The 121,896-nt window shown below is 24.9% G+C and overlaps 20 protein-coding genes and 2 non-coding genes across 24 annotated transcripts; 11 read left to right on the top strand and 11 right to left on the bottom strand.

Annotated features, from left to right (window-relative positions):
• Nucleotides 1-1,136: 1,136 nt before the first annotated feature.
• LOC128963581 (cell adhesion molecule Dscam2-like) lies at nt 1,137-43,004 on the top strand. Its single transcript, XM_054310094.1, has 16 exons — nt 1,137-1,206; nt 10,091-10,353; nt 10,483-10,549; nt 23,285-23,446; nt 34,425-34,571; nt 35,054-35,168; nt 35,354-35,760; nt 36,855-37,162; nt 37,827-38,165; nt 39,354-39,634; nt 39,718-40,045; nt 40,201-40,555; nt 40,894-41,492; nt 41,628-41,922; nt 42,024-42,302; nt 42,388-43,004. Exons 1-16 carry the CDS (start codon nt 1,137-1,139, stop codon nt 43,002-43,004), a joined length of 4,632 nt encoding a protein of 1,543 aa, XP_054166069.1.
• Nucleotides 43,005-43,958: 954 nt separating this feature from the next.
• On the top strand, nt 43,959-45,165 carry LOC128963053 (pancreatic lipase-related protein 2-like). The gene is made up of 2 exons (XM_054309508.1): nt 43,959-44,625; nt 44,694-45,165. Exons 1-2 carry the CDS (start codon nt 43,974-43,976, stop codon nt 45,113-45,115), a joined length of 1,074 nt encoding a protein of 357 aa, XP_054165483.1. The 5' UTR covers nt 43,959-43,973; the 3' UTR covers nt 45,116-45,165.
• Nucleotides 45,166-45,768: 603 nt separating this feature from the next.
• LOC128963164 (ragulator complex protein LAMTOR3-A-like) lies at nt 45,769-46,535 on the top strand. Its single transcript, XM_054309655.1, has 3 exons — nt 45,769-45,912; nt 45,965-46,058; nt 46,128-46,535. Exons 1-3 carry the CDS (start codon nt 45,898-45,900, stop codon nt 46,403-46,405), a joined length of 387 nt encoding a protein of 128 aa, XP_054165630.1. The 5' UTR covers nt 45,769-45,897; the 3' UTR covers nt 46,406-46,535.
• Nucleotides 46,536-47,042: 507 nt separating this feature from the next.
• Nucleotides 47,043-47,967, top strand: LOC128963125 (DNA-directed RNA polymerases I, II, and III subunit RPABC2-like). The gene is made up of 3 exons (XM_054309603.1): nt 47,043-47,206; nt 47,355-47,627; nt 47,699-47,967. Exons 1-3 carry the CDS (start codon nt 47,178-47,180, stop codon nt 47,787-47,789), a joined length of 393 nt encoding a protein of 130 aa, XP_054165578.1. The 5' UTR covers nt 47,043-47,177; the 3' UTR covers nt 47,790-47,967.
• A 102-nt stretch (nt 47,968-48,069) lies between these two features.
• LOC128963580 (uncharacterized MFS-type transporter C09D4.1-like) lies at nt 48,070-49,754 on the bottom strand. The gene is made up of 2 exons (XM_054310092.1): nt 48,335-49,754; nt 48,070-48,264 (listed from the first exon to the last, which is right to left on the bottom strand). The coding sequence occupies exons 1-2, from the start codon at nt 49,586-49,588 to the stop codon at nt 48,070-48,072; spliced, it is 1,449 nt and encodes a 482-aa protein (XP_054166067.1). The 5' UTR covers nt 49,589-49,754.
• Nucleotides 49,755-53,550: 3,796 nt separating this feature from the next.
• On the top strand, nt 53,551-55,754 carry LOC128963107 (transmembrane protein 39A-B-like). Of its 2 annotated transcripts, XM_054309580.1 has the most exons (6): nt 53,551-53,650; nt 53,710-53,869; nt 53,949-54,132; nt 54,212-54,295; nt 54,697-55,440; nt 55,500-55,754. In XM_054309580.1, exons 2-6 carry the CDS (start codon nt 53,778-53,780, stop codon nt 55,737-55,739), a joined length of 1,344 nt encoding a protein of 447 aa, XP_054165555.1. In that variant the 5' UTR covers nt 53,551-53,650; nt 53,710-53,777; the 3' UTR covers nt 55,740-55,754. The 2 variants fall into 2 exon arrangements, with proteins under 2 accessions (XP_054165555.1, XP_054165554.1); XM_054309579.1 differs by having other exon boundaries at nt 53,551-53,869.
• Nucleotides 55,755-58,706: 2,952 nt separating this feature from the next.
• Nucleotides 58,707-61,494, top strand: LOC128963579 (adipocyte plasma membrane-associated protein-like). Its single transcript, XM_054310091.1, has 3 exons — nt 58,707-58,933; nt 59,228-59,895; nt 60,803-61,494. Exons 1-3 carry the CDS (start codon nt 58,707-58,709, stop codon nt 61,492-61,494), a joined length of 1,587 nt encoding a protein of 528 aa, XP_054166066.1.
• Nucleotides 61,495-62,005: 511 nt separating this feature from the next.
• On the bottom strand, nt 62,006-66,431 carry LOC128963578 (uncharacterized). The gene is made up of 13 exons (XM_054310090.1): nt 66,033-66,431; nt 65,621-65,939; nt 65,413-65,543; nt 65,222-65,359; nt 65,021-65,162; nt 64,814-64,953; nt 64,647-64,728; nt 63,600-63,832; nt 63,385-63,548; nt 62,862-63,309; nt 62,432-62,587; nt 62,253-62,342; nt 62,006-62,056 (listed from the first exon to the last, which is right to left on the bottom strand). Exons 1-13 carry the CDS (start codon nt 66,339-66,341, stop codon nt 62,006-62,008), a joined length of 2,403 nt encoding a protein of 800 aa, XP_054166065.1. The 5' UTR covers nt 66,342-66,431.
• Nucleotides 66,432-67,158: 727 nt separating this feature from the next.
• Nucleotides 67,159-68,689, top strand: LOC128963761 (ATPase GET3-like). Its single transcript, XM_054310278.1, has 4 exons — nt 67,159-67,551; nt 67,634-67,865; nt 68,079-68,192; nt 68,260-68,689. Exons 1-4 carry the CDS (start codon nt 67,309-67,311, stop codon nt 68,670-68,672), a joined length of 1,002 nt encoding a protein of 333 aa, XP_054166253.1. The 5' UTR covers nt 67,159-67,308; the 3' UTR covers nt 68,673-68,689.
• A 231-nt stretch (nt 68,690-68,920) lies between these two features.
• Nucleotides 68,921-68,992, bottom strand: Trnag-ucc (transfer RNA glycine (anticodon UCC)). Its single transcript has one exon. It is a non-coding gene; the product is annotated as a tRNA-Gly (tRNA).
• Nucleotides 68,993-69,886: 894 nt separating this feature from the next.
• LOC128963576 (elongation of very long chain fatty acids protein 7-like) lies at nt 69,887-70,572 on the bottom strand. Its single transcript, XM_054310089.1, has 2 exons — nt 69,957-70,572; nt 69,887-69,903 (listed from the first exon to the last, which is right to left on the bottom strand). Exons 1-2 carry the CDS (start codon nt 70,570-70,572, stop codon nt 69,887-69,889), a joined length of 633 nt encoding a protein of 210 aa, XP_054166064.1.
• A 1,264-nt stretch (nt 70,573-71,836) lies between these two features.
• On the bottom strand, nt 71,837-79,154 carry LOC128963575 (uncharacterized). Its single transcript, XM_054310088.1, has 21 exons — nt 79,071-79,154; nt 78,776-78,994; nt 78,368-78,709; nt 78,044-78,292; nt 77,621-77,977; nt 77,302-77,529; nt 76,895-77,239; nt 76,580-76,831; nt 76,096-76,461; nt 75,569-75,805; nt 75,152-75,502; nt 74,781-75,032; nt 74,358-74,711; nt 74,054-74,299; nt 73,657-73,971; nt 73,334-73,558; nt 72,911-73,261; nt 72,579-72,845; nt 72,263-72,515; nt 72,091-72,170; nt 71,837-72,025 (listed from the first exon to the last, which is right to left on the bottom strand). Exons 1-21 carry the CDS (start codon nt 79,152-79,154, stop codon nt 71,837-71,839), a joined length of 5,562 nt encoding a protein of 1,853 aa, XP_054166063.1.
• Nucleotides 79,155-79,696: 542 nt separating this feature from the next.
• Nucleotides 79,697-81,553, bottom strand: LOC128963574 (glycine receptor subunit alpha-2-like). The gene is made up of 5 exons (XM_054310087.1): nt 81,338-81,553; nt 80,960-81,272; nt 80,586-80,854; nt 80,286-80,489; nt 79,697-79,942 (listed from the first exon to the last, which is right to left on the bottom strand). Exons 1-5 carry the CDS (start codon nt 81,551-81,553, stop codon nt 79,697-79,699), a joined length of 1,248 nt encoding a protein of 415 aa, XP_054166062.1.
• Nucleotides 81,554-82,972: 1,419 nt separating this feature from the next.
• On the bottom strand, nt 82,973-86,749 carry LOC128963571 (adipocyte plasma membrane-associated protein-like; the record flags this gene model as incomplete). The annotated part of the gene is made up of 3 exons (XM_054310086.1): nt 82,973-83,613; nt 83,677-84,344; nt 86,667-86,749. Coding segments are annotated over 3 exons (1,392 nt in total), but the record flags the coding sequence as incomplete, so codon positions are not given.
• A 5,621-nt stretch (nt 86,750-92,370) lies between these two features.
• Nucleotides 92,371-93,417, top strand: LOC128963570 (uncharacterized). Its single transcript, XM_054310085.1, has 3 exons — nt 92,371-92,468; nt 92,534-93,057; nt 93,131-93,417. Exons 1-3 carry the CDS (start codon nt 92,371-92,373, stop codon nt 93,340-93,342), a joined length of 834 nt encoding a protein of 277 aa, XP_054166060.1. The 3' UTR covers nt 93,343-93,417.
• Nucleotides 93,418-94,230: 813 nt separating this feature from the next.
• On the top strand, nt 94,231-95,554 carry LOC128963406 (AP-3 complex subunit sigma-1-like). Its single transcript, XM_054309911.1, has 6 exons — nt 94,231-94,357; nt 94,419-94,510; nt 94,589-94,700; nt 94,768-94,839; nt 94,945-95,052; nt 95,441-95,554. Exons 1-6 carry the CDS (start codon nt 94,289-94,291, stop codon nt 95,510-95,512), a joined length of 525 nt encoding a protein of 174 aa, XP_054165886.1. The 5' UTR covers nt 94,231-94,288; the 3' UTR covers nt 95,513-95,554.
• A 222-nt stretch (nt 95,555-95,776) lies between these two features.
• On the bottom strand, nt 95,777-97,613 carry LOC128963405 (prolactin regulatory element-binding protein-like). Its single transcript, XM_054309910.1, has 5 exons — nt 97,267-97,613; nt 96,466-97,212; nt 96,251-96,407; nt 95,951-96,183; nt 95,777-95,888 (listed from the first exon to the last, which is right to left on the bottom strand). The coding sequence occupies exons 1-5, from the start codon at nt 97,478-97,480 to the stop codon at nt 95,803-95,805; spliced, it is 1,437 nt and encodes a 478-aa protein (XP_054165885.1). The 5' UTR covers nt 97,481-97,613; the 3' UTR covers nt 95,777-95,802.
• A 1,583-nt stretch (nt 97,614-99,196) lies between these two features.
• Trnal-caa (transfer RNA leucine (anticodon CAA)) lies at nt 99,197-99,324 on the top strand. Its single transcript has 2 exons — nt 99,197-99,234; nt 99,279-99,324. It is a non-coding gene; the product is annotated as a tRNA-Leu (tRNA).
• Nucleotides 99,325-99,776: 452 nt separating this feature from the next.
• Nucleotides 99,777-104,402, bottom strand: LOC128963404 (probable phospholipid-transporting ATPase IA). Of its 2 annotated transcripts, XM_054309909.1 has the most exons (9): nt 104,347-104,402; nt 103,357-103,951; nt 102,603-103,279; nt 102,181-102,545; nt 101,865-102,119; nt 101,441-101,808; nt 101,153-101,383; nt 100,628-101,098; nt 99,777-100,545 (listed from the first exon to the last, which is right to left on the bottom strand). In XM_054309909.1, the coding sequence occupies exons 2-9, from the start codon at nt 103,871-103,873 to the stop codon at nt 99,986-99,988; spliced, it is 3,444 nt and encodes a 1,147-aa protein (XP_054165884.1). In that variant the 5' UTR covers nt 103,874-103,951; nt 104,347-104,402; the 3' UTR covers nt 99,777-99,985. The 2 variants fall into 2 exon arrangements, with proteins under 2 accessions (XP_054165884.1, XP_054165882.1); XM_054309907.1 differs by lacking the exon at nt 104,347-104,402 and having other exon boundaries at nt 103,357-104,109.
• A 3,091-nt stretch (nt 104,403-107,493) lies between these two features.
• On the bottom strand, nt 107,494-108,322 carry LOC128963178 (E3 ubiquitin-protein ligase NRDP1-like). Its single transcript, XM_054309673.1, has one exon. It carries the CDS (start codon nt 108,130-108,132, stop codon nt 107,536-107,538), a length of 597 nt encoding a protein of 198 aa, XP_054165648.1. The 5' UTR covers nt 108,133-108,322; the 3' UTR covers nt 107,494-107,535.
• Nucleotides 108,323-110,668: 2,346 nt separating this feature from the next.
• Nucleotides 110,669-114,931, bottom strand: LOC128963054 (prolyl 4-hydroxylase subunit alpha-1-like). The gene is made up of 3 exons (XM_054309509.1): nt 114,281-114,931; nt 113,130-114,122; nt 110,669-111,094 (listed from the first exon to the last, which is right to left on the bottom strand). Exons 1-3 carry the CDS (start codon nt 114,678-114,680, stop codon nt 110,802-110,804), a joined length of 1,686 nt encoding a protein of 561 aa, XP_054165484.1. The 5' UTR covers nt 114,681-114,931; the 3' UTR covers nt 110,669-110,801.
• A 285-nt stretch (nt 114,932-115,216) lies between these two features.
• On the top strand, nt 115,217-116,571 carry LOC128963179 (F-box only protein 7-like). The gene is made up of 3 exons (XM_054309674.1): nt 115,217-115,917; nt 115,985-116,257; nt 116,533-116,571. The coding sequence occupies exons 1-3, from the start codon at nt 115,374-115,376 to the stop codon at nt 116,544-116,546; spliced, it is 831 nt and encodes a 276-aa protein (XP_054165649.1). The 5' UTR covers nt 115,217-115,373; the 3' UTR covers nt 116,547-116,571.
• The last annotated feature ends 5,325 nt before the right edge of the window (nt 116,572-121,896 follow it).

Below are 121,896 nucleotides of genomic sequence, written 5' to 3'. Positions count from 1 at the left end.
ACATAAATGTATGATGTAGATCATAAATGTAGAAAAACTGTTAATAGATTAAAAAGGTTTGATAAAAACTTTTTTGATTACAATGTAAATTTATTTAACAATTTACCACAAAATATTAGGGATGAAACAAATTATAACAAAATAATTAATTTACTTAATTGTTATTTTAAATAAATATGTAATTTTAAAATAATTTTAACATATTTTATTGTCAAATATTATTGTATATTATTATGAGAATATTGTATTTCATAACAAGTATGTGAAATAAAGATTATTATTATTATTATTATAAAACCTACACTTTTATTACAAGCGTAACCTTTTCAATGGCTGCTTCTAATCCATGGATTGTCAAAAACAAAATTTTCTTTCAAAAAAATAACTTTCAATACTTTATTTCATTATTATTACATATATATACAGTTTGTAATTGAAAAAAAGTTTGTTTTTTATATATAAAAAATTTTTAATTATAATAAAAGCCAGAAAATACAGAGTAGTACTCGTTAGTTGTAAAAGCATTATTCAATGCTTTCAGTAAAAGAAAGTCTAAGAGAGAGAGAGAGAGAGAGAGAGAGAGAGAGAGTATATACAAAATATAATATAACAGTGCATTGAATGAGAAGAGAAAGTGCTGTAAGGAATGGGATGTGTTGTACGCATGAATGTATGGGCACTGTATGGTAAATATCTGGAAAATGTATGGCAATGTATGGCACGCATCGCATCACTATTTCAAGTCATTCATTGCAATCTATTGAATGCATTCAAATGGGTCTACCATTTGCTATGTGAAAGCAAACACACATTTGCAACACTTTTGACCGCTTTCTATATTATCTCTAGTTTTTCTCTATTAATACTTTGAATGTAAATCATGACACAAACGGTTAACACATTTTTATTACCAAATCACAGCCATTCATATTCTTCAATTGATTGCATATTAAATGTTATTTATAATCAAAATCTATAATAATTTAATAAAATTTTCTATAATTTGAAAACTTTGTTAATTAAAATGTTGCTCTTTTGTCAAAAACAATTATTAAATTTATAAACAATTTTGAAATGATTTTTTGAAAAATACTTAAATGTATGAATTTATCATAATTTAAATAATGAATCACTTAATGAGTAAAACACTGCTCTTAAGTTTAATCTTCAAATCTTTACTCTATTTCATCACATTTTCTTTCATCGGTGAGTCTCTTTTGAATATTTATTTTAGCAATAGTTACTCTTTATTATATTTACTCTATATATATATAAATTGTATATTATGTATAATGCTTTTAAATATAATATAAATTATTCAAATAATTGAATACAAAAGAATAGATATGCAAACAAAGTATGATTTTTTATATCAAAGTTTAATGAGTGACGAAAATAGCATAAATAGTAAAATAGCATATTATATATATATAATCTACTCTAACATAATTGTATTGTTTGCTAAACATATTGTTTCTTAAATAGTAATATTCTTTTCTTATTTTTTAATTCATTTTTATATCAATCCATCTGTGCTTCAAATGAAAACCCAATAAATGTTTGCTAAAATAAAATAATATAAAAAATTTGCGTTTATATAGTCAGAGTATAATAACTATATATATATTTGATATATATTAGACAATATAATATGATATATGAAAATAATAGATAAGAGTTTGCAGTGAAAGAGTATTCCCACAATTCCTTTCGCTTATTAAATTCAGTTTAGTTTCACTTTATTTTTACAATATATCACATGATGTGGTTTTTCTTTACTTTAATAACTTATTTAAAGAATTTTCTCTCTATTTTTTCAATTTTTTCACTTTTCTAGTGCTTATTTTTTAAGAAAAAATAATTTATTTTGACATAAATTATACAGTATGTACAATATATATACAGTATATAACTTAAAAATGTATCATACAGTATATACATATTTTTATATTTTTAAATATATACATACGTTGTATAATGTATATATATTATGTCTATAGTTTTTTGTGTTGTAAATAAAACTCGATATTATTTTATACACAAAACTTATACATAACATGAATGGAAAAATCATTCAAAAGTGTAACTTATTGTTGCAATAAATCTATACATTTTTTTAGTAAAACACTAGTTTTTTGTTTAATGTTTATACCACACATTATTGTGTAAATTTTAGGGGCAGATTGCCATTTGTGTGTAAAATAATATGTATTCTTAAAACAATGAATAAGTATTAAGCGCCGGGAGGTATAAGAAATAAAATCTTCAATAATCACAATAAGGGAAATCATTGTTGTGTTTATATCTAATGGTTATGTCCGCCAATGACTGTTAAGGAAAAGGGTTAATGTTTCCATAATTAAGTGAAACAATAAAGGATACAAAATAATGATTTCATTGACATACAAACCATAGATATTATTGCCTGTTTGCTATCATAAAACAGACATAATAGACATATCCAACTATTTTTACTTTATTTTTTGGATAATACTAATTATAACATCAAACGCTATCTTATATAAGTTTTTTTTGTTGAAATCCAATTTGTTTATCAAACAATTGCAGTGCTATCGTCTAAATCACTTTTTTTTGCTATTTTGATAACATTAACATAAATGAACATGATCCTATATTACAACAAGTGTAAAAATTCTACTTTTTTGTATTATATAAAAATCAAGATTTTAAAACAACTAGTTTAGCAAAAAAAAATCATTTTAATAAATTCTCAATGTGTGTGAATATTTAAATAAGTTTTTTTAATACTAATGTTTCATTTATTTTTTAAAAAATTATTCAAAAAATTATTCTATTAAAATAATTGTATTAAATTGTAAACTTTGTAAAATTTATTGACTTGTTTGCATTAATATATAAATTAAAAGTGACTGGATGAAAATTTTATAATGCTTGTTATGTCAATAAAAGTTCACATCAAAAATGACAAACTAAGCAAAAAAACTGTTTGCCAATGAATTATTGTCGACTCATGTTTGCACAGATTATACAATAATTTGCAAATCCTATAAAATTGTTGATTACTTTAGAAAAATTGTATAATATTTTATAGTTAGATAATAAAATATATTTTAAGACTATATTATAGATAGTTTGATTTAAATCATTATCATATAATACAACGTAGAATATTCTGTATATAAATATTGATATATATGGTAAATATATTTGTAAATAGGAATAAATGATGAAACGATAAATGATTATTATATCAGTCGTGAGGGAAAAGGCATAACAAAAGGAAAGAGTGATTTGATTTTGAGATCGTTTGCAGACTAACATAGTATTGCATAACCATTGAATGCCACACCTTTTGAGTACATAAACCATAGGCACAACACATTTTGGCTCAATTTATATACAATGCGTTTATTATTATAAAATTATATATTGAATGCACTTACGGCTCCATTTAATCATATTCTTGATTGATAACAATGTATATAAACTTTTACTAATATTGCACTTAAAAAATATAACAGATTTTCTCTTATATACTCCATTGTATACACCGTTATATTACTATATATAACATAATCACAAACTACTATATTATCATAACTTATGATACATTTTGCTCAGTGTTTTATCTACACTATTATTACAGTCATGATTAGGGCGCGGAGTGAGTCCTTATCCATAGCTATTTTACTACAATATATTTAGTAATAAATAAAATTTGCATAAAATATTTTATATGTGTGTATATTATAATACACAAACATATTATTTTATATATTTATTACTAAATATAATCTATTTAACAATGTATTTATGTATTTAACAATGCATTTATAATTTATAATATCTCAAAGATTATATATTTCACAAATAATATTATTTTAAAATAACTTATTATTAAATGTTAAGAAATTTTTGGTATTATCGGTAACGATAAATACAATAAATTTTGATCATTATTTTAGTTAAATAACTAATCTAATAATAACTGTCAATAAATACAGTATATATTATGTAGATATGATAAGTATTTGAATTTATAAATTATTTATATGAAATGATAATAAGTTCAAATTATATCATTTTCATTTATCCTCAACTTTTTACTATTGTTTTTATTTTTATGATATTTCTATTACATGTTATTCTTAAGTAACAACAAGTCTATTATTTCTTTTTGTTGAAAAAAAACATTTTGTTTGATTAAATTTGCAATAATTTATTAATAATGCTATTAAAGATAATAAGATAAAAATAGACTAAATTGACATTAGTTTTGCAAAAATACTAATGAATAAAAATAAATATAATTTATTATAATCTAAAATATCAAATAAAATATCTAAATAAAATTACAGACATTGGATTAAAATAGTTAAATGTAGCCATAAATTGTGTTTGTGATTACAGATCATTTGCATTAGATTTGCATATATGATATGCTGGTCCTATCCATATAATCAACATATAGACAGAGCACTGGCAACTAAGCCATCACATCACGTAAACGACCCATTAATGTCATTATCATTAAGAGTCTGTATTTACTATATTCTCAATCAAAACTATTATTATAATAATAACTCATTCACTTATTTCTTAAATAAATAACAYTATAAAAGCATTTACTAAATATTGTGTAACTATTTTAATCATCGTTTATTGTTTTTATATTTTTCATTTTATAAATTAATAAAATGCTAAAAATAAAATTCTATGATTATTAAATTAAAAATAATTATTATTAATTATATTAATATTATATTTGCACTCTTTTATAACACATCTCATAATTTTTTAAATAAATAATTATTATTAATATATGAATCAAATATATTGATATGTGTGACACATGTTATTATACGTGAATTTTATTAACACTTAATGGAAAATAATAATCAATTTAAAGATACTATTAAAGTGAATATGTTGTGTGCAATATTTGTCTTATATATAAAATATAATACATATTATAGTTAATGATTTTAGTTTTCCAGTTTGGCAGTCATAAAGTTAAACTAAAATTAAGCAATTAATCAGAGATTTATTAAATATTAAAACATGTGATCCCAACGGATACATTTGGCACGCATTCAGTCAAATGAGTTTCACAAATGTGTCAAAACTCTCATAATTTTGTGGTGTTGTGTATAATGTATTGATTAGTTTATGACTGTCAGTGATGGGGAACTCACCTCAAAAATATTTAGCATTTCAATCAAATCTTAATATATGTTTGTTATGTTATTTTCAATTGCAAGTTTCAAACATTAATTGTAATTATTATAGTCTGTTGGGACTAAACTCTCTCTCTCTCTCTCTCTCTCTCTCTCTCTCTCTCTCTCTCTCTCACTCTCACTCACTCACTCACACACACACACACACACACACACACACACACACACACACACACTCACTCACTCACTCACTCACTTTCTATTGAATGAATATAATGGCATAATATAAGTTATATGTTTATATAAATAGTTGATAGAAGAAAAAATAGTCTCATATTGTGTTTAACTTTTTTGGTCAAATACTTAGACCATCCGATAATTGAAGTTTTTGGTCGACCCAACAGTTTTGTTGGCCATCACTCGGGAATTGTATTGCAAACCATAGCACTATTTCACATGACTTTTATTCTACATTTAAGCAATAAGTTTATTCAGAGCTGATATGCCGACACATTACCAATGCTATCTATTTGCACTGTTAGACTGTATATATTATGTTGTTTTAGTAATTTGTAAGAAAAACAATTGAATAGTAGTATATGTGTAGACAATATTGGAGTTGAGAAATGAAATTAGAAGAGACAGTCAGACAGTGAGACAATAGTTAGTAAGAGTGGCACCAATTTGATGGTTTTGGGGGACACCAGAAATGGTGATCACATCGAACCGGAATCTCAATCAATATTGCCTTTTCTACCGACATATATATACCGTACAATTGATTCGACACATGGGATACATTTGTGCACTACATTGCTCTGTGCAGTCTTAATATGAGATCAAATTCAATTGACTTAAGCTTTAAGACGACATCAGATGAATCATTAATAAAAGTTTTGCAAAAATATGATTTCAAACAATCATTGCTCTCTCTCTCTCCCTTTAAATCCATTAATTAAAGATTTTTTTTATTGTGAGCCCACATATATCAGTCCACACTTTCTCTTCTTTTGTTGAGCTGATATCAAACACTCTCTGAAATTAGTTAATGGTTTTAGTTTTACCCTAAAAAATAAAGTAAAGACAATTCATTTTCATTATTATAATTAGTTGCATATATAGAGATATTGTAAATAAGGATATGTATATATTATATGATTTAATTCACTCATATATTCATGAATTTATTCATTTGTTTAGTTAAGCTCTCAATGTCTCCAAAGATTAATTTTACTATAAATCAAAACAACTATTTTGAATACTATATAGGATTTAAAGTGAAAATTACAATTAATTAAAAGTAAAGTTTATTTTTAAACAAAGTTTTAGTCATTCATTTGTTTACACTGGCAAACAAAACAATAATATTTCCAATGTATAGATGACTTAAAGTCGTATAATTTAATTAAACTTTCAGTTTCAATGATATAAAACTACCTTAAAGTATATTATTTTATTATTTAAATCTCTTTAATATGTTTTAGTCGTTGCGTATAATTTAATGTTATATTGAAAATAATATTTATATGCTATGGCTGTGAAACACTATTATTACTGTATATAAACTCATATTTATGTTCTCCTAATAGCAACAAATTAAGAGTGTTGTCTGCTTTATATTATTGTTGTTATCATAACAAGTCTAAGTTATGTTAGATAATAACAAAAAGCCATAATATTTTTGACTAAATTATATAATTTCTGAAAAGCAGTCAAACTATTACTTTGTGTGTGTGTTTGCGTGTATATATAATACATATTATGTATGTATGTAAGAGAGAGAGAGAGAGAGAGAGAGAGAGAGAGAGAGAGAGAGAGAGAGAGAGAGAGAGAGAGTTAATTACTTTGAATAATAAAATTAACTATAAAGAAATACTATAACAAATAAAATGTATAAAATTTACTATTTTTTAGGTCTAAAATTATTATCATTTTATGAGTCTTCGTTCATTTAATTGTAGTTAATGTTTGACTAAATCAATATAACTGTTAGATTTAATTATAATACCAACATTTGACAATTTAATCCATAACTAGATATTAGAGATTTATGATCTTTTAGAACAATCTATAGTACAGTGTTGTAAGTGTCATATCATATAATATTATATCTAATATTTAGTTCATTTTTGCATATTTTGTGATTTTTTTCTAATTTGTAGATAATAAATAAATACTTTAATTTGTTTTATATTACAGGTATATAAAATAAAAATATTTAATAATATGTATATATATATATATATATATATAAATCTAAATTAGCTAATATTATTAGAATGAGGACAAAGAAAAAAGATTTGATTGAATAGTACAGTAATTTATATGCTATACTATAATGACAACCAACCAGATTAGGTAATGTCTCTAATTTGTGACTCTCGTGCGTTACGGGCATTACATGCTTACAAACTAATGTATAGACTTATCTCAATTGAATAGCATATCAAAGACTTTGAAGAAAATAAGAGATTTAGTATAAAATTGTTAGATATTTAATAAGATATAAATATTTGCGGTTATCAGTACCGATGAATGTCTTATCTCTATTACATTTGTATTGGTTGTGTTTTTGGTGTTATTTTATAAATGACTGCAATTTTTCTAAATTAAAGACAATTTATATATAAGAATTAGTGTTCAATACTTCGGACACAATTAATGAGAACTTTTTCTATTCTTAAAGTTGGCCATCAATTTGCCATCAATACAAACACAATGAAAACAAATTTACTGATAAGTAATAGTAGACAATTGTTGGACACAATCATCACTATATTAAATAAATGTTTTCAATTTAATTTTCAATCATAAACTCGTTGATCAAATCAATTGAAATTTTAGAGGACTAACATATAATTTGTCAAAACTGTAACATAAATCCAACAATCAAATGAATGTCAATGCAATCACTCGGATGTTTGTATTTGGACTATAAAATTGATGTTTTCCTCTATAAGGCACTAATATTGCAATGCTTTAAGAGTTTATCATCCATTCATTTATTAGAAGCTAACTATAAATAAAACCTTAGTTTATATTATATAACGGTTTCAATCAATTTCCTTAATCTTCTATAAAGATCCATATTTTGTAATAATTTTGCTAAATTAATAAATAACTTAGTTTAATATAATCTTTACTCAATTAGCATTTATTTTATTTTTAATGTCAAAAAAATTCATATTTAAATTTTGTTTAAACGTAAATTTTATATATCTATCTAAAACAAGCTAATAGTGTATAATTAAATTAAAAAATGCATGTTTATACTTTATAATATATGAACTATCAAATATATTAAATTGTTAATTTATAGTTGAAATAATACTGTAACAAAATTGACCGCTAACTATATGATAGTTGTTTTTAATTAAAATAAATACATTTTCCGAAATATAAAAATCATTTGATAAATAGATATTTTGACTGAAAATCTGTAATTTAATTATTGTATAATATTTTATAATAATATTATTATTTTTGTCAAATATAATTTGCATTGTCTAATATTATATACATATATATACACTATACTGTATATATAAATATAAAATGTCAAAAGATATTTGAATTGACAAACAACTATAGCGTGACAGTAAACTGTTATTATGTTTGCACTATATTATACAGAATTTGCAATTAGACTATACTATACTATATACAGTATATATATAGTATTACGGTATAAACTGAACTACAGTAAAACATAGACAAAATATTAGTTTCAATTTAGAGTTTTATATACATGTTTAACATTAATGTAAAAATCGGTATAACTTTGTAATGTTATATAAATTAATTAACAGTTATAAACATAAATATGTATAAATTCATTAGTTGGTGATTTGTTTTAAATAAAATAAACATTTTGCTTAAAAAATCATTGAACTGATTTATAATTGTCAATAAAATGTTTAAATATTCAGAGAGAGAGAGAGATAGAGAGATAGAGAGAGAGAGAGAGAGAGAGAGAGAGARAGAGAGAGAGAGAGAGAGAGAGAGAGAGAGAGCAATAAATTAGTATTATTTTTGTTACAATTCTATAAATTATTTATTTTATAGCCATTCAGTAGTGCCACAAGTTATATGTCATTTTGCTTATAATGCTAATCATAATGATGATGATAATTAGGGGTCGGCAAACTTTAAACATATATTCAAACACATACACACATTGAAACACGAATTTGTTTACTTTAAGCCCAATTTATTTACATTTTAGCATTCATTTTAAATAATTAATTAATTATAAATGAAATTCTGAACCAACTTTTGTATACCTAAAGTCTATATTTAAATTAAAAGAAATAATAGATTAAAGTTATTTATAATTAAATAGAAAGAAAATTAAATAATTTTAAATAATTTTATAATCAATAAAATATTAAGTTTTCAAATCTCATTGGATTCATTTTAGTTCATTTCTAATATCCATAATGAATTATATGTATATTATATAGATATTTATATGGATAAAATATATACAATATATTTAGTTTATCATATTATCCATATTTATTAATTTATATTAAGTGTTTTCGCAATAAAAGTTTATGTATTATTAAATCGATAATACATTTATTATTGCATAAAGTATGACATAAATATATTTTGAGATATACGGGCAAAACTTGAGCGATAAACACATCGGTTGTATTAATTAGACTCTAATTTAATTTCTAATCCATTCATTTATTAGTGAACTACATTTACCGCTATATATAGTATAGTATATACTTTTGTAGATTATTTGTATAATACTATACATTTCTAAACACAATCCCATAAAACTAAAAAAATTGCTTTAAAAACATTAAATTCAAAAATAATCTAAATATAGAAATAACTATTTAATTTTAAATTTATTTTGTTTGTGAAGTAAAACAAAAATTAATAATATATAATATTTGAATATATTGTGAAAATAGGCAAATGTTTGTGTCATGAAGTGAGTGTGGGATCTGGTCCTCGGTTTGTAGCGGAGCCGCCATCAAAAGTACATTTTTCTAACTCGTCGGGTGCGGTCATCGTGTGTAGTGCCACGGGTTCACTGCCCATCAAGACTTGGTGGACATTATCGGACGGATCCCCTGTCAATGATGTGCATGGCTTAAGACACATACGCATGAATGGCGAACTGGTTTTACCCCCGTTTTCAGCGAATATGTACAGACAAGACATTCACGCGACGGTTAGATTTAGTCAATCATTTAATTTACTGTCTATTAATCACAATTGTATTTTCATGTTATACGCGCCTCCTATCACTCTAACAAATACCACACCTATTTTAAATGACAATCACTTGAACACACATCAGATATACCGATGTTTGGCCAGTAATGCTATCGGAACTATTAGAAGTCGTGACTGTCAAGTGAGAGCCGGTTAGTAATAAGTCTTATATGTTATCATTTAATTTAATTATTATAACATATTATATTGAATTAGTATTTGACTAAAAATATATAATAATTTTCTAATTTACAATTTGCTTGTTTGCATGTTTGCATAATAATAAATAGTAATGTATAATAAAATATAAATACATTGTGTAAACCAAAAGTGACATATTTTGGTGAAATGTAAAAGAATTTTTCATTTATAGCAAAATATTTATCAAAAACCATTGCCGGCCCACTAATACATATAAGCTATACATTTACATTACTATATATAAAACTATTTTTGATAATGTACTGTGTTTGTGGTGTCAGTCTATGTATTGTGTATTATATAACAAAATTAATGATTATGTGGCTAACAGTATGCAGTTTGTGTGTATGTATGTGTGTGTGCGCGCTATACTACATGTACTGTATATACTGTATAGTATAAGCGTTATATAAGACACTGTAGTCACTGTTATTTGATAAACGGGTTTGAATTGCAGTATCTCTTGATGTGTTCATTGTTGCCTCATTTCATACCACAAACCTATTGTTGTTATTATTATAGTATTATTAATAATATTATAACGTTATAAAACTTCACACTAAAAGTCAGGTCAAACTTAACTAAACTTTTACTTCTAAAGTTTATATACATATTATAGTAATTTTATAGACAATCGCATCTAAATATTTGTATTACCAATGAATGCCATCATTATGTTTGACTGAGATATTAATCATATGATCGCTGCTATAACTTTCACTTTCAAACACTTTATAATTGCATTTACGCGACAACACAACACAACACCAGCTTTTATAATATTTTGTTACAAATAAATCAATTATTTTCTGAATGAATTACTCTCTGAGAGTGAGTGTGCGGGTGAGTGATAGTCAAGCAAAAGTGAAAAATTTAAATTTCAAATTGTTTTTAAAATCAATATTATCTCTAATGTTATTGACTTTATAAAATTTTTTCAGAAGTACTAAATAATTATACACTACTTATAAGAATATGTTTAGAAATCAATTTTAATTATATATATATATAGGTATAATCACATTTTTGTGAGTTTTATGATGATATTAATTTTTATAAATCAAGAATTGAATTTATTTAATATTATATAAATATTTTCGTTTAATGAAAATATATTATTGTGTGAGAAATATTTGACATTCAAATATAAATTTTTATTATAATTATAAGATATGTAATACAAAAATTCGATTAATATTTTATGACAACAAAATACATAGCAATATGTGATGTTTGTGTGTCTGTGTGTTGTCGACATTCACGCAGTGTTAGTCCAAAATCAATCACAATCTAGTTATCTAACAGTGAAATCGTAGAAAAATCTTAGAATATATATTTACAGTAATATACATTATATATAAACATTATATAATACTGATTATAATATAATAAATATTATAACAGTAAGTAAAATACTGTATAAGATTTAATAAAACGACTCAAAGTATAACATTTTTACATAAAATAAAATAATTTTGAAAGAATTACAGTTTACAGTGGTTACCAAATTAACATATACAGTAACATTAGACTGACCAACTAATTTTATACTAAAAAGACATTGATTAAAATTTTTAGGAATATTCCGGGACATATCCCATATTATATGCTATTATATGTAATTGTAATTTAGTTATTAAATATAATAAAAGTAAATGAATAAAAAAATTGTGATAATTGCATCGGTTTTACTGGACTCTAAAATACTTAGTAAAATCCGGTATTGTCCAGACCAAACCGGGAGGTTGATCACCCTATATGACACATGTATTTGAAGTTATTCATTTTATTTATATACTTTCATTTCTATACGATATTTATCTAATCTAATAAATTAATAATATAGACATATTCATAACATTTAGACACAATTCAAATCATATTTTAAAGTATTTTAATTTATTTTTTCCAATATTATTATATTCTTTCATAAAAAATAATAAATTGCAAACATTAACTTATTTATTATAAATAAAATATAATTGAACTTTAATTTATAGCATGAACATTTTAATACATGATACATTGTTATAATTTATGTTAATAAATTAATTCAATTTAATTTAATATACAGTAAATTATAAAAATAAAGATTTTAGTTAGAATAACATATTTTTTATGATAAATTATATTTATTATACACTTCTTATTATATTATATTTTAAATATAAAATAAGCTATTAATGTAATAATTTTTAAAAATTAATTTTAGATGCTATTGATAAATTAATAAATGGCCTTTAATAAGTTGTGGGCTAATGTTTTTAATTATATAAATACGGAAATCATAAAGTTTATTAAATATAATTTTTAAACAGTTATTGGTTGGTATTATATCAGATTGAATGCAGGAAATTAAGCATATGTTCAATCAGTATACATGAGCTATGGGTACCTTATTTTGCAATCATGAAAGTACTCAATCAAACATATTGTATATTAAATTACTTTACATTATATATGTATATATTGTATTAAATATATACTGTATATACATTATATACTTAAACATTATATCATCAATAAAGTTGATAAGTCTAACAGCAGAACCAATCAATTTTTTACACCAACTGTCCATTTATAACTAACTTTATTGAATAAAGTTTTCGATGTATTTATTTGAAGTTTAATTTTTAATAATGTTAGTCATTATATATTATATGAAAATCACTAATTTACTGTTTATTTTCTTATATATATAATTATTTGTTGTTTGTATAAAAATATATGTTTATAAATTTGATTAAGTATTAATATTTTATCATAATATTTTATTTAAAACAAAAACATACATTAGAATACAAATATTTAATATAAAAATTTATGGTGTAATATAAAAATTGGTTATTTCTTAAAAGTATTAAAATAACCAATATTTTATAAACACATTTATTATATTGTTTTTTTTGCATTTATTATGTTTTAAAAACACGACTGAAAATAAACAATAAAATAGTATAAAATCAAATTGGTTTTAAAATGATAATACTGTACTACAAAATTTATATATAATGGATAGGAAACATAATAATGTATTTAAAGCAATGTTTGTGTTTGAATTGACATAAATATATAGTATTTTAGTTGATGTGATCCATTGGATCGCCATATGTGTCATTCATTGATTGAATCGCTGAGTAAATGCAATTCAAATACAAATAATCGATTAGTAAAGGCTTTACTCTATCTTTTCTCCCAAACACACAGTAAATGCATTTTTTCACTTATTTTTGGCCCACATTTTGACATTCATTTGTGATTTGAACGAAAATGCATTTTATTTAAGCATCAAATATGAAGATTGCATTCACTTATGGATTATATGTATGTTTTACATTTAGTAAGGAGTGAGTGAATGTGAGTATATGTTGGTGTGTGTGTGTGTGTGTGTGTGTGTGTGTGTGTGTGTGTGTGTGTGTGTGTGTGTGTGTGTGTGTGTGTGTGTGTGTGTGTGTGTGTGTGTGTGTGTGTGTGACTTTGAATAGAAAATTTTTTAAGAGTAAACTGTAATAAAAATTTAATCTTTAAGTTGCTCTCAAATATCAACAAAAATTTTTTTTTATCATTTTAAAATATCATATATTTTTAAAATAAGAAATAGCTGAAATGTATTTAAAATCACATTTTTAATGTTATATACTGTATATTAAAAATTCAATATATTATTTGATTAGTTGTCGAATAAATATTAGATCTATATTATGATATAATGTAGTAATGGATTTTTTAAGGTTTGAAAATTAAAGCATATATTTATTTTTTTTAAATTATACTTATGTTTATGTATACTATATTTTAAAGTAGATATAAGAAAAATTGGTAAATACACTAAAAGTACATTTGAAAGCATAAATTACTTCATATGAATGGAAGTTATTAAATGTAATAAATATGTATAACTGAAGTTAGCTGTCAACCAATTTTTCTAAATATATTTTATAATTTTCAGTTACATTATTTATAATATTTTCAATAATGTCATAATTATTGTTGTATTAATAAATTTGTATTCATAGTATTGTAAAGTGATTTTTTCATTATCTAAGAAGTGGACAGTCTTTCTCACTTTTTTCACTTCTCTCTCTCTCTCTCTCTCTCTCTCTCTCTCTCTCTCTCTCTCTCTCTCTCTTCTGGTATTTAATTTGATTTATTATTGTGATTTCAATCGACGACTTGAGCCATAGTACACAATATTATATATATACCTATTATGGCATTTCTATAGTCATTTCTAACATTTTTAGTGAATTTAGTGAATAATTTTAATGCTTCACTAAACTAGAGTAAACTTGAATGAGATATACTATAGTTTGGTCACTGAATGTTACATTTTCTTGAAATTTAGAAAAAATAGATTCTATAATATTTTCTATTATATTAATTATAATAAATATATTAAAATTTTAAAATATATCATTTCAATTAATTAAAATCTTAAAATAGATTAAATTTAAAAAAAATTAAAGCTATAAGTGAGTTTTTTTTATTAAAACTTTTCTTAAATTATGTATAATAAACTCAGAATTAATATATATATATATATATATATATATATATATATGATTTGAAAAATGTTTAATATATAAAAGTAAACAAAATTATTCAGAGCAATGACTGAAAATTATACGGTTTCTTACATTTAGGTATATATTAGATATTTTACTGTAAAACTTAGATATTAGTTATGTAATGAACTTATGAGATATTCATATATTGAATATATATATACTATACCTTCATTCAATGTTTATTCAATACTTCAAATAACTACAAATTTAATAATAATAATAACGATAACAAATATATGTGATATAAGTCAAAGTTTAATTTAAAAATGTTTATTTAAATTATACGTTTTTCAATCATTTTAATATATATTTAAATTTTTGTTCATTTTAAAATTTAAATCATAACTACATAATACAACATAAAGATATTTTTAAATAATTTTATTTTTATAAATTCATTTTAAACATTATCTATAAATGTAATAATAAATAACAACAACAAAAAAGAGATTTGTATATAAGAATATAAATCTATAAATATATACTTGAATATTATAAAACTATTGCTTATAAAATTGAAACATTAAAAACATGTCATTAATATAAAATAAAGAATATTTTTTTAAAGTTAGGATAAAATTATAATATTAGATAAAAATAATTGTTTCATTAATTCATTGCCTATAGAATTGATATTCTGTACGTAAACTTATTTTTTCTTTTTGTGTGCATTTCATTGATTATAAGGTGAATATATTGGCGATGAAGCAAAAGCTGATACCACAAGAAAAGGGAAATCAGTGCTAACTTTATCTTTGAGTCCATTTGTATTGTATTTAATGCTCTCTCTCTCTCTCTCTCTCTCTCTCTCTCTCTCTCTCTCTCTCTCTCTCTCTCTCTTTCTCTATTTTATATGTAATACTATATTCTAATTGCAATTTGACTTATTGTCGACTAAAGCATAAGAATTGAGATTTATTTTGGTCGACATTATAGACATCAAAAACTAGAGACAGACGATAGTCAATCGCTAATTCAAAATCCTATTAATGAAATCGACTTATACTGTAGTATAGTGTTATATCAAATGTAAATTTGCTATATCTATACTATAGATTCTATTGTTTTATCTCACATTTGACCTGCAAATCAAATAAACATGATTTACAACTAAATGAATTAATATTTCATCATTTGTTCATTTTTATTATATAATATATTATATTTAATTTCAAACATTAATACCTATACATTGAAAATAAATTAGTATTATATAAATAAGTAGTAATGTATTTTATTTAAAAACAAATTTTTAACACATTATTTTGTATGTGTTAAATCGATTTTAGAAATTACTACATATTATTTTAAAAATGTATAATAATTTAACTAAACTTATAGTATTAATAATACATTTTTGGTATAGTATATGAAATGTAGTTTAGTTTATTAAATAATATATGAACTAATTGTCAATCAATTAAAGTACTGTATTTTGAATGAAAGTAATGCTCTGACTCTTAGGTCCGCAACAAAAGAGTTCATTGAAATTGACGTTTAGCTAAAATCATGTGCTCTGCAAATGTTTAGACTTCAAGCACTGTATGAATTGAATTGAATGATGATTGTGATGGACATCCAGTATATAATAACAATACAAGAGTTGCAGCATTTTTTTCCGATGAGATAGACGAGAGTAGAGCCTAACCTTTGAGTTAATTGAATTTGTTGGGCCCTCCAAGTGCTACAATAACAACAACAACAACACAACAACGACTAGTGAAATGAGATGAAATTGTTGGGCATTTTCTTTAATATAATAAAAATCTTTATATTACTAAAAACACTCGTTATTTAAGATCTTATAATAACGTTTTAGTGAAACAACGTCTCTCTCATTAATAGCTAATGCAATGTACAGTAATGTTCACTGACTTCGTGATCACTGTTTTACATTGCATTGCAATTCATGTAATTGCTTTGATTACTAGTTTAGTTCAATTATATTTTTCTAATGTTGTAATTTGAATATTTTGTAATTTATTTTTAAATCTAGTAAATGTTAATTTGATAATGTTGACTATAATTATAAAATAGTTTGTTTTTTTTGTAAAAGTACATCCTCACCAATTAACTGATAAAAAATGTATAGTTATGTCAATAGCTATTAAAATATTGTAATCATCTTTGAGTTTATATATTATAATACTATATTTAGGCTGTAGTGATAATAGAGTGATGATGTGATGCACTCATCTATGGCATCACACGTCTACTTAATACTAAATTATATAATCAACGCTATAAATGACCATAAAATATATTGATATATATATATATATATATATATTATAGTATTAAATGAAATAAAAAATTAAAAATAACACTGAAATACATTTGTTTCATAGCTTTATAGATACATTAAATAAGTTAATCAAATAAATAGATAAATTGCGCTCATTTTTTGACCACATAATAACTTATAACGTTATGTGAGACATCAGTAACAGTAACTATGATTAACATTAATGTGTGAAATGATGTGTTTATATATAGCGATATACAGTATTGTATTATATTGTATAATATATATTATATCTATCAATCTATTTCTATATAATATACTAAAACACAACTCAAGAGTGCACTGAAAGCTTGTATTGAAAAAGAAATGACAAAAGTATAGTGAAAGCCAGTGAATGCAAACCTTTATCATTATTATTATTATTATCATTATTTTGATGCATGTGTTGAATGTGATGTGTATTCAATCTGAAAACATTTCTCACTTCAATAGATGGCTTCAAAAAGTGAGAAAAGCATTCTTACAAAGATTTGAGGCATGTTTTGCTTGCTTTCACTCAATTATATTATATATTATATTATATTTCCACAAAAATCAAAACATTGACTTTTATAAAAAAAACAACAAATTATAAAGTCAATGACATTAACTTGGTAAATTGCATTTACATAGTATTGTTTATTAATAATTTTAATATTTTTAAATATACTAAATCATAATATTAATTTTAATTTTTAAAAGTATAGTTAATTATAATATTAACAATAGTAGAGTATTAGGCGTCAGTCTATTAATAGTGATTTTGAGTCCATTTAATCATTTATCTTAATTTGACTTTAAGTCAAACACACCGCTCAACGAGATTCATGAATTGAAGTCAAACCAGACTTATATTCAATTGATTGCATTTTATTATTACTTTACAATAAATATTATTTAAGATAATGAAATACAATATTTAATTATTATTGTCAATAAAATCAGCACTTAATATACAATATTATTGCTTTACTTTTATATGTTTAATTATAATATAATAAATTCTATTTATTAATTTAAATTGTAAACAATTATGTATTTAAACTTTATATTTATTTAATAATAATTTTTAGGTTTTTTTTAAAAATATTCTCTTATAAGACCTATAAAAAAATTCTAACAAAATATATGAGATTCCCTATCAATGAATGGTTTGTTTTTTTTTAATTCAAACGCCTATTGCTTACTGATGTAACTGTAAGTGAAAACTAATAAATACTATACAATACACTGCAAATACTATATATTTTATAATTCATTTATTAAAAAGGTTATATTTGTTTGACTATAAATGTATATCACACTATGCATTAGTTTTTAAAAATTTATAAATGTGTTTTTAACTATAATAAATAAAATAAATGTAATGCAAATGCAATGCAATACAAACAACATAATTTTTATACAATAGTTGTTAAACTTTTAAAAAACTCATTTTTACTAGTTTTTCATTAATAATTTAATTAAATAAATTAAGTTTTGATGAATTTTTGTCTTCAATGCAAACATAATCTGAAAATGAAAGCAAAACCCCAAACATTAATAGTCGTGACTCACATCACATCTGTTTGAATAAAATTACTGTTCATTTATTTACTTTTCATTAGTTAACATCTAATGGATTTAAGTTTTGCTAAAATTAATATTTTTCAAAAAAAACTTTGTTTTAAATAGTTTGTCAATTTTAATGGATTTAAGATCTCAAACTAACAAAATTAATTAAAATTTATTTATTTAATAAATATAATAATAAATAAAAATATATATTTATTAATAATAAATATTATATCATATTTTATACAACAGAGTTTTGCAATTGTTGGTTTAATTATAAGTTTATAATTTAAATATAAATAATACTAGTTGTCAAATTTGTTTTTAAATTTATTAATATAATAAACAGATTTATTTATTAAGCTAATAATTAGTATGAATATTGCATTTGATTAGACATTTGATTTGCTATTAATAATAGATAAAAAATTTGTGTCCGGAATCCGAATCACAGCAAAGTCTATCTCTAGAATGTGTGAAATACAATGTAATTGACATAAGAATAATGTCATAAATGTCATTCATTTCAATCAACATATAGTGTTATTTTACCACAAATATACTTAATTGTATTTCAATTAGTTATTTAATATTAATAATTTTCATTTTGTGATATATTGTAATCATTTTTACATTGAATTAGCTTTTTATGTGTGCGAGAGATGTTTATTTCTGAATAATTTTTGTCAAATAAATTGTGTGTATTATAATAATATACATATTTTCACACATTTTAATTCCCTACTTTCTGGTGATTCCGGGACTAAATTTAATAAACACTGATATATTTAATGATATATTTTTACCAAAATAATATTTCCTGCTAATTAATAAATAAAATAACTTAATAAATTCATGTACTATTTTAGTATGCATTCAATTATTTGCTGTATTTATATTGGCTATAAATCATAATTTAAATAATAATATTTCAATGACAATTTTTAATTAAAACTCATAAAACGTTGAACATATATTAATAAATTATATTAATGAAATCATAAAACAATATTATTTAAATAAAAATATGTTACAACAAACAATCAGCATATTTGGTATAAAATACTATAAGGTAATCACAACAATAGCTGTCATCGTTTTAATGAATTTTCAAAGTTAATTTTCTTAAAAACTAAAGACAATTAAATAATAAAATTTTCACCATCATCTTCAATAATTATTACGCAATGTATATAGAAATTATAATTTTTATTTTTAAAGTATTTCTTAACTATTTTAGCAAAAAATGAAATTATGTCATTTTTGACATAACCTTAAATTATTTATTTTAAATACACTAGACATTTTTTTATAATTAAAATCAAATGATATTTTGCTAGTAAATTAACAGGGTTATATGGTGAATAAACATTAATTTTTAATACCTACTCTTTCAACCATTTTTTTAGTCATTTAGTAACACATTTTAAAATAATATTGTGATAAAAGATTATTTCAGCTATTTTTTATTAAAACATCATTAAATTTTATCAAATCATTTATAGATTAATGCATTAAATGTTAATTTATATAATAATTATTAAACTGATAAATATTTTTAATTTTTTAATAAATTATCTTATAAATATTGCAATTTACTAAAATTTGATGATTAATTGCCAAAATTTTATAATTATAATTCACTTAGATATTCTATTTTTTATTAATCATATTTAGAGACTCATATAATTATATCTTATACAAAAAATCTATTTTATCTTACTTCAAGACTAAGTTATAAATAAAATTAAAAAATATTTCATTTTATTCAGCTTATAACAAAAAGTCATTATTTAATTTATAAGTATTTTTTACTAATTTATGACAAATAATCTAAAACAATGTTATAATAAAAGATGTATATATTGTCTAATAGAGGACATAAAAAATTTGATTTTTAACTTTTATTTAAAACTTAATTATCGCTTAACATTTATCTCATGTTATTGACTATTTATCGTCTTTAAAGTGTTAATTAAATCTTATTAATTTTTGATAATTTTTTAAATAATCACTTAGGTAACCTCTTTATAATTGTGAAATCATAAATGATAATTTATGATAAAATCATATAAATAATAATTAAATTAAAAATTTATGATTTGTAAATTTTGGATCATATATATTAAATTGGCCATTTTATCTTTAAAACAAATAATTTTAAAAATTTTAATTATAAAAGTTAAAGACACATAACTATTTTATTTTAATAAAAAAGAATTGCATTTTTATCATTAACAGTAGCTTCACAGGAATAACTTAAAGTTGATACATTTCAGTGTGACAGAATTTTTTGTGGTTATCTTATATTTATACAATATATATATATATAGTATATATTATATACATAACTATTTTATGTTTTTGAAGCATACATAATGATACCAATGATGTTAATGATAAATAACATTTAGAATAAAGCATATAAATAATGTCCACTATTCTTGTATAGATATAGAATAGAAACTTACAGAAAAGTTTATAGAAAATTTCTGTGTAAATTTAAGTAAAATCTCAAAATTGATAATTTTAAATAATAGGATATTTGTGTAGCGTATTATCTATTAAGTAATTATTATAGTATTTATTTTAATTAGTATTTTCATATAACAATAACATAATCAGTATTCTACTGTATTATTACTAAATAAGTATTTATAAAACTTGTATTTTGTATTTTTACATTTATGTTAATATGAAATAACTAGAGAATAGAGAATAAATTTACTAAATTTGCCGTATATTTGAAAATTTGTGATTCTTTTGGAAAGTAAATCACGTCTTTAAAGATTTCGTGTTTCAAATGAAATAAATCTCTATAACTGAGACAAACTCAAAATTAAATGTATTTTATAAACTAAAATATAATCATAAAAATTATTTATTATCAAATAATCAAATTATTTTGTATATTATTATGCAATCTTACGTATAAATATAAAAATATCTAAAATATATTTTTATTTATAAAAATTTGATACAATTTATGAAAAATGAATGGATATGCAATAACTATATTTGCATTTTATTGTTTAAACTTAAATTTCAATCAAAACCAAATTGTTATAAATTTTGCAATCAAATATCATCTATAAAATATAAAATACTATAGTATAATAAAATTGAAAACTAAAAACTATGATATAAACTAAAATTCAATGTTTTTAATGCGATCCTTACATTAAAGTTAGACATATATTGTATTAGATTGTATTTATCTGTAATGTAAATATTGGTTTAAGTTTTGTGTCTCTTTAGTTGTATTAGTTGTTTGTGTGAAGACATGAGAAACATGAAAGACATGTAGAAATGAGCCGTAAATGTAAGGCAGAGATCGCACACAAAATGAACGGATCAGAGGAAACATTCAATAACTGAATCACTGTATGAGTCGATGCCTTGGATTTGCTGTATTAAAGACCATTGAATTTCTTGTATATATCTTCTCTCTCATGGATACGCTTTCAATGGCAATATAAGGGGACAGTACTGTTAAACTATGTGTGCATACGTGAGCCAAATGATAGCAGTGTCTAATAGTTTACTTAAAGCACAAATCCTCACATTTTTTCTTGTTTTAACTGAAAATATACTTTTTTATTACATATATTTATTTCACTTTCTATTTCACTCTAAGAAACTGTTATCAAAATGATATGTTTGCTTAGTTTTAGCAGCAAAACGAAGTTTTATGTTTTAATAAAGCAATGTTTGCTGAAAAAAGTTTGAATTAAATAAAAATATATAAAATAATAATGAATGATAAATAAACGTAAGCCCATAAAAGTGCATATTGGATAGTACTTCAATACTTTTAGGGATTTTATTTGAATTGTTTAAATATCTCAAACTTATTATAATAACTTTTTATTAACAAATATTAAATTATTTTTAGAATTTTATATATTTGATACAATTTTATACACTACTAAATACAAAGTTTTCATTCATTGGTTTTTAAATCAAAATATAAATATATAAATATAAATTGAAATAATATTTCTATTTTTTCAGAAATAAATAATAATTCGTAAATAACTATTTAATAGGACAATATTATAACATGCATTTTACAATATATTTATATTAACATTTTTTATATTTCTATTTGTAATATTATTTTTGCTAAACAGACACATTTAGTGGCATAAATTAATAAATGTTACTAATATAATCAAATCAATTATATTTTACTGTATATAGCATAATATACACAAATCTTTAATTATAATAATAAAATAAAATATAATATTAATATTTACATTTACATTGTTAAACAGTGGTTCACCAAACATATAAAGTGCAAGTCTATGACGAGTTTGTGATAATGGGAAACACAGGTGTCATGAGATGTCAAGTGCCGACATTTGTTAGGGAATACGTCAAAGTTATCGCTTGGATTAAAGATGAAAAAGTTATCACAACTCTTATGTCACCAAAAGGTTTGAAAATTTGCATTATTTCTAGTGTTGGAAAAAAGAGAAATTTCTAGAAAGTTTCTAAAAGAAATTTCTGTCAATGTGATGCCTATGTTAATTTTGTTCTCTCAATATTTGTCATATTCTAACAATACATTATAATCACAAATAATAACTAAATATTATTAATAGTAGTTTAATAATATTGAAGATGAAAGAAAATAAATGTAAAAACTAAAAATATAATTAATTGATAAGTAAAATTTTACAAAAACTATAATTATAATATTTCTATATAATTATATTAATTTTATATATAGGGATCGCATACGTATAGTTGACTAGTGTACGTAATATATGTCTTATTAATATAGTTCTACAATATGTATAAATATGGGTATCCCATAATGGGTAAATGGGATTCCCATAGTAAAATAATAAAGTAAAATATAGAAATTTTCTCAGAGAAATTTATTAGAAATTTTTATTTGTCAATCTCTAATTATTTGACACCAAATCAATTTCATACCATTACTTATCCAATGTTAGTCAATATGTTTAATCTATATCTATATTTTTGATGACTTTATGCCTACACTTTCTCTGATATTTACAAGAAGGGCGTATCTCTCTGTTGTTTAATTGAGAAATTATAAAAGTATTTATATTAAAGTACAGTATATATCTATAAGATGTCTACATTTGTTTGATCACTCCTAACCCTATTTATATGGACACCCATTAAATATGTTATTATACATTTGTTTTTTATTAACTAAATGTCGACTATATATATATAACTTACAATATTATAAATTATTTTTTAAAGAAATAATTTTCTAATTATTTCTTGGAGTTCATTGAATTAAAAATCTAATTATCTCTGGGAAATGGGATTTATAACGAGTAGTGGTATCTATTAATGTGTGACCATTATTATTATTATTACTGTATATATGTTTTGGTTTGAATTAACTAGAAAAACAACAATAGACATTATATACAGTGTTTTATGTAATATAATATAATATAATAAAATATAATATAGAGTATAATATAATGAGGAAAAGGATTATAATTATTTTCGTGATCTCTAAGACAAAGACTAATGTTTTACTATCGCTCTGTTGCATAACATTTGCTTAAATGTCTATCAAAACTAAATTAATTTTCTTGACTTTTAAATAATTTTTTATATAAAAATATAATAAAAAATTATTCAAAAATCAAAACAACGACAACATTAAAATGAATCTTATATTCTAAAGATAAATACAAAAAGTAATATTCATTTCAAAATTGTTTATATTTATACTATAAATATTAATTTAATACAGAACTTGTTAATAGAATTATAGTTATTTTTTAAATTAATTATCCTCTATATATATATTGCATTATATATATGGCACAAAATATAATCATATATCCGATTATTAATATTAGTAATATCTGATACATTATATTAGCAGTTAATAACATTTATTATGAATAATGTTAAACATGAGTTGTCTTCAGGCAAACCGTTTTTATCATTTACAACGCAAAGAGAAATAAGTTTTACTATTAATGAATCGCTTGATATGAGCACTAATAACATGTGAAGACTTTTATTTAGACCATTAGGGAGACGGCTATATAATATTCATCAGATATTCTTAATATACTAATTGGAAATGCCTTAAGCATATCATTCCTCATTGCCTATCCTTTGCCATATATATACAGTATAGTGTATATGATATACACATCCATACATCCATACATCCATACATCCATACATCCATACATCCATACATACATTACATACATCCATATACTGGTAGTATCCTTATTAGTCCAGTACATCACTACATCATATATGCGACCAATTTTTATATCATATGTATAATTCAAGGGAAATATTTAACAACTTATGCATTCATTCGTTCATTATTTATATGATTGTCGTTTAAGTGACTTATTTTTTCAATATATTGATCTATCAATAGATAAATAATATATACTTTACATATTTTATTTATTTAAACATTTTCAATAATAATATTTTATTTAAGCATGATAACTTTACAAAATACTTTATTTAATAACTATAGTATTTATATACTAACACTTAATTATAATTTATTAATTTAATTCTTTTTGTAATTTTGGAAAACAATAGTATAAATGCTATTCTAATAATAAAAATAATAAATATTTGTTATTATTTTTAGAAATATTTAAACACCTCATAAATCATTGTACACCAAAAAATGTTATTTTAGTTCTCAAGTGAATAGGTTTCGTATAGTTTTTGCATTGAATTGTAGTCAATAATAGTGTTTTATGTTATGCATTGAATTATGTTTGCGTCCAAAACAAAAAACTTAAAACAACTTTGAGTTTCGATTTTTTTCAATAAGAGTTACGTTTAAAAGATTTATAGATTTCATTGCAAATGATAGTTACGATCGGAGACCCAATCCTATGGAGAGTAAGTGAACGTATAAATGTGTGTGTGTTGTGTGTAGAAAAAAATATTATATATATATACTGTATATATACTGTATATGTGATATATTTATATATATAAAATAATAGACACTAAGTTTGATGTTTTATAAGAAAATTCGATATTTGAGAGTTAAGAGTGAAACTCAATTACATTGAATTTGCATTTTTTACACTCATTTTGCCCGAAGAATAGACATAAGAGTTTTATGTAAATATTTGGCGAAAATAAGTGATGATCACTGAAAAACTTGTGCTTCAAATATATACTATTAATAGCAGTGTTTTGTAGTATTTTCTAACATTTTTCACACTCTTTTAATACAAAAATTGTCACTTTTATCACAATAAATACATTAATGATTGAAATAACGTCATAAATATTCAATGCATTCATTTGATATCTTAAATTGACTTTTTAAAACACTTTTTAACAGTTAAGTGAATCAAAAAAAATAATAATACTTAGTCTATCAATCAAATCAATTTTAATAATATATAAATAGATTTGTTTATAGACAATATAGCTTTTATGAAATATCAATGAAAGTTATTAATAATAAAACTTAGATCTGCTTCCTTATACAGTACATTATATCATATGTAACATAACACACACACACACACACACACACACACACACACACACACACACACACACACACACGTTTAATGTCAGTTTGAAAAAATTAATTTATTAACCATTAAAATATGTATAATTTGATATTTTGCTCACAAAATAAAATTCAACGACTTTTGTCTGACAAGTATCATATTATATAAAGCAATATATAGCACATAATATCATAATATTTAGTATTATTATGTTGTTTTTGTTTGTTAGTGAAAGTTAAAAGATGAAAAGTCAATATCATTTGGTATAATATGCAAAATAATGATCTTTTGATATAAATTTATGTTAATAATAATAATAATAATGTAGTTTTACTTTTGCAATATATATTATATGTTATATATGCTAATTATTATCAATGTTTGAGAATCATTTTACTTTAATTAGCATTTATACTATACTATAGCTTAGCACTAATACCCTAACAATATCTGCATTGTATTGCATTATTGTAAGCATTTATGCAAAACTTATAATTACTGTATACGTGTGTTATGTTTGTGAATATGTGTATAATTAATCAAAATCTGAGCTTTTCTCGCAATATTTACAACATTTGTTTTCATATTCATAGTCATACCATATTTATTACTATATAGTATTTATATCACATTGTTTAGATATGTCAATTATTTTTATTTCAAATTATAATAAATTAAAAAATATCACTTTCAAGTTTGTAGATAGTAAACAACCAAAATATTTTTTATAAATATTTTTTAATATTTATATTGTTGTAAAAATAAATTATTTGTAATAAATAATATAAAAATAAATATAAATTTATAGCAAAATAAATGAATTAATAATAAATTAAAGTAATATTTCTGACAGTACTACCAATATAGGATAAATTACTTTATATAATATTAAAACATAAGACCTGACAGCCATTTAAGTATTATCTTATATAATAAAAGTAAAAAATAGTGATTTATCTCAAATAAAAAAAGAGAAGCAAATATTATGTTATAACTTATAATATGTGTGAGTTGTCGGCAAACAAATAAGATATTATAATAATAAGTTAGGTTTAGTCCAAAAAAGTGTAATATTATATAAGATATGATGTGATGTCAATGAAATTATATATATATATATTGTACTGTATAAATATAGAATATATTATATTATATAAATTTATATACTGTATATACAAAATATATGAAATCTAACACTTTATCAGTCATTGATTGTCATTTACTGTTTAGGTATATACAGTATATTGTATATATATATAAGTGTATATATATATATATATAGATAAATATAATATTTATAGTGTAATAATTATATTAATATAAACATGATTATGAATATTGTTTCAAATTTAATCTAATTTATTTAAAATTTAAAAAATAATATAAAATAAACAAGAATTAATATGAAAAATAATAAATTAAAGTATTAATAGTATCATTGTTATCTAAAAATACTGTTTTATTATTATATAATTTTTAATATTATTTTAATTGCTAATATGTTATGTAATCAAATACAGTAAATGATGTGAATTTTTGGTCAATAATTTAAGTTATAATTAAGTTAAATATATAATAATAATAAATATGAGTTGTATCTACAGTATTATATGAGTGTAGTATATAAGTATTAGTACGATATTGTAGAGAGAAGTTTAGCAATGAGAGATATAGAAGAGAGAGAGAGAGAGAGAGAGAGAGAGATGCGTTTAGATAGTAGTGAATGAATGGACTCATTTATCTCACTTATTGGCGTCAAAAATATGATAAATATGATTTTGGCCGCAATGTAAAAATGGGTGTCTCTTTTTTATAACACTCACATACAAAATACACATACAATATATATCATTACACTATTTTATGCTATAAATATAAGCAAAATATAAAAATTGAATGAAATGAACAAAAATAGAAATAAAATGTGAAAAGAAATGGAAAATAAAATGAAAAAATATTAGAGAAATTTGTGGCACTCTTTGCACTTATTTTTTCAAATGTGATCCCAAACTATATATGAAGTCTTGTGTTATGTTTTGTGTTATATATGTGTGCCGACACTTAGTCATCAATTCATTGCATATACACTACTCATACATACAATGAATGGTCAGTAAATGGTTTTCACTTGAAAAATGTATAAAAGTGTTGGCCTTACGTTAAAAAATGGTATTTCCAGTAATACATTCCGATTGCAAGCATTTTTACGGCTTTCTCATAGATATGTCGATCCCTTATCTCTTCACACAAAAACTATTCCTCTATTTATATATCAAAATAACAAAAGCAATGCCATATATAAATATATATATATATATATATATATATATATATATATATATAATAAATATATTTTCTATATAATGGGACAATTCATTTTTTCTTCTTCAAGTTTTTTTTCAATTTAACTTTTTATTTGTTTATATATTGAATTGTTGGTCATCTATTAGTTTTTTTTTAAAAAGTTTTGTCAAATTGATATTTATGATTGCAATCATATAAGCTAATGGCTAGTAATTGATATTTGAAGTTAAAGATTGCTATCTATTGTCAGCTTAATTCAAATACAATGACATATTTCTAAAAGAAATAATATATTACATAATATATTATTAAAAAAAATTATTTTAAAATAGCTATAAAAAACTAAAACAACTAAATACTCTGTAATTTGTTATATTATTGTCATTATTTTTAAAATATAATATAATAAATATAATACTATTTAAAGTAAACTTACAATATATCTAAGGACAAAAATAGATATTTATAATAAATTACATTGAGAATATTTCTAGAAAATATTTATTTTTAATTTATTTTATTATTATATTGTGTTATGAGTTCCCCATACAGAGCAATAATATAGATTTTTCAATAGTATAATTGATACAACATTACAGTTATTTAACCAAAACTTTAAAATATAGTTATTATAAATAATTATACTATATTACAAGATAACAAATCTTAAAAAAAACAAAATTAACATGGGGATTCCATAGACAAATATATCTTTTAGAAACTTACTAGAAATTTGTTAATTTTTCTTTTTGTCCAACTCTAAATCTAACACAATTTTTATTACATTATATATTTGTGTGCTCTTTAATTTATTTATTTATTTACAATATATTTTATTATTTAAAATATAAAATTCATTCAATGAGTGCACTTTAAAATATGTTTGAATGTTTATGTCAATAAACTATATATATATATATATATATATATATATATATATATATATATATATATATAGAGAGAGAGAGAGAGAGAGAGAGAGAGAGTATATTACACTATTCATTCTGTAACAATATATTTACTGAAATATATCGGTTTATATTATGCTATTAATATATATATATACTTTTCCAGTTTTATAAATTTTATCCAAATTATCCTAAAATGCCATATTTAAAATAATGTTTATAAAAATATGACATAGAAATAAGAAAACGCAAATATATATAATTTATAATTTTTATGTCATGATAGAAAAGAAAATAATATTTTAACATATAAACAAATAAATAAAAAATTAAGTACACTAATAAAAATTATAAATACTAATATATTTTATAAACATTAATTTAATATTTAATTAAATAGTTACATATAAACAAAATGATGTTATTTTTTGAGTTACCATTTTTCAATATATATTAGTCTTTTTACAAAATTTAATAAATTTAACTTACAATATTTTATAAATACGTTTTATTATGTAATACTGTAATAAGTATCGCAATATTATAATGTACTATTTATCACAATATAGCTTAATTTAATTATTAATATGAATTTGTTCACATGATATATGTTCATACAATCATTGCATATATTTTAAATTGAATATTATTATATTTCTAATAATCTGATCCTATTTTATTTATCCAAAAATCAAATATATTATAAGATTTATTCATTAACTGATCTTTTATCTAATCCATTGTCCAATTTCTAATATAAAATAAATAAAAGTAAATATAATTTATATAATGTATATAGTTTTATATATTGATTGTCTCGTTTCTTATAAACACTTTAAATACTTATTATTCATATTATAATTCAATATTTAAAGTACACTTAAGTATACAATTCATATAAAACATTATATAATAAATTATATATTAATACTTTATGTTCGTATAAAATATAACACTATTATTATATAATACTTATTTTTTATTCATATTTTTTATCTAAGCACTAATTTATATCAAATTCAATGCAATATTATTTAATATAATTGATATTTTTCAAGATTACTTAATAGTTAAAATAGTTAAAATATAAAATAATTCTCATAAATATCTTAATAAAAATCGTGACTATAAAAACTGTTTAAAACAGTGTTGAAAGCATTTACTTTATTTATTTAATTTTATTATTGCATTAATAAAACAATTGCGATCATTAATAACGAATTATACAAATTTTTGTTTTAATACAAATGAATTTAGTATTGGACTTGTGTTCATATCGTATACATAATAAAACATTATTCAATGGCTATTGAATTATTGAAAACTTGATTATAAAGATAATTCAATAATAAGCAAATGTTATATAAAATTTATTTTAAAGTCAATAGTTTTGTTTGACTATTTGAATAACGACATAATGGCATAAAAGTAAAAGCATTTACCTATTTATGATGTCATCACATCTTATGGATGTTTTGACACAAACTGAACCATATATTTACTGATCATTTCTTTTTCTAATCATTTTTGTCTTTTTCTTACCACTCTTGGGATGCATTAAATCCTAAATACAACTATTGTGTCATATAATGGCTGAAATGCTAAACAATGTCTTTAACTCTCATATATTATTCACTTTATTTAATCACTTTAAATAACATACTGTAAGGCATAACTAGTTTAGCTTAATATAAATTTAAGTCCATTTATGAGTGAATTGTGTGAATAAATTTATGTCTCAAATGAAATGAAACTTTTATGTTATAAATGAGTTCAAAGATCTATAGTTTTTGTTTTCTCACACGTAATCAACTCATCGATTATTTTCCGATGTGATGTCATTATCGGGATATCGACTAAAAATGGATTGATTTCATAGCAAACAAACAAAGTCTCAATTTTTTTCATTGAAAAACTTTTTTACAATTCATTTGAAATTCTAATATAAGAATTGTTTTAAAGGAATTGACAATAAATCCATTTTAAGGATAACTTTTAAAAATAAGATACTTTTGCATTAGTATTATACCTAACATTCAGTTATAGTATCTCTTTCTCTGTCTTTAAATATTTTCATTTTTTGTGACACTTTCTGATCTTCACTCAAATCGATCACTATTTGTATACATATTTTAAGTGAATATCAAAAAATGTATAAAAAATGTTAGTGTATTGAGAAATTTGATCCTTATTTTGCAAAAATTTAAATTTGATGCCATATTTTCTCTCCACATTATATTTTAATATATGTTTATTAATTTTGTTTAAAATTTTTGGTTTCAATATATTTATATTTTGTATTTTAATATAAAATTATTTATATGTTTTAGTTTACATATAAAAATTTACTCAAAATGTATATAAAAAATTGTATTTAAATTGAACAAAAACTTAAACTAAATTATACAATAGTTTAAACAATATTTCTAAAATTTTATCTATTTTAAAAATTAAGATAACTAAATATGGTTATCAAATAAATAATATGAATTAATCAATTTTCTTAAAATCTTTTATCCTCTATAATAGTGAGTATATATATACCTATGATCCTCTCTAATCTAATAAAAACGTACTCAACTGGTCATTATGTGTAGACAATAATTATATACAATAATTTCACAAACATATTGTTTTATACTGTAATGACTTGAAATATAAATTTAAAAATTGAAGACTCAATCGATTTACTTGATATCAATAGAAACAATATTTTAAATGTTTACCAAAATATAAGTTTTAAGAAATAATATTGAGATTCAATAGTTTGTGTATAAATATCTAAATTATATACAGCAGACAATATATTCACTATTTTTAATGTTATAAATACTGTATGTCTTCAACACGTCTAGCAAAATACTCTACAATACTATACTATATCAATATTATTATATTACACAAAGTTATGCTATAGTATGAAATGCAAACAACATAATGTTGTGATAATAATCGATTTATAAATGTTAAAGTAGTACAGTATATACAAAAAAGTGTATACATATATATATATATATATAGTATATACACTGGTATCATCACCAGTATGTTTCTATGTTGTAAAGAATATTTTTGAATAACGAATATATAGTGAATTTATATATATATATATATAGTAATATAAAATTATTGTAAGTGTGTAACTATTGTCTTATTGATAGCTGTTTTCTTTAATATTAGTCTTCATAGACTTTAAGGGCACCGTTAGATCACACAGTTATTATGTTTCTCACATTTCTTTAGCTCACAGCTAAAAGTATCCAACAATTGTGATTCCCTGAGGAAAATGGAGATCCAGTATAAAGAAAAATGAATAACTTTTTTCTGGTTCGATATAAAAGTTTATTTTCACAAAATTAGGGAAACTTTCACTCTATAGTAATGTATAGACATAGAGGAAACACCAATTTCTTGTGGCAACTATTGGCTTATACGCCACACCGGCTCTCAATCTATTGTTGTTCATTGAGTCCACAATTCATTTGCAATACATAAGTTATTTGCACATACATTGGTATATATATAATATTATTGACAATTTTGAAATACCGTTCAACTCTAAAATATTCTGTATATGATATTTATAAATATATACTGTATATAAATAATAGGATTTATTATTATACATATAAACCATCTCTGTATAACTAATAACATATATTTGGACAGTTAGTCTATTTCAATATATCAGTCGGATTTATTTATTTTACTTTCAAATTGTCTCTCTATTCAAATATATTCAATATATTCTTATATTATATTATTTATTAATATATTTATATTTTTATATTATATACACAAATCATATATAATTTATACTATAATATATGATTATAAGTATACATTATATTCACAATAAATAAAAGTAAAAAAAATAATAGAAAATAAATGAAGAAAAAAATCAAAACATGTTTTTATAAAAAATAAGAGTTTTGTATCAAAATGATCATAAAAATTGCATCAAAATATTTATATAATAAAAATGATAATCATTTTCCTGTATTAAAAGTCGATATTGAGTTTTCAATAGCAGTTTATTCAATGTTTCATTAAACTACTGTAAACTAAACTGTTTGAGAGTACATTAATTCAAAATACATTATAATTGAATGGATTTTTGTTGTTGCTTTTTTGACTAAAATATCTGTATTATATGTTTCATTAAAAATATTGATTATCGTAACAAAAATAAATATCAAATAATTATTGACACCTTTAGGTAATCAAGTGTTAAGAAAGCAATGGGAAAATGGTTTTCGTTATTAGCAGTACTCTAAATGTTGTACGAAAGCATCACTAGTTTTATTAGTCCATATGTTAGCAATAATCTATCATTTTATTTCATTTTATTTTATTATATATATAATTTAATAGCTTTAATATTGTTTATATTATAGTTTACTCTACTGTACATAGACTTAGGACACCAAAAATATTGCATTATTATTGCTATATATAATGTGTTTTTCAATTGAGACATTACACTACTGTTAGTCAACTGTATTGGCACTCAAATAAAATTTTTTGCATCATTTGTTTGATAGGACTAACGACAACTAAATTGTTATCATTTAAGACTTATGTTTATCTTCTTTTTATACATATATATAGTCATAACTACTCTTTTACTCAATTGTTAACTCATCTCATAAAAGACATGTTTTTTAATTGTTTTTCATTAGATTCTCGATATGTAATCCTATCGACTGGTGAATTGCTTATACGTAATGCATCCAAACTGGACAGTGGTTTCTATAGGTGCCAAACAAGACATCAATTGACACACGATATAGTGGTCAGTTCAGTGGCCGGACAGTTCATTGTGACCGGTAGGTTACAACTAAATGACCTTTTTAACCTCTAACCTCTACGGTTTCTTTCTTTAACATTGTAAATAGACATCTTAATATTTAATATAACTAAAATATTTATTTATTTTAAATGAAATTGCACTCAAATATTTACATTGAAAAATAAAGTGAAATATTACTCAACAAATAAATATTGATTGATAATCTAGTTTTTGTTATGTTTAGACATATGGTATTTAAGTTATAAGTTTACTTTTCTTTGCTATAAATTTTTTAAAAAGTATATACTAAGCTTATTATTAGATCAATAAATATCAATAACTGCTTAAATAAACATTTGATAATTTAATTTTTAAATATTTGCCAATAAATATATTTTAGGATGTTTTATTTTTTATATAAAACACAGTTTTATTTGATTGAAATCAAACAAAACATTTTATATTTGACATAATTGATTGCATAATATTATAATTAATGTATAAATAATATGGTTATAGAGCCTCACGGAGGTATAGCACCTCGTATATGGAGTCACTCTAATGTGAAAGTATGGGCGGGTGATAGAGTGGAACTGGTATGTGTGGCACAGGCCTGGCCGTCACCACAGTACAGGTTTGCTCATTCATCACAATATTTATTAACACAAAAACATATCAATCATTGATTTTTTTGTCGCTAAAAATACATTTCCTTTTTCACTATGTTTTCGATTCATTGGACATACAATGTAATGCCATTGAATGCAATTGGTTTTGATTATCAATATTGTTGTCAAAAACTGGTCAACAACTGAACAGATGGTATAAAGAGGATGAAAGTGGTCTCATATCACCAATACTGTCCACACAACACATGCATATATATGACTCGTTTCTTGTAATAAATGAGGTCCAGTCATATCATTCAGGGAAATGGATTTGTGCCTCAAATAACAGTGTCGGAGAAGAGAAAGTGAGCATCAAATTAATGGTTATTTCGACAATTGTCGTCCATATAGAGCCTGCCTTATTGGTGGCCGATATCGGCAAAGGTGTCAATTTTAACTGTAGTTTCACCGGTACTCCACATAACTATCATGTGGTTTGGCTTAAAGACGGCCGTCCATTAATAACCGATGCTTTCAGTGGTGCACTTAATGACGGAAGGGTTCGCCTCATTCAACCCACACTATTATCCATTAGAAATGTTATCAGAGAGGATGCCGGTCCGTACACTTATATTATTTCATATTATATACAATTTATATACAAACATACTTTAAATATAATGCACTATTATCTCACTCTTATTTATTTTAATAGTATTATTGCTTTAATATCAAATTAGCTTTTAATGAATATTAAGTTGAATGAAGTTTACTGTTGTTTGGTATTTATGATAACATATGGCCCTTAAAGCATACTTTCCTATTATACAACAGTTATTGTATTTATTTATTTTATGTAACAGTATTTGTAAACCAAATAATATTCAGTGAAAACATAATTTAAAATCTGTTTTCTCATAGAATTTGCTTTAACTCTAAGCGATGAACCACTCAATAGAAAGACAAACAGTTGCCCACAGTTTGTAATTAAATCTCAATTTACATAAATATACATAACTTAATATTTGCAAACATATGTTGTATTATGGGTAGCATTGTATGTAATTTAAATAAAATATGTATGCATCGCTTATAAATATTGTATTATTTCCTATAATTAGACTTTATTTTGTCATTATATTTATAGTTATATTTGCTTTTAGCTATTATACACAATTATGTTCCGTATATTTAAGTTTAGTACAGTATATTCATTCATAAACAATAATTTCAAACCAATTTTTCAGATTTTTGTTAAATTTGATATACTACTTGTCATATATCTAAATAATATATATATATATATTATTTTAATTAACTACATTAAAAACAAAAATTAACATTAAATACTGTATATCTTATAATGTAAATTTTATTGAGTAGTAGGTAATGTAAAGTAATGTTAATAAAATTTATAGTTATAATAGTTGACAAAAAACAAGACATCAATTTCCTAATCAATTCAATGAAGCAAAATATTAATATTGTATAATATTATAATAGGAAATCAGTTTAATTTTTACAGAATATTTTTCAAAGTTATTTAAACATTGCATTTGTTTTACAATCGATTATCCATTAGTACAGAGCACTGGTTTTTACAACATTTTGTTGTCAGTGCTCACTCTTATAGTGCTATTGTTATCATTGAATAAATAGTGAGACAATAAAGACTTTAAATAAAATTTGAAAATGCTTTATGCAAACAATAGGTTGCTATCAATGTGTGGTACAATCGGAGTTTGAGTCATCTCAAGCCACTTGTCAATTGAAATTAGGTGACAGTCCACCCATTATGTTGGAGACATTCAAAGATCAGCTAATTGTCGAGTCGGGACAGTCTCTGTCATTACGATGTGCCGCATCTGCATCACCACTGCCACAGATTAAGTGGTTTTTAGACGATCACAGTATCAATGATATGTCTGCCAGATATCGTGTCGGAGATTATGTCACACATGGAGGACAAGTCATGAGTTACGTTAACATTAGTGCCGCACGTGTTGTGGACAGTGGAGATGTGAGTCTTTTTAATATTTCATTTCAACACTAACTCTCTCTCCTTTTCTCTCATACACACACTTACACTCACACAACACTTAATTTAAAAATAACTGTATTTCCCTAACAATTAATAACAAATTTTTATATGTGTTTGCATTCATTTAATTAAACAATTTTTTTATGTTACACAAAATTACCCTTACATAAGAAAAATTAATTATTTATATTATTTTTTGTGTGTTAAGTAGTTTTATTTTCACTTTATTTTGAATAAATTATTTATACAAAAATTAAAAATTAATTATTTCTATTTACACTATCGTTTAGAAATAAGTAATAATCAGAATACTGTATAAAATAAAATAAAAGAATAATAATTAGTGTGTGAGTGTGTGTGTGAGTGAGTGTGTGAGTGTGTGAGTGAGTGAGTGAGTGAGTGTGTGAGTGAGTGAGTGAGTGAGTGTGTGTGTGAATGTGTGTGTGTGTGTGTGTGAATGTGTGTGAATGTGTGTGAGTGTGTGAATGAGTGTGTGTGTGAATGAGTGTGTGTGTGTGTGTGTGTGTGAATGTATGTATGTGTGTGTGTGTGTGTGTGTGTGTGTGTGTGTGTGTGTGTGTGTGTGTGTATTAAAATGCCAAAAAATAATATAAACTGATTTATCATATGTGTGTTTGTGAAGTATCGATGTGTAGCCGTCAACGATGCGGGTCAGACCTCATACTCTGGTAGAATCAATGTGTTGGGAGCGCCAGCACTTCGCACATCTTGGATGTCATCTTCATCGACGACAAGTAATATTAATAATACGGTTACAGTAGTGTCTGGCCGTCAAATAGCTTTGCGCTGTCCTGTAATCGCATATCCAATTGAATCGATTGTATGGCAACACAATTCAAATACACTGCCTGTAAATCACAGGCAAAAAATTGAACCCATTATTAATGGTGTCGGCGGTAAACTACATATCATTAATGTTCATCGCAACAATGACCAGGGTGAATACTGGTGCATTATCAAGGTATTACATTATCATATTTATAATTATTACTAAATCATATCATTAAGAAAATGTAAAATCATTATATTCTTATATTAAATTATCTATAAATAAAGCATATGATAGTATATACTATATAATTGGTTTAGTTTTGTATGCAGTAATTGAAAAAAATCATAAGAACTACTGTTATATAACAATAAAATAGATATAAGATATATAAATATATAATAATAAGAATAATATAAATAAAGCATAATTTGTGGCAAAAAAGCGAATGCGATATTTTGGTGTAATATTTTCATTGAATAAATGGCTTGAATCGTGTCGGGAATAAAGCGTTCAAATTATATCTGATTGAATGCAACAAATTTGATGTTATATTGTAACGGATGTGAAGTACACACAAAACAACAATAATGTTACATAAGTTATGCCATATATATTATATCGTGAAATAAATTGTAAGCAAATAAACAGTTAGTTATATCTCAAGAAATTAGATTCTCTGAATCGGTCGTCTCTTTTCTGACACCAAATGCCACACAAACACAACAAATAACAATCAGATGACAACTTAAATAAATGTTTTATGCATTTAATATAATATTGAAGCAAAGTCTGTGTTTTTATACAACTTTATCTATTACTTAACAAAATTTAGACCAAAATATAGTATTTTTATTTAGGAGTTGACACATATTTGCATTTTATCTAATCGATAAATTATCAATTTTACTTAAGTTAAAATTATTTTTATAAATTATTTTACATTACTATCAATATATTGTTACTATATAATATAAATACTGTATACTGTATCTTTATATTTAGATATAAAAATGAAAACAAAATATAAATGTATTTTCAATTATAAATAAACCAATTTTAAGCATAAAATTAATACATTTATAAATTAATAATGACTTAAGAGTTTTAATCAAAGTATTGTAAAATCATTAATAGTTTTATTTTGATTAATAAATTGGTTTCAATCATTTAGATGTGTTGTAAATGATTTGTTTAATTATTTGGTTGAAAATTGAGGCCAAAAAAACTTTCATTACTTTCATTATAATCAGTTGTTGTTTGTATTAAATTAGTGTTTGTTATTCATTAGTGCTTCCAATAGATTAATTGTGTTAAGATATCACAGACATGACATCCCTGTGTTTGAGTCTATTCTTTAACTTTACTTTTATTATTAAGGGCTCTAATGGAAAGCCAGTAAAAGGAAGCATCCATTTGATTGTTAAAGTCGCGCCTTTAATTGATGGACAGCCATTATCAGAGACTACTAGAGCTAATCAGGGAATGAAAGTCAAGCTAATGTGTTCAATACTGGAAGGCGATCCACCCATACATATAAAGTGGTTCAAAGAGGACTCGGACACACCGGTCCAATCCAGTCATACCATTTCGTTACAAAACTCGGAAGACTATTCACTTTTGACATTCAAGAGCGTTGAACATAAAGATATGGGACACTGGTAGGTCTATATTATTATGACCTTAATAATTGTGTTATTAGATTAACATTTGCTTCTTTATCTATCATATTATTTAATTAAAGGACTTGTAAGGCCTGGAATGATGTCGAGTCAGTTAATCGGAGCACATATCTCATAGTGAATGTGTCCCCGGCCTGGAAACAGGAGCCTAAAAATACTTATGTCGTGTTAGGCGAAGACTGTGTGATTGATTGCTGGGCTGATGGATCTCCACTTCCTAAAGTTATTTGGAAAAAATCAATTACAACTAACAGTGATATATCAAGTGATTCGGAACATCCGTCCGAATACAGAGAAGTTGTCTCATCTTATAGGCATCAGGTCTACCAAAACGGGACTTTTTTTATCCAAGAAGTTGATAAATCTGATGCCGGTTTCTATATGTGCCAAGTATTACAAACCATTTATTTATTTTATTTATTAATTAATCGATAGATAAACTATTAGTTTTATATAATTAATTTTTAGTTAAGATATTTACTTAAAATATGTACATTAATTATAAAACAAACAATTAATTGTTACTTAAATATTCATGAATATAGATATCTAATGGTATCGGTGCGGGTCTAAGCAAAGTGATTCAAATAATAGTTCATTCGCCACCATATTTTGATATCAAATTCATTAGCAATAGTGTTGCAAAAGGAGAGACAGCTATCATTCAATGTGAAGCACAGGGAGATCCGATACTACGGGTTGAGTGGCAGAAAGATAAACAAAAGATTAGTTCATTAATCGACAAAAGATATTCAACAAAACAGGAAATCATATCTCCGCAGAAAGTCATCTCATATTTGGAGATATCATCCACTGTTAGACATGACTCAGCTCTATATACATGTGTCGTCTCCAATAACTTTGGTACCGATGACACTAATATACAGCTTATAGTACAGGGTTTGTATGACTTTTCTAAGTTTGGTTTTTTAGTATAAATATCATAAAACAATTAATATTATAGAAAACATAATTGTCTTCTAGTTTTGTAGTAATAGACGTATATATATATATTCAGTGCATTAAATTTAGATCATTTATTTTGAGAGCAATTTTTCTTTAAATTAATTACAGACTAATGACTCAAATAATTGACTTCTTTTAAAACTTTATTTTTCTTTCATTAAACAAATGAAAATTCATGTATTAAAATGAAAACTCAATTTTATGCTTCAAAAGATTTTATAAAATCTTAATTAATTTGTTTGAAAATTCAATTAAACACATCTTTAATACAGAGGTTCCGGAGCCTCCTTATGGATTGACTGTCACAGAGATAGTCAGTCGAAGCGCAACCATATCGTGGAAGTCATCGTTTTCAGGCAACAGTGCAATCATTAAATTCACATTAGAGTACCGGACAAACTGTAGTGAAGATCACTCATGGCGTGAGATGTCAACTGCCACAGCCAGTGATAATAAACTTATATTAAGAGCTTTAATACCAGTTTGTTATTATGAGGTCCGTATGTATGCTGAAAATGCTTTGGGAAGAAGCGAACCGACGTCTTCAACGCTTGTCTTTCAAACAAACGAAGAAGTACCTGGAGGTCCACCAATTGATGTAATCATTGAGACCACATCATCGACATCATTGAAGATCAAATGGAAACCACCGCTCAAAGAAATCCAATTCGGAAAAATCAAAGGTTATTACATCGGCTATAAAATAGCAGATTCTGATGAACCGTTTCAGTACAAGAATGTCGATATAATTGGTGATAACGATCCAAACAAATTTGAGACCAGTTATGTGACTAATTTGAAGCGAAAAACCACTTATATAATAGTAGTTCAGTCATATAATAGCGTTGGTGCCGGTCCTCGAAGTGATGAGGTTTTTAATATTATTTATATATTTTTTTATATGTATTTATGTTTCGATTAAGTTTATTAACGAAATCAATTTCATGTAGATTTCTACTACTTTTTTCATTTGGTGATAAATAACAGCTATTTTTTCTTATTTAAGGTACGAGTGGCCACATTTGACTCTCAACCGCCCACTTCACCACTTCTTGAAGTGATCTCAACCACATTTGATTCAATAACAGTGAGATGGGATGCAAATCAAAATGATATCGAAGAGAAAGAATATGTATTGCATTTTAAAGAAGACAGAGAACAGCAGTGGCACCAAAAGAAACTGAAGACTAAATCAAATCAATATGTTTTAGACTCGAGTAATGGTATGGCAGGCATACGATGCGGAACTAAATATAAACTATTTATGACGGCATCAAATAGCTTAGGAACCGGAGAACCAAGTAATCAAATAACATATCATTTGCAATAATAACATAAAAATCTCTTTTAAACTAATAATTTTATATTTTTGTTGTCTGCTTTGAAATATGTATTATTTTAGGCGAAACCATCAGCGCTCGGACTAAAGGTGCGGCACCGCTATCGCCGTCAACTCAAGAGTTTCTTATACCAAACGCTACGATAGCACTGCTGAGACTCAGCAGTTGGCAAATGAGTGGCTGTCCTATCAAATGGTTTACTTTCAAATACAAACCTATACATCAAAAACAATGGATCGCTTTGCCTGAAGACGTGGCTTTAGATAAAGACTTTTATTTTATTAGAGATTTGGTGCCAAATAAAGATTATAAGCTTTTAGTGAGCGCTCATTCAGATGCAGGTATTGTTGAGTTGATTATCAAGTTTAACATAAGATCTGTTAAAAAGATATTTATTATCAATATTTAATATTTAAAAATAAAAAGGTGTTACTGAAGCTGAATACAACTTCAAGACATTAAATACAACAGTTTTGGTGAGAGTAGCGTCTGTACCCCCCGTGGATGCCTCAGCTCAGGCCGAGTCGCTGTCACTGTTCCGCAACATAACAGTTCTTTTACCGGTGATTATATCAATAATAGTATTGTGTGTTATATTGGGAACTCTGTTGGGTTGTATGCGTCGACAACACGTCAATCAAGTGGTCAATGGTATGAATGGCATGTCTGCAGTCAATTCAAGCAATTGTATTCATAAAACAGATTTAAGACAATCGACTGAAACGTTTCAAATGAATGACTTCCAGTGTAGCTCTAAACCCAAGTTTATTGAATGTCAATCACCGCCAACAAAGAGTTACATGAATTCAACTTCTTATTATTCATCGCCTCATCGAAAATCTCTGACCACTGCCATCATTGGCCATCAACGGAGTGAACACGAATACGCCGAACCACTAACACAAGTGGCCACTCGGTGTATGTTTACCGATGAATTCAAGTGCGATAATATCAGATCAGCTAATATGATGCCAACTACTGTCCAAATGGGAGACAAAATGTATGCTACAATCAAAAGAAGTCCTCCAATGGCTTTCACCTGATATTTATTTGTTATATTATATTAAATTATATAAAAGTTTTATATCAAACTTATTAATGACTAAAAATATCGATTAAATATGTGATATATTTTGTAAAAATTAAGCTCAATTAAAAAGCATTACTTAAAATATGTTTTTGTAAATTTGTTCAATAAACTGATGATATATTATTATTAATAAATAATTAAAATGCTTTCATTTAAATTTATCTAAATTTATATAAGTAATTGAAACTAACATATCTTTTCTTATTATGATATTATAATTGAATTAATATTGTTTATAATAAGAAAATTATATACTGGGTCATTATCTAATAATTTTACAATAACAACGAGTAATCATTATTTATAAGAATATTGAATAATTCCTATAATTGCAATTGATCATTTTTGATTTATATAATAATAATTTGACGTCATTTTATTATATTAGATACAATTGTGAAATAAACAATTTTATCAAATATGTTAAATACAAATATTGTATTAATAGTACTACAATTTCTACACTATTTGTAGTTAATCCATAAGTTAATTATAATTGATAGAAAATCATATTTTATTAAATAATTATTATTGATAAGGCAATTAAATCCTGAATGCCATTTGAAATCAAATATAAAATTTTAAAATAATTATTAAACATAAACTAAAATAATCAATTAATACTATGTACAGTATATTATAATTCACTATATTTTTTAAAAATAATATATATATTATTTACTATTTAATTGATTTATATATAATTTAAATATAAGTTTTTTTTATTATGAATTAGTCTTAACAACAGCATTTCCAATTAAATTTAAGGATATACCATATTATTTATCGATAATACTATATCAAATAAGCACCTGGATTAATTTTTTAATTTTCAAGTTTATGTGAATCAAAACAGTTGTCAAATGATAATTTTATTATATAACTTCGATTCAACACAATTGCAAATTATAGTAAACTAAAAATGACATTAAAATTAGTTTTGATAGCATTTATGCCATTTGTAGTGTTGTCTTCAAAAGAGGTCGACTTTTTTGTTTCAATACAACGGGATGTCAATGAAGTCATATCAACTCAAATGTTGTCCGACCCTAAAAAGGTTTGCTATCCTGACATCGGGTGCTTTGATTTGGATGGTCCTATGAAACATACAAAAATACTGCCGGAGTCTCCAGAAAAAATAGAAACCAAATTCTTTGCTTATACCACACAATCACCCACTACTCCTCAAGAGGTCGACGCTCACAACGCTAAGAGTCTGGAGCACATAAATCCAACCAAACCTGTAGTTATTATTGCTCATGGATTTGGTAATAATGGTACAACACCTCAACTAATAAGTGTTAAGGACTCGCTTCTTAAGTTCGGCAAAATTGAGACCGTAGTCATGATTGATTGGAGTAAAGGTGCCGCACAGCCCTGGTATGTGGAAGCGGCTACTAATACTCAAGTGGTTGGCCGTCAGGTGGCTTTCCTTATTGAAACTATTAGAAAAACTCATGGTTTGGATCCAAAAAATGTACACCTCATTGGTTTTAGTTTGGGAGCACAAGTATCTGGATTTGCCGGTAAATACTCGCAATCGGCATATAAATGGAAATTTGGTCGCATATCAGGTAAATGAGCATGCTAGATTTATATACTATTTACTATAAGTTATAACTTAATCTAACTCTACTGCTAGCCCTGGACGCGGCCGCACCGTTATTTGAAGACTATCCCGGCTCTTACCTTACTCATGATGACGCAGAATTTGTGGACGCCATCCATACAAGTGCCGGTCACATCATAGTTACGGGTGAGGTTGGCTTCATAGAGCCTATAGGACACATAGACTTTTTCCCGCATAACGGCACACATCAGCCCCGATGTGTTGGACATATAACTCAATTGTCGTGTAATCATTACTCATCAGTCTTTTATTACGAAGCATCACTTAGTGGCACCAAATGCCAGTTCACAGCATACAAGTGCCCCAATTGGGATCAATTCACTAAACACCAGTGCGATGCCGGAGGAGACTCACGAATGGGTTTCTATAGTATTACTAAACCCGGAAGGGGTGTCCACTACATCACTGTTACTAAAGACTATCCATTTTGCTAATTAATTGTATAAACAATAAAAAAATATGTTATATAACTTATAGTAAATTTATAATTAAATAAAAATTCAGTTTTATTTCATATATCACATTATTTTCAACAATTATTTTGTACTGTACTATAAATTAAATGTTACTTGTACATTTATATAATAAAGTAAAATTATGTTTAAAACTTTCAAATAACAGCACTTATATTCATAAATATCATCAAATGTTATTTAATAATAAAAATAGATAAAAATTATAATAAAATATTAACTTTTAATTAATTGTTAAGAATTACCGGTAATTAATTAAAGTATTGATATATAATGCTGTCATAGAGTTAATCAATCACTAGACTGCAGTCCAATCACTTTATAAACATTTTATGGTTTACTTTAAGTCATATTTTTTTGTAAACATTTTTTTGATGACACTATTATTGCCGCAATTACTGTATTATGTTATGAATAATAATCAGTTATTTTAATAATTAAATATATTTTTAAACCAATTGCTAGAAATTGTGTGACAAATATACCAATAACTGTGTGTCTATTGAAATGAAAATTTATTTATAATATATTTATAATATTAATATACTTTCATTTATATATATATAGTATATGAGAGACTCATGTGATGAATGTATTGATGTATTTGTATAACTAATTAATAAAACATAAATAAGAGGTGTTTTATGTTTGTATAATCATTGACACAACATATCCATCAAAATCATTATAAATTATAGTTTATATAATAATAACAGCAATTGTAGTGATAATCACTTGATATTATGGCACACATTGAGGTATATATGATATGATAACATATATGATATGTATTGACCATTGATGTGATAGGACTGTAAACGAGACACTCTTGAGTTGATGCGCAAAGTGGACGGACTGATTGCGGTGATGATCACCGACAGAGAAGGGGTGCCTCTTATCAAAGGTTTGTGGCATTTGTTTGACATTAATGACTGAATTGACTTAATGTTGATATGATATGATGTACTCAAAGTGGTCAACGAGATGTGTGAGCAAACAATGACAGGTCGGCCAACATTTGTTGCGGCAAACTTTACGGCGGGTGTGGAACAAGCGGGCAAACTGGGCATTGGTCAGTGCCATACAATTGTCACCCGATATCACAACTACCAGATCGTACACTTCAATAAAGACAAACTCATTGTCGCACTCATAGCCAATACCAACGCCAATATCGGCGAACTGTTAGCACTTGAAGACGAATTTGATCTCATTTGCCAAGAGTTTAGACATTGTGTTGAATACAACTGATGACAATTCAAACCTATCAACACTTTAGTTGGATTTTATTTCAATGATTGAAGAAATCTAATAACAATGTTATGATTGATACTGTGATAATTGTCTTGAGATAACATTCAACGATATGAATGAAGGAATAAATGCTATTATTTTTATAAATAATTTTAAAATTAAATATAGTTTTATTAATGATTAAAAATTTAGACATAGATTTAAATTTAAGAATATTTTGATTGTAAGACAAGTTCTTTATCAGTATCTTTGGTTTTATGTAAATATTTCTCTCATTTTTTTGTGAGTTTTCCAATCATTTCATTATATAAATTGTTTTAATTTTATAATTGAATTATCAATTAATTATTGTTTTTGAAATTTAGATTTTATTTATAAATATATTTTAATTTTTCTAGTTTTCAAACTTCTACAATATATAAGTCTATATTGTTTTATTGATACTAATTTCTCATTTTATATATATATATTAATGCATGTATTTTTTGTGTATACGATATAGTAATCAATTGATGAATATATTGTAATTGATTTCTAATTTAATGACATATTATACTAACAAATGTTTCTACAAATAAATGTTAATTAAAACAAATTATACAATAATTTCATTAATTTCTATACAATTGATGTAAACGTTGTTTATGTATAAGTCATGTGTTATTTTGTGAAACACTTTTCCAACGATTCAATCACTTCTTAATTGTCGCCGATTTGATCACTGATTGCATTGTCTGAAGACTTTGGACATCACTTATTGACTGACAAAATGGCTGACGAAGAGTATGACAACGACGAGTAAGTTTAGTCTTAGTTTGATTGATGTCCACGAATGACATTATCAATTCGGTCAAGAAGTTGTGATTGTGTGACCATTAATACAGACATTTGACAAGAATTTGGTGATAATTGTCTAATGTTTATATTTAATTGAATTGTTTGACAGTATGGGTGGTGGAGATTTTGATGATCCCATCGATGATGACGACAATATGGATCAAATGGATCAGATGGACGACGACAACATTGACATATTGGCCGCCGGCGGTGAACATCAACCACAACAAAATACCAAACGTATAACCACTCCATATATGACCAAATATGAGAGGGCGAGGGTATTGGGCACTCGGGCCCTACAGATTGCTATGTGTGCGCCTGTAATGGTTGAACTCGAGGGCGAAACAGATCCGCTACAGATCGCAATGAAAGAACTCAAGTCAGTATTTAGAAGACTAATTGAATCAATTGATAACAAATTTTTCTAAATAACATTTCTTTTTGTTTTAGGGCCCGAAAAATCCCGATTATTATTAGGCGATATCTTCCCGATGGCAGTTATGAAGATTGGGGTATCGATGAACTCATTATCACAGACTAATTGATTCATTTCATTCACAATTTTTATGATTATAAATATATTTTTTCAATTTAACATAAAATAAATTATGTTTACCGGTAAACATATCTCAATTATTTTTTAATCATTTAACGATGTTTTAAAAAGTTTACATATTATTTAAAATATTTGATTAAATGTATTTAATACCTACAGTACTAATGAAATGTTTTTTTTCTGGAAGACTTGTGATATCAATACAAAAAAAATATTAAAATTTGTTATTAAAATAGACTAAAATTAACTAAAATAAAAATTATTATCATATCTTATTCAACAGTTTTGATTCGTTTGAATTTTCAATATTTTGTGCTTTTTGTCTCTTGAGATCAGCTTTGATGAGAGCAGTCAATAGTGCGCCCAACACAAGAGCGCCGACATAAGCTATGTTTGTCGATAAATTACCGAAGGCTTCAATAACAGCTGAACCACCAAATGTGAAAATTATACCAAATATCTAAAAAATCAATAATTAATTTAAATTACTGTAAGTATAATACATGATTTGATATTATTTTAAACAATACCTGTGCCGAAGCATTCAGTAATCCAGCAGAAGTTCCTTCGGGTTGCGGGTAACTGATCTCTGCCGCCAATTCAAATCCAATCGGTAAATATCCGGTCATAAAAAAACCGAGAACTCCAGAGACAAAAAACATAAACCAAACAAATTTGATTTTTAAGGCAATAGTAAAGGCAATCATTCCGATCAACGATGATATGTAGACTCCAAGTGTTACTTCTTTGAAACGTTTAGTTAAATCTAAGAGATAACCACAAACTACTGAACCTAGAATTCCAGCCAAAGTCAGAGTAAACCCCATATAACCGGCTTTTGTAACATAATCTTCACCGAAAGCTCCGGTCACCATCTGATTTAATACAGTGGACACGGCGTAAAACACACCCGTGTTTAAGCCGTAAGTGAAAAATAGTAAAATAAAGTACGGATTTGTAGCCAACGCTTTAAGTGACGCCACAAATGATGCGTTTTCATTGGCTACCAATGCATTGGCCTGTGCTGTGCTCGGCGGCAAATCCGGATTATTTTTGAAGAATAATATAATTAATATAAATAATATTGTCGTAACAGTGGCCACACCAAAAAATAATGTCCTCAAACCAGTCCCGACTTCTTCAATGCCAACAAATGTTGTATTTGATATATCAGTCACCATAACTGCCGATTGAGTAGTTGAAGTGACGCTATCACTGCTAAAGTTTGGTACCACTAGTGATGGTAGAAAAAATCCCAGAGCTATACCCACTTGATTGCCAAAGACTCCGTAAGCTGTGGCCCGAGACACTTCTTTTTCCGAGAACCAGGTGGCAGCCAATAGTGGAGGAATATTCAAAACAAAGAGCTGTGCGATGGCCACTATTGTCTGGCCAATCATTGTAACCCAAAATCTATCGGGATTTACACTCACACACTTAATCCATGCGCCCAAACAATTGCTAAAAGCACCCAACAGTACACAAAATCTAATACCCTTTTTATCCAATAGATATGTGGCCGGAATAATACCGATTATATAGGCGGCCATATATACAACGGACGTGCAATTGACCCCAAATGTTGTCGTCGAGTAGTATTTAATGACTATATTTTCAATAATAGAGTATTCAATCCATTGAAATGCATTAGACATCGAAAGAAATATAAACAATAGTAAGATATAGTATCGCTTTTTGTATAATTTTGTGGTTAATCTAATCGATGTCGAAACAGTTCCGTTCGCTTCAATAGACTCATCGATTGTCGTTATAGTCGTCGACATTGTCTTCAAATCTTCGTTGTGTTTGGTTTAACAGTTACTAAAAGCTTTTAGTGTTAGACTAAATAAATGATGAATTGATTGGACGATATATTGAGGAAATAATAAAAACTATATTGTCATCAATTAATTGCATAACATTTTTATATGTTTTCAATGAGTTTTTTTTTATAAATATTCATGAGTTTTACATCACTTAACTTTTAAAGTTGTGAATCAATTAATAAAAACTAATATACTGTCCTCCAAACAAAATTTATGTGATTAACATTAATAATACAATTTTATCATTTGCTAAGGTTTTGTCAACTTTTTTTTCTAAAGTTGATTTAAGCAAATTATATCAATAAAATAATTAATAACACATTAAGTAGCAAAAAAAAGTTGAAGTTGTTATTTAAAAAAGATTAGATTATTTAAGACTTTGGATTATTATATCACTTTATCAAACCGTATCACTATTAATAGTAATAGTAATCATTAGTTGAGTATTTCATCAAACTTTTGTTCACAATTTGTTTTTTTTTAATTTTACAATTTATTGATTATACAGTACTACTACTCTAATTAGTTTGTTGTATAAATAAATGAAAATCACGCCAAATCTATAAAGTTAAAATAAAAACAATTTGTATTATTTTGATAACAATTTGTTTTCAACTAATATGACAATGTAAATAGTGACAAATTTTATTTTTAAATAATTAATAAATTGATAGCTATGTTAAAATGTTGAGCAACGAGTATGTTAGCAACATATTTGAAAATTAACAACTGGTTGTTAAAAATTAGGAAAAATACAAATATTTAAAAAATTGCAATTTTTGATAACCTTATGATATAAAAATAATAAAATATTTGAATTTTATCAGAAATTAATGTGAAGTACTTATTATTTAAAAGCAATACTAACTAAAAAACTTGATTTAAATTTGTATTTAATTACTATTTGATTTAGAAAATGATATAATATGATTATATGATATAATAAAATTACAATATTATTATATAAATTATTAAATAGAAATAATTATAAATACATAAATAAATAAACATCTGTGATTAATTAAAATCTTAAACATTACATTAATTATAACGATAAATACAAATGAGATTAATTTATTTGTAATTTAGTTAATATAAAGTATTTATAAATATTATCGTTCTTTAGCACCGATAAGTCTAATAATTTTTTATAATTTATAAAATATACAATAAATAAAGGAAACAGTATTTGATTGACATTTATTAATCATAATTATTGTAATAACAAAAATAATTATTTTGAATTTATTATTCAAAACATTTATGACTGTTTTATGAAATTTAATAAATACTTAAATTATATAAAATTTGATAATCATTATATAAGATTATGTAATTTATTTGTTTAAATTATATCAAACTTATTATAAGAATTCATAAATCATAAAAATATAGATTACTTTAAAATAAACTAAAATACTGACTGTATATATATGATATACCGGTATATATAATGTATGAAAAAGTTGAGAATGCTAGAAAACATTTCCAGACCAAATCCTTAATTCGTTTTAATATAACAATAATATTATTATGTTTACAAATAATATAAAACTTACATATGTATTATTGATTCAATAACAAAATTCAATTTCTAACTCAAATAATATTTTATTTGTATTTGTTTCTATGCGTAAATTACGGTAATATAAATATTTTATATAAAATAAGATCTATTAATCATTACCAATAGTACTAATAGTCAATAAAATCATTTTCAACAAAACAAAATATTTGAAGTTTTAAGACTTATTTTCACTTAATTCACTTAAAATAAATTTTTATGTTATATATGTAAAACATTTGACAAAAGTTTTACGTTATTTACTTTTCTGGAGAAAAAAATCAATTAAAACATTGTATTTAAAAAATAATTACTTTTAGAGAAATATTAAATTTAGTTACAAATTTAGTTTAACAGTTGCAGACTTGCAGTCGTAAGCACAGGCATATCAAGCAATGAATTATAAGAAAAATGTTATAACTTATAGTGATTTCTAACAAAGGGTTGACCTATAAATATATCGTCAGGTATTTGAAGGGAATTTCACTAATAAATGTATGAAATGTATAATTATTGATGAAATAATTAAATATTAATGAAATAATTATTGTTCACAATTCTTACTTATAATTTGATTAATAGTAATTAAAAAGAAAATTGTAAGTTATTTATTGAACGCTTTTATTTTAAAAACACAAAACAAAACTTTTTTAACATTACATTTTGTTGTTTTATCCAAATCTAATATTAAAAATTAAATAACAATATTATTATTTTTTTATTTTGACCGCCATTTTGTCAATGTTTCTGAAGAAATATAATAATTTCAATATTCATTTCTATCCCTTATTTTTATGATTTATTTATATCTGAATTCAAAATATCAAAAAATTCTGACCGACGGACAAAAATATAGAATTCAAATACGCATTCGTTTGAGGAGTTCGTGATTATAATGTACTTTATTATTCATATTCATTATTATATATTGTAATCAAATTTCAGTTTTATTACATAATATATTTTATTATCAATATATCATATGAATATAATATCTTTTATTAGCTTTATCTATGATATTATCTAAAATTTTATAAATATAATATAAATTTTATTTATAGCTTTGAATATAAAATTGTATAAAATTATAATGTGTAATTTGACCTAGTGCAATATCTATTTAAATAATGCATAAAATTTGAATCCTATAGTTCATAATTGTATTGTTTTTATTTAACAATCAGTGGAAAAATCTTTTTTTTGATAAAAAGTTTTATCTTACTATAAATAAAATTCACAATTAAAAATTAATTACGTTAAATATGTTTGAAAAATAAATAAATAAATCGATATTTATATTTAAATAATACATTTAATTTTTAATCTAATTAAAAATAAAATTTAGAATATTTCAATAATTTTTGTGAATAATGTTATGGTATTTATTATTTTATGCAAATTAATGAAAATAATTAGATATCTAAATATATAAAAAAATTAATGAATTTCTTAATTTATATCCAATAATAATAGATTAAAAATAATATTAAAAATCGTAAAAAATCAAGAAAAATATAATAATTTTACAAATAATATACTAATAAAAGTCTAATAAATAAATCAATTATTTGTTAAATATTTAGTTAGCATTAAATAATTGCTAACAATTTAATTGTTATAAATAATACTAATAAAAACTTATATATCATATATATAAAGAAAAGTATATGAAATGTCTTAATATATTTATTGAATTCATTAAAAATTTCAATAAATATCTATTAAATTATGGAAATATTAATAGTTTTTTAAATTTTATTAAAAATCTCTTTAAAATAAAGAGTGAAGTTATAGGAAAAATATATAGAGAAAGAAAAATCATTTATAAAAAAATAAATCATTTTAAAGATTTCCAGCAAAATCTTTAAGTAATAGTTATTAATATTTATATATTGTTTCATTCAATTAATTGCAATTAATTTCTAAGTGATTGATATACAGTACATATGTATAGATTGTATAATTGAAAATACAATTCAACTAAATTTTATATTTAATCTTAAGGTTAAAGAGTAAACAGATGTTAATTATTAGTTAAACTAATTTAAATTAATTGATTATACCTTTAATGATGACAAGCATATCATCAATTGGTGTCTCATTTGGATATTATAATGATTATAATGATTATAATCACATCATTTTCATTGTACAGTTACTACAGTATTAATAAACAACGTTACGTATGATAACAGTCAATGAGTGTTGTATTCAATTATTTCAATGGATATTATTTACTGTAAATTTCTAATCACATGACTATTATAACTATTAATAGCATTACGTTAGTTGTGTTGACGTAACAGTCAATACAAACTCTACAGTATTACTGATAACTTGTTTTCTAATGTTTTCATTGATATTACAGTAGTATTACTATTACATAGAAGTATAGTATTTAATGATTATATGGATATATGTTGTCATAAATTGAGTATTTATTTCAAACATCAAAAGTAAATCACAATATATAGAGAAAACAATTATTAATTGTATTATAATTGTAATCAATTAGTTATAACACTCAATGGTGTGATTGTCAAACATATTGTGTGACCAATTGGATCAAATGAGTGACCAGTAATGGGCAGAAATAACAAATTATTTCTATTGATGCCAAATCATAGACGCAATGCATCCAAACTGTCGGCACCCAAACCAACCATCGATGACAGGTTTGATGTCTTGATTGTTGGCCAATGTTATCATAGTTTGTCTTCACTTATTTGGTTTAATCTTTTTTATCACTATTAGGTCTGATGCCATCAATCCATTGATGTCACCGAAACACATAAACTTACCGAAGTTGTCGCCCGAAAATGAGTTGCTTTTTGAGGCGCAGACAGTGGTTGTGTTCATCATTTCGATGGCCACTCAATATCTGAATCTTTACCGAACTGTCTGGTGGTTACCACAGTCTCACACAAACATTGCTATGGTTTGGCTATTATTTGTCATTCAATGTCTTTATTATTATTAATTTTATTACTAATAAATATTTTGTCTATTATTTACAGAATTTTCATTTAATTGACACAAATGTCGTTCAATTCTGTCTTTTATTTATCGGCCGTCCGTTTGTTCTGCATTTGGCTCATGTGGTTAGTTATTAGTGACAAACAAACAGTTATTACAGACAATTGATTATACAGTATATCACTGATCAAAGTTAAATGAGATTTATATTTCAACAATTATGTTAACAATTAACAAATGATTATAATTATTTTACTATTAATAAACATACAGTAATTAGTTTAATAAATGATGAAATTATTACACAAAAAATTATTTACAACTTATTACTGTAATATTAGATAGTATTGTATTTACAGATAAAAATCAAATGTTAAAGTTTTGATATATTAATATAAATTATAATTTAATTTCTATACTACTAGTTTAGACATCGTATGCAATAAGTAATATTATACACACTTTAAATTTTTAAATATTTTTATTACATTTATTATAAAACACATTATTTTACTTATATTTATAGATAACATCATTACTTCCATCGTTTGTTCAAAGATTTTATTTATACAGTTCTTCGTTAATAATTCTTGTGCTTTGTATTTGTGGTCACATAATGTGTTCAATAAATATCTACTCGAAGGCCGGTATAACTGGCATATTGTGTATATCATATCCAATAGTTATCTATATATTGATGTATTGTCCAAACGTTATCCGGGCCTATGAGTCATCCAAAACAAATGGCATATCATTTAATTGGTTTGCCGGCATTCAGTCACTTATATTGCCGACAAAATTTTCGAGTCAACAACCGACACATACCTGTACGACAAATGCTGAACTGATCCGCGAGGAAGTGGATCGCTTGAAGACATCATTTAACGAAAGATTAAAGTTTATATTATTCCGATCTCTACTTATTGCATATTATTCCTCATTTGTGAATCTATGTTTTGCACCGAATCAACTATATTATGACATGAGTTGGACCGCACAACATGTAGTCATCTCGTGGATGACATCTTTTCTTATGCTTACCTCTCACTTATATTCTCCACAATTCTACGACATTCTTCATAAATCATCCCTACATTTAGGAAAATGGATAAAATTAGAGACAAGGAATGCATTAGTTCCGTGTAATTCGTGGTCCGATCAACTTCTTTATGGACAGGGAGTTGTTGTCAAGTATTCTAAAGAATATTTCAAGTCTGAGGGCAGTATCAATAGTGCCGAACCGGGAAATCAGTCACATCTACGTTATTATGTATGAATTGAATTTTATTGTTTTAATTGTTATAATATTTAATTATTATTTTTAAATAGATTGTCTTCTCTAATCCTATCGGAGGCTTCGGTACATTATTAGGTTTTCTAGTAGTTCTCATATTTGTTCAAATGGTACTATTGATTCGGGCACTCGAGTGGTATAAATTAATATCAATGTCACTCATGATATTAATCAACTCATTGACTATCTTTCGTTTGGTCCGTTCGTTTGTAATTCTTAAGAAAGTCTATGAAGTGGAGACTAAACTTCAACAAACTAAACATAATTGTAACTAATTTTATATCTAATTGTGACCAAAATTATTTCATTTAAATAAACAATTTATATTTATTAAAATTATATGTTTTTTAGTAATAATTTATAATTTTAAGATAAGGTAAGTAAAAAATTTTTGTTTATTAAATGATTATAAAAGTACTGGTAAGTGCTAACTTTCTGTTTTTCAACTACCGGTAATCAATTTTTACAGTTATTGTAGTTATAATAAGCTAAATTAAAATATCAAAAATTTAACGAAGTTTTGTCATTTTTTGTATATCCAATTTATTGAATTATATATATAATAATTTTTATTATAATAGTTTTAATTTTAACCAAATAATAAAAAATAAAACAATGACTTAAAATATCATAAAGTTATTTATACATTGCAATCTAAATTTATTTTCATTTCAATTGATTTTACATTTATGAAAATTGATTTATATATATTTATAAACATATCTAATATTTCTGCTAAATTAATACAAATAATGTAATATTATAGTAATACCGGTAGTCTAATAGTATTTGTAAGTGAATCTCACGATTAATAACTTAAACGTCATTTCAATTGTTTTGTGTTGTTTACCAAACAAACAATTAATTATATTCAATATTATACTGTATGATGGTTATCAATGTTTGATATGTTTTAAAACATATATTAAAAGATGATTTATTTTAAACTACAATATTTAATATTAGACTATTTTAAAACATTATTTTCTAAAATATTTTAAACAAATGCTTTTATTGAAAATAAATTAATATTTCATTATTTTATTGTTCATATAATTTAAAATTGATTTTTCATAGTTTATTTTTATTATTATTTTATGGTTATATTCTATATTAAAAGTAAATTATAAGTAATTAAATAAAATATTGAATAATTTAAATCTATTGATTGTTAATACTTAACTTTTTAATACAATATCTAATTCAACAACAAAAAGTGTCTATAAGTTTATCGACCGAAACCTAAAAACGTCAAACAAAAACACGATTTATAGTCATGTATTTGTTGTTTAGTATACAATATAATGTAATTATAAAATAAATTAGTGTATCAATGATATTAAAACAATTAAATTGAATATTTTGATATATATTTTAAAAGTAAACTGTTTAAAAATCAAAACATTTATAAAAATGATTGTTTTAAATATAAACAATTGTTTATTAGTATACTTAAAGTTGACTGATATTAATATAAATTTTTAAAGAGAATCTCAATTTCGTAATAATTATACATAAAAAATAAATGTTTAGAAACCATAATTTTTTTTATTTGAAATTATAAAAATACTTTCCCATAATTATATAGTTTTAGTTAACTATGAAATATTTATTAAGCAAACTTGTAAGCAAAGATACTAAATATAATTTAATAAACACTTTGATACAAATTTAATTGAGAAAATAAAACAAAAAATAAGTTATAAAAAATTTAATAAATATGAGAATTTTATCTATATTTTTGAAAATTATTGTAAAAAGTGGGACAATATTTATAATGACAATTAATCGTAAGAATATCAGTGAATATCAGTGAATACAAGTTTGCATTACATCTATGAATGACAATGAAGTAATAGTTGTCGCGAAAGTTAATACAAATGTATTGATTACAGTATAAGTTTGTAGACTTTAATTTTTGAACATTATTTCCGCATACAGTACTCTACTGTATATACAGATAATGTTAACTTAATTTTTAATTTAGATAATATGAATATAATATTTTCAATTTGTTTAAATTATACATTAATAATAAATAAAAGGGCGTGTTTTTGACGGTTTAATTTGCAAAATGTATTTTATTAATATATTTATTTATTGAATGATATCATAAATTTAAATCTATTTAATGACATAATAGAAATAAATATACAATGAATAATATATAATAGTGTTATAGATTTAACAAACTATTATTTATTCAATTTTAAATTATATCATATATATTTATTTATTTGTTTAACTTCCTCGCTTTAATTTTATATTTAATTATGTTTAATAATATGTATTTTAAAATATATTCTGTGAGTAAACATGATTTAATAAATAATAATATTAATATATTAGTCATATGTGTGATTAATTACCTAAAATCAAATATAACACATTAAAATTATATCTATTAGATGTTACATTTATGATAACAATAAGTTTTAATTTATATTGTAATATTATGCAATTCAATTTATTAATATTTATAAATGATATTTAAGTAAAGATAGATAATATATTAATACAGTGCATAATCAAAATAACAAAAAAAAACTGATTTAATCATTTTATTAATATTAGTTTACATATTACCAACAAAATAGATTTTTCAATATATTTAAAATGTATTAATACTGTATACTATGGTGATCATAATTTTGTAATGTATATTATAATAATGAAAATATAGGTTGAGATAAATAAAGCCAATAGTATTTTAGATATGACAGTAATTATTTTAAGATATATTACTTCTATTAATTATGATAATAATTGTAATTAGTTTTTAGACATAACATTTATTATTTTTATATCATTATGAGTTGAAATACTAGTGAAAAAAGTGAAATTTATTTAAAGTCTAACACAAAAGTTTGCTTTCCATACAATAAGATGTGTTATCAATTGGTGACCCCTTTTTGTTAGCTAATTATGGCACTCCGGGTATATTGTGGTCCTATGACAGACCAGTGGTGTGGCTAATGATTAGACATTTTCTTTTTGGTCGATAGCTTACAGTCCTGTTTCAAGTTCACACATAAAATGCTTGACTGACTCCGAAACTGTTTTATTTGTTTGTCGATCACATTCTCATCCACTTCTCGATACCAAATATCACATCTTTTTTATTGTTATCATAATTTTTATTATATTTGTTTTATAACTAATTAAAAATGTTTTCTTATTGTAAATTGTTTTCAATTGTTATAACATTTTTGCTAAATGTTTTGCCATATGATTGTACAGCAATGGACACGCCATACATGGTATCTGAATCCCAATACTTGCCCGCAATTGTTCCGCCAACTCGAGGACTGCCAAAAAAGTACTCTAAGACATCACTGTCATCAGCCATATCTCCTGTTGCGATGCCATACGAGCAGCAGTTGGTATCATATCCATCAATACCTCAAAGTAATTCTTATTCAGATAATACTTATACATCATCGGAGACTACTGAACCCCTGTCATATAGGTATGTATACTCTTCAAACATTTTTAAAACAAAATATAAAGTAAATAATTTTTCTCTATAGTATTATTTTTTACGCTATATTTTACTACTGTATATAAATATTTCAATTTACTTTGTATTGTATATAAAAATAACTGAAATTATATGATTTGAAGAAAAGTGATTATTGATTTATATAAGTATAGTTAAAATTATAATATAAATATTAAATAATTCTTATTTTTATTGATACTACAAATTAAATATTTATACATTTATACAGTATTTAATTATTACATATTTAAATATATATAGGTTTTCACTTCCAAAATCATTTGTTGGTCCATTAGAACCAAACAATTTGCTATCACAGGCCACCCGACTATTTGAGGGCCAAATTCTTGGTCCGACTTCATTAGCAATACATCGCGATTTTATATACGCGGGAACTGCTGGTGGAGGTGTCTTCAGAGGTAATCTCCGCACAGGAAATTCAACACGAATTGCCAAAATAGCCAACGAGTTCTGTGACAACAAACCTTGGGATTCATCGGTTTGTGGCCGACCTCTCGGAGTCCGAGTTGACTCAACAGGAACTCTATATTTTGTTGACGCATACCTTGGATTGCATGTAATTGAATTTGTTGACAATCAGGTCAAATTGAATCGACTTCTATCACTGGAACAAGTAGGTGGCAAATACATGGGTCACTTAGTCATTGATGAAGGCGCTGGTAGTGCAGGAGGACATGTGGTATATGTGACAATTGCCAGTAGTAAACGAGATTTAATGCAGTGGACAGCTATGATCATAGAGCCGGACACCAGTGGCTTTGTGGTCAAGTATGACACGGATACGGGAAACTATGAAATCATTTGGTCTAATCTTTGGTATCCCGCGTCCATTGAGATCACTGACGACCGAATGGGTCTTCTCGTCGCTGAGTTTACCACCAGAAGAGTTCTCAAACATTATATTAAAGGTAATTATGACAATAACTTTTGGCTAAATATTAAATAATTAAAATCTATTTTTAATTTGTATTATATTTCATTTGACATTATTTGTATGCTTTCTATACTCATTGTTTTAAAAATATCATAAATATCTCACTTTTTATTGTTTTATAAGAGTTGATACCTATTTGATTAGTTAGTGTTTTTTAAAGTGAAATTTTATTTTCATAATTATTAATACATAGATTTTAAAACTTTATACGGTATAACTAAAAGTAATCAATACATGTAAAAATGTTCCCACATTTGATTTATACTGTACTAGTAATAGCTGTATTAATCTGTAATTAGTATATTATACTGTAAGTCAAATTTAGTGTATTGTAAAAGTAATTAAGTCTTAAGTTATTTTTAACAATTAATCAAAAAATAAGAGATATATATATATATATATATATATATATATATATATATACAATCAACAGCTTAACAAAGATTATATAATTTCTTTGTTTTACAATAACAAAAAAAAAACATTTTTCAATATAATAACAGGTATTTAGTAATCTTTAATAATTATTATAATTTACTCTTATTATTTAAAATACTGGTTATAGTAAACCACTTCCTAAATAAAACTTTAGTATTATAATATTTTACGAACAATTATATGGTAATAGAAAATGAATGCATTATTTTGTTATCACTTTTTAAAACTGTGGATTTAATTAAATTGCCGAATCTTTCTCTCTCTCTCTCTCTCTCTCTCTCTCTCTCTCTCTCTCTCTCTCTCTCTTTTTCTTTCTTTCTTTCTTTCTCTGAAAAACAAACACAATAACATATTATTACATATATAAATACATAAGTTGTTGTTTAAGTTAGACATTTATGTTTTTCATTAATTAAATTATAAAATATTATATCATATAATAGGCGCTAAAAAGGGAACGACGGAAGTATGGGCTGAGAACCTTCCGGGAGAAGCCGATCATCTGATAAGAAGTCTCGATAAGACACGTGAAACCTATTGGATGCCTATTATCAATGCCAGGAATGAAAGCGCTACTAATTTATTGGATTGGATGAGTGATAAACCATATTTAAGACAAGAGATATTAGAAAAATATAGCAAATTAGGATCCAGTGTTGAGGAAATGGGACAGCAATATAAAAATGAAATGTTAGAAAAGCTAGGATTTACCATAAAGTCTGCCCAACAGTTTTATACACAAAATATACAAAATAATTACGGAATGATTCTTGAATTGGATGCAAATGGAAATATCATCGGATCATTGCATTCACAAAACGGTGTCAACAGTTTTATATCAGAAGCTATCGAAGGCTATAGCGATACTCCCGACGAAAGAGTACTATATATCGGATCATTTGGTTACCCATATATACTTAAATTAGTTGTCAAAAAACCAATATATGATTTACCCGTTTTTAATACATTGAGAGGCGAAGAATCGGCCTATGATTTAGATCCTAAACAAGGAGTTCAATACACGGCTTACACCAAACCGTATACATTTGATGATGAACTCAAGTTTGTCGATATACCAACATTACTCAAGTCGTGGCCAACATTACAGACCACCGAAATTAAAACAAATAATTAATTACTTAATTTGTTGTTGTTTTTTATATCAAAAATTCATATAATAAAGAATATCATATTTTTATAGAAAATTTCTTTATTAATAAGTGGTTATATTCTTATTATAAATGAGATATTCTATAAATACTATAATTGCTTATTTACTAAATACTATTACAATATTTATACTGTATTTACCGGTAATAGTAATTTTAAGTAAAGTAATACATTTCAATCTGTAGTTTTATCTAAACTTATTTAACTTAATTTCCAAAAACATAGTATACTCATTATTATTCATCATTAAAATTGACTAAATAAAAAGTATATTGATAACATTTCAGTGTCAATATTTCAATAAAATAATTTTTTTAAAACAGCAATAAAAATTTATGCTCTATTCTTACAATTTAAATTATAGCTATCATCGTTATAACCAGTTATATATTTAACAGAAAAAATAAATAAAATAAAATATTTTACTAATGATATTTAAATTATAAGATATAAATATGTTATACATTTTAACCAATTCAGTTCATTTCGACTATAATTGAAAAGTAAGTGATTATTCCCGTTAAGATCTATAATATAAAACAAATTAACATAAATATTTCAATTGTTTTTTTTAAAATATCTATAATAAAATACAAAATAGTTTAAATAATAATAATTTTAACTTATATTAAAACTATAAATATTATTAAATATCTGTAAATTGTAAATGTATTTTCTATTATTTAAATAATCGTTAAAAACAACTAAAATTTCAATCATTACACTCGATAGGACTCCTCCCGATACCACAAAACCATCCAATATAGTCATACCAACTGAACTACTGCTAAGTCTTTCAACAAATAATTGGGCCTAAAATTAATATAAAGTTTATACAGTATAAATATAAATACACATTATATTTAATATATTTAATGAATTGTTTAATGAGATGTCAATACCTGATTTTGAACGTTTTCTGGGATAACCATTTTGCCGATACCGTGGACCACATGATACGGTTTGTGGGCCATTGATGTGATCTTTGCTGACGACACTGAAACCAATAGCAATTGCAATCCATTGATAATTATGTAAATGAGAACAACGCCTTTGACCTTATATTAGATCAATAGATTAAGTTTACAAACATTTATAATGATTTTAATGGCTATTTTAGCACAATTATTATATTGTATAATATTTTTTTAAATAAATGTATTAACTTTTTGTTTTATTTTATTCTTTATTTTAAATGATAATTATATGTATACTCACATCAATAGAGTTAATGACATTAAAAATATGATAGAAAAGGTAGCACTCGTGAGAAGCCGTAATTGCAAAGAAAAAAAAGAGATAGTTTTTAAAGTATTGATTTGATGTCATAACCAAATCGCAGGTCAAGTAGTGTTTCTCAAACAGTTTGGACAAAACCCAGGGTTCAGACTGAGGTTTATTTCTTATGCCATATTCAAAATCGTTGTGAACTTCACTGAAACGTATGATTATGGCTCGGGTTAGCAGATAATAGTGACCCAAAGCTATCAGATTTATTGTTGAAGTTATTGCACACCATATAACTAATACTATTGACCATATAGTATATATTAGAGCTGATCTATCAAATGATGAAAAGTTTGTGATACCGCCATAAATGCTGAGCCCAACAATAAAGAGGGCATAACAAGCAATGGCCAGTTTAACCGTTTTAGTGGCCTTATCGGCACACTTAGCAAAGTTGTCGATCACTTTACTCTTAATTTTCGGAGCTCTGAAATAAGTGTTTCTCCAATTTTTCTCAAATTTTGTTATCCATTCTTGTTCTTCGTTATTATTTCTGAAATAAATAGATAACTATAACATAATTAAATGAATACAAAATTTATATTAATATAAGCAATAGTAAACTAACCCAGAAATTAATAAATAAAGAAAGAGAGCCAAAAGTCCCCAACTTATGACAAATAAATTAAAGTAAAGTCGTTTAAAAGCTGTTCCATAAAAATAAGTCAAATCACCGAAATCTAAAAGTAAATCATTTGAAGACTCATCAACCAATAACTGACACATTAGTGTCTTGAAAACGATACCAAACAAGAATAACTTAATTATATAAATGATAAATACTTTTCGGGAACTGTTTCTCACTTTATCGGAAACAACAACTAAATTAACTCCAATTTTATTACCCCAGAGTTCAATCTTTGCCAATTGATCTTTGACTGAATCCATTATTGACCACATCTTGTTGTTGCTGTCTATTTCTTGATCTACAGTCAAGTAATTGTTTTCAATATTATTATTATTAGTGTTTGGATTATCTTTTGTTATTTCCAAAGACGATACTCTGGACATCTTTTCTTTCCGATTATTCAATTATTATAACAAATATGACTTTAATATACTTTACATATAATGTTATACTTTCATATAAACTTAGTTTTAAAATTGTTATAATATATTAAATTGTCAAAAGAAAAAATATATTCTAACCATTTAATGTACATTTGATATTAATATTTATATTATGTTTAATATGTATAATACAGTATAATGTAATATCATTAAATAATGTTGTCATTAATATATAATGTATTGAAATAAATAAAAGCAATAAAAATAATGTGATGTTGTTTATTTCGATAATTTTGCTTTTTATAATAAATAAAATTATATTATGGTAAATAAAAATTAAATTAATATTTTTAAAACAATAAAAAACAAGTTATTCTAGATAACTTCGTATTATTATTATAATGATTTTAATATTGATATTTAAGTAAAAATATATTTATATGCTGATTATATTCAAAAATTAGTTATATTAAATTACTGTTTTAAGTAAACAATTTATATTAATAATAATTTAAATTGATCTTTCGTAATTTTATTGAAGTTTTACAGAATTATTTTAAATATAACTTTATGTATACACAGTAGTTATTTTTATGTTTATTAAGCTCTTTAATTTTGACTTTTATAACAAAAATATCTAAAATTTTAAAAATTAATAAATTTAGTAAAATAAAATAACATTCTAATATTTCTACAATAGTTTATAAAAATAAAAATTTTGAGAATATTAAAAACAAATACATTTTACATATTTTATATAAGCGATAATTAAGAATCAATTATTATTTTTGCAAAAATATAGCTTAATTTATAGTTTACTTTGAATATATGTTGACTGAAAAATCTTAAAAAGTTTTGGGGCTAAAGTGATGTCTCCTTTAATACGATTAGATGTCATCGCCTATTAATAATAATTAATTATATATTTATCAAATCATATGTATTTTTTATTAATTATAATTAAATTTATTTAAAAAAGCAAAAACCTTTTCAATATTTAACATATTGAGTGCCATTAAAGCAAAATCAATGTCTTCTATAGTAATTAATGGCTCAAACTTTGAGTCGGAATCAATGGTCAATCGACTAAATACACCACAAGTTTTGTCTGAAGAGAAATCCAGTTCTGAAAAAATAATTAATTTAATTAATAAAATTTTCAAGTTTTCAAATTTACTAAATTTATTTTATACTCCATTTGGACACTAATTTAGAGTCTTTAGTAATATTGAAATAATAATTTCCTTCAACTTCTTTACACAGCTGTGAATATTTGACAAACCGTTGGATTAATCGAAATATAATTATCTCACTCTTTAATCCGGATATCAAATCCTATTTTATAAAATATTTTAGTTATAAAAGTTAGACACACTTTTCATTTTTTTACTTACATTACTAAACAAAATCTTTTCAATATATGGCACTTCTGGTGCTCTTTTCTTATTAAAAGCCGCGTCAATCCAAACGGTAAACAACTTATAAATGGCGAGTATTTGTCCCTTTACTCTCATCTTTCCCATCATAAATGCCTTTAATTAAAATAATATTTTATATATTTTATTAAAACTTTTTATTTGAATACCTTTTGTGGATTTAACTTATTGACCATCATTTTAGCAAAATCTTCGTCAGCCATTGAAAGGATGCAAACGGGTTTGCCTTTAGGAGCACCGGGATATACATTTTGTCCCAATGGTTGTGTAAAATCGATTGCTTTAAATATATTGATTAAACAATTGAAAAAAATATATAATTAAAATATTTTACAAAATATATTTATGAATACATACTCCAAACAGATTTGATATCATCCTTATTGATGTCAAACTGCATTATTCCCGACAATTGTTTAACGATATCTTTTTCTTCGTGCATACGATTCTTCAATGTATGAAATATTACATCGCTTTTAAATCCATTGCAATTGAAAGAGTCGAGTAGACTATGATTTTCGTTAGCAATAACCATATCATCAGATTTGGTCTCATCTTTAGATTTCATAATAAACTTAAAATCTTTGTTACAATTGTCTGATTCGACCCAAAACTGTTGAAACTTTTCTAACGCCACTCTCGTGCCTTTGAGAGACAGTTTTCTCTCAACAAATAACTATTAATTAATTATTAATTTTTAATTCAAATAATTGTTATTAAATTAAATTACGTATTATTATAAACATAAAAAATAAATATATGTATAAACCTTTCGTAAATAATTTTTATTGATCAGAATATTAGCTAAATCGCTGTCCGTTAGACCTATACTACACTTGACATCACTTTTAGATCCTTTATAATAATTACCGGAACCAGTGGTTAAGTCAAGAGTCCACGGCTTGACAGAGTTGGGACCAAACTTGATATTTATCTGATAAATAACATTAATCTTTTTGGCCAAATCTGGTCTACGTTTAAGACTACGATTGATCCACACTTCAAATGACCGCTCAATGTCTATATCTTCTGTTGAATTGATTACTTGAGACACACTTTGTTGTAGTGATGAAGTCATGACTATTCAAATAAAATTCAACTAAAACTAACTTTTCAATTGAAGAGACTATTTATGAATAAAAAATAATAAAATTAACAAAAAAAAACTTTTTTTTTAATGTGAAAGTTGAGGAAACATTGGTCTATGAGTTTAGACATAACTTTTCTAATCTCATAAATCACTAAAAACTGTTAACTTTTAATACATTTGAATTCAATGCTATTATTAATGTGTGCCGTATTTAAGGGAATTTTCTCAACTCTATTAACATTATATTATAATTTATAATAATAATAATAATAATAATAATAATAATTTCATTGTAAATATGATGAAAACAAATAATAATAATATGATTGCAATAGACTGTAATAAATATATGTATTTTATTAGTGCTCTATTAGTTAATTAGTTTACATAATATTTGTTATTTAGTTTGTAATAATACATTGATTGTCATCAAGAGTTGTGTCCCAATAGTAGTCAAACAATAGTCTAAACAATATTTAGAAAATACATTCAAATTGAAGGACACAATCAATGTATGTCTTATACAATGTAATCATAAGTTATAAGTATTTGTCTCTAATTTAAAACTTCGGGAAATTTCTCGACAAAATTTTCCTTAATTTTTTGGTTACCATAGAAACAAAACACATTTTTTATTTGTAACATACAGTTGGAACCATTTATTGACAATTAATTTATAGTTAATATTAATTTTTTAAATATCAATAAAAATTAATTTAATTTAAACAAAACAATTAATGTTTGAATTGATTTAATTATTGAATTTTTATTAATTTGATTGATTTAATAGTAAAGTAATAAAAAGTAATTAAAAAGAGTGTAAACGTGTATAAAGTGTATGTAATTAGTGTCACATTTGGTTGTCATCACTAATATTGTCTGAAGTGATGAAATCAAGTATTTGATGAACCATTTGATTAACTATTTGAAGGATCAGATCCAGTGATAGACCAAAATGTCAGGAGAAGACACATCAATGTTGGAACCATTAGACTCGTCGTTGCAAAACATTATCGACCAGAAGAGTCTTCGTTGGGTTTTTGTTGGCGGCAAAGGAGGCGTCGGGAAGACGACGTGTAGCTCTTCACTGGCCATCCAATTGTCGTACACTCGGGACTCGGTGTTGATTATCAGTACAGATCCGGCACATAATATCAGCGATGCTTTTGACCAGAAGTTCTCCAAAGTGCCCACACCTGTAGGCATAACCATTGAATTTAATTGAATAATATTGATGACAGAGCTGACCACCAAATATGATATATGATTGTCATTATTAGGTAAAGGGTTTCAACAACTTGTATGCCATGGAGATCGACCCCAACTTAGGAACGGGTGAATTGCCTGACGAGTTCTTCGCTGAGTCGGATCCCATGAGAATGAGTCGATCAGTAATGCAGGAACTGTTGGGTGCATTTCCCGGCATCGATGAGGCCGTCAGTTACGCGGAAGTCATGAAATTAGTGCGATCTATGAATTTCGATGTCGTTGTCTTTGATACGGCACCGACAGGTCTTACAACTTATTTTACTTAAAACTCAATTTATATCATAATTATTATATTTTTTTTGGGATTTAAATTTTAATTATTTTCTCTTTATCTTAATTTATATGTTTTATTATATAATTAATGCAATGATTTCAAAACAACATAATATTTTTATGTGAAAAACAGGACAATTAAGTGTTGTTTATATTTAAACTTTACTTTTGTTTGATAATCAGGTCATACGCTTCGGTTGTTGTCATTTCCCGCAGTCGTTGAAAAAGGTTTGGGAAAATTGTTACGGATTAAGAACCAATTGGGACCTATGGTTACTAATGTCGCCTCAATGTTGGGTTAGTTATTATCTAATGACTTGAAGGACACATTAAAATAAGATTTTGATTTTGTTATAACTTTAAGGTTTGACTGATATGAATGCCGATGTAATGAACAATAAGATTGAAGAGATTTTGCCAATTATTAAGACAGTGAACGAACAGTTTCGGGATCCAAACCAATGCACATTTGTCTGCGTCTGTATCGCAGAGTTTCTATCTTTATATGAAACCGAAAGACTGGTTCAGGAGCTAACCCGAGCCAATATCGACACTCATAATATTATTATCAATCAGCTATTAATGCCGAAAAATGGTGAAACCGGTTGCTCTATGTGTAAGGCAAGGATTAAATTGCAAAACAAGTATTTGGATCAAATCAATGATCTTTATGAAGACTTCCATTTAACTAAACTTCCACTTCTAGAGGAAGAGGTTAGAGGTGTGGATAAAGTAAAGACATTCAGCAAAAATCTGATCCAACCCTATAAGCCATAACTAAATATTTATTACTACTGTAGTTATGATTGTATTTTAAAAATTTATATTTAAAATAAGGTTTTATTAATTTTATTTTAATATTTATATCTCAATTTATTTACAGTAAAGTTATTTAAAAATGATTTCTATAATATTTAAATTATTTTTAAAATAAAATTTTGCAAATTAAAAAATTCATTTTTATTTATTAAATTTCATTAATTAAAAATATGAAAAATGAAATTATTTTTAGTTAAAAAAATTAATGCGTCAGCCGGGAGTCGAACCCGGGTCAACTGCTTGGAAGGCAGCTATGCTAACCGTTATACCACTGACGCGCACTTACTATACATTATATATGAATTTCTATAATAGATTTTTATAAAATGCTAACAAACTATTTGATTATTTATTTTAACAGTAAATTATAATTTATAATAAACTATTGTACTAAAGTAATGTAATACAAATTTTATTGTATTATACAATATACTATGCAATATACTGTATATATAGTATGTATTATATACTCTATATTATATCGTTATGATTGTCGGTAGACATCAATATTGAAGAATTAATTATTTAAATCAAATCTAGAGTATTAATACAATATTTAGTAAATTATATAATATATGTATTATAAATGCAATGAAGTATACATTGATTATACTGTAATTAGGAAAGAGTTATGAAATTTTAAATTTTGTTTTATTAATATTCATTTTGACAATAATATATAAGTACTAAAATGCTTATATTTATAACAAACCATAAATTAAAAAATACAATTTATAATGAAAAAATAATATCAACAATTTTATAATGAAATAATAACATAAAAATGATTGTTTTTAATAATTTTAATAAATTTTATAACAATTATTAAAAAATAAATAAATTTATAAAATATACTTGAATAACTGTATATACTATTATATATATATATATAGTAATTATTTTTAATAACAATACTATTATCCAATTTAAAACTATATAGTTTACGATATAATTACAAAATTTAGTTTAATTTAATTATATATATATATATATCAAAGATGTAGTCAAATATAATATAAGTTTAAATATAATATGTAATAAAACTATATTATATTTATAGTAACAGTTATTCTACATTATAATTTCAAATATAAATTTAATTATAAATGGAAAAAATTAATATTATAAACAAATATTATTAACTAAATTTAAATTAATTATTTTTGATTTTATCATTTATATGATAAGTCTTTTTATAGAATTGATAGAATTGATAGAAAAAGATGGGATTTTGCGCGAAACCAAACCAGAAGAGTCCGGGAGGAAAGCCTGTCTGTAGGAAAGCCATGACCACACCGTAGCAAAAACAGGTCCCAAACTGGACTAATTGTAATTGAGTTACGTATCGCTTCCACCACAAGTACTTCCGCACATGCGGTCCAAATGCCGCCAAAGCGTAATATAAATACATAATTGTATGAATAAATGTATTAAAAATGAGAAATAATCCGATGACTGGAGCTTGAGGTGCGAGCTTTAAACACATCCATCCTATTAATGGCACTAATGTGTGGTGATATAAGTGAAGAAATGTTATTTGATTATACTTTTTACGCAACACAAAGAATATAGTGTCGAATAAGTCAAGAAATCGCGTCAAATAACACAGAAACCCCACATGTATTTCATTTAATGTATTATCCGAGTAATCATTTCTATCGGGAAATTTAAAGTTAAGGAAACGCTGTCCATAATCACATCGACCGACAATTTCATAAAAGAAATACATATTGAAGACAACCATAAATAAGTTATAGACGAGCATTGGTTCCCGTAATACAAATGCCGGTCTATTCTTCATAAGTTGTGGTCCAATCTTCTTAACAAACAATAAATATGAGATGAGTATAGTAATCATTAGTTCGGGACCACCCGTCACCAATGGATAGTGTCGGGTACGTGGATCCCCCACATCGATCCAATACTGCCGACTATAATATATAATAGTTGAACCAAATTTATGGACACTATTTAATATTGTTGACATTATTATGGCGTAAACTATTTAACATATAAATTAATACTTATATAAATTATATTATATAAATAATGAACTATTAAATTAAATATATTGCAAAATTTGAAAACTTTGAAAACTTTTTTCAAAACTAATACTTGATAATGAAGTTCATTGCCTTCAAATGGCATACTATTTATGTAAATGCCATTCAATTATAGTCACTGATTGAGACCAGTATTGGAGAGGAAAAGATGTAAATAAACTAAAAGAAGACTTTTGAAGATTTTGTGGTTCATTGTTAGTGATTGTAGTGATTGACCCATTGAGCTATTAATTGTTGCGCATGAGTTGCCAATTCATCTCTTTAAGACAAGTGTTATACAAAAAACTTGTTTTTCAAATCAATTGTTTTTCAAAGCAAAATTGATGCCGATTTTGATGTTCATTATATTGTATTGCGTCTACAAGTCTCTCTCACTGATGACTATATATGCTTACAACGATTAAAGATTTTGACCCATTTTAGCAAATGATATATTTTTTTGCTAAAATATTTTTATAATCATGTAATATACAATATACAGTATGTATTATATATGTATTAGTATTATATAGGTATCTACAAATATCAATAACATAATGCTGTTATATTTGTCAAAATATTATTTGTTAAATATTATGAAAAAGTAAATAATTTTGTCGAAGTTATAGTTGTAATACTTTTATAAAAGAATTTATATTTTTAAGTCATAGTTTTTTAAAAATTATAAATAGGTTTTTAAGACACAAAATTTTATTCAAACATTATTAGTTTGATGTAAAAATACCAAAAAATAAATATCTAATAAATAAATGAAAACCTGTTGAATGAGATATGATCTGCTATTAGACTATGTTATCACAGTTTTGTTGAGTTATTGCTATTTCATTGTCAGATTGATTCATAAATTTACAGTATATTGAGTAAAAATAGTAAGTCTTATATAATAATATAATTTATTAAAAAAGTTTATTGCACTTTTATGTTATTATAAACAATTCATCCATAAATTTAGTTATAATTAATTATTTAAAAATATTTTTATAGAAATTTTAATTATGTTAAAATAGTTTTAGTAATTTTTTACATTATGATTTAATGATTTCCAAAATCATTTAAAATTTAAGTGCTTATCATGACAAACAAAAATAGTGACATAATTATAATAAAGCAATTGGCCATGGTCACACTAATAGCACTGTCTGTTGTGGTTGGAACTGGTGGTGTAGTAATACTAATAGGTGTTGTAGATGGTGGTGGTGGTGGTGGTGGTGGGGGAGTAGGTTTGGTACATCTATCTGGTAAAATACCCTATAAATAAATTATTAGCTAAATTATAGTGACATTATATAATTATTTTAAATTAATTAATTTACCGAATAACTGGAGCAAACCGTATCTAACAGATTAGTTACAGCATTGTTACTGTTGTCGCCCTTAACAGTGATCCACGGATCTGTAATTATTGGGTTATTAATAAATTATTTGGTTAACTATTAAAGTTAATTTAAATATAATTTGATAATTATTATTATAGATTTATCATACATTTAGTTGGATTGATTCTAGTGTTTCTGTCTCTCATTTTAAGATAAGCATAAATATCTGCCGGTTTGTTGCCCCGAGCACAGGACAATATGGTAGGCCAGGGATCGATTCCCAATATAATATTTGCACATTGATTGCCGACTTCACCCGGATTTGTTTTCCATAGATCTCCTTTACTGAAGAAACATATGATAAACTCAGTTATGCGTTGCAATCCTTTTGGTTGATTCTCGTGTCGGTCTATAATACAAGCCTTTGATTTTGAGATAAATATATTATTTCAAAAAAAATCTGAAATTATTTTTTTTATGTTTACTTGAATTCTGTTGGCAAAGCATTCATTATGAGTGTTACAGATAAAAGGATTTTCATTATCCGCCTCATTATAAATGGTTTGACCCCAAGGTATAAATACTGTGCTCACGATCTGCTCTAATGATTTGATGCGAGTGGGCGTTGAGTCGGTATAAAATTGTGTCAATTGGTTGACCACCCATTCTCTGATCGCATCGTTACTTGAATAATAAACGCCGAGATCTACCTGATCTCTACCCAGTGATGAACATACAGCCGGTCGTGCAAACTATTTAATATTTGATAAAAATAAAGTTATAACAATTACTATAATTAATTAATATGTTTAGTTACAGGATATGAATCGCATATAACATGAATTAAACTGGTTTCAGCCTCGATTGTATATTTATTGTTAATGGTAACCCAGGGCACTTTGGTTAATGGTGGGTCTAGTTTTGCCGTTTTTGTAGCTAATTGTTCATAATATTTACTACCATCCGGTCCATTAGCACAGGGATCTATCAAACTTGTCCAGTAATCACCAATCTTTTCCTGAACACAATTCTGTCCATCATTTACAGGATTGTCACTGTTTTTATCAAAAGTACAGTTCAAGAATTCCAGAGTTCGATATCTACTGTCCTCTAAGTCTAACTCATTGCTATGATTTTGTTTCTCATAGAAATTATGAAAAACACATGCCTTTTAAATAGAAATTAACAATATATTCAATTAATGATTATTGAAATTACATTAAAAATAATTTATTATTACATGAACTTTGTTGGCTTTGCACTGAACCTCTTGACTGCATTTGAGTTCACTTCCAACTCGTTCTGTGAGACCAAATGGCAGAAATTCAATGAAAGCCAATTCATTGACATATTGTAGATATTCTTTGAGCTGATTGTTGAAAAAATCAGCAACAGATGTGTCCAATGTTTGATAGTTAATGGCAACCGATAGTAATTCTGGTATACATACGGAAGGTTTGTCAGACTATTTAATTATATAACGAAAATATTAGTATTATATAAAATCATTCAAAATAAAAAAAAATCAGTAATTAATATTGAAATTATGGAGTTATGATATACCGGATAATAGATATCACATATTTCTTGTATCAAATTTTCTTCCGCATCCATATTATGTTCTCCTTCTATCAGAATCCATGGCACGTGAGTTAACTTTGGATTCAATGATAAGACTTTGTCGGCTAACTCTGCAAGAAGTTGATTGCCTTTATTTCGGGCACAGATATCAATGTCCATCCATTGATCAGTAAAATATCGATTGGCACAGTCTTGAGTCACTTTCGGTACATTATTCATATTATCACCAAAAGTACAAACCAAGAAATTTAATGTTTCTATCGGTTTGATTTGCAAAAATAAATTCATAACACAGGCCTACAATGACAACGATTTAACGATAATTTTATAAAAAAAATAAGTTATACTTAAAAAACAATAATTAATTAATTATAATCACATGATGTTTATATGTATGGCAATCATCATTTCCCGGGCATTGAAACGTGTTGTCATCATTTTTGACAGCTGTGCCAAAGGGAATAATATCCAAAACTGCCAATTCATCCAAATGTGTCTTCAAGTGATCAAATTGTGTGAAAATAAAATTTTTCAAATTTGAATTCAATGGTTCGTAATGTAATTGTATGTTTATCTTAGTTATTGGTGGTATCGGTGCATCACAAGCCCAGGGTTTCACATTTCCCTTTAAGTTAACAAATTAGTTATTAATTAATTTCAATAATATATTTATTTATTTATACTTCAAATGTATCGCAAACAGATCGAGTCAAATGTATTTCCGATGCCTTACTGTGCTTTCCATTGACAATAAYCCAAGGAGTATACCTAAGTGGAGGCGACAGTGCGGACACTCTGTTTGCWAGTTTAGCAAAGACAGAGTCAGCCTCTTCAACGCATTTAACTATTTTATGCCAACTATTTGCAGCAAAATTATTGTCGACACATGTTTTTGATGCCTTAAATGAATCCATTGGCCAATACTGACTGTTAAAATAACAATTGATAAACTCTAATGTTTGTAACTTTCCATCATAAGCCAAATTATCACTAATGGGATCGTCGTCATTGTGCCAAAACAGCTCATATATACATGCCTTGTATTAAACAAAACAACAAATTTTAATAATATTTATTAAAAAATAAAAAAATTATATATGAATTACATGTATTTTATTGCCATTACATTCTTGATTACCATTGGGACAAATGAATGTGTAATTATCATCTTTTCCTTTATAAACCTCTGTTCGTCCAAATGGTATAATTTCTAATTCAAATATCTCCTCAATATCTCTATACGATGGATACAATTCATTGACGACAAAGTTTTTAACCGCCAAATCTCCAGTTTGGTAATGAAAGTCAATTTTGACTTTTTCTGGTCTCGGAGTTTCACATGACTCGGGTATATCACCCTAAATCAGTTGACATTATTTAAATTTAATAAGTATTAATACTGATATATAAATTTATATTTCATTATAATTGAAATAAGTATATCATTAGATAAATAATAAATATAAAATAAAATTACCAAAACTTTAGAGCAAATCAATTGATGAAGTTGTGTCTGAGCGGTAGGACTGCGCTCACCATTAATGATAATCCAAGGCGTGTGTTGTAACGGATCCTTTAAGTTCTTTGTTTTGGTTTCCATTGCTTTCATTATTTGGTCGCCTTCTTCACTTAGAGCACAGGTATATATATCATTCCAGACGTCTCCTATAAAGTATTTGTCAGCACATTCTTTAGCTACAATTGCAATCTCTTGATTGTCCACATTCTTGAACATACAATGAATAAGCAAAAGTGTTTGATTCTTGCCATCGTATTCAGTGGACTCTGGGTTCTCATCTGAGTGCAAGAATCGACTGATCGCACAGCCCTACAACACATATTTGAAAATAAAACTATAAATATTTTACTTAAAGTTCTAATTTAAAATTTTTACCTGAATTTTGTTACCCAAACACTGTTGAGGACCACCGAGACAATCAAAAACAGTATTTCCACTTTCATCTACACTCGAATTGGTTCTTCCGTATGGAATCAGATGCAAAGTAAACGATTCCCGAATGTCTTCAAAAGTGTACCGCAATTGTTGTAAAAAGAATTTCCTGGTTTGAGGGTTAAGTGTCTCGTAATATATCTCAATCATAACTGATTCACATTCCAATGGTTTTTCTCCCTATTATTACAATCAATGAAATACAGTATTCATATATTCATAAACTAAATATTGGTAATTATATAATATTATACAATTTATATTATAGTTAATTAATATGTTTTAACTTAATATATATCATATAACAAAATCGTAATTATTCTAACTACAAATTCAGATGTCGTATAAATTATACAAATAAATTACCCAGTATAAAATATTTTTAAATTAAGATAATAAATATTTTTGTTGTGATAAATACTTTTAAAATTGCAAAAAATTAATATTTTGTTTAGTGGTTTTATATTCACCTTATATTCAGCGCAAACAGTTTGTAGTAAATCGTTGGCTGTTCTCAAACTATGTTTGCCATTAAGTGTAACGTAAGGAATGGGTTGTAGTGTCTGAACACCCAATTTGTCTTTAATCTGTTGTGTCTTTTGCTGAACTTTCATATATTTAGTGTCACCCAAAGCCATATTGAGCTCAATATTAATCTCTGTCCACATATCAAGTGGCAGATAATTATCGGCACAGAATTCGCCGACTTTAATATAGTTATCACTTTTCCACTCCGGATGACTAAATACACACTTCAAAAAATTTACAGTTCTTATACTGCCATCAATTTGATCGCCATTATAATCACTTAACCAATAGAGATCTTCAACAATAGCCTATCAAATTGTATATATATATATATATATATATATATATATATATATATATATATATATATATATATAATGTTAGTATTAATAAACATTAATATTTATTTAAACAATTGAAACAAACTTGAATTTTATTAGCCATACAAGCAGATTGTCTTGTGGCACATTTACCATCAAATTGAATGCCATCTTTTACATTGCCATTGGGAACTATTTCAATGTTAACCATTTCTTCAATATGTTTAAAATTTGGTCCAAATTGTTTAGTAAAAAATGTTTTGGATAATAGACTCATTGACTCATAATAGACGGATATATTAATTTTAGACGCTTTTCCTACATCACAAAGATCTGGTCTATGGACTACATCTTCATCCTTAAGACACATAATATTGATTAATAATTTTTAACAAAAAATATTTTATTTATTAAAACATACGAAGTGTTCGCACAGCACTTTCAAGAGATCTTGTTTGGCGTCATCTCTCTTAACATTATTGATAGTAATGACGGGAAGAGTTAGTTGAGTGATGGCTAATCCAGAATTTTGAGTTTCGTTAATAAACTTCATTAGTATATCATTTCCTCTATTAATGACGCAATCATTTATGTTAGGTCTAGGATTCACTTGAATGGTTGTCTCAGAGCACTGTTCGCCAGCAGTTAAGACTGGAACGGCCTGTTTGTTCTTTGCGAAACAATAGATAAAATCCATGACCTCTTGTCTCATAGGATGATCCAAATCCGACTCATTATTTATCCAATAGTCATCAATAATACAGGCCTTTCAGATCATTTGAGATCATTGAGAATATTTAGCATTTAATATAATTATTAAAAAAATACCTGAATTTTATTGCCATTGCATTGTGATATACCGTAAGTACAGTTTAGATCGTGAGGTGGTTTTATTTTGGTAGTACCGGACGGTATTAGTTTCAAATTAATTAAATTTTGAAACACATTGAATGTAGGTTTTAATTGTTCAATTAAAAATCTTCTAGACTTATGATGAAGTGACTCATAATAAACAACTACATCAAGTCGGGTGCAAACCGCCGGCTTTTTAATGGACTATTTAATAAATGCAATTTAAATATAAATTAACTATTTTTTAAAAAAATATTACACAATCAAAACCAGTAAAATAGTAATTAAAACTTACATTATAATTAGTGCAGATTTGTTGAACAAAATCATTAACCGATTGAATGTTTTTTTCTCCATTAATAGTAGCCATCGGAATGCGGGGTAAACTATCATTTGGTTTATCTTTTAAAATGTTTGTCTTATTTTTCATTGTTTCATAGGCTTTATCGCCGTCGGGTCCCAAAGCTCTCTGCAAAAGTTGAGTCCACGTATTGATTGGCAAATAATTTTTAGCGCACTGTTCGCCGGATATGTATATGTTTTGCCACTGTTTGTTGGTTTGCATACAATCTATAAAATTTATGGCACGAATAGCGCCATCAATTTCTTGACCATTTGGAGGATCAATCAAATAATCAGTGATTACAAGAGCCTATAAAATAAATTAATTGTTTAAGTTTTATATAAAGTTTTATGTATTATTTATATTAAATTATACATGAATTTTATTGGCAACGCATTGATTCTTTGAATCACAGCTATACTTATTATCAGTCGATTCATTGTATTTAGTGTTTCCGTACGGAACCAAATCAATGTCTACAATATCTTCAAGTATGTGATAATATGGTTGCAATTGATGATCAAAATAATTGCGAGCATTGATATTGAGTGTCTCATAATATAAAACAAACTGAATTTTGGGTACTTTAGGAACTTCACAAACTTTAGGTTTAGGTTTTTCTAACTTAAATATATTATAAAAATTAATTACATTTTCTTTATATTTAGCACAACTTAATTTACAATACTATACACTTACTGATGGTTCATATGCACTGCAAATGGCTTTAACTAAATCTGATGTATATTCAGATTTAATTTCATTTCCAATTTGAACGGCCAAACCATTTATTAATTGATTAACAATTTTATCAGTTTTTTCTTTGTTTTGGTTAAAATATAGTTTATAGTCTTTATTAATAATGCATTGATTGATAGAAATCCATTTATCGTTAAGATTTTGATTGACACAATTTGTGGACAACTCTTCAATTTTAAGCATTTCTCTATTCTTGAACATACAGTACACGAGTTTAGCCAAACCTTTACGCTTTTCATCCGAAAGATCTTCTTCATTGATTACAATTCCAATGGCACATGACTTGTGATATATATATAAGTTTTTAATATATTAATTATTTTATAATTATTTTTATAAAAACAATACTTGAACTTTGTTTGCCAAACATTGTTTTTCTCCAAAATGACATTTAAAGTCATCGCCATCTTTAATAGTGTTGCCGTACGGAACTAACTCGAGATCGACTATTGGCCACAAATCATTAAAAACTGGCCAAAACTCTTCAATAAAAAATTTACGATTCACTCGATTTAAGTTATCGTAAAATATAGTGACTTTAACTTTATCTCCGACAGCCTTTTCATTCTTTTGATTTACATTTAGTTATTAAATCACATTTGAATATATAATTTATATATAATTTTATTCAGAAAAAACTTACATTTTGTTTGTTTTGCACAACTAATTCACCAAAAGAATTAGCAATTAGTAATAAATTAATTATAACTATAAATAACTGATTCATTACTTAATAAGAATTTATTTTTTAACCAAATGAGACATCAAATATAATAAAATAATATTTATAAATATTAATACTTTAAAACTAATTTTTTAAAAACATTAATAACTAATATGTTCTCTGATTATTTCATAATAGAATATTTCCAGTACTCTAGAAATATAGAGTATTTTATTTTTACTAATAATAAGAATTTTAAATCTGGAATTTGTTTTATTAGTTTTGATAAAAATTTATAACACTTACATAAACTATAAAAATAAAGATTTTTTTTATTAAAATTGTTAATTATTATTTATGATACAAGTTATTATTACAGAATTATTAAAAATACAACTTATGCCACAATATTTAATAATATGTTTTTTAAATAATTAACATAATCTATTAATTATACAATAATAAATTAGTAAATAGCTATAAATATATTTGATCACAACATCAACTAATTTTCAAAAAATTAATTTGCATTAAATATAAAATCCAGTTTACAATTGAATGCCTTATTATATATATATACAGTATATATTTATTTACTGATATATTTACCAGTTATAGGCTACAGCCCAGGGACAGACTGTGGACAGTATGTAAATTATGACAAATAAAATGAAAGCAAAGGGGAACAGTAGTCTCGATACATAATCCACTTTATTTCTACTCAACGGATCTTTCATGTAATCAATGTTTCCGAAGGCATAATACAAGATATTACTGACAAATCTTCTGCAGTGATATAAAAGTCGTTTGTCTTTACTATAGGTATTGGTTTTCGGCACTTCTGTAAAACCCTGTTATATATATTTGAGTGAAATTAAATTCAAAATTATTTTTATTATAATTAAAATCGTGTGATACTATTATCTAATAATAACTGTTATAATAATAAACTTTATGACTACAAATAAATATTAATGTATTTTTTAAAAATTAAATTAGTTATTAACTACTGATTCATTATCTTATCATTAATATTATATTATTATACACTACTAATGTGTATTACGGTATTAGAAATTATAATTGTAATAAAAATTTAATTATTTTATAATGTAGTTTTAAAGGTACTATAAAAAGACAACAATAATTTACAAATAATTAAAATATCATTGAATTTACAACAATTGTAGAGACCTGAGTGGTGCGCTGGGCTTTTTTATCATTGATCATCCATACCCATGATATGGCCACTGCAAACTCTATGAGACTCATAAATACAAAAAATATACAGACAGTCATCCACCAGTGCAGGGCCACCACATAAGACACATTTATCTCACTGTTAACATTCACATTTTGAGTTACCAGGGTTAATAGTGGGGTAACCAATAGAGCCACCTTTTATTATTTTATTAGTTTGAGTAAAATATATAATTAAATTTTGTTTTATATATAATATTCAATTAAACTTAGCAAACAATTAATTAATGTTACCCTTGCAGGCCATGCCATCACTGGTATCCAAAAGCCAACAAATGACGAAATAGTAGTTAAAAATGTTGGCCCATATATACGTATCATATAATAGGAGACCCGTCGGACTAATTTCATTTTGACTGTCAAACAGCCAAAGTGTCCCAAATGGTTGCTCCACTCGCACTGTCCTATGTTTGTCTCTCTTAAGCGAAACTTTGGATTGTCATCGAGTGGTAAGCTTTTAAAGAAGTTCCACTCAAGTGATACACTTCTGTTATTTCTTGTTACTAAACAGTGTTAAGAATAGATAAATTAATATACATTTAATTAACAACAAATAAATTAATAACAAATAAATTAACAACAAATAAATTAATAACAAATGAATTTACAGCTCATGATATCAATTGAACAATATTGGATGTCTTGAGGATATTGAGATAAATCCATTTTACATTGAAATTTAACATTCATTTTGATACTTTGCATTATATAGTTATCATTTGTTATTGTATAATATATAATAGGATTGACAACATTTATGATTTTTGACTCCAAAGCATTACTAAAGTAAGTGTCGGGTGTCCACAGTTTTGAAGCCCACGAGTAGTCCAATAAAATTTGGTTTGTCTTTTGCATATACACTGGTAATATAAGTCGACTATCTTTCCATTTTTGATGAAACATTAGGTCCACAACAATATACTATTTGTTAGAAAAATGTAAATAATTATAATCTTTTAAATATTTAGTGATAATATATGACAAACCTGTCCCGACTCGACAACACTGACCAAATCAAAAATTTCAATTGAAACTGATATAGTTTGTAGCGATCCGTTAATAACAGGAATAATATGTTTGTTATAATCTTTTGGGATTAGCTTATCTAATGACCAACTAATTGGTGTTTCATTTTCAGTACTAATTACATACAAATTATTATAAAATACTATAATTAATAGTAAAACAGTAATCAGTGTCATTATAGCTTATTTGTAAACTAAAACTCTATTTAATCGTTTATTAAATGTCTATTTTTTAACGCTTGACATTGAAATTTTCTGAAATTCATTGATTATGATAATTGTTTTACAATTAAATTAATTCTCAATATGTCAACAATTTGTATGCATAATTAGATATTTATTAACGATTTAATTGAACGTAAAATATAAATTAATTTATAGCATGTTTTGAACTTTTCATTAAAGATTTTTTTTTATACAAATAGATTTAATACAACTTTTATATGTTAATTAATTAATTACCGATACTCTCACTGATTGTTTGTTTGCATTGACTATAAAAACTTTTTTTTCAAGTAAAGGTCACAATTAATGATTGTCACCTAAAAAGTGTTAAATACGCTCCAAATACGTGAACTTACATTCAATTACTATTGATTTATTGTCATCAATGGATATTTCATTATATGACTGTCTAAATATAACCTTCCGGTTTATTATATACTATGTCTGTAAATATCGTAATAGTATCTAAAAAGTTAATTACCAGTACTTATAAAACTGACACTAGAATTAAGTATTCAATAGTATAATACAGTAGTTCTGTACTGTCAGTAAAATAGCATAAAAAAGATTAATTAATTTGAATCAATTGATGACTAAATATTGTTATAATGTTATTATTTATAGTGATTTTACAGTACTAATTGTAAATGTAATCATTATATTTTTTAATCAACCGTGTATTTATATTTTTAATGCTAAATTAACTTTTTAAATATTAATTTTGATGCACATAAATTTAATTTTAATATTATAGTATTTAATTAAGATTAAATTATTATTTATATAAAATATTAATTATACTTACAGTTTATTGTTTTAAAAAATTATTGTAAATAATGATTTTATAAATTATATTTTCACATTTAATAATTTCATAAATAAGATTAAGTGTTAAATTATATATTTTGTTTGTTTGCTATAATTACGATGCGTTAAACACAGATTTATATAAATTTTGTTAATTAATATATTATATAAAAAAATTAATTTTTACAAATTGATTTTATTATCAAATAAACTGATTTTGATATTTAAAAAATATTTCCATCAGAAATGCATCAACTAATATAACACATGAATCTAAATATTTATAAATTTATATGTCATTAAATATGTTTCTAAAAACAACTTTAATGTATTATTATGTATAATCAGTTTATTGTTGTACTAAATTATAGAAAAATTTAAATTATCAAAAATGGCAATTAAATAAAAAATGATTGTATATTAATATAAATGATATAATGTTTTTTTTGCATTTGCTATTGAAAACATAAATAGTAAAATGCGTTTGTATACAAAATGAATTTAATAATTTTAAAGTTAATTAATTATTAATATATTTATTAGTATAAATTTATATTATAGAAATTATATACTGGGAATGGCATAATCATAATTGGGTTGTCTGGAAAAAGGTCGGGTGCCAAATATCCTTAAGTCATTAAACGATGATAACGGTTGTCGGTATGAAAAATCTAAATTTTGATCATCAAATTGGGCCACATTTTGGGAAAAGTTAGGTATTGTTAGTTTCAAAATATATGAATAACCAAATGAACCGATGTATAAAACTCTTTCATATGGGTTATCACTGGGACCCTCAACTACTTCAGATATATAACCATTTGAGCCATCAATTGAATGAATTGAGCCCAAAATTTTTCCGTTTGCATCCATTTCCAATATAAGTCCATAATTGTTGGCAACATTTTGCATATAAAATTGTAATCCCGTTTTCAAAGTGAATCCCAATTTTTCTAGTTTTTCATTTTTTTCTTTTTTGCCCAAATCCTCAATACTTGATCCCATTTGAGTGTATTTATCTAATAACTCTTGTCTTAGCGCTGGTTTGTCGCTCATCCAATCAATGAGATTAGGATTACTGACATTTCTTGCGTTGACAATTGGCAACCAATAAGTTTCGTGATTTTTTTCACTGCTTCTCATCAGATGTTGGGCTTCTCCGGGAAGATTCTCAGCCCAAGTCTCAGTCTTTCCCTTATCTTTGCCTTAATTTATAAATATATTTATCTTTTAACAATATGTCAACTGATAATACTATATAATCAAACCTTTAATATAATGTTTAACAATACGTTTTGCGTTAAACTCAGAGACGAGAAGTGCGTTGCGATCATCAGTTATTTCAACACTTTTTGGATACCAAAGTCCTTGCATTAATGTTTCAACTTTTTTAGTGTCGGAGTCGTATTTAATAACTATTCCCGTCCTATCCGGCTCTAAGATCATAACTGGCCATTGATTTAAATCTCGTTTAGTACTGGCAATTGTTATATAGAAAACATTTCCTCCATTAGTAGCCGATCCTTCATCTATAGCTAAGTGTGCCATATATTTGCCTCCTGTTTCTTCAACCGTAAGCAAACGGTTGACCTGAACTTTATTGCCATAAAAGACTACTTCATGTAGACCTAAGTAGGCATCAACAAAGTATACCGTTCCCTTCTTATCAGTCCTTAAGCCCAAAGCTCGTCCACACAATGATATGTCCCAAGCTTTGGTTTTACACAAATCATTGGCTACTTTGACAATACGGGTCGTGTTTCCCGTTCGTATATCGCACCGATAGACACCACCACCAGCTGTTCCCGTATAGATATACTGCTTGTGAATGGCTAAAGAGGTCGGACCTACTATACCATTATCGCAATATTTTGTGGCCTTAGAGAGGATGTTGTTTGGCGTCAATACTCCGCTAAAATCTTTCACTAACGGAAAACTTTTGTATAATAATAAACTAATTACTAATTTTATTTTAAATCAATTTAATAGTATTTTATAATATTTTATATCATGTAAATATATGCCAAATAAATTATAATTTAAAATAATCTATTTATAAATGATAAAAATATTAAACCTTATCTAATTATATAACAACAAAAAAGTCAATTAATTAAAACATATTATTTGTTAACAAACTTGTTATTAAATTTATTATTTTCTTTTTTAAAAGTGTTTTTAGTAATACAAATAATAACAATAACATTATTAACAATAAAAAAATATTCATTCAGAAAAGTCAAAATAATTAATTTATTCAAATATACAGTAAGTGTTATTCACTTATTAACCAACAATTTAAATATAGAGGAAGTAATGCTTTTGCAAACTTTGTGTTTAATAACTTGTGTTTATTTTTTATGATTTAGATTTTTATTTTATAAGTTTAGCTATTTTTATAAAACTATCAATATCATGTTATACAATCATCAAATATACAGTACAATAATAATTATCCCTAATATTGTTGACGTGGGAAACGCTTTACTTAACAATTTAGTCAATTAGTCTACACACTAATGACTACTATCTTTTAATTATTGGGATACAAATCTATACATTTATTAACAGATGTCTTAAATCATTAAAAATAATTGTCAAAATTAATAAACAATTCAATAAATAAATTGTGTACTAATTTTTATGGATGTCTTTAACAATAACACTACAAAATTATAATTGTCTAGTCTATCATATTTGCTATCATTTATCAACTGCTATTGAGTTTTATGACTTTATATAATTATAGAGTAAACAACATAACAGTTGTGTTGATTATAATCAAAAATAAGATTCAATGATTGCCAAACATTTTGATAATTCAAATATTTACAATATATATACAGTATATATACAGTATTTTCACTGTATATTATAAACTCGTCTCCACAACTAATATACATAATATATAATATAATAATTATTATTAAATGTTATTATTGTTTTTGTATAAAATTGATGAACAATTTGTGTTAAATTATATTGTGATCATTTCAAAGCATTTTTCAAGTTTATACTTATTATTTTTTTATTACTCTTAATTGATTTGAAAATTACATTATAACTGTTGAAGATTAATATTAAAGTATTTAGATTATGAAATACAATTGTAATTTCTCTTATAGAAATTAGTTATTTTATTTTATAAAACATTTTATTGTTTATAAAAATAACAATAAAAATACTCTATTAATGATATATTTTTTATTTTGAGTTCAATTTTATAATTTATAATTTTTTTAAATAAAGAAATATATTTTTGATGCTCTGCTTTTTATATGCTTTACATATATTTATACAGTATATAGTAATTTTAAAGCTTACTTTTTTAACTAATTAGTAATAATAATACATCAATATTATAAAAAACAGTTATTTAATAAAGTAATGTTTAGTTTCTATATAAATTACAGTATAAAATGTAATTAAATTATTGAATAGTAGAAATTTTGTCACACGATATATATATATATATATATATATCAAACTATTAGTTTTAATAATGCAATTATTAAAATAGTTATAAAAACAAATTCAGTGAAAATATAAATGTGAATATTTGTCATAACTATTTTATATTTATCTTAAAATAACATTTGCACTTTTATATAAATATTATAAATACTTACTAAAACAATAAACATAACAGTAATATTATACTTAACCACATAATTTATATCTATATTGTTTAAACTATAATAAAACTGCTTCAATAATTAACTAAATAGCACATTAAGCTTAATACACATGTAAAACATTTGTACAAAAAATTATTTTATTGTTTTATTGTGTAATATATACTCTGCTTGTTTAAAAATATCAAAGTTATAAATATAAATTTTCATAGTTACTTTATTGATATTATATTTTATATAAACGTTTAATACAGATTAAAAAATAAATCTATAATAATTTAAATTAAAATGTTTAATTATACTGAATATTAACAAAATAAGTAAAAATAAATAAATCTTAAATATTGAAATTTTGTTATATATATACAGTATATTATTTAATTTATCAAAAATATCACATTTATTAAAAATACACTCCTTTTCAAAAAATTTTGATTAATTAACAATTTACTATATTATTTAATTAACAGTATGTCTCAAATTATTAATAATTATATTAGTATATTATAATTATGTTATATTGATATTGATCTTAAGCCATAATTAAATTTATATTTTAAAAAATCAATAGAAACAAAAATTGTTTAATTAAAAAATAATTAAATATAAAAAATGAAATATACTTATATGACAGTTGACCAGTACTTGGATATTGATGCGGTCCATAGGGTGTGTGTGCGGCAAATGCAATATTAAACAATAATATAAATAATAGATTTATTGATTGCATATTTCTAAAAACAATTTTATAAAATTATATGAATTATCCACAAATTGATGTTTTAGATACATAAAAATGAACTTGAATTATAATTTTTAAACTTTAATATTAATATTTGCCACCAAATTATGTAAAAAGTAATAAACACTTATTATTTTAATAATAATAATAATAATAATCTGTTGAAATATGAAAACAATTGCAACAAACAAATGGAAAACAGAAAAATTTTAACATTTATTCACAGTATAGGTGTTTGTAAACAAACTGAATGTTAAGTTATGGTTAAAAAGTTAAAGTTAGCGATAGTATAGAAAAACGGGTCCTTAAAATTGGGCCAAAAAATTGTCGTCCATTTATTTTAACATTATTATACATAATATCATTATTATACTTATTATTGCATTGTGTTTATTGTATCGCAACTCTTATTCCCATCATTTCTCTTTTTATACAGTATTTCTCTCTCTTTCTTTCTCTCTCTCTCTCTCTCTCTCTCTTTCTTTATTTTTTCTCTCACTCAGTACTATCAAGCCTTAAATTATAGTTTGTCCTCAATTTATAATAGGATGTGAAATAACACTTACAAACCATCTATTGAGTCAAACCTTCTGTTTTTAAAAACGTAAGATTTTGTTGTCAGACAATTGAAGGCAACATGTATTTAATAACCAAATTTTATAAAAAAAACTTTCACTTATTTATTAAAATATAAATTTTTAACAAAAATTTCAAATTTTATATATAGGTATATATATATATATATAATACTTAAAAAATAATTTATGCCAAATTTTTACTAATTATGATTTCGAATATGTAAATTAATTTAATTTACTAAAACTTAATATTAATTTTTAAACTTAATTTAATTTTCTATTAAAATATAGAATAAATATGCTAAAAAGCAAAATAATTATAAAAATATGGTGATAATATTATTAATATTTTTGAAAAACAATTACAGCACATAATTATTAATTATTATGAAACAATAGTATGAATAATAATCTTTGAATATTTTTTATCAAAATTCATCTGAATTTAATTATCTGGTAATAAATATGAAGTTAATTAAGTCAAAGGACTCAAATAATTGAAATTTTTATTATTTCGTGATATTCTTTATACTAGAAATTATAATCATTAAAATTGAAGGTTGATATAAATTAAATGATATTTTCATTGAATATAATACTATATGACTAATATTATTGTTATAAAATTTTAATAATTATATTTTAATTAAATTTCTGACATTTTTATTATAAAAATACAATTGATTAGTTTATTTTTATTTTCGTTAAATATTTATAATTTATTTAAATAAGTTATATTAAATTTTTAGTATCAATAATAACTTTATATTTTTATACTGAAACTAATATTTATTTTAATTTTTATATATTTTAAAGATAAAATTTATAATTATTTATTATAAAGTTGTTTAAAAATATTATTAATTTATAAATAGACTTAATTAAAATATAATTATAATCCACGATTATAATCAAAATTTTTGAATTTTATATATTAATTTTTCTCTAAATAATTAGTTAAATTTATTAAAAAATAAATTAGTTATTAATCATTTGTCCTAATTATATGATTATAATAAAAAGTATAATAAATTATAAAACATTTTCTTCCGTTAGTAAAAGTGTGAGAAAAAAATTAATTTCAAATCATAACTATATTATTGAATAATTTCTCATAATTTATTCAAAATGAATGCTAATTATTATATAAAAAAAGTTGTCACTCATGTGTAACATTACTAACTAAAACCACACTTTTATTATCAAATGCGGGTAAATGTGTCTAACTGTTAAACTTTAAGTACAGTATTATACGGTATTGTGATATAAAATAATAATGTAATAATAATAATAATTTGTTTGTGAAATTATATTTTATATATTAAGTTTTAAATAAAACAGTTTTATGTTTCATGAAATACTTTTTAAAAATAAAAATATTGTTTTCAACTTACTTTTCAAATGTTTATAAAACAAAGTCAAAAGTCCGTGAAATATATGCACAAAAAAAGTGTTGTTTAGTAGTTCCGACTTTTATTTACCAAACAATCACTTAATATATACAATGAATTTTGATACGTCAATTAAAATCTAACTATTATTTATATAAAATACTGCCCACAAATATATTTAAAATAAAAGGTCACACATATTACTAAAAATGAGTGAAATGTATAATAAGACCAATTATAATTTAATCAATTTATTAATTTAAACAATTTTTTCGTCAAAAGCAAATTACTGGTAATTTAAATTAAGTACTGACTATAGAAATATACATTAAAGTAAAAAATGGTTAAATCAATTGGGAATTGAGAGGTTAAAAATAGTAAAATTGCAAAATTATTGACAATTTCTATTTACATTGAGTTAAATATTACTGTAATGTTTGCCAATATAAAAATTTTATTAGAAATAAGAAAAAATTACTTTTTGTCTAATTACAATCTATTAAATTGTATAAATAATTAGAAATATTATTATGACTTACAAATTATAATCAATAGGCTTTTATTAGAATACATGAAAGCTATTATTAATTTAATTTAAATAGATATCTACTATAACTATATTTATAAAAAAATATGAACAAAGAATTTTACACAATAATGTTTAATAATTAAATAATTTTTTAAAATACTAAATATACAGTAATTATTGTATTTTTTAAAATTTCTGCCAATTGTCAATCAAACACTTGGATTTGATTCAAATTGTTATTCATATAAGTTAATAATATTATAAATTGTATACAAATTTCTATTATCCAAATAAATTGTTTTAATTGTTATAAAACTATCAATTTTATTGAGCCTTTACTGTTAACTCTTCTGTAAGCACTATATGTAATGCAAGAATTTTTTAATCAATAATAAAGTTATTTTAAATGCAGTTTACATTACAGTTAGTATTGAAAACAACAAAAATGTATAAAATAATAGAGAAATTACTATCTATGGGATCCCAATGTTAATTTTGTTGTCTATTTGTTATGTTTTAACAATACATTGTTTTTAATTAATAATTAAATATTATAATTAGTATTTTAATTATTAATTAAATTAAAAAATCAATTAATTAAATTAAATTAAACTATGATAAAGTACTAAAGTAAAATGATGAATAAAATTTTACAAAACTGATTATTATTAAATAATTATAATTATTATATAAATATGTATGTATCCCATTTTGTATAGTAGTGTGCCATATACAGTACTTATATTACAAGGATTTTATTAATATTTTTAAAAATTAAAAAATTTTCAATTTTATAATTAGTATTCAGTCAGTATTTATATAAAAATAACATTAAAAATAAAAATATATATCTATAAACTATAAACATTAAGTATTATTTAAAAAATTAATTATTTTAAAAGTTAAAAATTACTAAAATAATAAAAAACTCATAGTGTATCATTAATGCTTTTATCAACTATTTTTAAGTATTAAATACATTATTATTTTATTTTTTGTTAAAATTTAGGTTTTTTTAAATTTTTTAAGTTTTTTTGTATTTTTGGAAATTTTAGCTATTTTCCTGGGAATTTATACGGGAACTTGTGGGAACTTTATCGAATTTACATGGGAATATTCGGGAATTTAAGGGAATATTAGGAAATTTTCTCTTGACCCCCCCTTGATTTTGGATTTTTGAAAAAATTGCCGTTTAAAAATGCAATAAAAATCTTACCCCACCCAATACCCCCCCCCCCCCCAAGATTTTTCGAGAATTTTGTAAATTTTACCCTAGTCTACCCCCCCTTAAAATCCAAAACCTTGATTAACCCTAATGTAAAATATATGTAATCATAAATATATTAATCAATTTTAGCAATAATTTTGCTAAATTGCAAAACAATATCACAGAACAGGTACTGTGTCTTCATTGGACACTCACTCTGATGTGTACTATATATACAAAGTTATATAAACATGTTTTCGAAATGGTTTTAAATTTTTATTAAACCGTAAAATATTTTTGCATTAAATAAAATAATAAATTTATTATAAATGATATACAAAACTGATTGAAGTCAATCTCATATGAATATTATGGTTAATACTTGTCATAACAATACAGAATTACGAATAACTTACAGTATTTGTCGAATTAGTTAACATTTAATAATTGGTGTTTAGATCTAATGTATAAACCGATCATTACTTAATAATATAAATATTATTAATTGTAAATCATTCATAAACTTTTAATTATATCTGATTTTGTATAACAAATATTTTATTTTAAAATGTTATATTTGATTTGGGTTTGGGTTCAGTGAAATAATTGTTAAAATTGAGGTTTGATTATAACATGATTAGAGGTGAAAACTTTTTCTCAATATACAGTTTATTATATAAACTATAATTCAATATTTACAATAAAGTTTGATTACATTTAGACTTATTATATAAGTTTATTATGGTATTATAAAATACTATACACTGATTTTGTTTTGATTAAATTAATTGATTAAATCTCTATAAAATATAAATATATTTCTATATTACAAATTAAAAAATGAATATAAATATATAAATACAGTCTATTAACTAATCTTTTTTATTTTAATAAAATTAATGGCGAATTTCGATGAATTTTAATTATATTGTTATTCATTCATATTTTTCGGAAATAATATTACAAGTAATAAAAAAAATAAACAAGGACAATTCTATTTAAATGAAAATAAAGTATTTTCAAAAAGTCTTATTATGTCATAATACTAATAATAATACAGTACTGTATAATTCAGTATAATATTAACAATTTTATTTATTTATTTTTTGTATGTTTTCCTAATCTTTTAATCTCAATTACAAACTAATGTGATTTGCATTATTCATATTCAATATAACTTATATTATATAAGAATAAATTGTTTACTTTATATTTTTATATCTCATAATTTTATATAACTTATAATTAATTTTTTAAAATAGAAAATAATAAATAATATTAGTTAATATTTAAAAATTAAAAAAATTGTTTACATCTTAAAAATTAGATAATTCAAAGTATAAAGTCTAAAACATTGAATTTAAAAACAGATTTTTCTGATTAGATATTTACTTGGGTTTGTCTTAAAAAATCCTTCATTAATTATTAGTTAAATTTTTTTTAAACTTTAATTTTTATAAATAAAATATAGCTTAAAATAAAACATTATTTTTTCATAAGATTTATAAGAAACATGTTTATCAAATTAATATTGTTTAGCAAAATAATACTTTTTTTATGATACGAAAAACAAATTTGTTGTAAATATTAATAATTAAAATAAAATTTTTGTCAATTAGAGCGACGCCTCTCTAGATATGTCACAAAAGATATGACATTTAAGTAATTGTGAAATACTATTACTATTTGAAGCAAAACTTTTGTCCAAAAAGAGTCAAAAGTGTAATAAAAAATTTATAACGATTACGATATTCACGAAAAACATTTAATTGCATTATAAAGATTGGTTTTGAATTGATTAATATAAAGTTTGTTAATATAATAAATTTTAGTACGGTATATATTTGTATAAAAATTATAATTATTTAAACTTACATAATATGGACATTAATACGGATGCCTTTAATCGCGTCAATAGTGCTCATATTAGAGATGCTAACAATTTAATTGATAAAATTATTGATGAAAATCAAGACAGGTTAAACAAATAATTTAAGTTAATTTTATTTTGATATAAAATTTTTATTTTATTAAATATAATAGATTTGACATAGTTTTTGACATCGGGTGCGGCAGCGGTAATGTTACGGCTCTATTGAATCAAAGGATATTATGCAACAAATTATTTGCTATTGATATTGATATGCGAATGATTAAGTTTGCAAAAACTAACTATAGTTCACCAAAAATACAATATATGGTTCAGGATATTGGTGTCGAATGGGATCAATTAGATTCAAGTCTTAAACAACTGGAAGGAAAAGTATCGCTTGTTTTTTCTAATCGGGTTCTCCATTGGGTTGAGAACAAGGAGTTGGCGACCAAAAATTTGTACCGATTTCTGGCTCCTAATGGAAAGCTCTATACAAATATTACAACACTTTGGGATGTGTTTTGTGATTTACTACCAAATGAGAGGTCAAAAATGGAAAGTTTAGTCAAAATTCCATCAAAAGAGAAACAAATCGATAATTGGAGAACAGCTCTCACGGCTTCGGGATTTAAAAATATTGACATCGAGTTCATGATTCTCAGACAACTGTACCCAAGCGATCATTTCAAAAATAGTTAGTATTGTTGTAATCATTTATTTATTTGCAATTTAATTATCGCATTAATGTTATTACTATTTTTTAATAGTTTTGTTGCCGTACTTTCCAAATTTGACAAAAAAATATTTGGTAGAAAAGGATCCAATCAAACGAAACGAAATCATGGCTTCGGGTCTTAAAGATGTGGTTAAACAGTCTATTATAAAATATCACAGTCGGGAACTACCAAATGGTGATAATAATGAAGAAACACTGTTTGAATTGGATTACGGACAGTGCAGAATCACTGCCAGTAACTAAACTTATTATAATTGCAAAAATGTACTCAAAGTTATTTTTTAATTAAATTAAAATATCATTAAATTGTTTTGTGTTAAAAAAAAGTTGTTTAATTGTATTAATTTTAAAATTGGAAATTTTTTGTTTAATCAGATAATTATTTGAATAATCTTAATAAACTTAGTTTTATTATAATTATAGCATATGCTTAATATTATATGCAGTTTTAAGTAATGATACAAATATTGATAGTTAAATAGTTAATGACTAAATAATGATAGTTATTACTGAATAAATAAAACGCATATTTAATCATATTTTAGTTATCGTCAAGCTATGAAAACATAGATATGTAACTATAAATGTGATAATATAAATATGATCCGGTAATTTGTAATATAAAGCAGCATTTTCGTCCATTTTATAGTACATTTTTTTGTTAGTAAAAATATTTATGAATATAACAGAATAATTTAAAATTATATTTTTGTTAATGTCTTTTACAATTATAGCACATATTTTTAATTTGTTGTTTTAAAAATATTTTGATGCAGTACATTATATTTATATTTGTATATTATGTTATATGTAATAATAATAAATTTTATAAAAATGGCATATTATTTCTAAATATATACTGTAAATACTAAAAATTAGATTAAACTTAATTATTTAAATAAATTATATAAACTATTAAACCCATCTACGTTTTCACAGTCTAGTAATGATATCATAAAATTTGATTGATATAAACATATTTTGAACAAAACTATAGTCAATGTAATATAAACTATAATATCTCTTAATAAACTTAATAATCAATAATAAGTAATCTAATCACAAATTAATATACAATTGATTTTATTGTTTTAGTATATAAAATAAATGTTTACTGAAAAGAAATAACACAATTATTAAAAATTGTCTGAAAATAATTTTATTGTTTTAATTTTAATTAATTGTAAAAATGATTCGTGCGGTTTTGATATTCAATCATAAGGGCAAACCAAGGCTCACTAAATTTTATGAACATTTCGTATGATTTTTTTAAAAATTTAACACAAGTTTTTGTTTATGACATTTTGGTCAACAAATAGGCTGAAGATGTGCAACAAAAGATAATTAAAGAAACATTTCAATTGGTGTCCACTCGTGACGATCACGTGTGTAATGTCCTCCACGCCGGCGTGTAATGAATTATAATTTCATTTGACATCAGACCATAGATTTTGCAACAAATATTTTAAAAGTATTTTTTGTTATACAGATTGGTTGACGATTCCGACTTTAAGCTTATTTACAGACACTATGCAACTCTATATTTTGTGATGTGTGCGGACACGGCTGAGAGTGAACTCGGCATTCTTGACCTAATTCAGGTGATTGTATCGACAATTTGTTTAGAAATTACAATAAAACTATTTTTTACAAACAATTAACTAATAGATATTTGTTGAGGCACTCGACCAATGCTTTGATACGGTTTGTGAATTGGATCTCATCTTTAACTCGGATAAGGTGTTTATATTGTTAAATACATATACTTTACAATTAACTTAAAAAATTATTTTCAATTAATAATATTTGTCTGTTATTTGACAAATAATATCTCATATATGATAGGTTCACAATATATTGAATGAGATCATAATGGGTGGACTCGTGTTAGAGACCAGTCTTCAAGAGATTCTCTTAAGAATCGAAGAGCAGACCAAACTTGAGAAACAAATGGTGTGTTTGGGCATTGATTGTGAATCACTGATTGCTATTTGAATTACTTTTCGGTTGCAATTATCACTAATATTTTAAGTGATTCATAAAAACTAATGTTTTATTATTTTTTACTGTTATCCTCTTTAACTCTCAGATGAATTATTAGCTTATATTTTTAAAAGTTATCTCAATAATTATAGGATCAAATTTTGTCTAATTTAATCTCATTAATTGCTGTATTATTTTATAAGTATTATATGAAAGAGCTATTGTATATCAGATAGCAATCAATGATATTAAAATAATCCATGTCATAATAATAGTAACCCAATTTAAATTAATAATATTGACATCAATGTAGTTAATGTTACTAATAATCATCAAATTCGTGATCACTTTTTATTAGACTAACAAAATTCAGAGTCATTTACCAGAAGTTCATTGTCTTTCAGTCAAACCGTTTATTGTCTATAAATAAAGCGATGTTTTTTTAAAATTAGTCTTTTATGGCACTTATTATCTTTCAGGAGTCACCACTACGAGCAGCTAATACAGTGCTTACAAAAGTCAATATTACCGGACATATTATGAACATAACACATGATTTAAAGAAGGCTTATAATAATATTTGAAAACATATAATAATTTATTTTTTTCAGAAACAAATAATCAAATTAAATAAATAATTCTTTTTAAGTTACAGTAATTTAAACCATTCACAAAATATAAAAATTACAACGAAATTGTATAAATAAAAATTAGTTTAATTTAAATTCCCAAATAACTCATTAAAATATAAATAATTAACATAAAAATGATGAAGAAAGCAGTGGATCCTAAAAATCCAAGAGTTGCTGTTAAATATAAAAAAAGATAATTTAATAAGTATTACATCAATCAATAATAAACTATTTACCTCTTTTGGGAATGTGATGGACAACAATATGATTATCAACAGAAACGCTGACGAGTGAGGCTTCGTTACCACCAGTTAGCTGTTGTGTGGCTTCAGTTGACTTCAAAAACTCAACTGCGGTAACAAATATGTTGTGTGCGGCCGATAAATGGTAGACCCTTTGCAAACTAAATGCTATATAAACATCTACAGAACCAGTTAATGTACCCACACCTATAAATCGACCATCATCACTATCATGACAATATTATAGCAATTAATAATTAAATATAAAAAACATATACCAATAATCAAACAAACCTAACAGATATTGTTGAAAGACTCTCATTGCCAGCACTAACCATTAGTTCCGGTTTATATGATTGTGTACTCCATTTACAAATATATGAACTTTTGGCAGGTTTTGAGTGAATCAATGGATTCATTATTGTGACTAAACTATAATTATTTGTATCACCTAAAAATATATATACAAATACTATAAAACAATATTATTTAAAAAATATAATAAATACCTTGAATGGGGACATACCTACAGCCCCTATAAATATATTTATTTAAAACGACACCGTTTTTGCCGTTTTCAGTACTTTTATCTTTAGGTAATTCATAGATAAGTTCTGTCTTCAGTTTTCCATCGCTTGTATTCCATATAAAGCCCTTTGAATCGCGAGAAACGCTAACAATTTGTGTTCCGTTGCTATTGATGTCCAAATCGTCGACTTCGTTAGTATGAGCTTTGATGACAAGAATTTGAGTCAATTTTGGTAACGACCAAAGTCTTATGTGACCATCAGATCCTCCTGTTATCAACATATTACCCTCAGAAGAAAATTTTACAATTTTTTGAAAAGATTCCTCAACATTGCTATTGAAATCTGTTTTAAAAAACTTTTGCTGTTTTATATCAAATGTAAAGTCTGGGACACCATTTGTCTCGTCAGACATCTTAGGCTTTGAATCTTTGCGGGAATGTTGTCTTATCACTGGTTGTTCTGCATCTTGAGTTTGACTATTACTAGCGTTGATATCATTTTCTTTATCTAATGATTCAGATCTCGAGCTAAGTCGTCGTCTACGAAGTGATACTTCTGAATAAGACCTCTCTCTTCTAGTGGGAGATGAAGAGCTCTCTCTGCGTCTGCTCTCGACATTGAGTTTGAGGTCGTATTGAGTGCAGAGTCCATCCATACCACCGCAAAACAGTTGATAACAATAATTGTCTTTCGGGACGACACACATATTCATGACAGCCCGCGAACCTAACATTAAAAACAGGTCAGTTTTGTCACCAGTTTAACCAAATCAAGACATACCGGTGTCGTAATGTGTGATAAGCCTGGCTTTACATGAGTTGCTGTGACTGTCGTAAACCAGTTCATAGACATCAAGATTGTTGGCCACACCAGTCTTGGACGGACCACCTCCGCCGGCCACCAAAATATGTCGCTCCGATAGTGTCCGTACACTATATATCGGAAAGTTAACCCTCGCCAACAAATGACTCAAAACCGACATCTCTTGTGACATCAATGACCAAACAATTATCACTTAATGAATCCAATGAAACCACTTTTCACTTCATTTAGTGATGTATTGAGTAATCAATTCAATGAAAGACACGTAAGTTTATCAACACTTGGTTTCTATGGTTTCATAACATTATATCAATTACGACCAAAATTCAAACAATAACTTATATTAACTTTTATATCATTTAATTATTAATTAATTAAAATAATTTAATTATAAACTTATAATAAATATTTGATAAACTTTTATTAAAATATGATATATACGTAAATTGTCGCAAAAGTACATTAAATGTGATAATCAATTATTTACCGTAAATTAGAAAACAATAATCTCTTTAGAAATTATGATTTAATCAATGATTTGGTTGATTACCATCTTTTATAAGGTCTTTGATTGTAATTATTATAAGACTGTCTATTATAATGATGTCCACCACTTCCTCCACCTCTTCTATTATCATAATTGTGTCTATTATGTGATCCATATTTRTGTTGATTGTCCCGAAATCTGTCGCGACCACCACTTTTGCCATAATATCCCCAAATAATTGGTGGCAAAGAAACTTGTTTTTCAACACATCGTTTGTATTCATCGTCGTCTTCAGTATACCTCATATGATATTTCTCTTCAAACGCCTTCAATTGGTCGTCAATATTATCTTCATTGCTATTTTCATCGACATCTTCTAACTTACGTTTAAAACTATTGTCATCTGTGACTCCATCGGTGTCTTCAGTTTCCGAATCTGACGATAATTTTCTCTTTGAAGACATTGTTTCAAATGATATATAAATTAATATTAATTTTTTGATGAATTATTGTATTATTAATATTGTGTTTATGTTTGATATATTAAAACACATGAATAACGTCTAAAAAGTGGTAAACATTTAGTTAAAGACCTAAAGATTTAAATTGTCATAAATTATATTATATTTAATTTATAGTTATTAATGACATTTAAAAAAAACAATACAAACAATGACTAAATAAATTGAAAAGTAATTATAATATTTAATAAACAAATAATCTTTAATTGGTTTGTTGTTTATCAATGTTTTTGTCGCCGAAATGATTGAAATTAATAGCCATTAATCTCATTGCGGCCACCGATAGGATAACAGTAGCCAAACACGAACTACCAATTAGTGACCACTTTGTCATTGAATGTCTCGCAGTGTATGTCTTGTACCCGATATATGAGGCCAAAGCAGTCAGTCCTCCGCCGCCAATGAGCCGACACTCGAGACAATCTTTGGGACCATTCGTTGATGTGGTTCGCGTCGACAACAGTCTGTCCAACATTTTATTAACTATTTATTTCACACAATAATACAGTATTTTATCATAAATATGATATTGTTTACACTTATTGTGTTTTTGGTATTTAATAAGTTTTAATTAATTGTGATAAATATTTTGTTAGTTTTTACTAAAAGAAAATATACATAAATTAAATATTTAACGAAACAAATCATTTATTGTAAGTTTTGTCCGCAAATTAATAGTTAAAACAATTAATTAATTATTATTATTGAAACAGTGTTTAAAAGTTACATCACATGCAGACTATCTGATAATGTATTGGAAATTGCAATAATAAAGTGCATTAAAATACAGTATTGAAAATATACGGTATATAACTCTGATATATACTATGATTGAAGTGTATGTAAGTGTAACCTCCCGTTCCCTTTAATAGTCATATCAGTCAGGATGGCCGAGCGGTCTAAGGCGCCAGACTCAAGGGTTACATTCCCTTCACTAGAGTACTACTAGTGCTTACTGAGCCTTCTGGTCCACGAATGTGGGCGTGGGTTCGAATCCCACTTCTGACAAAATTATTTTTTCTATTATACACTATATTTATATATTTAATATAACTTTATATTTTACTCTACATTTGTATCATATTTATTATTCTCCATTAATATTCTAACATTTATTATATATTCAAAAATAATTTTATTTTATTATTACTTTTTAAATCATGTAAATATAAGACAATACAGAACATTATACAGAACATAATATCATAAATAAATAAATCTTCAAAATAGTAATAATTATTAAATTTGTTATTTACCTTAAATTTATAATAAAATTATGTATTTTTTAATATTTCAAATTTTATAATTTGTTTAATTTTTGATACATTTGTTATATAGTATTTTGAAGGATAAACTCTTTTTCAGTAAACCTACAAAAATAAGCAATAGTTATAAGAAAAATTAGTAAATTAACTGAAAAAATAATTATATGCCAAATTATCTTAGTATTTAATAACCGGTAATAAATAATTTTTAAATGAAATAAGTGATTAACAATGGATTAAAATAATATATTTGTGAATAAACTTTTATGATTTGCAATTATAATTAATAAAAATATTTACAAATAAACTCAAAAAAGTATGACTAACACTAAAATCACATATAAATCAATTGGGATTTTTGTCGAAAACTTTATCATTAGTTGTGACTAATAAACTCTTTGAACTCATATTCCCGAAGGTTTGGAACGCGTCGTGTCATAAACTCGGATCAGTTTTGACTGTGGAACAGCTCCGTGTTCTTCCTGTGAGAAGGCGTATCCGTGTTGGAGATCCAGTTCAACCTCTTGTCGATGTCTGACGCGGTCATCCTTAGACTTATCGCGTTTCCTATGAAACACATTCTTAAACATTCGCGCCGTCTCTAAAAGCATAGACTGTTGCGATGGACTGTTTGCTAATTCCATTTCAATTATTTGATCGGTCAATGTCTTGAAACAGGTCCGCGATATCAACTTATATGATATATCAATGAGTAGTGCACTTAACGGAATGATTGCTATTCCAAACCAGAAAATACCCGAAGAAAATATCATTTGATCGATACCTGACATATCGGCGCCAACAATATGCAAGAGTTGCCATATTCTTGAATAAATGATCAAAAATATAAACCACATAACTATTGAACCCCATATTGCCAAATGTGTGACCCAAGTCCACGAACTTATTTCAAGTCCAGCTTTCAAACAAACTGTAATAACAGTATAGGTAAACAACATATTGCCTATAATTTATAAATATATTTAACAAATTAGTGTCAATTAACAAAAGATATACAGATTATATATCGATCAGTTAACACATACCAAACACTAAATATCCGCCGTCAGCTCTTCCATGTTGCCAAAGGGTGTCGTTTTGGACAGTAAAATAAGTCAACCAAAAAAGTAATAACGAGTGCCAAACACCGGACATAATCCATGTCCAGAACAGTCTGACATTAAAATTTTCGTTATGTGTTTTATAAAGTGCTGGATATTTAATCATAGTTTCAGCCGAACACTGTCTATCAAACAATCCGATAACCACTGGAGGCGCCGCTGTAAAGATGACATTATAAAGACTAAGAGACCATCGATCAAATGCCGCCTGACCTGACCAGGCAGACACAGATGCAAACCATAACTCCAATATATAGAGTGCAATATTCTTATAAAATGAATAAAGTATTAATTTGCATAATCGGAACATAGACCACGAGCCATGAACTAGAAGAAGACGGGACAGGAATCTGAACTGTGCGATTGCATAATCAGAGGAATGTACTGCTTGTAGACCTATTGATAAATTAGATGTAAATAACAACTATAAATCAAGTTATCACTACTAACCTTCTTGTCCTGATATACCGACCCCAACATTAGCAGCTCTAATCATAGCCACATCATTAGCTCCGTCACCAATTGCTAACGTTATTGATTTAGTAGACTTTTTAACCGCTTCTACAATCTCTGCCTTCTGTGCCGGTGATACGCGACAACATATAACGGATTTGCATTTTAAAGCCATTTCCATAAATAGTTGTCTTAATTCAGGAGTCATTGCAAAGTTTAAAGTTTTTCCTTAAAATGTTAAATCATATAATTTAGTATTATTTAAATGTATAATCAGTTACATACCATCAATAATAAAAGCCACCTCTCGTTGTGCATCCTTAAGCTGATTGTGTGCCTCATTAAGTGAATCTCTTGTATTATCTAACGAGTCGTCATCAATGACAATGTGAAGCATTCCTGTTTGTAATAGTTTACAACTGTGGCCAATATTGATAGCTGTTTCTTGTTTATCACCGGTCAAAACCCATATATGAATGCCTGCCTTAAGCAATGTATCAATAGTTTCCGGAACTCCATCTTGAAGTTTATCTTCAATTGCTGTCGAACCGACTAATCTTAAATTATTTTCTATTTTAGCCATAACTTCATTAATGTATTGTTCTTTACTCATGCCATTTGGTCCCGAATCCATAATCTGTGATTCAGTATATCTAAAGCAATGCTCATTATTAGTCACATAAAAAATTATAAAAACAATTGTTTATACCTTTTATTCCACTCTTGATATGTATTCTCTTCAATGTCAACGACAGCACAGCAAAGTGTGCGAAGACCTTCAGAAGCAAAGTTTGAAAGATGTCGTTCTGTTATATCACCAAAAAGTGATGTCTCAGCCAATCGGTCGTAAATCATAGAATCGGCGCCTTTTATGTATAGTTTGATCTTTCCTTCGGGTGTTCGCACTATTGTCGACATTCTTTTGCGATCAGATGTAAAGTCAAGAACATTTAAAATTTCATATCTGTTTAAGAAATAATTATTTTTGTAATTGTTTTGAATTTTCTTATAAACACAAAAAATACTTTTCTTCAGTTCCTAAAGCATTAATAAAGACATATTGAGGAGTTCTTGCAGTAAATTCAAATCCAATTTGTTGTGCGCCGCGAACCAGAGCCGCTTCATCAGGACTGGCGCCTTGATATCGAATAAGAGGCTTACCGTCATTTGTAGTCTCATTTGGAACCACTTCTGGTACCACTGTTTGACAGACAGACAGTAAAGTCAAAAATTCTTTTATATAATAAGCATCCGATTGATTGGATTTCATTCTTTCAATCAAATTTTTGAAATCATATTCAGTGTAGACCTGACCAGCGATCGAGCATTTCTTAAACTCCATTACATTGCGGGTCAGAGTTCCTGTTTTATCAGACAATATGTATTTAACCTAAAATAAAATAAATAATTACAATTACAATCACTAAAATGCAAATAAATCTCATACTTGTCCTAATTCTTCGTTAAGATTAGAAGTACGAGCCATAGCAGGTGTGTCCGTCTCTTCGCAATACATTTCAATGTCGGCATTAATAAATGATGCCTGAATAAAGCGAACCATCTCAAGAGTTACTTGAAGTGATATTGGGATCAAATTATTGTATAAAATAATAAAAGTAAGCAAAACAAAGAAGTAATTGGATGATAGTTTGTCGTCCAAACCCCACAAATACCAGTGATCCTGATTTTGCTTCTTCCAGATATATGAAGCCGTGGCAGAGATTATACAAATAAATAATAAAATTGCAAACAACAAAATCGTTTGTTTATTTGTTATCTTTTCAACGTTTGACCTCTTGATGGGCGCCTGAACTGATGAATTCATCATTAGTTTGGTCTCATGACCCGTATATATGACACAACCAAATACCCAATTGGTGTTTCTGAGTTTGGCGCCCCTCAGCAATATGTTTTCGGGTGCGATCGCATACACCAATTCATTTAATTTAAGATTTCCGTGAAATTCATACAAATGACGATTCGGTGGATCGCATTGTATGGATGCTAAAGACAAATCACTGACTAATTGTTCACTATTTAGACAATGAGTTGTCTCCTTTAAGGAATGTCTTATTTTTAGATTAGTCTCTCCGTCAAGATTTGCAGTCTCAATGTAACACATGCCTAAAGATGTAAACAAATGAGTTTAAAAAACAATAGTCAACCTCTCAATTGTCAACATTTTCTACATTAGTTCTAACCGTTTGGTTCAGATGAAGCCAACAGAAATAGATCACTGGGAAAGAACTGATCGTTAGTGATCTTAACGATGTCTCCCACTTGGATCTGTTGCCAGTGTTTCCAATCCCACTGAGAGGTAAATTTGTTGAGTACGAGCACTAGACTACTGTTGACACCTCTGTCGGCGCGGTGTCTCTTGATGTCTTCAAAAGCCTCTTTAATGGCCGATACGGTCAGTATGAAGAAGAGCGGTATGGCTGTAGTGAAGCGTCCGGTGGGCGACACGTTTGGGATCTGTTGCATCAATGCGATGAACAGGAAGAATATATTAGAGTATCTGTGGAACTGTTCGAAGAGAAACTTTGGTACAAAAGTCACTAAATTGTATTTCGCTGTTGTTATGGCATTAGAGCAGTACTTGTGGCGACCAGTTATATACACAAGTCGTTTGGACCGCCCGTCCACAGCATTGTCCGCAATACCGCCCGTACTGGACGTCTCGTCGCCGAGTCTTTCCATTGGCAACTGATTACTCATGTGGTTCGGCGGCCATTCAATTGACCATAACTTCGGTCAATATCCATCACTACTGATCCCACTATGTATTGACTGTAACTGTGATGTCATGAAAGTAATATACAATACAAATGTTGTTTAAATATAAATATATTGACAAATATTAATACAACAAACATATAGTATATTGTATTCTATTGTATTGTCTTTACTATACAAACACTAATGTTATGGCAAACACTGCATTACAAACATGTAATGTAATGTATATGTAGTCATAATAATAATAATAATAATAATAATATTAGACTGCATTTCCTATTATATCGTGTATCGCATCTGACAGTCCATTAAAAGTAATATATTTATGCAATAACTACTATCACGTGATATATCAGTGATACTACTATACCACTAAAATACACTGTAATACTACTACTATTACAACTAAAGATATACAGTATATAAATTTATATACCTGTATATTGGTTTACCTTTTTGGATAATTTAATTGATGTCTAATTTAGCCTACTGTTCCCATAGACTATGGGCCATAGTTTACACATGTATTCTATAATACCCTGTAATTATAAACAATATATAAATAATAATTATTATTATCAGATTAAGGGACACTCCTATCTCCGACACTAACAACATTTAATAGGGCTTAAAGTTAGTGACATTATTATTATATTTATATAAGATATATTGAGGTTTGAGCTTTTTAATCAAAATATTGCACTAATTTTTTTAGTAAACATTTAATACCCAAAAAGCAGTTGAAACCGATTTTAACTTAATATATCGGCTCCGGTACGACAATTGCTTGTCATACAGTAAATCATATGTTAACACAATTTTAAAGTTTGTGACCAGACCTGACCAAAACTGTTATCATAATTAGTTTATTTGTGATAAAGTATAACTAAACAAATAATTTATAATAAATGTGTAATAAAGAGAAAATTTAGATTAAAGTTTATTTTAATATATATCTATTATTTTCAAATTAATCATATTTTGTATTTTCAATAAATATTACTATTCTATACATTTGAAATACTTCTAATTATTTATTACACATAATATTTTTTATATTATAACATAATTAATTTGTTAAATAAAATTGCCAAATATTAAAGATAAGTTAGCCTTGACATTTTGATTAGTTTTCAAATTTCATTAATAATTATTTTAATTATGGAGACATTCATAAATTATAAATCATAATGTTAAATTTAATGTCTAATATTAATAACTGAAAATGATTTAATAAATGATATTACTTTATATAAATTAATTATTACATGATACAGACACTAATGTCTATAATAAATAAGTTTTGTATTTATTATACTATTGAATAAATAATAATATTAAATGTTTTGACAAAACATATTTTGCATGAATATTGACTAACTTTTGCATCGATAACTGTTTTGTTTAATTTGATGTCTAATAATAGACAGATTTTTAGTCATCAAATGAGTGGTTAATTGGTATTCATCAATAAATGAATGAAATCTTTTATATGATAGTAATAGTAATGGCTATAAATTATTAGTCTATAATTCAAGGAAATATATTTAATAGAGAAACGCCTTTTCTAAGTGATTTAAAATTCATGGCTTATATAATGTTTAGGTGAAAGTAAAGGCTGACTACTATATAATTTCGGTTTTATTCAAAAATACATAATATTTTACTATATTTATTGCTTGAATACATTGAAAGTACTGAAAGCATGACATTTGTTTGATGTAAATAAAAGTGTTTTTAAAGCCAAAAATTGTTGATAAGATTTTGAATGAAATGAAGATAATAATTTGACTACAAATAGGTATATCTAAACTCATGGCTATAACTTTGGAGACATAAGTTGTATTAAGATTTGAATGTATATATAATGTGTCTCAAATTGAATGCACATTGGTTACAAAATATAAATAAACTTAATTTTGTACTAGGCAATTTTTTATGTCTTAAATTAGATTTCTTAACATATTTTCAAATAATATACAATATATTTCAGTAAATATTTTTTATTAATTAATTCTCAATTGACTATATTTGAAAACACATATCTTATATTATATATGAAAGTATTCGTATATTTATATTATTATTTGTATTATATAATAATGTATATATCATAATATTATATTAATTATATTGGTAAGAATATCTTAGTTTTTACTTTAAAATTTATATTTAAGAAAATTTGTTAACTACAATGTAATCATTTGAATGTAAAATAATGAACAAATATAAATTTATATAAATAAAATTTTAAAAATATTTTTATGAATAATACATGATAATTATTTGTTATCTAATTAATTATGACAATCAACTGAAAAATTAACAATTTTGAGAACTGTACGATAAAATTAAATTTTAATTATAAAATCTTTATTAACGTTAAAATTTGAATAAACATTTGGTATTCAAATCTTATAACAAGTTTGTTGTTTATCAATAGGTGGTAGCATAAGGAAATAGATTCCCTGGGAATTCCCAGGGAGGAGGGAATATAGGTAATTTTTGGATAATAAAACAAGGGAGTCAATTTGCCTGAACTCTAATAGTATGATATACCGTATATTAATAGACTAGGTCTACATTTTTATATAGTATTAATATATATATTGTACTAAATATACTAAATAAAGTATAATACAAATTTTTTTAAAAATAGTTTCGAAATAAACTTGAAATCTTAAGTAAAATACATTTAAATATTTATTATTTATAATACATTCATCAAAAAATTATAACAGTAAATAACTAATATTATATATTATATTATTTAGCTATGTTGAAATAATTTTAATTAACAAAAATAATTGAATTATTTTTTAACATTGATTTATAACATAAATCATGTATTTATGATGTAATAATATATTTTACTTACATTAATAAAAAAAATCTTTTTAATTTCAGTTAGTTTGTGAAATATTTAAATAATATATCCTAAGTCAGGAAACAATATGATATCAGTAATTAAACATTAATACTTTTTTTATATATTTAACTACTAAATTTATAAAATTAATCTTTTTATACAAAATAGTAAATATTAGTTTTATTAATATATTGCGACAAAATTTTTACATTTATTTAAATTTTATTATTCTACACATGAACAATTTATGTAAAAAAAATATTAATGTAAAATTTTAAAAATATAATATTTGAATTATTGACTTCGCAGATTAGTCTATTTTTTTAAAAAATCGTAAAAAACCAATTACAAAATAAAATATTAAGTTTACCCAATATTATACTATCATATAATATTATTTTATAAATATATACAATTTCATTTTGTTTGTTTTAACAATGTTAATGACATATTTGTCATTTTATTCTATATATTATTTAAAAATATTTTTTAAATATTTTTATTATAAATAAAAAAAGTAAATGGTTATAACAAAAAAATAATAAATAAAATTACTCTGATAAATCAATTAATATGAGAGTGAAATTTTTATGAGATCTGAATATAGAAACAAATGCATTGAATTTTTTTTGAAAGTTTTTTTTGTATTAAATACTATTAAATTAAATGCAAATTTAAAAACAAAATATATTTTCAAAAAATTTAAAGCCATTTAAATGGCAATCAGATTAATGATAAGTGAAAATGAGATGTTATTGATTGAGAGGACAGTTCAGTCGTGTGAGTGGACGCGTGGATCGGCCAACCAGTTGTTGACGACATTCCAAATACTTTTGACGGCAACACTCAATGGACTTCGCTTTTGATATCTTTCATAACTTCTTCTTCTGACCGCTAGTTTTGCGTCTTCGATAATCTCATTCCAGACCATAGCCTCCTGGCACGGGTCGACTGTGCACTTGTGTTGCAACAATAGCTTAGGAGGCAATTTGACACCACATCCCCGATGACATTCAACTGGTTTCGATGGATTCAGTGGACAGTAAGCCTTATGTTTGGCCATATCTTCGAGTTTTACTGAAACTATACATCCTTCAGATGCGTACTCACATTTGGTGGGCATTTGGTTGAGATAACTGTACAAAAACTTTGGCGCCGGTATTATCTTGTTGTGTGAAATGGGATTTCTGTCAATAGGACAGGTAGACGGACCAAACATTGGCGTTTCAATCCAACGACGGATACATTTCTCACAAAAGATGTGTCCGCACTGTTCCACTTCGTATGGATTCTCGAGGACACCAAAACAAATGGGACAAATGATATCGTCGTGAACTTTACCATAAAAACGTGAGACATCGAAACCCATTCTTCCAGTTATTTAGTTTTTTTCAAACTTTTCAAAACAAATACTTTAAATGTTTTGCCAAAAAACAGAATTAAAAAAACAAAGCTTTTAATACATTAGACACAAATGTGACTAAAAACTTGTATAAAAATGTTTTATTTTGAAAAGTTGTTAACAAGTTTTGTGAATGTTTTGAAGACAAACCAAATTATTTTGTGATTACAAGTATCGCAAAACATTAAATTTATAGCAAAATTAAGAGTCGGTCTATGAATGGGCTCAGTAGTAGCGCCACTATTCTTATAACTTGTATTTATTGGTATACAAGAGTCCTGTTTAATCTGGTTTTCAATTTATATGATAACAAACACAAATTGTCGACACTATAGTCTATAGCTCTCACATCTATTTACAGCATTTAAATTTAAAAAGTTTTTACAGTAAAAACATTAGTGATGTCGCTTTAAACCGGATTAATAGTAAATAGACAATAAATAAAGTGATGTCGTGTCAATGTCATGGTTTAAAAACTATTTTTCATCAAACTATATAATCAACTCTTTTTTATCCCAATTTTAATGTTTTCATATAAACACAATTAATAAATATATTAAATGGTATTTTCCATTAGACATTTAAGAGACATGTGTTTTATTCAGTACACAAAAAATATAGAGTATTTTGTTTTTATTGCAAACATTACATACATATTCTAATGTATTATAGGCTATAATTTATAGCTTATTGTTTTATATATATATCTTGTTTTATTTATTTCCAGCCAAATATTAATATTATAATATTTGTTTGGGTTTATCAAATGTGTCTATTACTGTATAATACTGTATGAAATAGCGATACCATTGATCTCTTTGTATGTTTAAGTATCAATCTATTTAGTAATATAACCACAACATAGACTATACGTGTCATTCACCGAAAACCAATATTTATATGTCAATAATAAATATTAATAAATTTCATATCAACAATCATTATAATATAATTTAGTATATTTTAATAAATTTAATACAATATATCACTTTATTAATAATCATAATAAATGATAAAAATTTACATTACTTTGACTTTTTAAATTTAAATGATAAGCGTTTTATAACAAATTATATAATTTTAGACATTAATCAGTAGTAGTAGTAGTAGTAGTAGTAGTAGAAGTTGTTGTAGTTTTTCTAGTCTAATGAATCTTAAATTGAAAGATTATTTGCCTTTTCATATAACTTAAGTAGTGGTAAAAGAGATTTTTATACCAAAACAATATAAGTGTGAAAAACCTTAAAAAGGTTAATAAAATTTGTCGACAATTTTATATCAATAAAAAAGATGTTTTGATAAATTCAAATTAAAAATAACATTAGTTTCACTATATATTATATTTACAATTAACTAAAAAAAACTAATTATACTATAATCTAATTTCTTTTTTGAATGCCATTGACATTACTATTAATAATACACTTACTTATAAATTAAATTTTGTAATTGGGTGCAGTCCTTATACAGTAGTTATCAATTATATTGTATCATACAATATATAATACATTACTGTAATTGTTTAAACATGAGAAATAGTGGTAAATATACACAATTATCTATTTATTAATTTATTTAGGGGAAAGTTAGAGTACAAAAATCACTGAATTGTATGGAAATATACTATAGAGTGTTGTTAAACCATTGATTTATTAATTGACTTCTTTTATTTAATAATAATATTTGTTTTTTGTTTTTTACAATTTATGTTTCGGTTAAACTAATATTTGAAGATAACTTATGTGTCAAGACATTAACCATGAGTTCTCTCTCCTTGTAGTCAATAATCCAAAATCTTATAAATATATATTTATATACAGTATATATATATAGTATATATCTAAATACAGTAATAATATATAAATAAATTATGATTAAAACATGTTTTTATATTTGCTTTGTTTATTGATATGAAAAAATGATTACAATATTTTTATTATTTTTTAATAATTATAATCAAATACTACACAAGTGTTACAAGTTATCAAACGATAGACACGTTTTGAGGAGACTTTAAAATCACTAATTGATACCAAAAAAGCAAAAAATAGCAAATCATAGGCGACAGAAAAGCAAACATAAATATGTAAAAAACTGGCGCTTAATATATATATTATATATTTTAATTTAAAAATTGTAATAATTTATTTAGCATTAGAATTACTATAAAAAAATTGTTATTAAACTAAACGATGTTAACGATAACAAATAATCCAGAGTTTCTCTAAATACTAATCAAAGTCCAGTCATTGAAAATATCAAACTTGTATATGAAAAATATCTGATTAAATAATTTAATTAAAAATAAAATATTATTCAAATCTCAAGTAAATCATTAGCAACAATGTTAGTTTTATTTTTCAATTTAAAAAATAATATTGATTTGAAATGTAAAAAGATATAGAAAACTAAGTATTCAATGAGTTTTAAAACAACAAAAACTAATAATTTCCTAAAAAAGTACACAAAATATGATTTGATTGTAGAGTTAATTATCGGTTTAACTTTTAATTTAGTTGCCATTGGTTTTATTGCTATATAGGTAACAATTGTTAAGCATTTACTTTAAAAAAGACTAGTTTAGCTAAAAAATCAATATATTAAATGAGTAATATATCAAAAGCCAATTTTATAACTCAAATATTTTGAATTATATTATATTCATTGATCTTAAGACCGCATGGCTTACGAAACTCTTGACCTCTTTCGTGGATCCATTTATTAGAGACCCATTTGGAGCCAACGAGTACAGGACAGGCCGCGTGTCGGGTCAAGAGATCGCCGTCACCTGATTTATGCAAATTATACCAAAAAGCTGCCGTCGACTTCTTAGGCCATAATGTGATACCTAAATGGGGAAACACTGTGGCACCTCCTGCCTCTACATTGCTCATGTAGTTAAGCCAAGTGGCTATCCTATTGCCCGTTCCTTATATAAAATATAATAATTATAATTCATTAATGTATATAAACAGTAATTTGATTGTTAATTTTGTTTTAGTTTCGAAATAGTAAATATTTTATAATATTATTGCTAAATAAGTGTCATAACTTCAAATAAACTTTCAAGAGTTGTCAAAAGTTTAATTATCTTTAATTAGACTAATATTTTCATTTTCAATGACAAACAACAAATTGTTTACATTAATATCGTAATATCTATTGTTACTTTACATATATATATATAATATACAGTATAATATGGTATATAGGGATTACGTGCAATTTTTCAATCAATCAATTAGACGCCTTTTTAATTGATTTTTACCAGAAAAGTGGCGTAAAATATATTCAAAAAAATATATTAAACAAACAAACAGTTTAACTAAATTTTAGATCTAATAAATAAAATGCATTCAACTATTGAATGGAGAAATTTTCTTAATAAAAGAAAATGCAGTCAAAACCAGACATCAATAATATTGAGTCCAATAAAAAGTCCAATCAAATCAAAAGTTTGCGATAAAAATTAATATTTTGATTTTTATATAAATCAAATCTAGAAAAATACAAAACACATGAATTAAGATACTGTAATATTATTATTAAATACGTTTATCACAAAAAACTATTAATTAATATTAAAATAAATTAATTTAAGTAATAATAATAATAATAATAATAATAATAATAATATTGCTAAACTATTATATATTATTAAATAAAAATTTTGAAATATTATATCAAATATTGTAATAATATTTGATATAATATTTCAAAATAATGAAAGAAAATTACAAGTAATTAGATTAATATATCTACAATTCAAGGCAATAGTTGACAAAAATAGAAACCTTAAAAACATATTTTACCATGTACAGTATAAAATGTATATATATAGGGTTACAAAAATACTGTATATATTTGTCTATTGATAATAATGTTAACTATTTTAATAATTTACTTTTAATATCGAATAAACAACTACATTTATATATAAAATCGGTGCAAAAATGGTTAGATAGATTTTATATTAAAATATATATGACAAAATATATTTAATTATCTCTTTAAGTATGCATACCAATGTATCAACACATACAGTATAATCTTATTGAAAATTTTATTTTGACCTATCTCAACTATCAATGTAATAGATACAGCTAACAGATAACAAAATAATAAAAATAAACTAACAATTTAATTTATTTGGTACTAAAGCTTTATATAACAAATACAATAATATAAGTGTTTCTTTAAGTCATATTAAAATTTAAAAATTATAATATCTAATAATTTAAAAAAATTAAATTCTGTAAATTGTTAAGTGCAAAGAAATAGGTATGCTTCAAAAATTTTAATATTTAACATAAAAAGATATGAGTAAATAATTATACTACGGTACCACATAAAGTAACTTTAGATATTATGTTTTTATTATTAAAAAACCCATCTCTCTATTTTTGTCACTTATTATTTAAATATAGTAGAGTGTATACTGTATATATATTATACAGTATTATTGAATTATGCCTACAGTATATAATTGTGTAATAATACTATATATTTGTGTATAATGGTATTGCTCTATATTGATATATATTGAAAAAAGTATTTATAAATTAATATATAAAAGATTTAGTATGTTTGCTAATATTCTGCATAATTTAATGTGCGCTAAAAATTTCCACAGTTTTAGAAATTTAAATATTTACTAAAATATTAAAGTTATTTATATAAGTTATCTTAATGTTGTAAAATAATATATAGAATTTATTAATAAATTTATTGAAATTTATAAAAAAAATGGACACAATTTGTGAGTTTTTGAAATCATTTTTCCGATAAACTAATCATTCAAATATCATGTGAGTTATAGATACAGATAAATAACTTTCATTTTCAAAAAAATAACTAAATCTAAACTAAATTTTGATCGCTTATACTATTAATAATTATCTGAAATATTATTTAAGTCTTTTTTATAAAATAAATTAGAAAAATGATAAAATTGAAATTAATACCCAATGACTTAAATGCATCCTTTTCTTCACGTCTGGCAAAATCAAAGTGAGGTTCATAATGGCCTCCAATACCATAATTAACAACTTGTAATTCCTCAGCAGTGGACAGTTCAAGTCCAGTGATAGCACTGATTCGTTGTGTGATTCGTTGCACAACCGGGTGCTCTCTATTTGTAAGCCATGCACTCTTTGAGATCCTATATTTGGCAGTTTCGAGATTACCGGTCACTGAGTTTTGGACAGTTGCCCTCTTGAGCTTAGGCTCTGATAATGACTTAACCACTTCTATCTCATAATCAGACATAAAATCATGAAATATGACTATTTGTGGCCTTTTAAATGCTTCTTCGACTTTGATATGAATTAGTTTTAAAAATGGTATATAAGTAGTGTTCAAATAAAAACACATCAATTGAGAGGCAGTCTTATCGCTAATACGTTTCTCTCCGCGACAAAGAGCCTCATATGTCTGGCGTTCGGTTTCCTCCACAGACCATGAGTTGGCCGATTCAACGATGGCGTCATCCATAGGAACCTCTCCGTCATCACCTCTTTTCTTTGCATTAATATTTTGAGATAGTTCTCTCTCATAGTAATCAATATTGCCCTGTGCTCTGGGATGGTCAGGTGATATATCAAGCAATTGATGAGTTAATTGAAGTGCTAGTCTAACGTTTCCCTTTTGATAAGTGGAAAAAGCTAAATACTCTAAAATAATTGCTCGGTTCAAGTCTGTTGGTAAGTCTTCTCTTTCCAATCGGTCTAACGCTTCCTGCATCCATAGGACAGTGTGATAGTAGTCCTGATTGATGTAAGCCTGACGGCCCAATTCAAAACAATCATTAGATGACAACGGGATACGTATTTCTGGCGGCTGTACTCCTACTTCCAATTCATTTTTCTTTGTGTCCATAACCGGAATAAACCCATTGGCCAATGATGTTGTGTCCAATTTGTAAGTATCTTGAAGTCTAAGTAAGGCCTCCGCTGCACCTAAAGATTGAATACCGATAATTCAGTTAATAAAAAAACTATATTTTAAGATAACATTTGTTGAAGAAATAAAAGCTTTTATATCTGACGTCAAACACGACGCGATAAAACTTATCATAAAATGACATAAAAATTATAAACAAGTTTTTATAGAAAACCTGATAAGTCTTCAGCTGAGGGAAAGGTCTCGTTTTGCTGCAACACATCGATTATATGTCTTTTATCCGATTGGATCAGTGCTTCAACTTCTTTCCAATCGGTGGTTAACCTCTTGACCAACAGATATGCATTGATTGGATTCGCTAAATAAGATTCAGTGTCTTTGCTGGCAATTAAATTTAATTCAGAGTAATGTTTGGACAGTCGTCTCAGTTGTTTGAGTCGTTGTTCTTCAGCGGACAGGTATTCTTCGAGAGAACCAACGATCTGTTTCTCTGTATTCAACAGTTTCTCCAAATGGACTAAAGCTGTGAACAATTCGCAACTAATTAATGGCAACGACACCAGTGATGACAACACCACTAATAAGTCAATGACACGAAAGAGTTGGCACTTCATAATGACAGCACCGGCTGGTCGTAGGACTGTTGGGTGCGGTCTTCAAATTGTTTGGCAAACTATTTAAAAATGTGATTATTTATTAATTGTGATGAAAGTCATTGTCGTAACAAAATAAGTAGTCAATGAATGACACAAAGTATTGATCTATCGGTTCCAGTGATAGTGCAGTCAATTGAATCAAATGTTATACAAACAGTCATTTGATTTGTTTGTGGATTTCGGTCAACACATTGACGCCTATTATGTCATACATAATGTAAACAACATATGTTTTCACAATAAATAAAGGCTTATATAATAAGTTATAAAATTATTTATTATTATTTTAAATTAAAATATTATATTAAAAAATTGTTTAAATACTTGCAATCATTAATTAATTATTGTTATTATTATTATTTATTTAGTAAAATGTTATTATTATTTTTAACTATAAAATAGCATTTATTTCTATAATAAAATAACAATATATTTGCATTCAAATCGTTATACTGTATATTATTATACATATGAGTGACACATATTGGGGGCAATAGTTGTCAAGTATTAGCAAACGTAAGACATAAACAATAATCAGCTGTCAATTGAACTGCTTTTGAGATAACGGATGACTGACTGACTATTAGATGACTTACCATACATTTGATAACACATTTTCAAAAACAATTGAGTGATACATAAGTATTGATAATGTCTTTGTCACGACAATCACCTATTATTATATATAAAGATGTATTGATTCCAATGTTAGAGGAAAATGGTTTCAAATTGATTTCTTCATCGGAGAACAAATGCGACCAAAATCGGTATATAACTCGACACCGATTCCTCAGACAGACACCACTTCGACCAAAATATTGGGAACAAAATGTTTTGCCAGAAGTGGAGGTCGTGGGGATACCAATGAGCTGTCACTTTCTTATAGTACACGCCATTGTCTGCCAATCAAGTGATGATAACGTGAAGATGAAGATTAAGATGAATGACTCTATGGATGGCATTCGTAATAGAGTTATGAATGAATTTATTGTCAAATTAATTGAATTGCTGTCCATTTCAATCAACGACTTACCATTCGAGTTGAAGCTCAAGATATTGACTTTACTTCCAATTGAATCGCTATTCAAAATGGCTTTAGTGTCGACATTATGGCGGGCCGTCACTCTTGATGACCAATTGTGGAGAGTATTAGTTAGACAACACTTTTTCCATTTGTATGACAGAGGACTTAATGGTAACTGTTTTCCGTTATAATCATTAATTATATTAAATACTAAAATGAAAGTAATATTAATTTACAGGCGAGTCGTGGAAATGCTTATATAAAGAGGCTTTTCGTAATCAAAAACTGTCGGAACGGCGCAAATCATGGGCCACAAGAGGTTTACCATCATCTATGATATTGCCAGCACTACCGCCTTCACCACCAAGATTACCAATAATGGGTCCGCCATTTGTACCAATGCTTCCGCCGCCTCCTTCATTCTTTAGAGATCTGGTGCCCGAAGAGATTCGCAATGTTTTTCCAAATATACCCCGAAATGGGAGTCGAAACGGACACTCATTTGCTTTCGGTAATCAAAACTTTGGGTTTTAGTGTTGAGAAATACCTATCAATACGTATTTCTTTTATTTCTCTTTAAATATCATATATGACAATATTGTACTGATATTTATTATTTACAACTATTATTTTATTTTAAATAATTTTCACACTATTACCTATATTAATGATTATTAATATTATATCTATATTATGTTAGTATATGATACATATGTTAGTAAATATTATTAATTAAAATTGCAAAATATTAAATCATTACAATTTATATGATATATATCATTACAGATACAATTAGTTGACACAATACACTAAATCCCGGGTCGGAGCAAAACTTTTGTATAAATTTTATTACCATTAAATAAAAAGTTATACAAAAAAAATGATGTAAATATTAATAATTATAATTACAAAATTTATTACAAATATTAAAATTTTATTATCATTTAAATGGTAACATTTTTTGTAGATGATTTGGTCAATTTATTGTTAAAATATTACATAGATAAAAATAATTATAATTAATTAATTAATATTTAAATCTTAAGCTTATAAAATCGATAATAACATAAATTATTGAGCAATTTTACAATTTTTGTAATTAAAAAAATTGTAAAAATTAGATTTTCTTTATAACATAATAATATAAATATTTACTAAAAACTAGCAAAATATTTATTTATAACATAGAAAAACATTTTTTGTGGAAATTAAAAAAAATATTCTAAATTTATAGTTTATTTTGCATAGCATTTAAAGTACAATAAACTATTTTATAATATTTCAAATTAATATTATCAAAATTAAGTTATTCATTGTTTAAAATAAGTATAAATTTATAAAATTAAAATATTGTTAAAGGACAATAAAATTAGCACAAAATAATGTTACTTTAATATCTGTTTAAATTTATAGCATTGTTTAGACTTTGCAAATTTTAAAGTTATTTTGTTTAAATTATATTTATTACTTATTGGATTTGCATGAATTTTCTATAATTAATAATATATAGTTATATAAATTTAACTTAAATATACTTAAATAACTATATAAATTAGTTTTTAATAATTTAAATTATTAAAAATAATGTATAAATTCTCGAAGTTAAATGTCAAATAATCTTTTTTAATATATTATTTTTATTGATATTCAATTCAAAATTTAGACAAGTTATGAAACTATTAATTTTATTTATGAAAATTTAATAAATTGCATCAAAATATATATCAAATATCAAATTTACTTTAATTATAAGAAATTTATACCTTGTAATTTATTAATTAAAATATTTTTATTTTTTATCAGAAAACTATAAAATAATTAAAATAAAATATAAATTTATACAATGTTAGAGTGAATTTTTAATAGATACATAATATAAATAATATTAAAATGACAAAAAATGTTATGATTTTAAATAATAAAATATTAAGCAATAAGTACATATAATTTTCGTGTATATAATATATAATTTAGTTTACTGTATATAAAGTATAAAATATCTTTATAATCTATATCCTTAACCATATGATTTCCTGTTGGCTATTGCTTAAAACTTATTTATAATAAATAAACAATTTATAAACAATAAAATTTATACTATTATTAATAAAACAGTAGTTTTTTTTGTAAATTTTAGTGCAACGACTTGAACGAGAAGTTACTTTTAAAAAACCTTCAAAAAGTTTTTGCTGTTTTTTAAGAATTTTCAAATTAGATATTAATCAATAATAATAATAACAAAATTTTAATAATAATTTAAATAATGTTCATATAATTATATAATTTATACATAGAAATGCAAATTCTATGATAGACAGGAATTTTAGCCAATTAAATAGCCTTTAAATAATTATTATGTATTGGAAATCAATTTTTATTTTTTATTAAAAATAATAATTTTTATTATAATATAATTGTTCCACTTCTTTGAGCTTTAATTTATTTGTTTAAAAAACAAAATAAATTATTTGTCAAAGAATTTTAACTATTCAGTGACTCAGCTTTTGTTTGAAAAGTGTATAAAAAGTAGATAACAATTAACAAAACAAATCATTATTAAAGATATACATTTTGAAAATAAACATTTGTTTTCTCTTAATTTTGTTTTTGATTATTTGAAGTGATTTTTACACAAGTTTTGACAAAATGAACAAATTTTTGATTATACTTTTATTTGTTGCGTTTCTTGTTGTTGTCTCAAATGCAATTGGTATCGGAGGACTGGGATACGGCACGGGATTAGGTTATGGAGCTGGAATAGGTACAGGTTTGGGAGTGGCCGGTGGTGTGGGTGCTGTGGGCGCTAAAAAGAAATTGATTGCTCTAAAGAAATTGAAAAAGTTGAAGAAACTCAAAAAATTGAAAAAATTGAAGAAAATCAAAAAATTGAAAAAATTGAAAAAATTGAAAGCTCTCGGATTAGTGTATGGATAAGATTTTTGAAAAAACCAAGGTATATTATAAATACATTTAATTAAAAATATAATTTAAATATTAAATATATTTAATTGATTTTTTTTGTATTTTATTATTTAGAATCTACTTATATATGATCTTATTATGAAATGCTCAAATATTTTTTATCTAATTTTAAGTGATTTAATAAAATTGTGTACATTCTACTAAATGAATTTATGTTTTGTTTTTATATATAATATATTTGTAAATTTTTTTTTATTATAATATCAATAAAATAAATTGGTAACAAACACTGAATTAATTTTTCTAATTTTGAACAATAATTGTTATAGAATAAAAAATATATAAATATTAAATAATCAATAAATTTTAATTACTATATTTTTACAGTATTTATAATCAATTTGTTTACTCAAAGAATAGTTTCTAAATTAATTTTCTCTTCACATTATAATTTTAAAAATTAATTCAAAATAATTAACAAATTATATGATATTATATGTGTTTTAATTTAAACAAAAAGTAGTTTAAAAGTATCTGTCCTTTGAAGAGATCAGTTATGCGAGTCTCCTAAAAGTCAAACATATAAATAGCCGAATCAACGCATATATGTTTTATGACTCACTTTTCCTATTATTACAAAGATATAAAAGTTGAGATCAAATATTTTTAATTTTCATTTCTTTAAAAATATCTCAAAGTGTTTCCACCATTGCTTTAATCATGAAATTAACGGTATTTAAAAAAAATATTTTTACTATTTTCTAAAACTATTAACAGTTAAAAATATTTCTTTTATCAATTTTGCAACAGTTGCTTATATTGTTAACAATAATATCAGTATCAATGGCCAATCCATTGGGAAATTTTGGCCTCGATTTGGGTGGTTTTGGTTTGGGAGACTCCGTCGGTAATAGCGGAGGTGTGAGCGGTGGCTTTGCTGTTGGCCGAGCTGTCAGTGTTGGACCGGGAGGTGTGAAAACTGGTGGATTTGGACCTATTGGAGGAATATTTCCATTTTTTGGCCGATAAAGTAATTTGATTTTTGTTTGATATGTATTATGAAATATATATGAACTATAAAACTGTTTTTATATAAAAAAGAATAAAATCTTATTTAAAAAATAAACAAAATATTAATTGAATTACTATTTATTACTATTTTTTTTGTAAATTAGAACATATATTATTTATTTATTTATTTTTACATTTAATTACTATATAAAAAATATAAAAAAATAATTATTTCCTGACARTATAATAATTGTGACTTTGAAATACAATACTAATTCAAGGTTAAGCATATTGTTATTGCTTAAAGTTTTATGTTTTATTAATGTTATTTATATTTATTATAATATGATCAGTAATGATAAATATTTATACAAACTATATTTAAATACAGTATTTATTTATGTAATGTAAATTTTATGTGTTGTAATAATCAAAAGCAATATAATTAAAATGTTATAAAATAGTTGTGAATAATGATTATCAAATATCTATTTAGTAAAGTATATACAGTATTATCTAGTATGGTAAATTCTACAGTATTAATAATGATATTATTTTATCATTTTTATTTTACTAAACAAATAAATAAATTTAATTTTCATTTAAATGATTAAGACAAAACAAAATCTTATTTTATTTCATTAATTATATTATTGTATTAAAATTTTATATTAAGATCATTAGATTAAGATTGCATGTATTTTACTTTACAATAATACCTAACCTAATAAACACTACTATTATTAAAATGCTTTAATTTACCGTATATAAAAAATTCATATTAATAATAATACAATATACTACATAATGTTTATAATATTTAAATTTTATGTGGTTATTCACATTGCAACCATTAAATAAGTAATAAATAATAACAATATATGAAGTATAAACATCTTCATAAAATTTTTTAATAAGTATTTGCATTATATTTCAAACATTTTTTAGTTAATATATGATGTAATGTTGCATAACTTTAATCTTAATATGAATAAAAATATTATATATAATAATCATATAAATAATAATAAAATTATGATATTCATAGATATCAAATAACAAGTCATAGTAATAGCAAATCTCATAATAAATTCATTTAATGATCTTTTATATCATATTCAATAATAATTGATGTGTTATAATGAATGAGATGTGATGTTATGGATATCTCAACTCATATCAACTTATTTTTATATAATTTCTCGAAATATGTGACAAAATAATTGAGAAATAAGTCGACTGTGTTTTGACATATAATTGATTATAGTGTATATCTGTATTGATTTAGGTTTTGCCTTACGGTTTATACAGTACTAACATATTATAGCACTTTTATTAGGCTTTTATTGAATGTAATAGAAATGTAATATATAATAGGCAACGAAAAACTGTTGGAAACTATCATCAATGATATTATCATAATAGCTGTGAAATATACTTTATTTACTATAACATTATATCTAACCATTTGAAAGGCATATATTTATGTGTTATTAAGATTACTGACCACTATATGAACTGCCATATAATAAACCATTATAATGTACATACATTCATATTATTGTATATATTTTTTGTACGTTTCTGATAACTGATGCACTAAATATGGTATTCAGATCACAAATGGTGCTAATGTTAGGCAAAACATATATTTATTACTCGCTAAGGAGCTCTCTCTCTCTCTCTCTCTCTCTCTCTCTCTCTCTCTTTCTATTTCCTATTTCTCTTTCTTTTTCAGTCTCATTAAATGGTAAGTTATGTAATGTTAAAATATAATAATAGTGCTGACGTACCGTAATTTAGAAAAAGTTGGATATGGGATGCGATCGGAATTAGATAATCGGATTAAATGGTAAAACAGAAATGAAAAAGACAACAGACTTTTGTCATAAAAGATTCCTTCATTCGGTGACCAAATAGTCATACTTTCACAATGAATGACACATTTTATAGCTTAAGAATTGCCATCAAAAGGCGTTTAAAGATTAATATAAAAATACATTGAATTCTATTGTCAGGCATTGAATCACAATTTAGTTGAGATATAAAAATATGTTTTAAACTTTATTATAAATTGCTTTAATATAATAGGTTTTTTTTAATAAAAAATACACTATCGTTTTTATAAAATATTACTTCAATTTATCAAAATAAGCTTATATTTGCAATCTTTATAGCAGTGCATATACATTGTGTAATGTTAGATATATAAATTAT

The sequence above is a fragment of the Oppia nitens genome, unplaced genomic scaffold, assembly GCF_028296485.1.
Source record: "Oppia nitens isolate AA-2021 unplaced genomic scaffold, nextdenovo-longstitch-racon4-pilon3 scaffold7_pilon_pilon_pilon, whole genome shotgun sequence".
Lineage (NCBI taxonomy): Eukaryota > Metazoa > Arthropoda > Arachnida > Sarcoptiformes > Oppiidae > Oppia > Oppia nitens.
Note: the sequence above shows the minus strand (reverse complement) of the source record. Positions and strands in the feature narration are given on the sequence as shown.

Bases quoted from the DNA above. Each gene is read 5' to 3' on its own strand.
- LOC128963581 (XM_054310094.1), top strand. From the start codon at position 1,137: ATGAGTAAAACACTGCTCTTAAGTTTAATCTTCAAATCTTTACTCTAT. The intron at 23,447-34,424 runs GTTTGAAAATTT...GTTTTTCATTAG, and splicing joins AACTCTTATGTCACCAAAAG to ATTCTCGATATGTAATCCTA. The intron at 38,166-39,353 runs GTATTACATTAT...TTTATTATTAAG, and splicing joins AATACTGGTGCATTATCAAG to GGCTCTAATGGAAAGCCAGT.
- LOC128963053 (XM_054309508.1), top strand. From the start codon at position 43,974: ATGACATTAAAATTAGTTTTGATAGCATTTATGCCATTTGTAGTGTTG. The intron at 44,626-44,693 runs GTAAATGAGCAT...CTCTACTGCTAG, and splicing joins GAAATTTGGTCGCATATCAG to CCCTGGACGCGGCCGCACCG.
- LOC128963164 (XM_054309655.1), top strand. The intron at 46,059-46,127 runs GTTTGTGGCATT...ATGTACTCAAAG, and splicing joins AGGGGTGCCTCTTATCAAAG to TGGTCAACGAGATGTGTGAG.
- LOC128963125 (XM_054309603.1), top strand. From the start codon at position 47,178: ATGGCTGACGAAGAGTATGACAACGACGA. The intron at 47,207-47,354 runs GTAAGTTTAGTC...ATTGTTTGACAG, and splicing joins GAAGAGTATGACAACGACGA to TATGGGTGGTGGAGATTTTG. The intron at 47,628-47,698 runs GTCAGTATTTAG...TTTTTGTTTTAG, and splicing joins ATCGCAATGAAAGAACTCAA to GGCCCGAAAAATCCCGATTA.
- LOC128963580 (XM_054310092.1), bottom strand. From the start codon at position 49,588: ATGTCGACGACTATAACGACAATCGATGAGTCTATTGAAGCGAACGGA. The intron at 48,265-48,334 runs GTATTGTTTAAA...TTGATTTTTTAG, and splicing joins TACTGAATGCTTCGGCACAG to ATATTTGGTATAATTTTCAC.
- LOC128963107 (XM_054309580.1), top strand. From the start codon at position 53,778: ATGGGCAGAAATAACAAATTATTTCTATTGATGCCAAATCATAGACGC. The intron at 53,870-53,948 runs GTTTGATGTCTT...TATCACTATTAG, and splicing joins AAACCAACCATCGATGACAG to GTCTGATGCCATCAATCCAT. The intron at 54,133-54,211 runs GTTTGGCTATTA...TATTATTTACAG, and splicing joins CTCACACAAACATTGCTATG to AATTTTCATTTAATTGACAC.
- LOC128963579 (XM_054310091.1), top strand. From the start codon at position 58,707: ATGGACACGCCATACATGGTATCTGAATCCCAATACTTGCCCGCAATT. The intron at 58,934-59,227 runs GTATGTATACTC...AAATATATATAG, and splicing joins ACTGAACCCCTGTCATATAG to GTTTTCACTTCCAAAATCAT. The intron at 59,896-60,802 runs GTAATTATGACA...ATCATATAATAG, and splicing joins TCTCAAACATTATATTAAAG to GCGCTAAAAAGGGAACGACG.
- LOC128963578 (XM_054310090.1), bottom strand. From the start codon at position 66,341: ATGACTTCATCACTACAACAAAGTGTGTCTCAAGTAATCAATTCAACA. The intron at 65,544-65,620 runs GTATGTATTCAT...ATATATTTAAAG, and splicing joins TGATATCAAATCTGTTTGGA to CAATCGATTTTACACAACCA. The intron at 62,343-62,431 runs GTATTGACATCT...TATTAATTTTAG, and splicing joins CAGAAAACGTTCAAAATCAG to GCCCAATTATTTGTTGAAAG.
- LOC128963761 (XM_054310278.1), top strand. From the start codon at position 67,309: ATGTCAGGAGAAGACACATCAATGTTGGAACCATTAGACTCGTCGTTG. The intron at 67,552-67,633 runs GTAGGCATAACC...TGTCATTATTAG, and splicing joins TCTCCAAAGTGCCCACACCT to GTAAAGGGTTTCAACAACTT. The intron at 68,193-68,259 runs GTTAGTTATTAT...TATAACTTTAAG, and splicing joins TAATGTCGCCTCAATGTTGG to GTTTGACTGATATGAATGCC.
- LOC128963576 (XM_054310089.1), bottom strand. From the start codon at position 70,572: ATGATTACTATACTCATCTCATATTTATTGTTTGTTAAGAAGATTGGA.
- LOC128963574 (XM_054310087.1), bottom strand. From the start codon at position 81,553: ATGACACTGATTACTGTTTTACTATTAATTATAGTATTTTATAATAAT. The intron at 80,855-80,959 runs GTAAATTCATTT...AACACTGTTTAG, and splicing joins TTCAATTGATATCATGAGCT to TAACAAGAAATAACAGAAGT. The intron at 79,943-80,285 runs GTCTCTACAATT...TATATATAACAG, and splicing joins AAGCCCAGCGCACCACTCAG to GGTTTTACAGAAGTGCCGAA.
- LOC128963570 (XM_054310085.1), top strand. From the start codon at position 92,371: ATGGACATTAATACGGATGCCTTTAATCGCGTCAATAGTGCTCATATT. The intron at 92,469-92,533 runs GTTAAACAAATA...TAAATATAATAG, and splicing joins ATTGATGAAAATCAAGACAG to ATTTGACATAGTTTTTGACA. The intron at 93,058-93,130 runs GTTAGTATTGTT...ATTTTTTAATAG, and splicing joins AAGCGATCATTTCAAAAATA to TTTTGTTGCCGTACTTTCCA.
- LOC128963406 (XM_054309911.1), top strand. From the start codon at position 94,289: ATGATTCGTGCGGTTTTGATATTCAATCATAAGGGCAAACCAAGGCTC. The intron at 94,358-94,418 runs GTATGATTTTTT...GTCAACAAATAG, and splicing joins CTAAATTTTATGAACATTTC to GCTGAAGATGTGCAACAAAA. The intron at 95,053-95,440 runs GTGTGTTTGGGC...ACTTTTTATTAG, and splicing joins CCAAACTTGAGAAACAAATG to ACTAACAAAATTCAGAGTCA.
- LOC128963405 (XM_054309910.1), bottom strand. From the start codon at position 97,480: ATGTCACAAGAGATGTCGGTTTTGAGTCATTTGTTGGCGAGGGTTAAC. The intron at 96,408-96,465 runs GTATTTATTATA...ATATATTTTTAG, and splicing joins TAGGTATGTCCCCATTCAAG to GTGATACAAATAATTATAGT. The intron at 96,184-96,250 runs GTTTGTTTGATT...TTGTCATGATAG, and splicing joins CTTTCAACAATATCTGTTAG to TGATGATGGTCGATTTATAG.
- LOC128963404 (XM_054309909.1), bottom strand. From the start codon at position 103,873: ATGAGTAATCAGTTGCCAATGGAAAGACTCGGCGACGAGACGTCCAGT. The intron at 102,120-102,180 runs GTATTTTTTGTG...TTTCTTAAACAG, and splicing joins GCTTTAGGAACTGAAGAAAA to ATATGAAATTTTAAATGTTC. The intron at 101,809-101,864 runs GTATAAACAATT...GCATTGCTTTAG, and splicing joins TATCAAGAGTGGAATAAAAG to ATATACTGAATCACAGATTA.
- LOC128963178 (XM_054309673.1), bottom strand. From the start codon at position 108,132: ATGGGTTTCGATGTCTCACGTTTTTATGGTAAAGTTCACGACGATATC.
- LOC128963054 (XM_054309509.1), bottom strand. From the start codon at position 114,680: ATGAAGTGCCAACTCTTTCGTGTCATTGACTTATTAGTGGTGTTGTCA. The intron at 114,123-114,280 runs GTTTTCTATAAA...TTCAATCTTTAG, and splicing joins CTCAGCTGAAGACTTATCAG to GTGCAGCGGAGGCCTTACTT. The intron at 111,095-113,129 runs GTATTAATTTCA...ATTTTATATAAG, and splicing joins GGATGCATTTAAGTCATTGG to GAACGGGCAATAGGATAGCC.
- LOC128963179 (XM_054309674.1), top strand. From the start codon at position 115,374: ATGTCTTTGTCACGACAATCACCTATTATTATATATAAAGATGTATTG. The intron at 115,918-115,984 runs GTAACTGTTTTC...ATTAATTTACAG, and splicing joins GTATGACAGAGGACTTAATG to GCGAGTCGTGGAAATGCTTA.